The sequence below is a fragment of the Lates calcarifer genome, linkage group LG5, assembly GCF_001640805.2.
Source record: "Lates calcarifer isolate ASB-BC8 linkage group LG5, TLL_Latcal_v3, whole genome shotgun sequence".
Classification (NCBI taxonomy): domain Eukaryota; kingdom Metazoa; phylum Chordata; class Actinopteri; family Centropomidae; genus Lates; species Lates calcarifer.
The window spans coordinates 3,064,374-3,167,122 of NC_066837.1; the positions used below are offsets into that span (position 1 = coordinate 3,064,374).

Consider the following 102,749-nt stretch of genomic DNA (forward strand, 5'->3'; position numbering starts at 1 on the left):
ACACTTTTTAACTTATGCTCTGTCATAGCTTTAGTTACGAGTTCCTTTGCAGATTCAGATTAATAATACAAAACGTAATCTACAGATAAATAATACTAATGATATTCCAATGACATACCACAATGTTACTCTGATAATATTAACATAGCTTAATAGGCTACTTGAAGTAGAAGAATAAAGTACCATTAAATGGAAGTACTTATGTTGAGTACAAGTATCTCAAAACTGTTCTTAAGCGCAGTATTTGAGTAAATGTACTTAGTTACTTTCCGCCAGCAGCGTGCAAAGCGTCAGAGGATCTTTTGAGAAGTGCGCATGCGCTAAGAGTGAAGCGGAAGAAAGCATCATGTCGATAGAGGACCCTTTTTTCGTTGTGAAGGGGTGAGAAATAACAAATCAAGACCTAAAACTCGGCGTTACCTTAAGCTAATCCTAGCAGTTACATGTTCAAAGCGCAATTAGACAGCGATCTGTTGTTTTCCTGAAATGACAAAGTTACATTAACGAAGTTAGCCACACGGCTAGCTGTAGCTAACTAGCTTCAATGCTAGTAACAGCTGCGCAGAGGTAGTCAGAGAGTTTATGTTTGTTTAAACGAGACTAACACGACTCCGAGATTTGTTTTTGTTTCATCTAACCTTCGTTGCCAACACTCAGGCAGCTCTGAGACTCCGCTGTTAGGCAGTTTGCGAGGCGTTGCGAAGTTAGAGAAGGATGCGAAATGTAGCTGCTGGTGTTTGTTTTGGTTAAATGAGGGGCGTAGCAGCAGAAAAACTGCAGCCAGGTGTGTGAAGGGTCAAGTAGCCAGCAGTTTCCGTGCTGTTAATGTTTTTCATATGTGTGTCCAGGGAGGTGCAGAAGGCCCTCTCTCGTGCCCGGGGCCTGTTTGATAGGTGGGAGGAACTGTTGCAGGATGGGACACAGGTGAGCACAGCTGTAACACCTCAAACACACGTACATGTGCAAAGGTTTCGGGCACTAAAAAGAAAGTGAGGATGCTTTCAAGAATAATGCCATGATATATTTTATTATTTATGACCTGACTTGACTCACTTAAGTTACACTCAGAGTGAAGGCCTGGTCAGTGAACTCTGCATACAGCTCTTTGCAGTCCATACCTGAAGGCGGGTACACCCTGCACAGGTTGCCAGTCTACTGCAGGGCTGACAAACCATTCACAACTATAGGCAATTTAGAGTCTCCAGTTAACCTAACCTGCATGTCTTTGGACTGTGGACTGAGGAGGTTAATGTACCTGGGGGGGAAAGGCAGGCACAGGGACAACATGCAGACTCCACACAGTAACCAGGGATTGAACCTGGGACCTGGGACCTTTTTTCTGTGAGATGACAGTGCTAACCACTGCACTCCTGGATAATAGATGCACACCTGTGTAAGCTTTAAAGGACGCGTCACTCCCTTATAAGCTAGCACTGTCAGCAAATCTTAAATCATATTGTTGGTGTTGCCAGTAGCTATTTAAATCTATGTTTTGCAAATATTGTAATTTGTTGTGTTAAGCAGGTCACTAAATTTAAGTGAATTAAATCATTTTTAAATAAGCTAATTAAGTGTAGAGTAGCAGGAGAAGTTTATTAATAATTGAGTACAAAAATGCTTTTACAACTGCATACACTCTGGATACAGTCAGCTGCTAGTTTATTAGGCAATAACTTACTAGCTTAAACGAATGCAGTCTAATACAACACTCCTATAACAAAACATACTTATTTTAAAGAGGCTGTAGATTGATTGAACTGTGCTGCATTATACAGATAAGTGTTCCTGTTATTTACCCTGTGTAGTCAGTGGTTTTGGTTGGGTTCTGCCACCTCAGGTCAGCCGGGACGAGCTGGACTGGAGTGCCAATGAACTCAGGAACTGTCTGAGGGCTATAGACTGGGATCTGGAGGACCTCAGTGAAACCATCAGTATCCTTTAAAACAGACCCACATGACTGTTAGTATTTTTAAAACAAACAGATGCTTTGTGTCACTCTCTCATCCTCCTTGCTTCATTTTCCAACTTACTTAGAAGATGTATTAATAATTTTACACACTAGAACCAAGATCAGAAATATGAAAAGACTCTTTCAGTAGCTAGGAAATGATCAGAAAAATAGAGAAGAGTCTTCAGACAGAGAACACAGCCTGCTGAACCTCTCACTGGGCTGTGATTCACGACTGCTCTAATTATATTTTATATGAAGAGGATGCTAGATTTGTGTGATAGGATGTGGTGGAGACACCTTGCTTTAAGTGGATTTGTGTTATTGAAGGATGACAACATTAAAATACTATATACTACTAAACCTGCACACTTTTAAATTGTATTTTCTTTTTAAAACCTATTTATCGTTTTAAATTTAGCATAGTATTAAGAACATGGGGCGTCATCAGATACACACGTCGTTTTGTCTGTTGGGTCTTTGACTGATTCAGGTATTGTGGAGTCGAACCCTGGAAAGTTCAGACTGGGAGACAATGAACTTCAGGAGAGGAGAGACTTTGTGGAGCGAACCAGGAAATCTGTCCAGGTAAACATATATATATATGTATACATCTACACCAGATGTTTTTCTCTTTTAAATATATTATTTTGTCTAGACATTATGTATGTCTAGATGCATATTACTGATGAATATTGTCCATGCCTGTATTTCCTCCATGTTGGAAGAGGACAACAGCTGTTACATGCAGAACAAATAGTTATTGTGTATTCATACTGTAAAAGACGACTTCATACAAAACTAGTTAAGTGTGTCTAATTATTTAGTATTTATACAAGCCCCACCTCTGCACAAAACATGTGTGTGTGAAAGTGTGTAACCAGTGGTTACAGGTGACTATGCTGGAGACAACTACACAAACATTGCCTGGAAGGCATCTGATGTTTCTAATGTGTAGGTCATATAGGCACAGTCAAACATCAGTCAAAGCAGCAGCACTGAAACACCCAGCCCTTTATGTGTTTTCACATTGTTTTTGTTGTAAAGAGACAGAGAATTGATTATCTATCAACACCTGTCAGCTGGTTTACCTGCACAGCTGCAGCTGAGCTCCTGACTTGCCTGAATTGAATCGCTGTCCATTCCTGTAGGCACAATGGAAAATATGAGTCACTTACTAACACAGAGTCTCGCAGGCAAAGGTACTGTCCTTAAAATAGACCTGAAAAGAATTGAGTCATCTGAGGCAAACAAAAGAGCTTTACCGAGGAGGAACAAAAGACTTTCTGACATTTTGATTTGCCGGCCGGTGATTCTGGCACAGCAGCAGAAAATCTCATTAATGAAGCTGTCTGCTCTGAGCGGCTCTTTTCAAGTGATTTTTGCAACGATTGTGACACATCGTGGAGTGAGAGGTGGAAATCATTTTCTTGTGTGTGTGTGTGTGTGTGTGTGCGTGCGTGTGCGCAGGAGATGAAGGATCAGTTGTCCAGCCCTTCTGCTGTGGCTCAGGCAGAGAAGAAGAACAGACAGGTTGGTGAATGTGTCAGCACACATACAGAGTACATACACTTTACTGAGTAAAGAGAGTTGCATGGTCGGAATCATGTAACTCTGCAGAATCACTCACTACTTACCAGTGTGGAGGAAACTTGTAAGTTCAGCATCAAACTTCACTCCTTTACTTGCCAAGAGCTGTCTCCAGCTGTGGAAAGCAAAACCAATGTTTAGCTTCTGTCACTTCTTTTCTCCTACAGAAGTTAGCATGCTAACCAGCTAGCCATGGCCCGTTGTCATCACTTTCCAATTCACTGTAGCATCCACACTGCCCTGAAGAAAATTTACAAATAGCCTCTTTAACTTTTGGCACCAGTATTGAAACAACACAACAGCAAATAAAATCGTTTTGATCTTTTTTGTGTGTGGGTCTGTCTATTTTCAGCTGTGTCATTTTTAAACATTTTCAACTTGACTCATTCAGCTGCAGCTTATTTGCATTTATCTTTCACACTCCAGCTCTAATGTGTTGGCTGGTCACTCTGACACATTTCCATCTGACACACAAAAAAAAACAAATCACTGCAGCATCCTGTGGTTTGGAAAGAGTTGTAGTCAAACACACACTGGTCCAATCATAGGCCTGCTTTTGCAGCTACTATAACCTGTGTGTCTCTCTGTGTGTGTGTGTGTGTGTGTGTGTGTTTGTGTTTGTTCAGGCTCTGCTGGCTTCATCAGGCCAGGACAGGTCAACAGGACTGGAGGCTCATCTGGTGTCTGCAAACTCCAGATACATCCAGGAGCAACAGGAACAACAGCAGGTAGAAAGGAAGGGTGAACAAATGCATGGAATAAAAAATGGGCAGAATCTATGAGAAGAACTGTAGAGTAAAGGAAGAAGCTGAATGTTAGGAAGCAAAGGAAGGGAGAGAAGGAAAAAAAGAAGAAGAGAAATAAACAAGGTTTGATTAAGAAAAGGGGGAAAGGAGGAGTGGAACAAGGGAGCGGAAAAAAGAGAAGCAGAGATCTTGTTTGTGGTATTTATATTTTCTACTTTACTATATTTTCAGTTTAAGAAATCCAGTCTGAGTAGACAAATTTACATGTAGCAGCAAATAAGTGACCAGGATTAATTTAGAAATCTGCTTTCTCCAGTAAATTCCCTCCACACTGTTAATGTGAATTCTCAAACATTTGAAAGTGTGTCATGAATGAGACTTCATAAAATTCCCATATGAGAGCATCTGAACTGTCAGATAGAAACTTGTTGTAATGTTTGTTTTTATTTGGTCATGTTTACAGATGAGGAGGAAGATTTAAGCAAAAGGATCAGAGTGTGAGAATAGAGAATGAGCAGAGTGTAGGATTCCTGCTGCAGTGCTTTTAGAAAGATGAGGTAGATGAGATGTTTTACCAAGCATCACGCTGTGATGAAGTGACAGGATTAAATACAGGTGTTAGGTCTATTTTCAGGGTCAGAGTATGAGCTGCTGGTTTCTATTTCCTGCGGTGTTGAATGATGAAAGCATTTCATCACACATCCTGTGTCAGGTTGTGGTTTTACGAGGAACTGAATCAAAGATAAACTGTTCGCTCACACAGAGGAGGTTACTAGATGAGCTCAGTGTAGATTTCTGTCTTGCGTCACTGTTTTTTGTGGCTTGATTTGTTTTCATGGCATGTTTTACAGTGTTACAGTGCCATTATAATCACTGACATAACTAGACTCAATTAAAACCATGTTTAAAAGAGGTTAAAAAATAGAATGTCTAGAAACTGTTTGGGAAATGATGCTAAAAGATGCTGCAGAAGACAAAGTCTAATTTCTGTGTGTGTGTGTGTGTGTGTGTGTGTGTGTAGCTCATCATGCAGGAGCAGGATGAGCAGCTGGAGTTGGTGTCAGGCAGCATCAGAGTCCTTAAAGACATGTCGGGACGCATTGGAGATGAGCTTGACGAGCAAGCAGTGTGAGTGCACACACATTATTTAGCTGCATTAAAGTTACCTTTTTACTTTTTATGTCTTATGTCCCCAGTTGCCTGTCACTGGCATTGATTTTAGTCCGATATCTTAGTAACACCTTGAGGGCATTTGGCCAGTGGGGCTTTGGATCTCATTTTCACTATCATTTTTTAGCTTATATGCTGTTAATGAAATATTCTGATCCTTCAGACCACAACAGTAAAAAATAGAACTGACTGTGCCTCCTTTTATACTGTTTTTTTAGCTGTTAATTTGTTTGGGAAGATTGATTCCTTTAAAATGTTTCCTGCGAGTCCAGGATCTGGACTTGTTTAGTCAACAGGAGGCTGAGACCACGAACACGTCTTCAGGAAGCAGCACCTGAATCATGTTTGTTTGCTGTGACTAAATTTTCAGTGAACAGTGACTAAACACCTGCATGAAAACACACAGGGCTGAGCACGAGAGACACTAGCAGTGTACACACTATATCACCTTTTAGTCATCAGTAAACAGTGACTCGCTGTATGTCACAATAGAGTCATAATCAAATGACTTTTTAAATGGTGTCACCTTCCTTCCTCGTCACCTGCAGGTCCCACGACATCTGCAGTTACAGCAGAGTAGGATGTACATGCTGTAAAATGATTTTGCCTCTGTTTCAGTATGTTGGGGGATTTTGGAGACGAGATGGACCAGACGTCGTCCCGTATGGACTCAGTCCTAAAGAAGCTAGAGAAGGTGTCTCACATGACCAGCAGTAAGTTTACCCCCCCCCCCCTCACACACACACACACACACACACACACACACACACACAGTTACATCTCTGCTGTTCCTGCTAAGTATTTGTATCTAATTTTATCTCACTGTTTACATGGATAATGAAAATGAGATTTCCACTAGTACTCCTGTTAACATGCAGCTGTGCTGTAACATTAACATGAACATGATAACTATGTTGCAGTGTTAGTGTTTTAAGTTCTCCCCTGTTGTGTTCCTCAGGTCGGAGGCAGTGGTGTGCGATCGGTGTTCTGGTCACCATCATGATTGTGGTCCTCATCCTTTTCTTTGCTCTCTGATGTCAGTGACCTCTGACCTCTCAGCTACACTCACCGACGACTTCCTGTCAGGACGGTTGGATGGATGGACAGATGCAGGAAGAAGAACACGTCTCTCCTCCTTCCCCTCCCCTCTCTTCCCGTCTCTTCCTTCCTTCACGCTGAGGAGAAGCTGGTGACTGGCAGAGTGAAGTTAGGATGGAAATCCTCCTCTCTCTGCTTTTCATGATTCTGGTGGGGAAAAAAGGAAAAACAAAACAGCTTGTGACTGTCAGCAGAGCTTAGCATGGGGGAAACCCCAGTGGTATTATGTATTTCATATTGGTACATTTTGGTTACTGTTGGACATAATGGTACTGAATGGGAGGGTCAGGACAGGAAGCTGCTGCTGTCAGCTTTAAAACACAAAAATCATTGTCAATCAGAATCATTTCATGTATATTAAAGTCTGAAATTTAAAACCGTTCAGCGGCAGCTTAATTTGTCTTGTTGATAAATCAGTGAATGTCTCTTATGAAATAGAATTCTTTGGTTGTAAAAGTCTCATTTTCATCATCATTTAGAATTTCTGAACTCTGTAGTGAACCACGATTTCGACCTATTTTGTAAGTAAGATGTTCTAAAAAAGGATAAAAAAAGAGACTGTGTCTGTAAACAAAATGTTAATGAGAACAGCTGATGTGGCATATTAATCTCAGCTGGCTGGTGAAACCTGATTCTTGGCAGGTTTAGAAGCCAAAAGTAGTTTTTGGAGGCTGAGAAATATTGATTTATTAACTGTTCAATCAGGAAAATTGAGTTATTTGTGTTTTGAGCTGACAGGAGCAGCATAGGAGGGAGGGGGGAGGAGGGGGGTGGGGGGGGCAGGGTTACTCAGTGTTGCCTTAAATATATTTTTATACCGTTGTGAAATACGCAGTATGTTTATGTGCCTGTGTGAATCAGTTTAGGAAATGATCATTTATCAGTTAAATCAGGAAATGGGCAGCAGTTGTCGGCCAAAAGTCTGCAGGACACAACAGCAGAGAAGAAGTTAGTCACCTCTGAGATCTGTGCTGTGGTGTGTTTATGGGCAAAACCAAACACATGCAGACTCACAGTAGGCACGGCACGAGGCTGCCCATCCCTGACACTATGTGCCGATCACTCTGTCAGAAATAGAGCGCAGGAATAGAACAGATTCCTGCGCTCTAGCTGGCCGACACAAACGGTTAATTGCCTGCCTTGATTGTGATCCGTCTCGCTGAGGTGAAGTCAGGTCTGCAGCCAGCCACTTTCAGGCCCCTGCGGGCGGTTAAGCACACGATTGGCTGAGGCTTCGTTACTCTCACTGGGTGATGAGAGACAACCTTGGCTCAGAGCGAATGGGTTTTTATTGAAGAGCTTTAGCTAATGAGAGGAGGAACAGTTGCTGGGCAGGATGTGGCGCATGCAGCCCAGATTTAGGCTTACAGCTCCCTCTGCTGGAGCCTGTAGGTCATGTTATTTCTTAATGTCATGTCAGGTAACACTGCCCACATTAGGGTGTGTTGCAGTGCTGTATAAAATATAAACTATGATGCTTTAATTAGATTTTTTGTGTAAATGAACATTACTCCTGCACAAAGGCTTTATGCAGACTCAATCTTATTTTTTATCTTCATTTGTGTTTTTGTTTTAATCACCCAATTACAGAAAAAAATCTGAACTTTTTCGCCTGAGACACTCACTTGTTTTAACTGAAGAGGTCAGAGGTCAGATGCCCTTTGCTTGGTGCAGGTTGGGCTCATGATGAAAGCTCCCTCGACACATCTTTTAATTTTAGTTCATGTGTGGTTTGAATGTGCTTTACATTAAGTCGTTTAATGCATTGAAAGTGAAGCCCTCACTCTGTGGTTTCAGCTCAAGTCATGAGTCACAGTGAGACGTCTGTACACAAAATAGAGGTTTGTGAAGGTAAAGGCGTCTTTAACATGGACAGATTTTTTTGCTGTTTAAAGTTTAGCCTGTTGTGGGCTGTGATAATTCCTCCTCCTCAACTTTGCTTTTCTGCAAAAAGCTTAGATGCTACAAATATTGTTTTACACATTTAAAGCACACAATCTTAAAATCAAAGTATTTATAAAACTATTAAATCAATTAAACCAAATGATTTTTAATCTCTCCATGTACTCTAAATACAAGTATATATAGTTTGCTAGCAAGTTGTGTAATATAACTGTCATGTCATCCTTTCTTTGGCTAGAAATGTATTTTAATAAGCAAAGGAAGTCTGAGAGAAAGGCTGTGGTAGATGAACAGGTCAGACACAGGAGACTGAGATTTCAAACTCGTTTTAAGAATTAGTTAACTCATTATTTTCCGTTTTTTCTTTATTTTTTATTTTAAATCTTAGAAGTTTGCCTTCAAGTTGTTGTGGCAGAAGGATTTAAAATAAAAATAAAGAAAATATTAAATTAACTAAGTCAGTAGGTTACATGGGATTTGAACCCTCTTCTCTTGGGTGTTTAGTCCATTCATCCATAATAACCTGCTCTGTCACTAAGATTTGATCCTCTCATATTACTTCACCTTTGCTGATTAAAATACACTTCTATCTAAAATAAAGACATGACAGCAATGTTACGTAACTTGCTAATACACAGTACATGTATCTGTATGAGTGCATGGAGAGGTTCAAAATCACATGGAAGAAGACGAGTTAACTGGGATGCCAGTGGGGCAGTTCAACCTCTTGTGGCCAAACTGTGCATTACACTCAGACTGTAGATTAAACTTAGATATTACTTGGTATCAGTGGCACATTTGGGGATCTGACCTCCAGTTGGTTAAAAACAACTCCAGTGCCAATGATTTTTGATTTGAGTTATTTTACATGATTGATCAGCCACCAAAGAGTTTGGCTGGAAAGTTGTTGTGTTTCTCTAGAAGGTAATGAACAGTCTCTTGTTGGTATAACATTAAAGTGGACTCTGAATGTGTTAAATGTTACACAGTATTGGTTGTTAATGTGCTCTTTGATGCCAAATAGTGGCTGCCTCCTATATACTGATTATTCATTTGTTTTATTTGACCTATTTCCTTTCACATACACTACATGAAGAGTTAATGATGTTACTCGGCAGTTGCTTCTGTTATTGGCCAAAAAAAAAACAAAAAAAAAAAAAAAAAACAGAACAAAACAAAAACCACATGATTGTTTTGCTACTTGCACCTGGAGATTTCTGAAATGATTCACTGGGGTTTTAAGTTTAATTAAACCTGTTCAACATCAAGTGACTAAGTGGCGGTGGTGTATTTTGTTGTGTGTTACTCTGAATTTCTCTGCTGTTTTTAAATGTATGTGAAAGGCTTGTTTAGACACAGCGGCTTAGTTCCCTCGCTGTACGTCTGAATGAGTACGGACGTTTTGGTTCCTGTTCCCTCTGTGTTTCTATTTTAGATAGAAAGCTTTCACCAAACTGCAGATGTTACAGGAGTGAGTTTTAATTGAGAGGCACTCTTCAAAATGGAAACATCCATCACATCCTATTCTGAGAGCAGAACCATCATGTGAAATTACATTTACTTTAGCCGTAATGAGCAGAGCGTGGGTCTCTGGTGGATTTATGAACTACAAGTAGTTCTGAAAATAACTGCGCAGCAGTCAGGAGACCGACACATTCAGACATGTAACAGACATCCTGTGAAACACTATGGGAGAGAGCCCTACACTGACGGCATCACACTCACACATCAGCTGGTCACTGATCAGATTATTCAAGTCAAAATAAAACTATTCTCAAAGTGTTTGGCTGTTATCTCATAACAACTGTTATGTAACAGATTCAAATTAAATTCCCACTTTGAAATCATATCATGGTCTGTAAATATATATATATATATACCTGGGCTAAAATGATTAGTTAATTACACAGATGGAAAACCTATTGTCAACTATTTTGATAGCCAATTAAGCATGTTAATTATTTATCAAGCAAAAATATCAAACATTGTCAAATATGAGGATTTGCTGTGTTTCAGTTTTATATCAAAATAAATGGAATATTTTTAGATTTTGGACTTTTTGTTGGATGAAACAAGAAATGTAAAGATGTCACCTTGTGCAGTTTCAGAAGCTTTTTCACCAAATACCATCGACCAACATACAACAGAGATAGAATATGGCGGCAAAGTAGCTCCATGAAAACACATGATAAAAAATTTCCCCCTCATTTTGTTGCCGTCATTGAGTTGCTGTTGTATCTTACCTGTGCAGGTCGGCCTACATGTGTGCGTTCAACTCCTCTCATCTCAGGGGTTTTGTCAGTTTAGGAAAACACCAAATTCCTGAAATGTTTCAACACAAAAGTTGTAAAAGTTGGTTTTGCTGTTCTAATCTCACTAAACTAACCACCACATTTTAGTGCAATAGGAAATTAAACTTACAGATGTTAAATGGTTTGACTCTAATCTATTACAGTGAGCATCCGTATTGTAGTTTACATTATCATTACATGGCAGCGGCAGCACATTTATAAGGAGACTAACTTTCTTTAACTTTTATAGAAGAAAAAGACTTACCAGGCTGTCACTGGTCTTTGCTTGAGATTTTAAGCTGGAAAAGAAACACAGTGGCTGGTGATGAGAAACAAAGATATATAGTCATCTAAACTTTGGCCATCTGATTTCATACATACCTGAGTAAGTTGGACTGACTCTTGGTGGATGTTTCTGGACTTATAGGTGCAAATAAACTGCAAACATCTTCTGTGCTGAGCCCTTCAAAGAGACTATGCAACTTTTTAATGAAGGTATGACAACTGATGCCACTATGTCATGGGCAGGCAATGCTACTTCTTCATCCTGGGATGACTGGGATGGGCTGAGGCTAGCTGGTTAGCATGCTAACTTCAGAAGAAAGGAAGTGATAGCAAGAGTTAAAACTGGTTTTTGCTCTCCGCTCCTGGAGACAGCTCTTGGAGAGTAAAGGAATAAAGTTTGATGCTGTCAATGTTTCCTCTAGACTGACAAGTAAACGGCTGTTAATGCTAACATAACAAAAGCATAACAAAAACGAACATATAGCACCTTTAAAGATATAACATTGAACAACATATCAGCTAAAACTTGATGCTTTTAAGCTGAAGGGCATTTTGGATGAAGATCTCAGGAAAGGTAAATAAAGACCTGACACAGCCGTAAGGTCAGTCCTGTTTGTTACAAACCTTTTATTAAGATATTCAGATTTTTTCCTCATTTTTAATCAGTCTGGTTTCTTTTTCTCTTTACAGTAGTTAATGTGCAATTATCTTTATTACTGGGTCACAGTTAGGAATTCACAAAGTTATTGGCACTTGGAACACATGGGGGAAACACTGGCATGTACACGGGGCGGGGCAGGGGGTGGCGCGAAGGGGCATCAGGGCAATGTGTTGGATGGGGGGCAGGGTGGGGTAACACGGCAGGGCTGGGGTAAAAGTCTAGTGTGCATGTTTGTCTTTGAGTGTGTGTGTGTGTGTGTGTGTGTGTGTGTGTGTCTGTGTGTGTGGCGGGGTGAGGTTGGGTATTTTCTTTGACATCAGTAGACGCTACTGCATTGTTTTTGTTTGTTATTTTTTATCCTTTTTATCCCCGTCTTACTTCCAAAAGCTGTTATTTCACTTTTTCATTTTTCTGAGATATGAAGAATAATAAAGAATAATACCTCATGCTGCGAGTGCACATCTAACAATCAAACTTCGATAGTGCTTCTATGTCATAATGTACAGTTTATATATTTATATATTTATAGTGGAAAAACAAGAAAAAGAAGAGTTCTGCAGAGTATTTTCACCCAACAACACCAGAGACAAGGAAGAGAAGGAATAAAAAATAGTCATTCACGGTTGCTATGATCGTATGTAAGCCCTGCCCCTCCCCCCCCGGTTCTGTAGCATGATACTGAGGTAAGACTGTGTTGACATGGACTCTCGGCTTGTCCCGTTTCTGTAAAAACCCTGCACTGTATGCATTCAAATGGTCCGAGAGCTCTCTGCTGAGGCTCCCGGGTTTGTTCCTGAAAAACAAAAAAGTATGTACCTGCTTTGTAACGGCAGCCACAGCAGTTCAGAAGCTGCTTGCAGCGCTGAGATATCTGTAGGGATTAAGGTCTGCTATGGCTGAGAGCTCCCGAGGTAAACTGGTACTTTTTTTTTTTTTTTAAAACTGCATCAGTGACACGAAGACGCACACACACATCCTGCAACACATCCTGATAGTCTGCAAGGTGTGAGTGCGAGCTTCTGTATCTCAGAGGTTTGCCCGTTTTGTATTCATGTATACATATACAGTATATATATATATGTGAGTGTGTGTGTTGTCTCTGGTGTGTGGGGATTTGGGATAGAGCGGAGTAAATGTTTCTGGATAGAAGACTACAGACCTGCCGACAGCAGGATAAGAGACGCGCAGAGCTTGAGGAGCGCAAGGGGAAAAAAGTTGGGCGAGGGTTGATGAGGTCAGGCCGCGGCGCCGAGGAAGAGGAGGAGGAAGGTGGCTGAGCAGAGTGGAAGGGATGGAGAGAGAGAGATAAATGATGAGGATCCACCTCAGGATCACGATCTTGTTTCTAAAGAGTCTCGCATCCACTTCCATCGTTCCTCTGTTCTCAAGTTTAGCCAGTTTTTATACACATAAATGACAACTCCTGACATTCCTCCAGGTTTTCAGCAAGGTCCCTACACAGGAAAAATCCACCCCTCTGTGTCCAAATGACACTGGTTCAAATTTTTTTCCATGTTTCTGATTTCCTACATTTACCAGAACACACTGGCTTTCCTTAACACCTGTGTCTTCTATTCTGGTTTTTTGAGGCTACAATTCATATAGAGCTGGTCTCTGCTTCTTCTATGGTCAACAGGAGCCTTTGCTTTTCAACATTAAAGCTAACTGACAACTTTGTGTAAATTTGAGAGGTATCACTTGTACTCAACTCAGCTCTACATAACATTTTAGCCCCTTTAAGCTTTGCTTTTTATGGCCCGCAACTTTACTGTTTTGATTCAGTCTCTCTCATCAACCCTGTTTCAGGCAGCTATCTGATCTGCCACCCACTATACATTCCTTTCTAGCACCAGACAGCAGACAGAACATGTAACCTGTTGGTGAACACAGTGGAGCATTTAGCAACTTAAGAACCACAGGAGTTGGTAGAGACCAAAACAGAGCTATAAGGAGAGGGAATACTGGACTTACATTCATTAAGTTGCCAGAAACAAATGCTAATGTTGCCAGGTGTCTGCTGCATATGTAATTAGGCAACAGTTTGCAAACAAGTCCATCCTCCCCAAGTGACCAAAAATATAAAATGATACAGCTTTATGGGAGAGACACCATAAATGACTGCTCACTGTTGAGTACAGCAAAATACTTAACTGTGTGAGGGAGGATTTTTCCTTTAACAGTTGGATTCAAAAATTTCTTAAAAACAAACAAAAAAGGACAATACTACTGTCAATCAGATCATACATTTTTCATGGAATAAATATGATAGTCAAAGTCAAACCACAAGCATTTTGATGGAACTGAGAGCCGTCCATCTTTGCTTCCTTCATTGATTCTGAAGTCAGATGTGAACATCTGTCTGATGATCATCAGTCAAAAAGGGTGCGTTAGAGATTTGTTGAATAATTTGCAGATATTTGTTGTCAGACTGAAAGTTATGTGCTTGCTGGGTTGACTCTGAACCATCAAGTTCTTGCTGTGTGATCAAGATCTGAATGATCAGATTTCACTTCCTGCCAATTTCCACATTTGTGTAGGAACCCTGTTTGAATCAACTTCAACCTTCACCCTTTACCGATACTCCTCACCCACTAGAACTCTCCCCCCTCCCCCCTTTAACCCTTCCTCTCAACCCCCCGCACAGAGGAGAGTTTGCACAGTCTAGGCTCCCACTTCCCACCAGGCGGGAGACAGGTCAATGGGCACATCATCATCATCATCATCATTTTTACAGTAAACAACAAATGTCATAAAGAGAGAGAAGAGAAAACAAACATACAAAATAAAAAAGGGAATAATAGTACAAAAAGATAAAAACAACAAAAATAAGGAACTTACAAAAAGAACCCTCACATTACATCTTGATTCCCACCCCCCCAAAAAAATCAACAACAGTCCCACTTCTGACACCAGCATCCAACCCACAGACAGGAAGTGACATAGTGAGCGTGCTCAGAAAGGTGCAGAGGGCTTTGGCTCTCCGGGACAGTTGAGCGCGTGCCCAAAGGTGCTTTTTTTAAAAAACAGATTATTCCACTCTCTCCTCGTCACTTTTGTTCCTCTCTGTGGATCGGCTGCTGAGATGGAGACCAGGAGCAAAAAACAGACAGACAAACTTGTAGATGGACGAGTAGAAGCTAGAACAGCTGCAGCACTCTTTTCTTTTGGAAGTCACGTCAGCAACTTTCAATCAACTGACAACTTTATTTGGCATCTTGGCCCACAGGCGGTGGACATTTTGGTGGGTTTGTGTCTTGTGTCGGATTTGTAAATGTGTAGCAGAAACCTCCGACGGTCTGCTGTTAAGGTGCTCACATGAATACAGTGATCGAGACTATTTCATTACAATCTTAGCTTGTGTAGGATCACTGCTCCTTGGGATCCCGTCCTCTGGTGGCACTGGCAGTTACTGCAGCTGCTGAGCCCCCCCTTCTCTGAGTTGCAGTAGCTGCATTTAGCCACCAGGTGGCGTCTAAAGAAAAAAAACATTCAAGCAGCAGTAGCTTATTCTTTGAGAAGAAGCTGGTCCAAGAACCAGGTCAAGTAAACTTACTTTGGGTCGATTTCTAATGGAAGTTTATGCAAACTTTGTTAGGAAATGTATTTGAATCGTCACAAGACAATGGAGAGCTAAATTTTATCCACAACAAGATTTTTTTAACAGACATTCAGACTTCAGTCTTAAAATGAAGTGAGCCTGACAGCATTTTGTTTGCCTCAACTGTCCATCCAGTTATCAGTCAGTCTGTCCATCTGCTTTCTCCAGTCCCAGCTCCTGCACCAACAACCTGCCGTAGCACAGTAAAAACCAAAGTAATGGTCCAGCATTAAACTAACCCTCAACCCTCCCACCTGCAGCACCTCAGTCATACAACAATCGCAATGCAAAAATATGTGGTTCTCTTTCTCTAAACTATTTTACAGCTAGCCATTTCTCCACTTTCTCTTTTTGTAATTTTTTACACAACTTGGCAACTCTACATACAGATGTTAATGTTGAATTATTAGTAGCATCTCCTTTAAAATAACTTTCAAGGACTACAGTACACTAGCTCAAATGTAGAAAACAAAAAACACAATAGCAACAGAAAATGAAACTGTAAAACGAAATGAAATGTGTACAAAGCTCTTCTAAAAGTGCGACCAAACTCGTATCGCTTTAAAAAATAAAAAAATGTCTGCTCTGGCCCCGCTCAACCTTTAGTCATATCTGTGCTCAGACATAGCTGCCCTACATAGAGGCAAAAAGCTGCAACCTGTGATCACTTTTAAAAGGTTAAAGGTCACAGGTACATTTTATTTTTCATTTAAAAAAAGGGATATGCTGTGATATACAGCCCATAGTACTGGGCAGTTTCATGCAGTTTTTGCTCTTTGTAGGGCAGAGGAGTGTTCAAAACTTCTGTATGAAAATCATTCTCTCCTTTCTCCTTCCAGTGGCACTCGGCTACTGGCTTGTAACGTTTCCTCCAAATCAGAGAGGAAATAAAACAGACACAGACAGATATAAAGGAAAATATCCCTTTCTCTGTGCTTGTTGGAAGTACATCAAATTTCTCTAAAATTTATCTTCAAATCCCTGGATGTGAAACCCAGTTCGAACCCGTGCATCCAGCCAACCTGATGCCCCATGGAGAACAGACCAAGCACCGATTGACAGTAGAAAAAAAGCTTGTTGGATCTGCCTTTACCTTTCATTATCATAACTTCTACATTCTTTTCATTTCAAAATCTTGCACAGTAACAAAAATTACCTGTCAAAATTACAAAACCTTAAACTTCTATCTTGATTTCCTGCCTGTATTAGAGGGTTAAAGCCCACATTCAGACCTTTAGTAGAAACACTACTCAGGTCTAATACTACCACTACATGATCCCCTACCTGTGGCATCCCCATATAGGACTGCAAGAGGAATCTAAGGTTCACTGGATGATAAAACTACATTTTGAAACAAAATGAATCACATTTTTCATTTTAGCTAGGGCTGCACCTAATTATTATTGATTACTTTTTCAACAAATTGTTTGATCTATAAAAATGTCACATTATTGTGTGTCCACCACTGGCTGAGCACAAGGGGATGTTTTCAAATTGAAATGATATTACATTTATTATCATAGAAGACTAAGAAAACAAGCAAACATTTACATTTGGAACCCCAAACGAAGCTGGAGCCAGTGTTTGGCATTTTTGCATAAAAATTTATTTTAACAGTTTTTGAGGGAGATTTTGTAGTGAGTGAGGAGTCACAAGCAGAATTGGCTCCTACTCAAAAATCCATTGTTTTTCCAGATCTCGAATTCTTGACTACAGAAGAAGATTTGCCTGGTGTTCAACATAACACACACTGACAACAGCTGGGCATACTGACTGCCTACGAGACCAAATCATCTCTACAGCTGCAGCAAAATTGTCTTCACATTATCATATTGCAGTGCTTAAAAGGACAGTGGGGTAAAACATTCAGCCAAATGTGTTTCTGGACATAAACAATATTTTTCCACTCTTTTACAGATTTTTAGTGCAATTTCAACTTTGTGGAAAACAAAGGTCATTTTTCATGTTCTCCAGACAAAATCTCAACTTAAGTTTTGAAAGCTTTGTTCTTTATCTGGATCTCCATTAGCGTCTATTATGTGGCTGGTGGTCTTGCTGGGGCCGTTTTAAGGGGTTTAAGCAAATCTACCGTTTATTCATTCAGCCTCCGACCCCATGCTTCTGCAAAATGTCAAGCTACATCAACAAACAAGCACCCAGGTAGTTATCTTGGTGGCACGGGGCCAGAGAGAGACGATCACCTCCTCCTTTTCCTTCTCCTCTCAGTCATTAGTCTCCCCTCTCTCTCCTCTCTCACTCTTGTCTCTTTGTCTGGATTGTGGCTTCGCTCATGTGACGGCAGACTGCCGCAATGCCTCATCTGTCCTGGGAGATTCTTAACAAACATCTCCTCCTCAGGAAGAACAGCACCCCCCACCCACCCCCCCACTGCTTAAGTCTCGCATTAATTATAATTATTTTTTTAACCCCACTTGGTCACTTGGTTCAACAGATCTGGTCGATACTCGCTTCATGATTGGCTGCATCTCTCGTGTGGACACTCGATTGGTCGGCCACAGCAGCCGGGGGAATATAGGGACAGATAGACCTTTCTCATCAATAGTCTGATTATTAAAAGTGCAGTAAACACACACACAAAAAAATCACGCAATCTGACCACAGTGTCCCATGAGAGGGGGGTGGGCAGAACGCACGCACACACTCCCACACAACCAATCACACACAAAGCATTGATGAGGTCAAACGTACCCACGCCCATTTATTTGCATATTTGCATTCAAATAGCTCACATGTATGCATGCACGCACACACACATACACACTCAGCAACATATTTGGCAGCCCCATCTGTTGTTGTTGTAGACAGCAAACACTCACCCACACACACACACACACATATACACGTGGGGGATACAGATATACGGGTGAGAATTTGGCAGGGATTTGCATTCTATGAAGAAAATGGAGTCGACACAAATGAAGCAGCGTTAGAGGGAAAATGATGGTTCACATAATGAAGCAACAAGGGACTGACACTATTTAGCTCCTTCCTGTGTGTGTGTGTGTGTGTGTGTGTTCGCGTGATGGGAAATGAGAAATGTATACGTAACGAGGAGATGAGACAGAAAGAGATGTAAACAAAGAAAATAGAAAACAGAGAAAAGTAGAGAGGCAGGAGAGGACAGAGATAAGGGGAAGTTAAATGAGAACTGAGGAAAGAAAACAGAGAGATGTAGGGGAAAAGTGTCAGTGTCCTGGCTGCAGTTTTGCTGCCATCTCACGCAGGAGTACAGAACGTTTAACAGGCGGCGACAGGATATTTGAATCTGTAGGATTAAAAAAAATCTGAACAGAGCAGCCAACAGTTCTGCTTTGTTTGTTTTGAAATCTGTTACATTTAAATGATTATGTTTATAAAGAATCGCCCATTCAGGGACAGCAGTGCTGCAGCCACAGTAAGCAACATGGCCGCAGTACATCTGCAGCTTTGATATGGCACACATGTATAGACTCTGTACTGTGGATATGGATATGTGACTCTGCAGATGTGTGTGTAAGGCAGAGGGGAAAAAAAAGGTATGCCGCTCTCTGAGGCAGACAAAAACAAACAGCCACTCATCTCAACCTCTGCGCACATACCACCCACACACACACATACACACACACATACATATACAGACCTTGCAGAGCTGAGCACCCAAACCACCCACACACAGTGACAGACATGCGCAGTTGCCACATGAAGCCAGACACACACGTATGCAGCACATAGATCGAGACGCAGACCCAGCCTGGCATAGGCATGCGCATTACACACACACACTCACTGTACCACTGTCAAAAGCTCTTTCGAGTGAGGAGGCAGACATTAACATGCCATAAATGGAGATGGAGGGAAGCGAAAGGAGAGGGAAAAAAACTGCATACATACATTAATATGCACATGCACACACACATGCACACAAACATTAAAAACACATCCACACATTATGTTCGCCCACAGATGCACACGCACACAAAGCCTTTGCAAACAGCTCTCAAACCCACCCTGCAACAAACCACACACACACACACACACACACACATATAAGTACACACCAGTATGCATGCATGCATTCACACCAAATCATCCAAGCGTCCCAGCCACCCCCCCCCCCTCCGCATTCGTCCCTCCTCTCTAGGGAGGCTCAGACTGTCCTCTTCTTCCCTCTCTATCCCTCTCAGAATTTTTTTCTTTCTTAAGGCGGCAGTTTTTAACAAAGCACTGGAATTTTAAAAGAAGGAAAACAAAACAATAATGTGCAAACTGTCTCCTCTTTCTCCCCCCTTCCTCCCTGCCCTCCCACAGTTCTCTTCACTTTTTTTCCTTTCTTTATCTCTCACACTTTCTCTTGCATCTGTCCTCAGTTATTGAACTTGGTTACTATGGATCGTACCATGTGCTCCAGAACAGAGGGTGGGGCAGGGCGGGGATTTAAAAAAAGAAAAAGAAAAAAGACACCCTTAGTTACCTTTCACCATCCCACTTCCCCTCTTGCCCTTTAGGTGCTCTTCTCAGGACCGAGAGTTCTTTGACTGATAGCCTTTTTTAAAAGAAATGAGAAAAAACTTGATATACATGTAAATATATAAAAAACAAATAGTCACGTAAACATCGTTCCTTAAAAGCCAGGTCATACAAGGCAGACAATTATTTTTTTATAACACTGCTCTACAAAACTGGTTCAGTTCAAGACAGGTTAGATGATGCCTCAGAGGCTGATTTTTGGTTCTTCTTCGGGGGGTGTTTCAACACTCAGATTTTGTGCAGCGCCCTTTCTGTGTTTTGCTTAAGAGACGATTTAACGACACACTCTTCAACTTGAAGGTCTGTGCATGTGTGTGTGTGGCTATCTAAACATCATCATAAACCTTTAGGAGTGACATTAAACAGTTCCACTTGCCCACTTCTGATGCCACACTGGCAATAAGGTGCTTGGGGTTCCTTCTTATATAAAGAAAAAAAAGGGCCAAATATTCATTAAAAAAAAAGAATGTCAGTTGTGTCAGAAAGGTCTTATTTATAATGAAACAAGTCATTAATATTCATTAGAGTTGGGATATTTAAATATTAGCCTTGAGATGCTTAAAAAAAACATTTTTGGCACGATATGATGCTCTCTGCACTGCTAATTTCAAAGCACCGGTAACACAATGTACCAGTCACTTTGATTTTAGCAGATTTGTATATTAAACAAAGGTAAAGGTAAAAACAGGAAATCAGATAATTTGAGTGTGAATGTAAGCAGCACATCCTGTAAAAGCTGGATTATCTTTCAAATTAAACACTCAACGCGTTCCCTTTTTAAACACGATGGCACATTTGACACTAAAGGCAAACTGCTGCCTCCTGTGGTTAATACATGACAATTTCATTTCACTAAGAAAGTAATATTGGACCAAATATAATAATGATAATTTTGTTTTGTTTTTTTGCCAGAATTCAGCGCTCAGGGCTCCAGAGGAAAACTTCCAGTGCCACTTTTCTTTTGCCAAAATACATATTTTCCCACAAGTTACACAGTGATAAATAAATGATCAAAACTTTCAATAAAGTTAAATGTACTTTCTTAGAACCAAAATGGCTGCTGGCCTCAGGCTGGATTACTGTTAGTAGCTAACTGTACCTGAAAAATCTATTCATGTATCACTACTTTTTCTTTGACTCAGCGCCATCAATAGCATCAGCTGTTTATCTTAAGACCAGCTGAGCACGTGTTGCACGATTATCGACATCTCTGTTTTTAAATTAACGAGATGAACTCTAAATTTCTATCATGTGACAAGAGTCCGATAACTTGCCGACATGACAATTTCAAGACTTCACAATAGTCACCATCTTGAGCTGGACTGCTCTGGTCTCAGTCTTGACTTGTTCACACTTTAACGGAACAAGTCCACACACACAAAAAAACTAGTGAGTTATCGTACTTTGGCATGAGGCAATAAATTTCTCAATAAATGTGTTCTCATTTGTGGTCTGGATCATTAACACTTCAGCCCCCATCAATAGCCCAAAAGAGGATTTGAAATTTGTCTGAATCTGCCAGATAATGATGGATATACAAACTACTGGTCTGCACATAGTTTGGGCATTGATCAAGTCTGTTTAAAACAGAGGACATACATGTTATTCACACTACTGCTTTCATTAGGCCTATTACTCTCCAGTGCCAAACAGACAGATGTGTCAGATCTGTCATGAGGGAGGATTGACTTTATACTGATTGTCTGGGATCGATTTTATGATCTCACTGAAACTAAAGTCTGACATATGGAACATTTGAATGTCCATTTGAATCACCACGAAGTAACAAATCAGAAAGTTCACCCGGAGCCCCAATATTCAACGTCAAACTGAACAAGAGCAAAAGGCCTCTGTTGGGTTCAGCTGATGAGTGTATTCAGCTGTACTGAAGATTCTCGAGGTCAGTTTCTTTTCTAAAAAGAAAAGATCCAGCTCTGTAGTTGTTCTTTTGTCTAAAAGCTACCATCCAGCCACACAAGTATGAAAAGCAAATATGACTGCAATGTGACATACAGGGTAGTTTCTATGCCAACATTCTTCTGTGATTTCCATTATTTAGCTGCTCTCTCTTACCTTACATAAAGTCAAACCAACGAGCAAAACTTTCAGAGTGCGATGAAAGTTTATCTTTTCCATCCAATCTAGTGTAGCCTCATTAAACACAGAATTCAATTTTAGCTGAATGCTTACATGTGATGAACAACAGCCTCTCAGGTCTGCTTCAATGTAATTCTCCTTTAATTCCCACGTTGCTCTAGTGTACTGTAGCTGATGCAGCTGACAGCGCCCAAATGCGTATTAGCGTGTATGTGTGCTCACTGCAGTGATGGGTGAATGAATCGACCAAGCGTGTGTGAAAACACACCGTCTGGCCTCCCGCGCTCTCTCTTTTTCTATTGCAGCACACACACACACACACACACACACAAACTGTACGGCCGTTCAAATACACACCTACACACACACACACACACAAACATACAGCTGTATTATTTGCCATGTACCAATGCTTGAATTAGCACCTTCACCCATGCCAGGCAAGCACGCATCCAGGCAGCGAGCCTGAGGAAACTTGTGCTGCGAACGGGCATGGCTGTGAATATTCTTAGGGAAAACAATTTAAAAAAAAGATAATTGCCACAGTATCCACACACACACATAAACACACACAACTCGTTCCTAAACTCACAGGCAGAAACTCGCTTTTGGATATTTCTTATCTTTCCTTCAGATTAAAAAAAACGGGTGATAAACAGAGATATAAATTGGATTTTAGCTAATATTTTTTTCTTCTTTTTTTCCATTTTTTAAATAAAACCACCCCTCTTCTCTTTCTTATACGTACAAAAACGTAGTTCGATTGTACTCATACCGCAGGAAATAACACAGTGCATTTATCTCGCGCAAACTCTTTGACAATCATCGGTAACAAGTTTCCTCTCCGTCAGGAGCCGTGGCAAAAATTCCACACAAAGGAAAAATTCAAAACACAGAAAAAGTAAACAAACTGAAATTGTTATTTTTTTTGTTTAAGGGTCAAAAAGCAGGAGAGGTTGGGGGGGTTAGTTAGCAAGCAAATCGTAGTTTTTTAGTCTGCCACCAACACTGGCTGACAAATCTGAAACACTCACTAACCAATCAAAATACTGTCTGGTTCCCGAACTCAGTTAGAATTCAGCAGTATTTCTCTAATAGCAGCTGAGTCAGTTTCCCAGCATGCCCGGCAGGAGTTAAAGAGCAGGGTTGGTGGGGTCGGGCCGAGGTCGGGGAGATCATAGACCATGCCAATATACATATTAGTATTCATTTCAACCCCAGACCTCATCAACCCCACACTTTCAGAGAAGCTTTCATCTGATCGTCCAGACGAAATAAAGAAAAAAAGAAAAGAAAAAACCAACCAACAAATTTTTAAAAAGGGCTCTGTACAATCTCACTCAGCCTCCACTGACGTACAACGCTGCGGTTCAGATGCTTCGCCACGCATACATTCAATATCAAAACAACAGTGTTACTGGAGTTTGGGAAAGGAAACATCACTTTCTCAAAACAGGATTACCCCTCCCCCCGCCCGCCTCCCCAGGGAATGTCTGTGATTGATTATGGTAAGAAAAGGGCATTAGTGACAGTACACACTTCTACCACAGTAAAAAATAAAGGCTGAAACTATCAGATCTTGAAAGGTTGCAGAGGGATGAGGATGTCTGGGGGGTGGGGGGGTGGACTCCTCCTCCCTCTGCTACCTTTCTATCTCTCTCCATCGGGGAAGGAAGGAGGAACAGCCCAAAATGAGGCATTCTGGGCCGTGAAGAGAGACTGAAATGTGGACAAATGAAGGAAGGAAAGCAGAATAAACTGACCAAAAGAGGTGTAAAAGAAGAAACAGATCCCCAAACACATGGCGGCTAGGGGAGGAGTGACAACTGTCATCACGACCACAGTGGCCACCATTCTCTACTCATCGCCCCAGAGAAATGCCATCCCTCCCTCCATCAATCTGTCCATCTGTCCATTCATCTATCTGTCCGTTCACTTACTCAAAACAAAGTGCTGCCGTCTCCTCCTGCCCCCTGGAGGGTGTCAGTTTGCGTGGCTCCACCTCCTGCTTCGTTACTGTTGGCGGCCGCTGCCGCTGCTGCTGCCACGGCTTCCAGGGAGGCGGGGTCAAAGCCTTGCTCCGCCCCCAGCGCGTCAGCCTCCATCTTCACGCTGTCAGCCAGGAAGGCAGAGTAGGCGTCGCTGTCGGCCATCAGCAGTTTAAGCTTGGGGATCCAGCTCTTACGGACGACACGACGGGCGTTGGTGCACATGTCGGCTGCAATGGCATTCATCTCACTCTCCTTGAAGCTCGGCGCAAAGTTCTGGCAGTAGACTGCAGGAAGAAGTGGTGAAAAAGGGAAAGGGAGGAAAGTTAAAAAAAAAAACACAAAGGCAAACAAAGAGGAAGCGCGCCGGCAGCTCCCACACTGTGTGTGTGCGTCTCTGTGTGACTCACATTTGACAGCGTGCAGAACTCTGTTGTCCAGGGGTTTACGACTTGGGTCGTTGGTTGAAGAGCGGATGCCAGTTCCACAGCTGTTAGCCAGAGTGCTCCTGAGCAAGGAAAGAAAACCCCACAATGTACACATAAAACAATCTTACAAAAATGTATCTTATATTCAGAACTTTTAGGCAACTAAAAGTCATGCTGGGATGCATACTGAGACACAATGTGAACTGTATAGGTCAATAACAAAAATCGACTCAATACCAAAAGCGGATGGTAGATCTGTTAAAAAACACTCTACTACCGTTTCTGTGAATTAAGGGTTCTTTCATTATACAAGCTGCAGTCTCAGTTTACCGACCTTTACACATCTGTTTCTGTCTGCTGCCAACAAGAAAGACAGTGATCCTCACCACGAAGTTGGTGGTTTCTGACAGAAGGGGTGGCATCGCTAAAAAACATCAGTTCAATCCTCAGTCTGTCTCTCCTCCCTGAACTACCAGCCCTGTGAGCCATACTCAAACTGACATTCAACAAACCACCGGGCTGACTTAAGGAAAAGACACTTACACAGTATTCCAGCATGAGTCTGTCATTGTCAGTGCATCCCAGATGCTACTAATGAGAAACTTTGCTTCTTTGGTAATCCAGCTTTCCCTCAGTCAGCCTGTCTGTTTCAACTCCAGTTAGTATTTTTCCTGTATTTTCAAACCTAGACATTTATCACTTACGTTTTCTGTTTTTAAAGTGTGTAATAGTTATTGACTAGTCTGTCAACAACTTGTGAAAAATAAGTAACAACTGGCATGTTATTTTACAACAAGAAACAAAGACAAAAACCCTCAGCATGCCAATATTGTGTTTTTTAAAAAGTCTTCTTATTTCTAACTTTTCAACTGAAACTCAAAATGTCTGTTGTCTGTCGTGTTTACTGGTAATTGTATAAATATCTTTCAGGAAAAAATCTACTGGTATTAATAATACACAAGCTGACTAGGTAGTCCATTTCAGTGACAGGACAAATCCACTCATTGACCGCCTTTAGATGATCACAAGTCTTTAATTATAAATGTCTCCATCCACAAGCATTCAGTGCGTCAAGCCTGAGGCATATAACTGAGGCCTGAGGCATATAGAGTTATTAGCTGCACTGGGAGCAGCACAAGGCTTCATCAGTAGATATACTGCATGTGCATGTTCTTGCTCCTCTGATCATCATTTGAGAAGTGTATAGATTTCTCTGTCTTTTACTGCTTTTCACAAGCCAAACATTTGGTGGGTGAAACCTGTCGGGACACTGACCTGTCAAAGAATGCAGCCAGCAGGCGTCTGAGCAGCACTTTGTGGCGGGTGCCGGCGCTGACGTGGCAGTTCATGAGCTGGGCGCGGGAGATGAACACGGAGGTGCCGCTCACCAGCTCCAGCTTCTCTGCCGGGTCGCCCTCCTCGTACAGCTTGGGGTGGCAGCGGTTCCCGATCTGGCTGATGAGCTCAGCGGGCAGCGAAGCCAGGTCCTGCCGGGACCGGCCACCCCTGCCTCCCCGCCCGCCGCCTGAGTCTGGGGCCAAGTCTGGCAGAGCCTCCACCCTCTCCCCGACCACTGAGGAGGGAGGATTTGGATTGTTATCAGTTTTTTTACTTACATTTTGGGCTGGGTTTCAATTGAAATCTTACTACACAAGTGCAAGAGTTTAAAGAACAAAAAGAAATGTTTGCTTCATAAATGTTAATGTCCAAAACAAAACATTCAATTTAAAAAAAAAACCTCTGGTATTCTAATTTTACATTTTTGGCATGTAACCATGGTATAATGAGATAATTCACTCCAAAGTGTGTGATGAAAGGATTGTAACACACAGGCAGTTACACTCCACTTTGCATTGGGTGCGTCGTTGCCTCCATTCATGCATTAAATTCCCTGGGTGCATATCCCAAAGCACTTTTATTCATTCCCTATTCAGTCACAATTTGAGAACAGGGGTCAGGCTGGATATCAAACCTATAACTCAGCTCTAGGTCAGTGGAGATACAGATAAGGACATAAATGACTTAGAATTTTCATCCATGTTTTCAAATAAAACCTGGACCTTAGACTTAAAAAGGCCTTTTGACCGAACAACAGGTAAAACATATTGTGGTACAAAACTAACTGCTGAAGATACTGTTCAATTTCATGCACGTCCTGCACATATTTTGAATCAACTTCAGTTGATCATCAGGGTTTTTAATATTCAAATCCAAACAACGATTTCATCATCCTGAAATTTTTGATTAAATAAACTCAAGGTTCCCGCACCTTCTTAAACATCAAATTCAAAAACCTCTTAAAGACTTTCCAGACCCAATTCCCACATAGTCGAGGACCCAACACAGCGGGGGTCAAGACACAGATCAAGGTTGATTACTGAGACGCAGGAGACACACATGCAGACTGCAGCTTGAAGCCTAATTACTAACCTTAAAATAAGAAAACATCAGAAGAACACTGATTTCTATTTTTGCACAAAATACATACACTCAAACACTTTCAATGACCCATGTCGATTTAAATCTATTTTCAAAAACTTTCAATGCTTGGATTTTTTTCTTAAATTCACCAACTTTCAAGGATTTCAAAGACACATGAAACTCTGTACACTGCAAACGATCCATACACTTAAAGCAGGACCCACAGCTTTCAGTGGTTTCAGTGTTTTGAACACTTCATTCTCCTCAACATCCTCCACCTCTGAGACGTCTGGGTAAACAGCCTTTACAGGACATGTGGTTGTACACACACAGACTTGCAGAGATCAGAAGAGAAAAATTTTTATATGAAAACACAGTGACCTTGAAATGAACTCACACACTTATATATTCATGTGCTGTCAGAGCTTACCTGCTGCTCCGGCGTTCAGCATGCTGTACATGGTGTACATGTTGCAGATCTGTCTGTACTGCTCTTCGGCGCTCTCGTCCGCTATGTCATCCTCTTCCTCGTCGTCGTGGTAACTGATTGGCGAGTCACTGGTATACATGCTCAGCGTGCCTGGGCTCGTGCCCTCGGGGGTCCCACTGTTGTTGTTATTGTTGTTATGGTTACTGTTGAGTCCGGCTCCTCCCACTGAGGTGGCGGCGGCGCCACCCACCATCACATTGGCTGTGGGTCCACGCCCAGAGGCATCCTGGGTAGTGTTGTTAGAGGAGGAGGAGGAAGAGGATGAGGAAGAGTAGCGTGCAGCCTTCCTCATCCCACCTCCTCCACCCCCTCCAGACCCCCCTCCCCCATCACGGTTGCCCCCTTCCCACAGCCGCTTGGCCACAGGGGTGCAGACCACCGAGTAGGGAGAGCCCTCCTGCTGAGGAGGAGAGAGAGAAATACCAGTTTAATACCAACGCCAACCAACTGACTGCAGCACTCAGGGCAACTTTCACAAAACAACTAACAATCAACAAACATAACCCAACAAATTTACATGTACAGGTATGACTTCATGCAGTTTATCACTGTGGAGGAGCACTGCCACACCTGAAATAAAGAGCCACGCTTCATTTTTAGAAGTAATCGAGTTTTCATGAATTAAGCTTTGCAAGCCACTAATTGTAACAGCAAAGGACGTGCATTTGAGAAATTAACCAAATGTTTAGACAATCACTGAGTAACTTGACTGATTGTGAGATGAGCTGCACCAGGAAATGTTAAGATTCTGCTCAGCTTTTACCAAAAATATTGAGATTTTAAATCCACAACTTACTTGCTAAATGTCAGGTGCTGGTTAGAGAAGGAAAATAAATCCACATGGTTCTCCAGAATTTGCTACCTTTTCAGCACAGTTTAAACATCTCATTATGCAAAAATAAAGGAAGAGCAAAAGCTCAGATTTTTATCATTAGTTTAACAATATTTCAGATTTTACCTCTAGAAAATAACAAATCCACTGGAACATTCCCAACAGTGGAGAATGTTAAAATTATTGCCTCAAATAACAAATCTGTACATCTGATGCTTTTGCTTGTCTAAATCTAAAAAATGTGATGATCACACTGCTCTCCCAGTGTAGGGAATACACTGATATGGTGATTGTCACCTGACCTCACATTGCATCTATTTTGGAGCAGCTGACAGATGCTTCTTCTGAATTACATTACAAGAAACTGGTTTCTCCACTTTCTCTTCTACCTGTATTTTAATACGCTTGACTTGACACATAAGATTTTTTCCTTTGATAAAGATTTACAATCCTCTATTCACTGTCTGAGTCAGTGGGCAAGTTTCAACCTAAAACTCAAATTTGAACTTTCAGAATACCTAATAATGCATAAGGAAGTGGCAGTGAAAGCACAACAGTCTTCATGAAAATGAATATAAAAGGTGGTAAAAGAGCTCTTGGGAGTTACAGTGCATATATTCAGCTTAGCAGATTTTGGCTCACCTTTCTTTTCAACAGAGCCTCAATGGAATAAATAAAAAAAGTCATTCCGGTGTGTGACTTTAGCCACAATAATGTGACAATAAATGAGACCTTATTACTACAGTTTTCTGCTATTTTAACACCCACCTCACATTAATATGGATGATGATATGATAATAACACAAACCATACCATACTCTCTCAGCATTAAGGCTCTTTACCACCACCATCTAAAGCTTGTATCAAGTGGTTGACTGTACACAGTTTAAATGACAACCTCTGACCTCAAACATAATTTCTGTCCTTTCCTGAATTTTTTTTTTTGACCGTCTATGCTATATTTCAGAAATAACCTTCAGCTTACAATTTGTCAAAAAACATGGACGTATAGTGTTTTATAATTAAGCTTTCCTACTGGGAGCAAGCTGTCTTTGAAAGTCTATAAAAGCCTTTTCAAATCTCAAAGAAACACCTACTCATCGACGCCCTGATTCAAATGACATTAAGAGTGAATTTATGCTTTTTTCACACATGAAAAAAGCCTCAGTGCTTTTAATTACTGGACCAAAGCATCACTTTGCGTATTTAAGATATCAGACAGAGCCTACCTGCTGCTGTGGCTGTTGATGGGTGGGCTGAGGTGTGGTGGCTGTCTGTTCTGTCTTCACCTTGGACACCAAGGGGAGGGGCGTCAGACAAGAGGCGGGCCTTCCTGCGGCTGTGGCAACGACACCGACTCCGCCCCCTCCCACTGTTTGAGTGACGGGGCTCTGAGGCTCAGAGGGCGGGGTCTCCTCAGTGTGGAGACCCTGAGAGTCACAGCTTGGAGATGAGACCTGGAGGTGTGGTGAAATTAAGGAGGGATCTAAATTTTGTTTCATTGCCTTTACCTATGAGGATATATATAATATGTTTTTTATGTTAATGCAGGTTTAAAACGTCATGTTCATAATTTTGTTTATGTAATCTAGGATCAGACAGCTCCTGGATACGATTAAAATAGATGAAAAAATGCATTTAAATGTTTTATACAGGTGAAGTTACTGTACACCTTCTTTTAACACTTGAGGACTGTTAGAATGATTTAGCATTTATGTTAATGTAAGTGAAAATCAGAAAACGACAACAACATTGTTTAATATTACCTATAAAGCTATAAAGATATCAGAATTCTGCTGCTTTTCTCTGTTTTACGGTTGTAAAATTTTGTTTTTTAGCTGTTGGTCATTCAGACCAGCCAGCAAGCAACTTAAGGCATGCTGCATATTTCCTCACATACTCCACACATACACAGATTTTACTACATTAACTCCGTGTCTGGGGGTATGAAGAGGTACATTCAAGGAAAAGCAGTTTTCCTCATTAATATGCAGATTTATGCAGCAAGGTACTCCAAATCTAATCAGATCTACAAACAGAGACACCCCCATGACAACATAACGCCATACATAATGTCACACACAACAGGTGCCGTGGTGGCAGGACGAAAATATAATTACACTCATTTTCCCTCCATGATTACAATTTACAGAATTTTTATTATCTAGAAACCAGAGCTACATAGTATTTTGGAGACTCCTAGGTATTTATGACCTCTTTACCAATAGTTATACATCTGAATTCACCTGGCTCTTAAATCACTGTTCATTAACTGGTTACCTTGAGGAAAAACTCTGTGCCTTTCTCCATGATCTGCTGGATCTGGAGGAAGCCGGCGGTGTACATGAGCAGGAACTGGTCTCCAACATTCATGCTGAGGCGTCCTGTGTAGCAGAAGGCCAGGATCTGCTGGAAGCTCTGTGGCTGCACGGCCGGGGGCAGCTCCACCACCGAGCTCTTCCCCCCAGCGTTGAACAGGTCCCGGAAGTAGGAACTGCTGGCTGCCAGCACCGCACGGTGGGCCTGAGGGGTAAACAACAGGGAAAGGTAAGTCATATGGGTGTAGAAATATATTGATTTTGATGCTGTGTACATTTCAAGATACATATCAGGAAATGGAGCAGATTTGTGTAGAATTAAAATCTCAAATATTTTACTGGTTACACACACTTGCTTGTGTGTGCAGTCAAGTATAAGGAGGCAGTAATCCAAACGACAGTGGAAGATTAGCTTCATCTCAGCTACCTGACACATGTCTACAGTTCATCTCTCTCTGGTGGAGTTTCGTTTTTTAAACTGCAATAGAAACATAATTATTTTGAAGTACTGACCACATCAATATTGCATCCAACTGTAAAGGAATCATTCCCCATTGTATTGCAGTAACTTCTGAAATACAGCCAAATGTTAACTCTTGGCCTTATAGAGTGAAATTGTACTGAACAGAGGCAAAGTCAAAGATTTATGCCCCCAGTGAGAGAGGTGCCCCGAAGGAGCTTAGAAAATCTATTAGAGATTATTTAAAGCAAGATTCCAGCCATTTTTGACCCGGACCATATTTTTCAGTCTTACCAATTGATTTTGACCAAAATCTTGTCAATGCCTTCACTGCAGAACTAATTACACCTTACTGTAGCCCTCAGAACCAGTGCTGAGGAACCAATGAGCACTGAACAAAATAAAACCAAAGCATCTGGTTTCACCACAAATATTAAGGCAAAATACACAAAAATAAAATTATGTAAACTCATGCCTTTATTATACAATTTTGACTCTAACCTCACTTTGACCACTCCTTTAGAGCTGACCAAAATACTTCAAAGAATTGAAGATTTGCCTACTAACTGGCGTCCAAATCAGAATTTGAACGCTTACTTTTAAAAAAAGGATTATTATATATATATGCATTACCACAAGTAGCCAATTAAATAAGAAACAGTAATCCAACATTAGTCATCACATCAACATTAATTATCATTAGTTATTCCAGATTAGGAAATTTAATCATAGTGTTAGTTTTGTGCGTCACATAACAAACACTGACTCTGGAACAGTGACATGTTTGGCAAGATATGCCAAAGGAAGATTCCCAGCCCTACACTCCTTTCTCTTGTTTAGAAAAAAAGCTAATATAAACACTGTAACATTTATTTAGCTTTCAAACCATTTCTGCTTTTCATGCTTTTGAAGATTTCATGGTAATGCTATAGTAGTTTATGTAATACTTAATTATTTTTACTTGCTGTAAGCTTATTACTTAGCAGGTAAGATGACCAGTAGAACAGAGTCCCGGAAAACAAACAAAGTAGTTCTTTAGGAAAATCACTGAGCCACCAATTAAACCAGTGCAGCTGTTCGGTAACCAACAACAGAGGACTGTGGTCACACTGTGCAGCTCCCAGGTGAACATGTATGTTGGTCTGAATACAAATGCTTATCCTTGAATGGAGGATAGTTACAATTTTAAAAAACTCTCTTCAGACCTTGAAGGCGTGTCCCTTGACAACCACGGAGACATCACAGTAGAGTCCCTGCAGCCGCTGTTCGTTCAGACACTCCAGGACGTTGTTGCCAAAGTTAGGGATCGCCATCTGCAGCGTCTGAGCCATAACGCTCTGCCCAGCACCACAGGGTCTGCAGGAAATAGAGAAGTAGGAGTTTAAATTGAAAGGTTGCAAAGAGAGGAATGGATGGGATGTAGGACAGAAGAATGGAGAGAGGAAGGAGATATCTCAAAGAAAGGAAGGATACATAGAATGAAGGGATGGCCTATAGACGATTGAAGGGAAGGGAAGGAGGACAGAAATGGGTAAACAGTGAGGTGATGCAGAAGCAAGGACAAGAGGGGTAAACACACATAAAGGAGTGATGAGACAAAGACAACAGAGTAAAGAAGGTCTGGACGATGTCCTTCTGCAAAAATGCAGAAGGGACAGAAATGAGGAGGGAGGAAAGATACTTCAAATAAAGGAACAGGCTGAGTAAAGTGTATGATGATTAATGAATTAAGTATTTGGTAAACAACTTTAATTCAAAACTCTAAGCTCCAAATGAACTTTGAATGAAAGAGAATTTTGGGCCACCAGCGAGAGTTATATAAGCCATCTTTCTCTTTTTTTAACCTTGTTTCATTACATCTAATTCACAGTTAATAAACTGTTTGGTGGTTTTGGCCTACTTTGTTATTTTCTCGTCGCTCCTTCTCAGTCAAAACACAGTCGCTTACATAACTCATCTATTTCACTTGTCTTCATCACCATCCAACAAAAGAAGCCTGTGATGAAAAGTACAGGAACTGTCAAACTTGTGACAAAAAAACCATGGAATCTATCTCTAAAACCATCTTTTCTCAAGAGTGGAAGCATCACTCTCACACGGACCCTTTTTGTTTATGAATGCACAATATATATATATATATATATATATATATATATAGATGTACATAGAGCTACTCTAATGTCAAGCAAGTATGATGGAGCAGAAGTAAACAGATAAGACAGAAGGCAGTCACTGTGCACTGCTGAACAAATACATTTTATACAAGATCTCTAAGTGATGGACAGTGTACAACCTTTGCGGACACACACAAAGTTCAGCTTCATGTGGACAGTGGCTGGTAGTGAGGAGATGATGCTGAGCTCCCACGCTGGCCACAGCCCAAAACAAACCACTAATAGGAAACAATATGACGGTGATTAGCCTTTTTCCTCCACTGGGAGGAAGACTCGCAGACGAGACCTAGTAACCTACACAGAAACTGCTACATCACCTCCAGATCTCCTCATAAATGTTGGGGGGAATGTTCGCTGATGCCATAGCAGAAGCCAAGAGGTCAAAGAGAGGACGCGTCAACAGAAAATTCACAGTTTTTACAGTTTTTATCTGATACTTGACAAGACTCCCCACCATGTCACATTAACCTCTCATCATCTGCTTGACCGAATGAAAAAAACGAACTTCGTGATAATAAGAAAACATCGATCTGAGGTCTCTGGAGAGTGTATAGAATTCTTTTTTTTTTAATTCAAAGGCTCAAGGGAGATTTTTAATGTTAGGAGGCAATTTGCCAAATATATATATATATATATATATAAAAAAACATTTGTCAAAAAATCCATAAAAACAGCTGCCCTTCTGGGTTTATGTTAAAGAGGCTTTGGTCCACAATAAAACAAAATGTAACTGTCGTCAGCTACTGTATATACAGTAAGTAAACTGCTTTACTGCTGCACCCCTCAGGCTGCAAATGAAGACTTTCATTATCTATTAATGGATCCTTTATTTCATGACTTATTGTTTACTCTTTAAGACAGTGCCCGATGCACTGATGATAATGAAGTTCCCAGAGCCCCCTGAACAAACAAGCAAGAGAATTCAGTTTGTGTGTAAACAGTCGTGTCGGCAGAAAATTGCATTTATACTTGAATACCACTTGTGTTCCCCTTCGTTTTACATCTCGGTTCTTCGAGCATTTCAAAAACCATTTGTCCATCACACTGGACTACGCGACAGTGGCAAGTTCAAACACAACAAACTTTGGGCTGCCATCTCAAGCAAGTATTTCACACATCATTCCCAGAGCTGATTTAGTTGGTGATTAGTAGTCAACAAAATAGTGTGCTATAAATCAAACAAAACAAGAGTGGACAAATGCTGAATAAGACACATTGCTGTATTGCCCAGCACTACATCTGGGCATTCGGCTGTTCAGCCTTTGGTGAAGGAAGAATTGTACAGCAACTTATCATAAGTAGAACAACCACAGTTGGGAATCTTGCAGACAAGCTGTGCATTGCAGGGTGTTAATTTCCTTAAACCTCACTGATGGGCCGTTGTGACTATCACTCTGGGGTTGTGGACAACCTCTCACTCTGGGTCACACAGCTTGAATCAGCTGTCTTTTACTACAGGGTTTCAACAACCAGATCTAACTTGATTTAGCTGGAATAGGATGGCTATCTCCACAGATGGAAAATATGAACACAATCCACTCACAGCACAACTTTCCTTATGTATTATAAAAACCATTAGTCAACAACAAAACCTATAGAAATCAACCTTGAACAGCCTTTGCAGCAGGAGAGAAACTGGAAATTCAAAAATCGAGAATAAAAATCTTTAAAAAAAACACCAACTTTTTCAACCAGAGTTACATCCTACAGCAGGCAGAGCATTGTGCACTGCAGCAATACCTTGAGCCTTTGTTGATCTGTAGTAAATGGTGACAGCTTTTATGTTATCTGAACAACAAAGCATGACACATCAGGACAATGTCTCCTCCACCTCACATTCAGTATACAGCACAAAAAACACCCGTTCTTTAGTGGTTGTTGAAAGTCCTTCTGGGAAACATGGTCAAGACAGGATTAGGGAATGCAAGGTTAACAAAACACGCAAGTTACAACTTTTCACAAAAAAACACTATCTCCTGTTATGCATGTAACATCACATTTATCAAGCTGTATAGAAGAGTATCTGAAAGAGGATTTTTTACTTTATATCTCAACTCCTTCATGGCCAACAATAAAAGACAGTGGTTGTACTAGGAAGCTTCCAGGTGTGAATGTGAAGCAGTGTGTTACTGTGCTGTAGCATGCATGCTCAGCAAACTTTGCCTAGTTGAAAAATAAAGTTGAAAAAAAAAAAAGTGGGCTACAGCAGTCCTGAGATCCTGCCTTACGCCTACATAAGGGCAGCACTGTGAATAGGGGGCCACAAGTATTTCATCATAATTAATTTTTAAGTTTATAGCAAGTAATTAATTTTGATAGATACAGGCAGAGTAAGGAAGGTAGTGAGCTAGGAGAAAGAGTAAAGCATGTCTATTTACAACCCCAGCACTACACATTTCATAAATGGCATTTTAATTTTATTTAATTAAATTAATTTAAATGTTGAAATTTCTGGACCAGTGTCTACACAGTTGTGGTTAAAATAAAAAAATGGATTATCTGCATATCAAAAGAGCAAATAAGTTAAGATCAGACACATAAAAACTGCCCAAAAGCTAATATTAGTCTGTGTATTAACTGTGTAAACTTCTATTAGAATATTATTATGCTTAATTAATCGAGCAGCCCTATTCTGGACAAAAACAATTAAGATCATGGACTGCTTATTGGATTGGGAGCCCTGTATGCTAATGCATACAATTTGATCTGAATAACATTCCCATCATATCAAAACACTATTAGCGCCTGAGTGTACAAATTACAGTGGAGTTTTATCCTACTTATTTCGTTAAAATCAATAATGTTCTGACAGAACTAAGTCAGTGTTGGCTTGCCAGTGTACCTTGACACATTGTTGTGCCTTGACAGTCTGTGTCGATGTAAAGAAATCAATATGCATTACATTAATGTAATTATAATTCAACTGAAGTGGCTCAGAGTGATATTTGCTCCATGCGTTTTGGGTCCTATCCAGTATTTGTTTATATACATTACTCCTACTTAAATTAGTGCATCACGGTTCCAGTGATATTGTGGATTACTATCTCATGAAAACTGGTTACAGTATCTAAGTGTATTGATAGAGCAGCAGGATTGAGATTTCAATTTGCTAGTTTTGACCTTTGGACTGACTAGGGGAAAAAATCCAGGCACTAAAAATGCATAATGTACACTGTCTGCTCCCTAACATCTGCACCTCCTGTGGCCTTGAGCGTGAAATTGAACCGACAAGTGTCCCAGTGGAGCTTCTCAGCGACCAATAGTAGATGCCTGTGGTTGTTTCCAGGTGTAAATATGTGCAGGCATATGAATAATAAGCAGGCGGTTGCTGAGACAAAGCACTCGTGTGAAGAAAACCTTCCCTCAATAATCAAATGCCAAAAAAAAAAAAAGAAAAAAGAAATGCACTGATCACACAAAAAGTAGACAGTTTATGGTTATGCCGATATTCACAACAGCACAGCAGAGTTTGTCATAAAATCTGAAATTGCTCAAGGGTATTTCTGCGGCCTAAAACCTAACTTTTTCTTCCACTAACAAGGAACTGCTTGCCTGATTTGATTTCAACACACTGCAGAGCATTGAGATGTCATCCAAGGACATCCTACCAGCCACCTTTTCCTCCTCACAGGTCACAGAGGTCACAACAACTTCCAGGAAACATAAAGGGTAGTTAATTCACACCACTTGACCCTTGCCCTGCAGTCCCCATGTGCCCCATTATACACTCTGACTCCATGCTAAACTGCTCGTGTGTGTCTGTGTGTCCTCTGCAACTTTTTTTTTAGATTTATCTCCAGTGCCACAAACTCTGGATTACTTTATGCAGACTAACCACATGCTCCAGCTAACACCCAAATACCAGAAAAGTAACCTGATCACTGCAGTCAGCTCGCTGGCACATAATCAATCCAAGCAATTATCTGATTCAACGCAAACACAAGCTTGTGATATAAACACAAATCACTAACTAATCATTTTCAATTTCCTGGTTTAAGGAGGTTAAAGGTGGCCTGTTAGCAAGTAGCAAGCTAAAGCTAAGGCTAACACTGGCATTAGTAAAACACTTCACCTATGCATATAATTCGTAAACATGCCTTTAAATCACATGTATTAAATTCCAGTCTTGTGTGGCTTTTAGTTTCAAAGGCATTTAAGGCCAAAAATACTGTATTTACCGACACTCGTGGGTAGTCAGGCACCAAAATGTGGCTATAGTGTAGCCTCCCTTGAGCACGACCAGAGCTGAAACTTCAAAAACGAAATATTATTTATACACATCAATTATAGATCAATTAATCTCACATGGAAGTCTAGCAGAGCCGGTGTCTCGCCGGTAGACGGTGTCGGGAGGGAAGAGAGCCCGCCACAAGCGGGGCAGCAGGGCAGTCAGAGCGGGCAGAGAGCTCTCGGTGCCCCGCCGTGTGCCAGCCTCGATGCCCGGTAGGATTTGGGAGTCCTCGGCTGGCCCGGGCCGGTGTGTGCGTGCGTTCAGCGGAGAGAAGGAGGGAGGGAGGGAGGGAGGGGGGCGGCAGCGGAAAAGGGACAAAAAAAGAAGAGAGCTCTTCTCTTATTTTGTGTGTCAACCCCGGTTTCAACTCCCTCCAGCGCACACACGCGTTTATCGTCCGAGAAACCGGGGGCACGAAATCTGCCACAAAAATAGTCGAGGGGAATAAAATATTCAGCAGTTCAGCTCTCTCTCCTCGTCTCCCCTTGTTCCGTGCCAGCGCGGTGTGATGTCCGTTTAGACCGAGTTCCCTCCTCCTCCTCCGGCCGAATGGCAGCTACCGATACGGGACAGACACGCGTTGTTCCCCTCCAAAATGTCGCTTGTGATATATCACGGCGATTAAATTATTTATTTAATCTCCACCAAAAAGGGGACTCGGGAAGCCACACTGGGTACGTTCACTTGGCTGAACTCCGATGTGAATAAATGTGTTCACGTTATATTTTTTTTTTAGCGGAGAAGAGAAGAAGAGAGGGAGGGGGTCTATAGCGGAGGGCGATCCTGGCACTCCATCTTTAGCCGACATCAACAGGTCATCCCGGGACACAAATGCTCTGCAACTGTGGGCGAGACAGACGGATGGATCCGGCATGGCGAGAAGAGAGAGGATAGGAGGGGAAAGGAAAGTAGGGGGTTGGCTGTAAAATCTTAACCCGTTTACCGACAGGACACCATGATATTGGGCAAATCACGGACTGCCTGCGCTTTTCAAATGCAGCATGTTTAAGAGGAAAACCTGCACCACCACACACACACACACACACACCTCTTCCCCATAACACCAAGTAGTTTTAGAGAAAGTTCAGGAATGCGGGAGAAAGAGGAGCGGGGGACTTATCAAGTCACTCACCGAGGGAAAGGGGGGACAGCCCGCGGCGACGAGTGAGTGAAGCCGGTGAAGTGGTTAAAGTTTGGTCTGTCCCCATGAGCCCATCCCCCATAGTAGCTAAGAGAACTTTACCACCTCCCTCCCCTAAAAACACAAAAGCTTAACCCCCTCATTTCAACACAACACTGCAGACCATACACCACCCCTAAATCCAAATGCACCCATCCGAATTCAAGAGGGCAATCCCCACCAAAACACACACACACACACACACAGTTCGGGGCTCGGACGACCGACCGACCGACCCGTCTCGCAGGTCGTGCCCGAACCGTTGTCCTCGGTGACCCGCCGTGCTCTACTCACCCCTTCGGCTGTGTTCCGTTGGAAAGTGTTTCAATGGAGGAGCAGCGCAGAAGAAGCGGTCTAGTGTCTCCCTCCGCCTCGCTACAGGCAGCCATTCATTGTGACTGTACGCTGTGAACCAGCAGTCGGAGCACGCACACAATTCATGCATACACATACATACTTGGCACGTGCGCGCGCACAGCGTCGGGTGGGCACGCACGCACGCACACACACATACATGCAGGCGATGAGACGAGCGCAGAGCTATCGAGGAGGGGGAGGGGGGGGGGGGGCGCAGAGGAGCAGAGCGGGGATTTTTTTTTTATTTTTATTTTACCTCTCCCAGGGGTTGCAGACAGATCACAGAGCTACCGATCAGCCAGACAGACAGGTTGACAGACAGATGGAGAGACAGTCTGCATTGTGTTTTTACTTTTCCAGCACTGTAACGAATTAACACCGCACATTATGTACTGTCATTTCAGCCCACAATGGTTAATGGTAAAATGGGTGGGTGAATTAGACTGCAGCCTAATTCAAACCTAATCTTACCCTATAAAACTTTTCTTTTTTTCCCATTCCCATTTGTGTACACTATCACTGGTAAAACTTAATGCCAGCCGCTGTAAAAGGTAAAGGTACAGTAAAAGTTGAGTTATGTTCCTCGGTGGTTATCTCAATAGACCTCATTAAATCCCCACTTTTGTCACTAAATCCCTTAAATAGCAGGTTGAAGGTAAATTATAGGATCACTCACCATTCAATTTGTTTTCCTCAGCATTACTAAAAACAACTTGGCACAGACACAGTCATTTGGATGAGTAGTAGAAGGAAAGTTGACTTTAGTGGCCCACACGTGGAAATACTGAGATTTTTATCAGAACAGCGGGAAATGTCTAAACTGAATGCTTTATATGTGTATTGATGTTTTAGAATATTTATTTTCTCATGTATAACCTATTATAGAGTATTACTTTATTTTTTCTGAGCGACACCAGAAATTATATTTTGGCGGGGATACCTAATGTAACGACAAACGTAACACAACCAGAAGTAATGAGATTACATTTGAAATAGTAACGGATTACAGGTTTGAGCCCACGCGCCGCTGCAGGCAGGTAGACAGGCAGCGTCCCCAGCCGACCCGACTGTCTGAGCCCCACCCACCAGTCCACCCACTCAACCCACTCACTCGCTGCTCACCGGGGTGTCGTCTCCCTTGGGTGGTGGAACCGCGACTCCCTCCTGCCCGACACCGCGCGGACCGTGAAGCCGGTGAGGGGCGGACGGCGGTTCGATCCCGCTGTCTAAAGTGTGTGTGAAAGCGCGTCTAGACTCCGGGCAGGTGAGCCCTCCGGGGCCTCCAGGCGCAGCGCACAGTGAATACTAAACAGGATGAGACTGCATTCAGGCACGGCACTGCGCTCCCCGCTCTCTCTCCCTGTCATGCCAAATACTATTAACTCTATAATTCTCCTGTGTCAGATGTATAGCGCCACGCTCTCTGGGCATTTATTGTCACAGCGCCCCCATCCAGATGTTCAGGCTTGTGTGCAGTATAGAGCCAGATTTTTTTCCATCCACACTCATCCACGTCCCATTTTACAGGAACTGGGTACAAACTACTGAATAAACAAGGGGGTGGCAGATGTGATGACAGTCAGTGTGAAACACTTTAATGTATATTAGTCTAGCACATTGTAAAATAGGCTATTCAACAACCCCCCACCACAAAAGGTTTCTGTTTTTCAATTAGCCTGCTGGAGTTTTCATATGTAGTTATTATTGAACATGAAATCTATTTACTGTTTCAGGAATAAACTGGAAGATAAATTCTGAAGCCTCAGTATTTTAACGATCTTACTGGGTAAATCTAAACTCACCGAGCCTGAAACTACTGCAACCAGTTCATGAACTAATCTGTAGGTTTTTGCTGTTAGTTGGTTCTTGTTGTTAAGTAGAGGTACAGCCTGATTTATCAGCAGAAAGGCTGTTGTACTGAGCTGATTTAGCTTCACTGCCAGGACAGACTTTTAGGTAGTTTAATCAGTTTGTTTTAAAAAACAAAGATGATCATGTGTTTTGTATGTAAAGATAATTCTGTAAGTTAATATTAACGCTGTCAAATGTATCAACTTTAATATTTACCTGTGGTGGAACAGAAGTATAAAGTTGCATAAAAGGGAAGTCATTTTAAAGTCAATCATATACTTCAGTATAATACATGAATAAACTCACTTTTATGAGCTCTCGGGGCCAGTGCTTCTGGAGTGAGACCAAGAATACAAATCTATAGGTGTACAGGGATTTCTTTGTGAGTGATGTCTTGGTTACTGTGGTGGCTCCTCTTTGATGGCAAACCTAAAACCAAAAAACAGAATAACATGATAAAACAATAAATATGTTTGCTAATTTTTCACATTAAAGAATAGAACTGATCAAAAAGAGCACTGACTACACATGGTGTGAGAAAAGGAAAGATAAAATGAAACTCAGAACTACAAGTAACACATTCTATCTCATTTATTCTCCTTAAACAGCATCACATTCCTGACCTAAATGCACATGAATGCTGACCTGCGTTGACCTTATTTTCTCTGGGGCATTTTTTTTTTTTTTTTTTTTTTTTATCTCCTCGCATCATAGGTTTGAGATATTTCGGTTAATCCATACGCTATGTCTAGCCTCTTCATGAGAATGCATCACCGACTCCAGGCACGGTGAGATTAAATTAGATTATTCATGAAAGCACACTGATGTGTTTTCCAGTGTCCTCACATGTTCACTGCGGGGGAAAGTAGGCCAGGGCGTGCAGCGGCTGACTGATCGACCCTCTCCCTCTTGTCCTTACATTACACCGTTTCCCTGACATCGCACGGCCCTGCCGGAGGGGAGGGGGAGCGGGGGGGCGGGCTGTAGACTGTATAGGGGCAGACTCAGCAGCAGCTCCTCGCTTCGCTTTACTGGCCGCACAGGCTTCCGTAGAGCCGCTCTAAAGATGGTAGCTTCCATGTGCTAACGTGAGAGTGAACTGGAAGCCGAGTCTGCACTGTAGCGACAAGGACGCAGACTCTGATCAGCCACTTTTTTTTTATTTATCGCCTTTAAAGAAATTACCTGACAAAGTCGAAAAGCAGCCTCTGCCTCGTGGAGGCGTCACAGGTAAAAGTGTTAAACTCTGCCCGTTTAGCCTGACTAGCAAACATGCTAATAACTTTTCTGGTATGATGTGTGCAGCAGCTGGAGAGGTGTCTGTCTTGTTTAAAAGCTGAAATTTGCTTTCATTCAGTCAGTTTATCCAAAGTAAGGGACATATTTGCCTTTATCTAACAGCTGCCAAACTAACGTGTCAACTCACTGTTGTTAAATTGAATGATACAGAGCTAAAGGAGGTTAAGTTGGGAGTATAGCTCAAATGGCCTGTAGAAGTCCTGCTTAATCACTGGGTTGACGAGTCCTGAAACGGTCAGTCAGTCAATCGATTAGTCAATGAACTGAACGATAATCAGCAACACCTTTGATAACCAGTAAGTCGTCTAATGTCATGTAACAATCTCCATCTTTGAGGATTTGCAGGTTTTCTATTTCGGCTTCGGTTGGACTAAATAAGACACCACCTTTGGCTCTGTTGTGATGATGGACACTTGTAAACAAATTTCTGATGCTCTACACATTAAAAGACTAACCAAAAGAATAAAAAAGGTGCCATAGAATCAGTTCTTAAACTTGGAAAAAAAAAGCTGACAAAACACTTTTGCCACCAGGTCCATTTAGTGGTCGCTGTGGAGCTTTTGATCATATCTTAGTGGAATAGACATTTAAATCCCATTAAATCGCTTAAATATCCAAGTGAAATTTCAGTTTATAAAACAGAATAAACCAAGATCTTTTTCATATTTGTGCACTGCTGGTGCGATTTAGATTCTTCCTTTAGACATTTTCAAGCATGCATGTGTCTTTGTCTTTTTCCAGGCACGATCACTTTATGCTGGGGCGGTCATCTTACCTGTTCCCCCTCATCGTCTCCCATCACCTGCATCATTCTTGCACCTGTTCTGCTAGACCGACACTTCAGTGGAGGCTACACAGTGCTGCTGCTGCTGTAATCAGCAGAGGACTGAAATCAATGGAGTCCCTAAAAGCCCTTCAGGACCCAGAGGTTCCCACTACCAACCCTCCACCTACGTCTGCTGGGTCTGCAGCAGATGTTGTGAGCCCGGCCCCCTCAGACACAGCGTCTGATAAGGAGAAGACACCCCCTGTGGGTCTTTTACCAGGGGAGACGGTGGTCAAGGAGGGCAAGGCGTCCATCTTGTTTCCTAGTGCAAATGAAGTGTTTTACAACCCAGTACAGGAGTTCAACAGAGATTTGACGTAAGTATAAACACTGGCTCCTCTGGCTTTTGCTCTGAGGGCTCGTTATTTACACCACAGTCTCTTCAGATTTATGCAATATAAAGTGAAACAGTACAAAGAAAATATCTTTCAGTTTGACATGATGCACTACAGAGACAATTAAAGAATCATTGGGCAGTCTACATTATGCTTTCTGAGGGTATGTTAAACTGTTAAAATGTCCTAAATGTAGTATTTTAAAGCAAAACCACTGCTGAACAGCGATAAGACAGGGACAATGGTAAATGCTGTTGTTGTAGCAATGCCTGTAGACAAAATGCAATCCAATTTTCTTTGCTCTCATGCCTCAGTGGCCACATGGTGGCATCAATCTAACCAAAAAACGTTCAGTACTTTTTTTGCCCCTTGCAAAACCTTACCATCAAGTTTCATCAGAGTTGGTTTGGTAGATTTTGATATATTCTGCTAATAAGGAAACAGCACACAGGACTGAAAACATAATCTCATTGGTAGGGGAAATCTTTGCTGTCAGCATGACAAGACACGTTCACTTAGTGTCACATGTCATGTTTTTGACTCTGCAGCCATATTTTACTTTGCGGACCCAGCCTCACCTGATTTGAATTGCATGATCACTGTTGTGTTTCACACAGTCACTCCATCACTCAGTCATGGTGTAACAGTCATGCCTCAAAAAAGGGTGGAGTCCATTTTAAAAGACCCTGCAACACAGTATTTGTAAATTTAGAACAAGATTTCAATTTAATCCACTGACAGAAAAGAATCACCAGATGTGTTTGGAGCAAAACAAATGTCATGAATATGTAGTAAGCTCTGGTTTTTATGATACTTTCAGGCACTGTTTATATACAAGCAGTCCTTTTCCTCTCCCTCTCCAGATGTGCTGTGATCACAGAGTTTGCCAGAGATCTGCTGGCTCAGCGTGGGGTGAAGGTGGTGGTGCCTGGAGAGCAAGAGAGGGTGGTGGTCTCCCTGTCGGAGGAGACAAACGACGCTGACACGCAGATAGAGGAGAAAAATGGAGCCGAGGAGCCAGCTGTAACTGCAACAGTGGGGGAGAAATGTGAGGTATGTGGGATTGATTTTACATGGTAATTATCATAGAGCAGATTTTATTGCTATGGCTATCTAAGCCAAGAACTCCCCCTGAATGAATGATAATATAAATTAGACCAGAACATACTGGTATCTGTACTTGTTGACATAACAGGCCACTAGTAAGGAGTCAAAGGGTTGAAGACCTTGGGAAGAAAAGATCCTGCAGATCACAGACCCTGACAGTTTTCTAATGCTGTGCCACCTGCTGTAGGCCCCTGATTATGGTTCTTGTAGTTTGGTGCAGTATCAGGATTAGTGGTTTGATTTCCACTGGGGCTTCCCATGCTAAAAATACACACACTGACGCTGTTGGATGGAAAGCAGTTTGGATAAGAGCTTCAAGATAATTTCACACTCTGGTGGTCCCATGTGGTGGAAGAAGTAATTGGATCATTTTATGAAAGGATGCTACATTGAAATAATGTCATTAGGGGTCAGTAAACACACCTAAGACCAAAGTTTATCCTCCTTAGATATCATTGATGGTTAACCCATTTTTTCTGGATACAGCACTCACATTTGAGAAACTCTAACTAGCATCTATTCAAGATGAAGCAGGCAGCACCAAACAGCAGGTGAACATAGAACATTTAGCGCCAGAGCCAGACATTTTCTCAGGAATTAGTAGACACCAAAACAAAAAAAACAGTTTAAGAAACGGCCCCCTAGTGGCCAAAAAATCAGTTTGTGCTGCTTTAAGTTTGTTTACCCGACTCTTCATTTCAGCGTGGTCTTCGTGTCCTGGAGGGTTTGGCTGCGTCAGGTTTGCGCTCGGTACGTTTTGCTCTGGAAGTCCCCGGCCTGCACAGCGTCACCGCCAACGACTTCTCCACCAAGGCTGCGGCCCTGATCGCCAGGAACACCCAGTACAATGGAGTTAGCCACCTGCTCCAGGCCAGCTGCAGGGATGCCAGGTATGATAACTCAGAGCATTCAGGGAAAAGCCTGTTTGCTGCTGGTCTGCGTCTGTTATTTATCTGCTTCACTGATTTGCTGCATGTTTGCTTCTCCTCCTCTTGTATATATGGAATGCTCCTCTCATCGTCATTCATCTCCACTCTTCACCTTCGACTTCTCGTTCTACTCATTCCTCTGCTCCAGCTCTGATCTCTTCCGTTCTTGCTCACCCAAAGTCTAGTTCAGCTCAAGGTCTCTTCCTGTGATAAGGGAAATTTTCCTTGCTACTGTTGCTACATGTTTACTGATGGGTGAATGTTGAGTCACTGTAAATAATATTGTAAAGGTCTAGACCTGCTCTAAAGTGCCCTGAGTTAAGATTGGGCGCTCTGTAAATAAAACTGACTTGAGTTCCTTTATGAACTCTTTTGTCTCTTGTCTCTCAGTCATGTCTTTTATCCTTGGCTTGCTCTTCGTGCCTCTTTTCAGTTGTTTCCTCTCTTTTCTCTCTACTACTAGTTTTTAATTGCTTTTCTATCTTGGTATCTAACAGTTCTTTCTTAGATGTGAATTTGTCTGTTTTCTGATTTCCTCTCCCTTTTGTTTTAATCCTTGAAATGTTTTTCTAGCATGCTGATGTATGAGATGCGGGGGAAGAAGGAGCGGTATGACGTCATCGATCTGGATCCCTACGGTAGCCCTGCCCAATTCCTGGATGCCGCTGTACAGGCTGTCAGTGAAGGAGGCGAGTAGTTCAGTCTGTAGATCGTCTCCCTGGCTTTCTATACTACCCCTATACATCTGTATTTCACAGCTGTCCTGTGAAAAGCATGTATCTCCCAATGCCAGCTTTGCTTTCTTACAGCTTTAAGGAAATGCATTCAGTTGCATTTTAGTTTTCATTACATTTCAGTACCATGAAAATCAGCTTCACAGTTGGATCAGAAGTAGGTTAGATCTTGTTTGTGAGTCTTGAAATGAGTTTGCTTTATATGGAACAAAACAGAGAATGAAGTTTAGTCTGACTTAATGCAAAGTGAAATATCCTAATTTGAAAAACTTCTCCCATGTTGTGTAGCTAGAGGATTCAAACAAACATGGTGTGGAAGGATTTTTTTTTTGTCGTCTTTGCTGACTCCCTCTTTCTCTCTGTCTTAGGTCTGTTGTGTGTAACATGTACAGACATGGCAGTGATGGCAGGAAACAGCGGAGAGACCTGCTACAGCAAATACGGCTCAGTCTCCATCAAAGCCAAATACTGTCATGAGATGGTGAGGGCACAGAGTCAACACACACACACACACACACAAATGCAAAAATTCACATATGGTACATGCACAGACATGTCTCCATGTGTGCACTGATAATGTCTTAATTCTTTGTGCATGACTGTGTGCATGCCTGTGTGTGTGTATGTGTATGTGTGTACAGTATGTGTTTAAGTCTGACACAAACAATGTTGTCATGGTTTCTGGCCTGAGGCTACAAGCTGGGGGAGCTGGGTATTAGTGTGTGTGTGTGTGTGTGTACATTGTGTTTCCTGGTACTGCTTCACAGTAAAAGCCACCCTGTGGTTTTGCCAGGTAAACACTTTTAATTAGAAGCAGCACCAGTAGGAAAGGTACCCCCAGTGGTAGTAACAAAAATATTTTTCCACAAAGGAAAGTTCTCTCCATTGAATAAAAATGCTCTAATCAGATATGAATTCTACACAAAGTGGCTTTAAATGATTTGTTTGTGGGTATAAATTGATGGAAGGTAAAGCCTCTTGATGTATTACTGTCTGTTAATTTAGCTAGCTTTGCACTGAGGAAATCCCTGCACAGTTCCCTCTAAAAAACTGGAGTAAATGGTTATTAATTATACTGAATCAGTACTGAGGAAAATGTTGTTAATGTTAGTGGATACTGAAGATGTTGGTAATAATTGGGGGATAAACAGGTGTTTTATAAACAATGTATTTCAAACACTCGCTCACAAATCTCGCAGAAATATGATATTTTTCAGCTTGACACAAATACTGAACATGCTTTTTGTTAAATCATTAATATAATATCAGTCAAGCTTCAGTTGATTCATTGATGAAGGCAGTAGCAGTCAATTAAACCTTTCCTTCAACATGTTGGGAACAAAGATGTTGTTGAGACGTTCTGAGATGTTCCACAGAGTTTCACATAAAAAAAGAATGTGTGTTTGTCTTACTTTCCCTGCAGGCTCTGCGTATCATCCTCCACAGTTTGGACCAGAGGGCGGGGGTGTACCAGCGATACATCCAGCCCCTGCTGTCTGTCAGTGTGGACTTTTACATCCGAGTCTTTGTGCGTGTCTTCACAGGACAGGCCAAAGTCAAAAACTCAGCCAGGTACTTTCTCTCACACACACACACACACACACACACACACACGCACGCATATACTGTCTTCTAACAAAGGCTGATATATGATGAAAGATGAATGATCCTGAAACTGGGTCACTGCAGCAACAAATAATAAAACTAATGGCAGCGGCAGGACTTGGTGAGATAAAGGAAAACAAGAAATGAAAAATAATAGAAATATGGGAACGTATAAAAATTGAATGTTGATTATGTGGGTGAATTTTAAGAAGAGTCGAAATGAGAATATTAAGCCTAACTACAGCACACAAACAAGATTCGCTGTCACAAATAAATACACACACACAAATGGTCACAATCAAAAAAATGTTTAAATCTTACCTTTTCCATGATCTTTTATTGCAGTAAACAGGCTCTGGTCTACAACTGTGTCGGCTGTGGGTCTTTCTACTTACAGAGAATGGGCAGGAGAAAAAGCGATGGAGGACAGTAAGTCAGTACACACTGTACAACCAGGTCTTAAATCTGATCAGCAAACTCTTCTGCAGCAGACTCTACTTGAAATAAGAACACTCACTCATGATTTGAGATTTTAGCACTGAAACACTATAGGAAAATATCATATCAAATACATTTGGTGGCAGAAAGAAAGCAGGGGTTTTTCTCTTTAAGTAATGATGTATGTGCTTCTGCTTGACTGTGTGTGTGGTGAAGTTGAATCTTACCTGATTTCAGTATGAAGTATAGTGCTGCCACTGGACCCCCTGTTGGAACAGAGTGTGACCACTGTGGACACAAACATCAGGTCACTCACACTCACACACACACAGTCATTGACATTCAATTCACATGTAGGTATCTGTAAATATAAATGTTTCTTTTTCCTTAGGCGGTCAGTAAACTCATTATTGTTTTTGCTCAGAGAATATTATCATAGGATACCTTTTTAACTTCCATATGTGAACTATGTTAAAGCCTCTGTGCTTGTTTGTAGTTATTACTGTGCAAACACACATGCAAATGATATACTAGCTGAAGCCTGCATCTGTCCTCTCTGTAGATGGGGGGTCCTATCTGGGCGGAGCCCATCCACGACTTGGAGTTTGTCCAGAAGGTTTTATCTGCTGTGTCGGGAAACCCATCCCGATTTGGAACATCCAAGCGCATCAACGGCATACTCAGCATGGTGACTGAGGTATTTGTTTACCTTGTACATATACACTCTTGTTAAGGGACTTGTTGTCATCTTTTGGTAATGTCAAGTAGATGTGGTGACAGGTGAGTTTGCATTACATGATAAACATACTGACTCTTAAAAAAAGTCTGATAATTACCTTCCTGACTGATGACTTCAGTTGCTGATGTGCTGTTTGTTTCAGGAGTTGGAAGATGTGCCTCTTTATTACACTGTGGAAAATCTAAGCAGCGCAATACACTGCAATACTCCATCCCTGCTCCAGTTTTGGTAAACACATGGCACAAAAATAAGTTTTATATTGCATATTTAGACGTTTTAACATTGCAGAACAAGCTGTGATACACATGGACACAGTCTGCTAAATGGTTTGTGTGTGTTTGTAAAATCTCATGGAAAAATGGCCAAGTCATTAGTTAAATTACAGACTTTCCTGTTAACATGACAAAAAATGTGATTTTCCAGTTTAACCCTTATTTTTAAGAAATATTTGTAATCAATCTGTTGCTGTACCTGCACCTGTCAGCATGCACCATACTGCACACTGAATCAGCTGATTCTACCTCTGCAGCTCTGCTCTTCTTCATGCTGGTCACAAGGTTTCCCTCTCTCACGCCTGTCAGACTGCCATCAAGACAGACGCTCCACCTGCCACCATCTGGGACATCATGCGATGCTGGGTAAATGTTACCGATTTGCAAATACAAGAACTCCAGCTACTGTTTTTAATAATTCTGAACTTCCTGGTGAAGGTTTCCTCGACTTCCCAGAATTCACAAGCTCCCACTGTTTTCAAGAGTAAAGACGCACTGCTTTCCTGAATCACACAATACACAATCTTTACTTACACACGTGTTTGACTGGCTGCTTGCCACAGGAGAAGGCTAATCCTGTGAAGAGGGAGAAGCTGTCTAAGACTAGCCCTGCCTTCAAGATCCTCTCCACTGAGCCCAGGTGAGACCACATCTGAGACTTGAGCTTGTTAATCAGTGACTATTCAGTTGGTCTACAATATCAATGTAATGTGACTCTTAATGAGATGCTTGATATGATTGTTTTATAAAAGTAGTGTTGAAACAAACCTGTAATACTGATACAGCCAGTCAAAGTACATTTGAATAAACCATGGTTTATTTATATTTGTAGTACACAATGTGTGTAATGTACTTACCTAACATTGTGCTGGATTGTGTGTCTGTAGCCTCGAGGCCTGTTTCACTGTGAGGGAGGACGCCAACCCTCACTCCCGTAAACGCCACCTAAACCGGTTCCAGGAGAATCCTCAGGCATTCTGGGGACCCAAAGCTCGTGCCAAATCCAGGTAACTAACACAACAGGACACACACACACCCCCTGGAATACTTGCTAAAACTATCAGTCATTGTTGTTTTAGAGAATGAAGCTGTGAATTCAAAATCAATCAGTGTTCTCTCCTCTGCCTCTCCCCCAGCGGTGGCATCTCTACTGACCTGCAGGACAAAAGAAAGAAGTTCCAGAACAAGAGGAAGAACCAGACCACAGATCCCTCTCAGCTAAAAACCTTCCCCTGTAAGAGGTTCAAACAGGTCAGTTCACCCACAGACAAGAAAACTTGATTGATTTCCTCCAGAATTATGCATTCTTCTCAAAAAAGGTAAAATCAGCCTCAGTTGGTTTACTGGAAAGATATCGGAGAACAATTGTCTTTTGTTCTTTGGTTTTCTCCTGATAGAGATTCTGTAGGTGCTGAAATGTGAAACACATTTCTTTGTCTGTAGCAAAAGGCTATTTTCTTGGAAAAAACAACCTAGCTTTTTTTCTCGTGATTCTTAGAAAAGCTGTTTTCCCCTGAAAACACCCACGTGGCTCAATTCTTTTCCTAGAACAGCAGTGGAAGACACATGAATAATCTGTCTGTGGCTTTATACCTGAAATGATCCACTTCCGTGCTGCAAGTTAAAACTGGTACCTGATGCCTGAAGACACAGTTATCTAAACACAAACCCTATGACATCAAAGTTTATTAATAATTTATTAATTATTCAGAGATCCTCACTGCCACCCTAGGAAGAAAAAAAACACCTACCTGGTGCAGTGTTGAGAGCTGCTTTCATGAATTGGCTTTGTATCAAATCAACACAAATGTCAATCAAGAGTTCGGTGTGTACCTTGTTGTGGAGCTCTGCTCTCAAGTAGCCAAAAAGGAAAAAGATTAATGCAGCTTCCAGCAGGAGCAGTAACATCTTACATCTAATTCAAGGGAACTGTGACATTTTATATTGAAGTGCAGCAAAGTAAAAGCACCACAGCCTAGCAGATGAATAATAACATGGTTTCTATTCTAGCTTCTGATTGAGTTTCTGCAGGTGAGGATCATTTCAAGTCCCTCAGAATTAAAGGAAGACAATTACTTAAACACCAATTACACATTACAAAGTCCTCATGTCCTGGGTGGGAAATGAAACACCAGGCACATGGTGGTGAATTAGTCTTCTCCATCAGCTGCTTTGGCAGGCCGCCACTCACTGTTGGTTTTCTGCCAGATAAACGGAACACTTTCACCAGCCACAGCCAAAATGCTCCTTTGGCTGTTTTAGACATTGTAATACAACATCAGAATCCACTGGCCTATTATTATTTATTTTATTATTGTCTGTTTTCAGGGATTATGCACACATGGAGACACATGCCGCTACTCCCACGACCTGGAGCAGACAAAGGAAGAGAAAATGGAATGAACAGTATTCTCCCGATTCAGTTGTGTTTTTTTTTAAAATCTTATTTCTGGAGTTTGAATGGCCTAGTGCAGCCTGGACAAAGTGAGAATAATGCACTACAATCAGATTGTATAAAGGTGAGGAAAACAACCTAAAAACTGTTAATATACAGAACATATCCATTATTCAGTTTTATGCCAGAGGTTTATGCGTTACGTTCTTTGTTTTTTTTTATTTGACTATTGTCAGCGCATTTCGTACCAATAAAGTCCCTCACTGTAACTTTAAACGTTTTCTTTGTTGTCTGTGTAAATTTATAGCAGGTCAGACGTCTAGGAAAATTCAATTTTCTTGCCTTGAATATTTGATTTTCATAAAATCTGCTTCAGTTTTATTGACGAGTTTAATGAATAATTTAGAAGCTGTAAATTAACCAACTTAATTTATCGCTTTTTAACTATTCAAAAACAACATTTTGCTAAAAAACACTAAAAACTACATCAGTGTTTACATCTGTTCAAACGAAAGCTGTGAGTACAGTACACCAGCAGGCATTAAACCTTTAATGGTAGCAGCAAAATTTAATTTCCAAATCTCATCTTGGAGACTTTTAATTAACATAAAAATGTTCCTGTCCTCACTGCACAAATTCCAACTTTGTTCTGAATCAAGCGATGGCGCAACATCTGTTCAACATCCAATTATAAGCAAGAAACCTGCCTCAGTCTGTTTGTGATTATGCAAATTATTTGTAACATTAACATGCAGGTACCATAGTAAGAATGATAGATTTTATTATGAGCTGCTCAATTATCAGTATAAAATCAGTTTCAATGTATTTATACATATTGAGGGGATTGGAAAGTTACACTTATTGCACACATCAGGCAGTCAATACATGTTGGCACCAGTATGTAGAGAGAAAATATCTTTATAACGTGGTTGCAAGTGAATGTGCTGAGTCTGTGACAAAGTCAGTTTCTAGGCTGAAAGATGTTCCAGGGTCAGTTTTGGAGGGATGTAGTGGTATTGTCTCCTGTTGATTTTTGATGTTTCTGCAGTAAAAAAAGGCAGCTTCAACAAATACTGTACTTATGCCTCATATGAAACATGTTCGGACATTCAGTGGTACTAAGAGGCACAGCTTAGGTTTCCAAAAACATCTTAACATCTGGTTCACTTCTTTGTAAAACAAAACTCATCTTGGAACGCCAGTCCAGGTAACATTGATCTGATTTAGCATCGTGGGCAGTGTTGTCTCTCCCTGTATTCAAATCAAGCTGCAGAACACAACCTCTCATGCTTTGTGAAGAGAAACCCTTTTCATCCTTTCTCAAGTGTCTGTACAAATTCTAGCAGTGTTAAAAAAACCAAGTCCTCCCTTGGTTGAATCAAACAAGCAAGAGGCCATAGGAATATCAATTGATTGAAACTGTATCGCTTACTCATTTGTGACTTCTCATGAAATTTGACGCATGTGATTGCTATCTGAGGCTGACTCTGAGCAGGAAGGTTCGGATCTCCATTGGCCTCAAGGTCACCTCCCATACGGAGGGGTCTTCGAATGTCTTCAGCAGGGGCTTCTTACCTGAAAAGAAAGCACGGCATGTAAAAATGGCCATAAAAAAGCACATTGTTTTTATAAATAACAAATAAACATAAATCAAAACATAGTCCCCTCACAAAAAGATAAAACTTAGCAAGAGCTCCAGGTAAGTAAAACCAGATGAACTGCACCTCTAACAAAATGAGTCTTGTTAAGTCCCTAAAACACCCTGTAGTTTACTAATACAGCTATGAACCATAAAAATGCATTTATGACTCATTATATTACACTGCCTGCTTAATTAGTCCCTGTAGGGAAATAGTCTTTACAGTTAAGTTGACTGCAATGAAGCAGTGATTACCACCCTCGTAGAATTAAAAGGCATCTGTGGGTTTCAGTATTCACCCTCCTCTCTTCAATTGACAATTCAAACAGAACACGACCCTCGACTACCGGCCAAATGGTCCATCAGCGACTGGCAGGAATCTGGTGAACCGCCAGAGTGCTGATAGATGAGACAAATTCACCAACATTTCACAGCCCGGTGCACATTTTAGGTGACTGATGACTCATTTACACAGTACAGATTCTGTTTTGGTCTCCTTCCTTGCTGCATAAGGAGGTTAGAAGTCAGGGTTCAAAAACCATCTCTGTTAAAAATCTGTTGGGAATAATTTGTACATATAGTCTAAGATGAAGGTGATCTGGAGAACAGTTGGCCAGATTGTCATAAGATTTACTGCTGGCATTCATCATCTCCAGAGGATAAAACCATTTTTTTTCTCTGGTGACACCAAAATTCCCACTTCGACACAGGAAATATCTCAACTGAATCTGAATTTTTAAGAAATCTACTGAGCATGTTTACACTATCTCTTTCCATTTTTGACAGTCAGTGAGCTTTCCTCCAGTGCCACCTACAGGCCAAAATGGTATAATTGGCAAATACCCATGAAATGTGCTGAACACATTGATTTTTGAGGAATGCATTATACAGTGAAATAATTCAGCCGCTCGCTGAACTTTGAACTTCCTTCCTCAGTTTTTTTTTTGTCTGCATAATTCCATAATTATTGTATAATTACATGTTTGCTGTATATACTTTGCTCAGGCACAGGGCTGGGTGTCTTTTAACATTTTTTGATATTAAGTAAGCAACAACCTCTGGTAAATTTCATTGTTATGAAATATTAAAATTTTAGATTTAAATCAGGAACTATCGGACGTGATCTGGTACCTCACAGTGTTCAGTATTTGTTGGGCACATTTTCAGTCTGTACCAAAAAAGTATTGATGTTTGATACTACTCATATATTCCCCCAGACAAAATTTACTTCAGCCTTCGATATCAAGTTAACAGTAGGTGTGGGTGTGTCCTGTACCTGTCTGCGGCTTCCAGTCAAAACGAATCATCTCATCTTTCCACTGATTGGCTGACAGGTTCAGCTCAGACATACCAAGCACCTCCAGAGTGGAAAACAGCTTCTACACAGACAGAAAAAAAACGGTTTGACAGAACTTTTTTCATCAATAACGGTATATGTAATTTGATGCTGTTGTCAGATGGGCTTTTTCAATGTCTGACCTGCAGGTTGATGGTGACTGGTTGTGAGTTCACTTTGCTCTCCCAGCTCTGGAACTGATGCTCCAGTCTCAGCAGCACTGAGTCTTTGTCCCACTGTGTCAGTGTCAGGAGGTGGACAGCAGGAGGGAGCGCAGCCTGAAGACCCGAGAACTACACACAGACACATACACAACTGACTCCTCTCTCTTCATGCAGGCCAGATGGTCCACTGACATACAATCCACTGCATAAAAACATTTCAAACTTGCTTTGACGGAGCCTGTTCATTTCTGATTGACCAGTGTGAGGTGTCCTACAAGAATTGCAGGATATATTTTTTTTCTGTTCAGCCTGTTCTCCTGAGATTTTGTGAAATGAAAACAAAATCTGAAAATGCAGATATGTACACAAAGGGACAAGAAGAAAATGAGTTCATACAGGAGACAACTAGATAAAGAAGTCTGTCTTAGAAATTGCTTTTAGTGTATATAGCCCAGGTCATCGCAGTGTTTAATGACCCAAATCTTTGCTGAACCCTGAACCTAAGTAAACTTAACCCATAAGAGCCCAGACCCATTTCTCCTTTTAGAAAAACGATAAATTATCAATTATGGGGGATGTACAACAGACTAAATGGATGAGACGTAAACAACATTATTTATTATATTTTATATTATTTTTTAAATATTTTTTTATTTTCTTGGGGACTTCATGAGTTAAAAGTCAATTATGAGGAACTTTTGACAACATTTAAAGAGTTGGTGGAACCTGTGTCACTGTGGGCTCTTATGGGTTAATGTTTCACAAATTACTAGATTGCTAGTTTTATGGCTACAACTGATGAATATTTTCATTATTAATTAACCTTTAATTATTTTGATTTATGTATTCATTGTTTTGTCTATAAAATGTCAGAAATTAGTCACAAATACCAATTATAATTTCCCAGAACCCAATTTACTTTAAAAGCACCACATTTGAGAAGATAAAACCAGGGAATATCTGGTATTTTTGCTCCGAAATATTTAAAAGGTATCAATTATCAAATTTGTTGCCACTTAATTAGGGATATAATCAATTAATCAACGGATTGTTTCAGCTCTTGGAGATTTTGCACTTTTACCTCCTTTCATTAAAGAGTTTAGTGAAACTTCCTTGACATTGCCATTTTCACATTTTTTTGTTGCTTTTGTATTTAAATGGAGCCATTATCTGTCTTAACGTGACCTCGACACCATGACACTTTACACGGTTGCTTGATGATCTGTATTGCAGCTACAAAACTCTATCATTCTCCCCCTCCTCACTCACCTCCAGTTGAGTGTGTGGATTCAGATTTCCGTCAGTGAAGGTTAGCAGCGGCTGCAGTACCATCTCCTGCGCCAAGGGGCGGTGTGTGTCAGCGGCGGTGGGCGGGGGGTCGAGGGAGAGCAGGAGGCGGCCGCGGACTACCAGCCCCTCCGGGAAGATGTTAGAGGTCTCGTTGAGAGGCTCGCCAACACCGCGAACATCATCGTACAACAGCCGGCGGTGGAGCTGAGGGGGAGGAGGGTGGAGTTCAGTGGGAGTGTGTGTACTCAGAGAGAATTAGTGTCAAAGTTATTGGAGTGTGTGTCAGTCTTGTTGTTAGGTCTGGTCAAGGTTAAGCACCAGAAAATGGAGGATTAGCCTGCAGTATGAAGTAAGACTTACTTATATGTGTGTGTGCGTGTGTGTGTTGAAACAATTTAAATTTCCACAGTTGTGTGTGAGTGAATCTGTGTCTGTGTGTCTCACCATGATCTCAAGAGAGCCATTGTGGATGCTTCCTCCTCCTTGAGAGCGATCAGTCACCACAGTGAGTTGGTCCACATCATCCTGAAAACCATATATACAATTAAGAGTGAAGAAAAAGCAAAAACTAAATAACAAATAATAATGGAAACTGTCGAAACACAAACAAAACAGTTCAAAGTCTCAGTTAAAAGCTTTTACGTTTGTTTGATGGACAGTAGTTCCACTAATCATTACATTATTACAGAATAACACTTGTCTCATACACACACACACACCTTGATGAATGCACGGGAGTTGATGGGGTAGTAGTTTCCAGCTATGGGTTCTGACTGCTTTAGATGCCATGTGGGTCGGAAGTCTTTCCTGTGGGGAAAATAATACACACTTACCTAAATTTCCTTATAAGACACAGGTCATGAAAACACAGATGTCCAGATGTTCCTAATGTAAGTTTGACCATTTCTAGAATACATTTACCCAAATAAATGACAGTTTAATACATTGAATCTCTGGCTATGAAAAATAGTCTTAGGTTTGAGTTACAGTTTTGGATTCTACTCTCAGAAATTCTTAGATTTTCATCACAGAAACAGGGAAAATCCATCTCCCTCTATGACTTAGGCTGATAAGACAGTTGAACTTTTACATTATGAGTGCAGATTTTAAGCAATATCAGGGTAAGGTTGTTTCTCTCTAGCCTGTAGGCAGCCAGCTTACTTTCTCTGCAGCACCTCTCTGCCGTTGGAGTCAGTGTAGAAAATTTCTGAAGTTTTTATACTGGTGTCTAGTCGGGTTATCACCTCCTTCCCCAGACTATCACTGAGTGGCAAAAGAGAGACAGAGAGAGATTTATGAAGTATAAAGAGACAAACAAGAAAAAATGGTTTGTATAAATAAAATATTGATATATAAATAATGGTGATGAGATATATGTGGTGATACTGACTCTATGGGCAGCGGTCCGACTGTCCACTCCAGCTCCAGAGCTCTGCTGTCAGCGTAGAGACGAACCACCTGAGACACCCAGGGAGCAAACCACTGCCTCACCTCCTGCACCACTGAGTTCTACGATATAACCAAACAATAATCATTATATTTACACTGCAGATGTTTGACTTATTTCATTATTACACAGAAACAAACAAATGTGAAGACTACCATGTAATATTTCAAGATTTCAGACACATGTTACAGAGCCTGTCAGGTTTTGAAGTATTTAAAAGGCAGCATCTCTGACATTGGAGCCCATTACTGGATTTGAAATTACAGTAGACTGGCATCTTGTATGTCACATCTGATACAAACAGATGTGGCACATGAACCTGTTTTTCACAAATAAATACAATGAACAGATGTCAAAATAACACTGTATAATTAACTCTATTAATTAACCTTAACATTTACAGATGTAACAAAAGGAATCAGTGCAATAGGATAAAACTGAATGTGAACTCTGTACCTGAACAGTCTCTGTCTTGGCTGTCTGACTGATGATAAAAGGTGTGGATGAGTTGGGCCTGAAAATGTAGGCTCCTGATGGTTGATCACTCTGAGAGTTGTTACCGTCACTGGCATTGTACCTGGAAAAACAAGAAGAAGCAAATGTCAAAAGTCAACTACAGATATCTTGGCTCAAGTTAAAAAATAGGTTTCAATGTGTTCAGTGTTGTGAGGTTGTGAAACACTAACCAATAGAAATTCTGTGTCAGTTTGATGCTCCTGTTTGGTCTCTAGGTTGCTGAGGCTGCTTAAGAGGCCTGTGTCTGGGTTAAAGGTCACTTGTAGGAACTGGAGAACAGGGACAAACAAATACACAGTTTTGAGAAGAGAATACAAATGTATCTGTCAAGCATATAAGACTTAGAAATGCAGGTATATAGAAAGAAAAAAGTATCGAGTATTAGGCCTTCAGTCAGACATTATAAAACTGAAATTCATCTACTCAATTTAAATCCTTATTTTTAATAATCCTTAATTTTTTTTTTGAGACCTTGTTCTGGATCACTGTGGGAGCACGATGCTTTGTGGATGTGGGTGGAGGTCCGTCCTTAACCAGGGACACAGAGTAGGTGCTGTAGCCCAGAGGAGGAGCCTGAACCTGGAACACCAGCTCGTTGACAGCGAAGCCCCAGTTCCTCCTCACTTCCTGAGTGGCTCTGGAAACTGGAACCACCTGAAACACAGACAAAGAGAGGCTGTTATCTGTACATGTCTCTTTCATTTTATATTAATACAGGCCACCGTGCTCACCTAAAGGGAAGCTGGAGCACATACTGAGTTCCTGCCAAACAGCACTGAGCCGGGGCCAATACACATGGTGCTATAACCAGCTGTTGAGACCTACTGCAGAAGGCATCAGCAAGGAAATCAGCAGCTACAGCTGAGCACCCTATACTGCCCATGAAATTGCTTTTGTCAAGGCAGGAGAGCAGCCACAGGCAGGGTATAAGAAAGCAGCAGGGATCCTGGTGACCGCCCAAAATTTGCAGCTCTTAATAGACCTGGAGAAACAGCTGAGATTCCCTAGTTATCCTGGGTGTGGGTGTCTGATAATAACCCCAAACACCCGTGTCATGACCTGGCTCATGAGCCATGACAAAAGACTGGAGAGACACGGCTTTTAAACTGGAACATGTACAATTCTATAACTGAGACAACTTGAAAGAAATTGTCATCCCAAAATTGACAAGAAAAATATCTTATAAAATGTGCATTGCTCTAAAATATGAATTAAGAAGCAGTATATCTTAAGTACTAACAAGACGCAATGAAAGCTGTACAATGCTCTGCAGATTGGAGGCTAATTAGTATAATCTACATTATGTATGTGACGACAGGAAAGCCTGTTTTCAATTATCTCATATCACACACACTCACCTGACAGTCCACAGCTTTCCCTTTAGCATCAGATACTGTGTAGGCTGTTCCATTCACAGGCAGCCTGACTGGCCAAGTGACGGGCCGAGCGAGAGGGTTGTACACATTGACTGAGAACTGAGGTACAGAAACAGGGGTGAGGGATTGAGCATCACTCAGTGACAATAATGACTAATAATAATGAAATTATGTCCCATTTACAGAGAATCTAATGCAGCTATAACGTGCTTTTTTTTTTAATTTAAGGTGTACATAAATTTTGATACTTTAGTTGTAGGAAAGGACATTTTGATATCTGTTGTCAAGGTTAGTGTGTGTGTAATTCACCTTTTTGCTGGACTCAGTGAGAGGACACACACTGATGTTGAGGTTGTCACAGTAGATCCGCTGAGCAGATGAGCCGCTCAGAGCAGCCAGACTGTTACTGACGACAACCTGAGAGAGAAATGTAAGTTAGAACTTAAAAACAATTGTATCTGAACTATAGTGGGTGATATAAAACAATGGATATAAAAGCACATACAAAATAATATAAAAGTGGTTCCAGCTAAAAAAAAATAGTTTGGTAAAAAGTTACATTCAGGCTCATGTTTGCAGTTGATCCAAATGAAGAATTATTGTTGAAAAATAGTTTCTACCAAACACAGAAAATTTGAAAATTGCTCAAAATGTGTTCTGTGGGTTGCACTGTTCCTGGAAATACTGTTGTAAGATAGACAGAATGATAGACTTTAGTTATCCCAAAGATAAACTGGAGCACAGTGTGTGTTCCTGTAGAGAAATGCAAAGACTCTGGTGGTCATACAGTACCACAGCAGCTTTGTTCGACTGTTCATAAAGGTCAAAATATTAGTGTGTGACAGGAAGCTTGAAATACCTGACAGTGTTGCCAGCCGTTAGCCAGCCTCCTGGCGTAGTCATTAGCTACGTGTTGCTTCTCTGTGCCTGACACAGCGTCGTGGTGCTGAGCCACAGCCATGGCTTTCACTGTCAATGACAGCACAAACAAGAAGCTGTCTATTAAACCATTATGACTCTGAGAGTTGAGTTTGACAGTCAGTGGTGAGAAGACTCATTTCTGATTTGTGACCACAAGGGGGAGACACAGTGGTGATGATTTACAATAAAAAGTGACAAAACACCAAATCTCACTCATGGTCTGGCTGTCGCCTTCCCCAAAGTGTCCGTTTCTGGAAACTGGGCCACCAAGGACCTCCAGCTGGTTACATGTCTAAATCATGACGATTGGGGAAAAAAAAGCAAATAAGCCACATGGTTAAAACATATTTGTAGATTAGTATTCATGCTGAGTCTGAGATGTCTTAATGCAGCCTCTCAATTCATGACATTTTCACTGCATACCAACAAGAACGAGGTAAAGCCACTTCCCAAACGCTCGACTTCATTCTCTTTGCATATATTGAATGTACAGTAAATGGATTTTAGGGTTCATAGAAATTAGTCTGTGTTTGGACTCAAAGAGTGAACCTCAGACTACCTGCAGATTGCTGTTGCTGATCCGCTCGTAACGTTTCAGTGCCGGTCGGCTGGTGAAGTAGCCGGTCCAGAAATCATGAGCGTCGTCTGCGTAAGGGAAAAAGTCATCTGTCTTCAAAGACCTGGGTCAAAGACAATAATGTTGCAGCAGAAATAAATGAGGAAGGTCTTTATACTGTCTGGGTATAATTCTGACATTGCTACTCCATCTGGACAAATTCCCTGTTCATTTAAAGTTCATATTACCAGGTGAGGTTTGCTCGGTGCAGCTCCTGAAGGTAGCAGGACGGGGTAGAATAGAGAACGTTGACTTTGATGCCATTTGCCTGCTGGGCGTTGACGTAGTGGATCAGCTTGTCCAGGTTTTTGTACCACAGGTTGGCGTTCTCATACTGGAAGTCTGAACCCATGGTCATAATAATGTGATTGGTCTTATACACTGCAGCCTGAGAGACAAGGAATTAATGGTTACAAGCAGGTAACTGAACACAAACAGTGGCCTGTTATCTTTGGCTAGTCTGTGAATATAAATACATCAAGTCCATCAAAATTAAACAATTTGCACAACTCATATTATATATTATTCATACAGTCTTCTAACCACCTAAAATAAAAAACATTCAGAAACTTTTCACTGGAAATATTTCTGCTTTTGTACACTGATTGTGCACTGTGAGCTTGATATTACTCATCATATCCTTCACACATGCCTCAATAAGCATGTTTATGTTTAGGTGAATGTATGGTTGTGTGTGTGTGTGGCGAAACCTGAGCGCTAGCAATGGTGAGGAAGCGGTTCACCACATCATCTACATTATAGTCCTCCAGATCAGGGTCATCTCTGATTGGTGGGTCATCACAAGACTGGTCCCAGCAGAAGCCCTGAGGGGGGTTGTATCCATTGGGAAGGATCCCTTTAGATTGGGGTGGGGTGGGTGGAGGGTTGGTGGGGTTAAAGAAAGCAAAGGTTAAAGGACCAATTCACCCAAATGACAAAAAAAAACAAACAAAAAAAAAAACCATACTCTGTCGCTCACTCTAAGTGGTGACTGGCCATAAAATGGTAAAATATTTATTCTTTAAATACTGGACCAAGAAGAGAAGTACCATTTGTGCTTGTGTCAGAGTTTTGTTACCTGTGAAGAGGTCAGCCATGGGGGGGGTGAGGCTGTCAGAGGCTCTCCACAGAAGCTCCTGCTCCTTGTCAATCATCCTGCGAGCCCGGTCCTGATAGTCCAGACGACCAAAGAAGAAGCCGTCATATCCCATCTGGAACAAAACATACAGGCGACGGTTTGAGTAAAGCTTAACTGGAAAGCCACTGAAATATGTTGTGTTTTTGAATGCTGAAGCTTAGCAGGTTAGCTTAGCTTAACACAAAGGCTGGAAATTGGCTGGTACTGACAAGTTAGCTTTCAAAGGGAAAGAAATGCAGGTTCTGATATATTTACATTTCTGATTACCCTCAAGTAACTCCTTTAAAAATTTCCTTTCAGAATTGCAAAACTACACATTTTACTGCTTTGTATAATTTTAGGCTCAGCTGGAAAACGGGACTTGCTTGGCTCTGGTCTCTGGTCTCTAAGCTACCTGTGCAAACATGGAGGCATGTTCACGGGCGTGGCCAAAGGGATCAATGTGCCAGGCAACTCGGGGACGACCACAAGGCCCAAATGTCTCATTAAGGAACCTCAGGCCCATGGTCATCTGGTCAATGACAGCGCTGTAGTGAGTTGTAGCTTCATCACTCATACACCAGCCACCATTCACAAACTCCAGACGACCTGGAGGAAGAGACAGAGGAGAGCAGGGAGAGGAGTGGTAGTTATGGGTTGAAAACCTTCCAGTGTAAATGTAGCAGTTCAGCACTGGTTCATGTACCTTCATTTACCAGCTGTTTGACTGTCTGCTGCATACTGGAGCTCTGCTGTTTCCACCAGCGGTAGAAGAAGGCCGTTTCCACATAGATAAACCTCCTGTCTGGATTCTTCAGCAGCTGATCCACCACTGAGTCCAGGATGTACTGCACCCCAGCATGCTGAATATCATTGCGGTCTGCACACACACACACGCATACAGGAAAATGCAACAGATGTCACTGATGCATACAAATAAATAAGTTTAACTTGATTTACTAAGACTGAAAATATTTGAGTATGGATACTTTCATGGCTACAAAATTTAAAGAGACATGAATTCTTTTACACAAATAATTTTTTTAAAAACCATAAAATTCATAACCTCATGTGTGTACAACAATAATATATAAAACAACATACTGTATGTGCACATTTGCAGTCATGCACAGCTTGAAACATGTGCTCTTACTCAAACTAACCACCCACCTAGTTAACCTCTGCTTACACAATCACACATAAAATAACACACAGGTCAGAAACAGATGATGGTGGCCTGCTGAACACACAACCATTCTCATATAAAAAGACATGTGATGCTGAAAAATGCAAGCTCATCAGTCACAGTAAAACTATAAAACTGTTATTATAGTGTTTACTAGTGAAGACCACTGACAGAAGAACATATGACAGGACATGAATAAAGCCATTTTCAACATGCTGGTTGCCCACTTCAGGAGATACAATTAAGTTTCAAAGTTTTCATAAAATATCCGAGTCAAAATTTTCTAAGACAGGGTGAATGAGAAATGTAAGGGCTGATGTGCATGCATGGATGGTATAACTATTAATCTTTAAATACAGACTGAGGATGAAGTTCCATGTAGGACTTATTCATGTTCATTTTGTCAACACAGCACATTTTTACAGCAGTTTTGCACAAGAACGAAAAGCCTGGCAGCCGCGTAACAGCTGCTGCAATATAATCCAACTGGGCATTCGTCCACGTCAAAGTACCTCCATTAAGTGCTTAATTTTGCCACTGACAGGCTCAGATTGTTATTATACGTGTCTGACAACATTACAGATAGGATTCTTAAACAGACAGACCTTTTTATTTAAGAATAAGATCCTTTTTTGTAGAACAAAAATCTGCTGTTGTATTGCTACCAGACTCAACTAACAAAAACAGCAATTTTACCTGACAGAACATGGGAGTTGCTGGAATACCACAGCTTCAATCTGTTCATTTGTTTGTGGGACTGTGTGACTTTCAGTGGTGGCAGAAATATTAACATCCTTTGCTAAAGTAAAAACACCATGAAATAATGCAAACAAACTAACCGAGCGGGGCAGTGGTTGGCCAGCAACTGGCATGTTCTGTGGGGGAAAATGACTTTTTTTTAAATGGAGTCTTGTAATAACTTAAACAAAAAGGATCTTACTCTTTAATAAAACGGTCTGTCTCTGTAGGAATCCTATCCATAATGTTGTCAGACACTTAGAATAACAAGCTGAGTCTGTCAGTGGCAAAAAACAAGAAGTTCAGTGGAGGTACTTCAACATGGACAGTAGCCCAATAGGATTACATTGCTGCACTGTTCCATGTCTGCCAGGTAAACCATTCTTACAAAACACTGCACAGATTCCATTTACTCCCAAACACACGGGAAGGTCCAGTTGGGACCTTATTGGGCAGCAATAGCTACACTGCTGTTGAGTGATAGAGACAGACTGACCTCCATAGTAATACTGGTCCACGGTCTTGAGCCAGCCAACATCATCATGTGTGTGAGGGACCAGGTGGACATTCAGCATGTTGGGTTTGGTGGCGTGACATGACTGCACAAGCACACAAATATAGTACACACCATGAACACAACACTTGACAACTGCACTTCTCCTATTGCTGAGGTAGCTGGTAGAAAAACAATGTTAAGTAATATAAAGAGAAATAAGTCATTTTCCAGTTTATTTTAGTTTTTTTAACGTTAGGTTTATCTCAGTTCCTCATACAAACTGACAAAGCGTAAAGACGGATGTGTGAAACCGAAAGTAGCCTCAGGTGCAAACAAAAAGTCCCCAACTTTAGCTAACTAGTGATGTTAAAATGAGTAAAATACAACCGTAAAAACGGCAGAAACGTGAACGCGACTGACCTCGTATCCGCAGGTGGCTGTGTGCTTTGTTTCCTGGCCGAGAGGAAAACTTAAAACCCCAGTGAGGATGGACAGGAGAGCAACAGCCAGCGGCTGCGACCCGGCCGCCATGTTGGAAAATGAACCGAAAATCATATGACATCTGTTTATGTTAAACGGGGTCACCTGACAACACTTCCACGGGGTTGGTATTGTCACAGGGGAGTTTTGTTCCCTCAGTCGAGACTCTCAGGCAGCACTGTCGGAAAAAACAAAACTGGAAGCTGAAACCAATGACGCCAAACAGAGAAAACACGTGCATATGTTTGGAGTTGTTTGTCGTTGGTCACCTGACAGAAAGTTTTGCTAATCCAAACCCAGACATACCCTTAAAATTATTTTGTTGATAGCAAACATACATTACATTTTTTATCTAAAAATACTGGCTAAAAATCGAGTATGGCTCTACAATTATTTATTTATTTAACTTTTCCATAAATTGATCTATTTTTAAATTAACTACATGATTTATCAATTATTTATATTCTTTAATCTAAAAATGGATTATTTTTTTAAGTTAACAAGTTTATCCAGGCAATGATTTATTGTTTTGTTGGACCTACTGTACAAAATCTAAATATATTAAAACTAATATGATGTTGATGAACATCACCAAATTAAGTTTATTTTGAAAATGAGACATGGGTCTTATTTGTTGTGATATAAGGAGCTGGTTGGCTTCTCTGTTGAGAAGGTCTTGGAGGATGTCCAGCCCATATTGCTGTTTCCATCCTGTCTGCAGCCAGCCATACTGTGCTGCTTCATGCAACATGCCATCGGGGTGAAGGGGTAGGGGGCTAAAAATGACCTCAGACTGACAACTACAGACCTGGATCAGTTTATTGCGAGCTACGGTTGAATGACCTCATCTTGGAAAAAGCAACACTCAGACAAATACAACATATTTTAAAGTCACATTAAAGAACAATAGTGGAAGCACAGTGAGTAAACAGGAGGTGGAAATGCTACAAGGAGATATAATTCTACAGTCCAGCTTGTGGAATAATGCACTTCATGGCAAAAAAGTGATTGACCTGCCAGACAAAATCAGGTTGGCAAATTAGACTTGCTAGACTTGACTTGCTTGTGTGGAACTCGCAAGGTGATGTAAAGCATTGCTGTAATACATTTTAATGTTTGCTGTAGTAGTATGTGTAATACAATAGGTTTTCTAGTAGTATTGTTTTAATCAACCTCGTATTTTTGAACATGCCTTTGAAAATGCATATAAAGTTGATAGATTATATGTAACTGTTCTGTAATCCTGTTGTTTTTTTGGATTGATAATTGCTGACATAAAGCCCTCACACAGTGCTCGGTCAAATCATCACACTCCACTGGAATAGCACCATTCAAAAAGAAAGCTTCGATGAAAAATGATGCCATAATCTAAGAAAAGCTGTGGCTAGACTATGGTAATGCTACAATCAAACTGTTTCCAGAGGGAAACAGGAGTCAGTGGAAGCAGTGACAGACTTCAAATGTTCAAGTTCCTTTTTTTAAAAAAAATCTAACCATGACTGATTAGATATGATTCAATATGTGATATAATAGGATTGAATTTGGAAGCATGCAAAGTACATGCTTCTGGTATTCCCCCACTTAAACAGAGTTAACTCTAAGTATATTTTTAATCATTCACCATCGGTCACCATATTATTGCCACCTTGTAGTGGCTTGCGTGACCTGAACCAGCATCAGCATAGTGGAGACAATAATGGACATGATGGTGTGTACATGTGTCTCTTCAAAAATCCCTTTAGAATATGCAGTCATACATTGTTAATGAATATGGGTTATATACTGACATAGATATGATGCAATGTGAATGCGGTCTGAAAGGAACAGACATTTTTTGGATTTATGCTTATTCACTTTCTTTCAAGAGTTAGATAAGAAAATCTGTACCACTCTCATGATTGTATGGTAAATATGAAGCCAACACCAGCCACCGCTAGCTTAGCATAGCATACTAACTCTGTCCAAAGGAGATAAACTCAGAGCTACCAGCATGTCTAAAGCTCATTAATGAACACTAACTGTTGTTGAAGCTAAAGTGTAAAAACAGGAAGTTGTGGTTTTACACAAAGTTTGATGGTGATTGGACAGAGGCAGGCTAGCTCTTTCCCTCTGCCTCCAGTCTTCCAGTCTAACTCTTGGAAGAGAAGTGAATATGCATATTTCCCTCTTTAATTCATAATCTACTTTAAAGACAGACCTGAAATGTGTTGTTCACAAAAATCACCCACATGCAAGAAAATCGACCCCAAATGGCCTCAAAAAATATGAGACATTACCCAAAGCAAAACATGAACTACAGTATGGCATTTCATTTGTCTGACTCTGAAGCTGAGGTCACTTTTGCAGGTGTTACATTTTCATCATAAAAACTGATGAAGTGAGATTTCCCATGTCACATGGCAGTGAGGCTGATACAGAAAACTCTCTTGCTGTGGGTATTCAAGTAGTCACAGGTATTAAATATTCAGCCGCATTGTGGGGAGTTAAATAAATCCACCCTCTAGTATAAAACGTTTCCCATAAATGTACTGTAACTAATTTTTTTACCATATAGAAAACAATGTAAAACACAAATAGGGGTGAATACTTTTTAGTGGATGGTTTTCACAGCACAGCACTTTTTTGAAGAGGCCTTTTTCATAGAAGACACGTCACATGTCACAGTTGGAAAAGCACAGGTATAAATAGTAACATAAATAATTGCTGAATTCCATTTCAGTGTGTCAGTTTCAGGGTTCTGATATTTTTGCATGTTGGCTCACTATCACACTCTCATGCCTTACTGGGACACCTAAATGGAATGGAGCCTTTGTAGTTGTTATTAGTATTTCCTGGGCTTTTCCTGCTATGACAAGTCATAATGTATGATGTGACAGAGACAGTACCAACAGACTAGCTTAGAATTAAAAAGAAGTTTTTAAAAAACAAGATGAAGAAAAATCTGTTGTCTGACACGGACAGAAGGCATGTATGGAAGAAGAAAACAGATTCCTGACTGTGATGCTTCTGCACCAGCAAACTCTATTTTTAATGTTCATATCCATATGCAGAGTGAACAGCCCTTTCCTGCAGTAGTTAAATGAAGTGTCCTGGATGAAGAAGGGAGGGAAGGTTAGGTTGGGTTTACATTCCCTCCCTCATAGGGGCAGATGAGCAGGGTGGAGTCCAGGTCCAGGCGGAAGGCTGGGTAAAGCGGCTGAGAGAACGGGCAACGGAACGTGTGCAGGAGCATCACTGTGTCTGACACGCTGTAAAAGGATAATGCTCCTTTCTGGCGCTCCAGGAACACGCCGATCCTGGGGCAGGGCGGCGCAGCCACCGTGGTCTTACGGTTGTCGTGCCAGGCGGCATATCCTGCGTGCGTACACCTCAGCCGCCAGGAGTTCTCGTTGCGCCCCAGGAGGCAGGGTTTCCCACCACCTTTGCGTCCAATACCTCGATAAGTGACACCAATGTCAATCCATCCCCCACCCCTCCACTCCACCTCCCAATAGCTGGCACCACCAAACTGGCCCTCCCTGCACAGGACCTGGGCCACTGAGTCAAAGCGCTGGGGGTGAGGGGGGTAAGACTGGGGCTCCTCACCACAGTGGGCACCCTGTGGTCCCTCCAGGAGAATCAGAGTAGGGTGGGCTGTGTCAGGGTCCAAGGACAGACGACAAGAAACTAAGGAAGAAGAAAGAGACGAGTTTAAGAAATTAGATTTTTACAGCCCCAAACTGAGCATGATATTCTGCGAGAGAGAGGGCTGTTGATTACTAGTCAGGGAGTTCTCCAGAGTTCTGAGCAGCCATGCAGGGATTTTTGCACTTTATGAAAACACCATTATCTGCATTTTAAACCCCTTACTTTCACCTGCAGAAATCGAATGTAACCAGTGTCCCAGTTCCTGAAAGTTTGGTTGTTGCAGTAGCTGCTCACAAAGATAGTTACTTGTCGAGGGCGGGGCTGTCATACTGAAATACTACTTTGGTTTGTACTGAACTATCTCAACAGCTATTGGATTGTTTGGCATGAAATTTCATGGTCACCAGAAGATGAATCCTGCTGACTTGATCCTGTGACTTTTCCTCTAACACCACCATGAAGTTGACTCTGCTGATTTCCATCTATAACACAAATAATATTTCGACCAGTATGGTGGTAAAAAGTGGTATCAGCGTACCCAGACAGTAATACTGAATACATTTCGATCCGCAGCCTCAGATATTTCTTTCCAGTTTCTCCTGGTCTGTCACTCTCTCAGTTTTAGAAGTTTTTTCCAAGTTGAGGAGCTGAGCTGGACACAGACAGATAACATGTTAAGCCAACTACTGTTTCACTTGACATTTTGGCACAGAGGGGATAATGACACATATGGCCTTAATTCTCCTTTGACCAAATGAATTATTAATGCCTAACAAGGTGCTGCTGTGCTGTCATCCTGTCAGCTGGCTTGTTTTTGTCAGGACAAGACACTAGTCTTAATGACGGACCTGGATGTCATAAATACAGTATGATTGCCATCCATTATTGATGAAGACACAGACTGGGCTCTCAAATTTCTCACCAGGTCTCTCATTATGAGTAGAACTGGAAACATGGAGAAGAGAAAGAGGGAAGGATGGAAAGACGGTCAAAGAAAGAGGGGTGGATGAGAGAGAGCAAGTTGGGGGAAGACATGCAGGGTGGTCATTCTGAATAGGTGCACCAGAGACAGAGAGCGAGGAGAAGTGATGCAGAGAGGAAGGCGAAGAGAAAAGAAAAATCTAATGAAGAGGTAGAGAGAGGAGGATGACAAGTGGGTGGACGAGAGGCCACAGACGGATGGAGAGACAACAACTACAGAAAGGAAAAAACTTGTGAGATAGAAAGATGAAGTACTTACACCTGAGGAAGGCTGCTCTCATCCTCTGATCAGCCGGCTGCAGAGACAAAGAGGACAGAGGGAATGACACCGGCACTGCTGGAAAGAGACAAATGACAAAAAGAGAAAGAGAAGTGTTACTGAAAACTTTTGTCCATATTCGTGAAAGAAATGCTTAACTACAATGAACTGAATGAGAGTGAAAACAGCAGCAGAGAGGGAAGCAAAAAGCATAAGTAAAGTAAAGAGAAAAAAAAGAGTGTAAATGAGAGAAATGAAGATTAATATGGGTGCATGGCAAATCAGGAACAAAATAAAAGTGGAAAATAAAGAATTTCAAGCACCACCACAAAACTTTTCAAGGTAACAAAAGAAAACCCCCTAGAGTTTTTTTGTGTTAGTCGGAGGTCTTAACACAGTGGCTGGCAGACCAGGTGCCATGAGGAGCCAACAGTCCGCACAGAAGAAACCAAGTAACAGGAGGAAATTAAGTTACAAACATGTACTGTTGTAGCACATTTACAATCTGTGTGAACATGCTGTTGGCCCTCCATGACCATGGCTAACCATCCCTGTCCTAGACAGAGAGAAGAAACTTCACCAAGTAAATCTGTTAGATTTATTGCCCAGTTGAATAACATCATGTTATCCAGGAAATCCTGTCTAGCATTCATGAAAGTGTAAAGTTAACATTAAAGTCACTATGTGTACAATTTTCGTTTGAGAAACATCTTTTTGGAGGCATATGCTTTTACATGTAGAACAAGACTAGGAGTCTACAGTCATGTTAATGCAGGTGTTGACTGTGTTTGTCATCTTAGTTTAATGTGTTAGCATGTTAAGTATGAATGGATGGAAAACCTGTGGAAGTAGGAGGATGTAGCATGTGTTTGCTGCTGTAGCGACATTCTTGCTACAACCACCAGATGCCACCAGAATACATGATTGCCAAATTCTACACGTAGTGGCTTTAATGTTAATGTCGCCTGATTTGCTAAAATAGCCCTCTGAGTTAACAAATCTGAAATCAGTGGTTTGTGTTAGTTAAAGGGTCAGTTCACCAGAATACCTCACATTTTTCCACTTACCCCTACTGGCATGTTGCCCTGCAGTTGGTTGCATTTGCTGAGGTTTGGCGTTCTCTGCACTCGGATTTCTGCCACCTCCCCAATACAATGGATATGATGGTATTGGATATATTTTTTTAAAACTCAACAATACCAATATTAACAAAACAAAATGACAAAATATAGCTCCATTATCCCCAGTTAGCCTGTGTCCTGTTTTCACTGAAAACTACTGTTTCTAAGCCATGACAGGCATAACCTGGATATAGATGCTAATGTAAAAGTTTTCCATATTTCACTTTTAATACTTTGAGCACAAAAACCAGGAAAAGTTAGGGGATCATCAAAATCATTCAGATGCACCCTCTGGGGACATGAATTCCTGCTGCTTTTATGGCTAATACTGTAAATTTGTAAACAGGTCTCCCTTAATATAATGTGGTCAAAGCAAAAACATAAAAGTTTTGAGTTATCTCGCTGCTAACACTGGATCTCCATTGTTGCTGCGGCTGTCACTGAAAAGCCTCTGTAAAACAAATTCATTTAAACATAAGTGAGCTTACGGTTGAGCTGCAATGAATTTGATTGTTTCTAATTAAACTGAACTGATTAGGATGGAGCAGAGCTGGAGGTGAGCCAGAGTGTGTTGTATCAGACATCACTCTGTCCTCTTCAGCATCAATAATTAACACGTCCACTGTCCCTCGCAGTGTTAAATGTCATGTCAAAACCTGCAGGCTCGTAAAAATGGGTCACCTCAGACCTGACACTATCACAGAGGGTGTGTGTGCGTGCGTTTGCGTATCATGTTTCTTATGCTTACCTTTTAGACACTCTCCACCAGACACGTAGTTCTCATTAACTGGAAGAGAAATCATTGTGTTAAACTTAGTGCACATACAGTCTGCATGACAGTTTGCATGTGTCTTTTAGGTTACATAAATCTACTTTAACCATGCTGAACCTTTGCAATATTTTAGTGGCACACGCTCAGACTTAAAATTTACCCATAGGAGCAAGTGTCTGCATATTTAAGTATTTTGTATATTTATTAGCATACGGTATGTCATGTCTTCCTGCCTGTGGGTCATCTGGTGTACCTGCACGGCTGATCTTGTCCATCTCCTCCCTGCAGACCTCCTCCATTCGGCTGCGGAGGTGGCACAGTGCTTTCCTGGCGCCACTGAAGGCCTCTGTGGGCAGGCTGAGGGCTCTGGAGTGCCGACCAGTGGTGAGAGGGACGCACAGCAGTGGAGCCGCCTGAGCCGATACAGAGAAAGGGTGGAAAATAAAGCCTGGCATCGTGTCTACAGCCCGCCCTCCTCCCCTCCTTAATTCCTCATACTATTGAATTTGAAAATAGCACCTAGGCAGGTGTTGTCTTTTTCCACTGGTCACTGCTGACTCATTCTCTCCTCTCATCAATTCTTACTCCTCCATCATCTACACACTTATCTCTCCGGATATTTCTTAGTGTGCACTCTGATGAGTTTTTATGGCTTCCAGGATGCATTAGATGTAATGGATGAATATCAAATGCAATAACTGATATTGTGCTTATTGTCTTTTGAGATAAACTTCTCAAGACAATGAGCCTAAAAGAGTCTGATACATAAGTGTCCTGTTAAGCACTACTAGCCTGATGTAGCTTTATTAGTATGGATGGCTGTAAACAACGACAGATCATGTCTCAAGAAAACTACTGACTGAGCTGTGTGTTCTCAGCTTCTCTGAAAGTTTATTCTCCTTTATATAAATTAGGGGCAGTTTTCTTCATACAGACACAAATTTTACTTTGCCTCAGATTTTTACGTCCTCTCTCTGTGCATCCTCCCTTCTTTTTCCTCACTCTGAAGTCCTCCTTCTCCCCCTGTGGGTCTCTACTCTCTCTTTTCTCCCACAGCGCCCCTCATATTTTTCCATCTTTTCATTTTCCCCCTCACCTGTAAGAAATGTGTGTTGTCTTCTGTGTGCAGCAGCTGACTGATCTCCTCATCTCTCCTCCTCAGCTCCTCCAAATCTTTCTCCAGCATCTCTATGTCGCGTTTGGCTCTCCCCACCACTGCTCGCTCCTTCGTCTCCAGCCTCGCGCGAACCTGTGGCACAGAGGTAGACGATGTCATGAGTGTAGCTTGGATGTACTAAGCAGGAATCAAACCATTCTGGTTTACAGAAATGACACATAACAATGTAGAGAGAACTGTGTGCTGTTGAACTTTATTACCTGTGCTTCTTTTAACACTACTAATACTATTGATACTTCGTTTGAAAACCAGACGTCAATTGGTGGAGCTATTTTAACTTCTGCTGTTTTTAAGGCTACCTCATTTGCTGCTATTATTACCCTCCCTCCTACTGTTACGGCTACGTAACATCACTGTTAATACTTCTAGCTCCTGGTCCTCACCTCTGCCTTGGTTTTCTCCAGGCGGAGTGCCATATCTGCAAACAGAGCTTCACTATCTTCCAGAACAGCGGATGCTGACACCTGAAACAGATACAAACACACAGTAGAAGAGAACAGTAGTTAGAGCCGGACAGAGGAAAGAAACCATGAAACAGAAATGTCAAACTTCTGAAAAACTTGCTTTCAACGAAACAGTGAATCTTTAACGGCATCTTCATCCTGCCAAAGTGCACGTGAAAGAAAAGACGCCTTTCCCTTTTTAACTGATATCTCATTGTGTTTCACTTTAAAATGAATCCAATGTGTCTCCTAATGCCCGACTCCAATATCCTGTTTCTATATTATCGTTTACTAGATAAAGTGAGTAAAACTGTCATTTCACAGGGGCTTAAACATGCCTATGAGTTTCTTCCTGTCATACAATATGATATGTGTTGTTACATGTGTGTGTGTGTGTTTTTACATGTATAAGTACATCAGTAACAAAGTAAAAACAAATACATTAAACACACTGTCCACACAACTAGATGGAGTGAGGTTTGCTGAGATCTTGAATCACAACAACGATATTTTTGCCAACATTTTGTTTCATCCATTGTCCTGCTTAGAAATTACAAGGATCCAGAGTGTGCTGCCAATTTTTATTTGTAGCAGGTGTGAAAATCCACTGAAAAGACATTTCTTTGTCTGTAAAAAAAAACAGGTTAGGTCCAGACTCATATAGCTTACAGAAGAACCTCCACAGTATCAAGAATACAAGCTGACAAACTGATATCCAACATCTGATAAAAGGCCAATGTCAGTGAGCTAATACAGCAGTTTCCTAATGAGCTAGAGCATCCACACACTGAATGGACGGAGATGATGCTCAGCGGAGGGAGAAGAAAAGGTTTTCCTGGAAGACCGGAGGAGTGGCTGAGACAATGGAACTTAAATTAGCTTTGCAATGGAAACTGATACAAAAGCTCCAGTGAGGCAGAGTGTTTGCGTGTGTGAGAAGGACAGAGATAGAGAGAGGTGAGTGTGTGAGCCTGATGCCACAGGGGAGGTTGTGTGTGTTGTGCATGGACAGTTGTGTAAATGTCAAGACAAGTCTATTTATGTAACTCTCTATCTCATGTGTTCTACATAACACATATCATACTACTGGTGTAAATATTGCATCATATCAGGGCTGCAGGACTGGCTGAATTACTGTCCTCAGTGTTGAGTTATAGAGACTCACAGTATAATTAATCAACCTGTAATATGAATAAATGGCATAATTATAATATCTTGACAATCTATCTTTCACAAAAGAGAGATATCTATGATATTTCACGTACATATAAATAACCGTGCTGGGGAAGAGTAGATAACCACAAAGTGCACAAAACAAATGGGTCTGATAGTTTACCCATGGATAAGGAGGAGCAATGATTTCATGCACCAGAGCAGGGACTCTAAATGCACAATCCCAATACTGCATGCAGGTTTAAACATCAGAGATCTGATGTGTAACAACTATCAGACGAGGACAAAACAAAATTATAGCTACTGGCACTGATTTGAAAAGAAAGTCCAGCAAAACACATTAAATCTGGGGCAAAAAGCCTGAGTGTTGTCATAGACAATAATTTAAACTTTAGTAAGTGTAAAGAAAAATAATAAAAACAACTACATCAATAAGACTGAATTTTCCCATCTGACAAACATTATATAAGACTGGCCATATCTTGCCCTTTCTGTTGCAAAGATTGATGGTACTTCTACTTATGAAACTAATGAACTGATGTTCAGTGGTATTCCAGCAACTCCCTTGTTCTGCTCTGTAAAGTTACTGTTTTTGTCAATGGAGTCTGGTAGTGATATATAGTGATGTTTCGGAGTCTTACTCTCTCTGTACGAATCCTGTCCATAAAGTTGTCAGACACTTAAAATAACAGTCTGAGTCTGTTAGTGGCAAAACAAGCACTTTAGTGGATGTACTGCAGACAATTACACCATTTATTTACTATATTCCATCATCATCAGTGAAATTCCTCCAGGCATGTTTACTGTTTCAGGCTTTCATTAAGAGGAGGTGAGACATTGAATAACAACAGCTAATATATTCCAAGTGTTCCAGGTAAGTTCTCAGTAGCAACAATTAATGGTTCTCAGAACTTACCTGGAACACATGTTTACATGTGTATGTGTGTGTGTGCACATGTATGTGTGTGTGTGTGTGTGTGTGCACATGTATGTGTGTATGTGTATGTGTGTGTGTGTGTGTGTGTGTGTGTATGTGTCACCTTGAGAGACTCTAAGCTTTGTTGAAACTCCTCTATCTCTCGCTCTCTGTTCCGAATCCTCCCCTGGACCATCCTCTGAGACTCCTGGAGCTGGAGCTGACAGACAGACAGACAGACAGACAGACAGACAGACAGACAGACAGGTTGTAGATTAAGTCTGAAGTGTGGCTAAAAAAAGTGTTGCAAGTTAAATGACAAAAACATAAACTGATGCCGTGATACAAACATAATCTTGAACTGCTTTGATTATTGTTTGTTACAGTATGAACTGACAGTTTCATTGCTTTTGCTGCCATTTGATTTGACACTTTATTATTTTGTATGATTTAACAACCTTTGCAAGATCACCACAACGTACTTCTGTTCTAAGTTGCCTGACCATGCATTTATTCACCTCCTCTGAGACAACAAAGTCCCTCCTGTCCTCTAACCAGGGCGTATTACACCTTCAGAATGTTTCCTTCCATTCTTAACATAATGGCAAAGTTTATTTCTTGTTTTGTTGCGTGGCCCTTTAATTAACTGGAGCATCTGACTCATCTGACTGTCTGGCTCAAAGCATATGAAGAAAATCATCATCTGTTTTATCAACATTTATCAGCAGCCCTCATATAACGCTGTATTTTAGATCATTCACCTGCTCACTTCTGGTCGTCAGTTCAAGACAAAAATCTGGTAAACGCAAAATTAGAATCGAGAGGCTTAAACTCAATTTGAGTAAATTAATGTATTGGTCATGTCAGTTTCTCTGGCAGATGTGGCATGGGTTGACACTCATGGATCAATATGGGTCAGCAGACAAAACATTTGTGAACCTGCTTTATTCTATCTGGGGGATCCTCTAAGAGCTTTAAATGTTAACGGTAGTAATCAGGATTTGAGTGTTTTAAAATTTGGGAACTTCTTGAGGGTTCCCAAAGTGCAAAGGAACACTAGGAACACTTTCTCTAATTTACATGTGTCTTAACTTCAGAGTAGAGAGTCAGATTTAAACAATTACGATACTTCAGGTGTGTCTCAGTACCTGTCTCCTGGTTCTCTGGGCATCCACGCTGTGCACCTCCTCCTGGTCTGCCTCGCACAGCAGGCAGTCTCCGCTCCACTCCACCGCGGCCTCCGCCTCGGAGCCGCTCCCCGCGGGCTCCAGACCCAGGCGGTGCTGAGCGCAGAGCCGCTCCGCCAGACACTCCACGGCGGCCACCAGCTTGTGCCGCCGCAGCGTGCCGACCTCCCGGTGCGGCGCGACATGGAGCTCGCAGAAAGACGCCAGGCACACCAGGCACGACTTGACCGCCCTCAGCTTGCTCTCAGTCGGGCAGAAGTCACACGGAACTTCTCCGACTCCCACCAGGTAAAGCTCCGGCGACGTGACAATCTCGCTCACCTTGAGTTTGTCGACGACCTCGGCGAGCACCGTGTTCCTCCGCAAAACCGGCCGAGGGCTGAACGTCTCCCGGCACTGAGGGCAGCTGAACTGGCCCGACTCCGCCTGGTCCCAGTAGTTGTTGATGCACGCCATGCAATAAGTGTGTCCGCAGGGGATGGACACCGGGTCCTTCAGGATGTCCAGGCAGATGGGACACCTGAACTGGCTCTCCGTCACCGAGATGTTCGCCTGTGCCATCTCCTCTGAGCCTCCTCTCACCTCGGGTGGCTCCTGCTCTGCCTGTTGCCTCGATGAAGAATCTTTCCACAACTCTACTTGTGTTTTTATAAAGGGGTGGGGTCAGGATACAGGAATAGCCCTTCCGCAATGTCATCCACCCCATCACTGTTAGTGTCAGCGTTCTGCCCTAAGTGCTGTCTTACAGGCTTGTAAAGACCGTAAAGGATCAGTTCGCACAAATCACAAAAAACACATTTTCTCACTGGAGGTTTTAGTTTTATCCACATTGTCCAAGATTTCCTGTTTGTTACCTCCACTCCAGTACAATGGAGGTGAATGGAATTTTATCCATCACATGTGTTAGAGCTCAGGCTTTAGGGTTTTCTGCAAACTTCTTTTAAAATTTGATCATGTCTGTGTAAGACCAATAAAAACTTTCAAACTTCATTTTGCAGTCTGTGCTGACACCAATGAAGAACAATGCACAGCCATTAAAAAAACTCCTCCACAGGTGTCTCAACTTATTTCAAACTCTTCTTATTTTAATTGTTTTTTGTACACAGTACCACTGCATGATGGGAAAAACCTTTGGGATGAGAAGCTTTAAATAAAATATTAAGTATCCAGTCCAGATATCCAACCCTGAATATTGTTCAGTGTTACAGAGCCTTGTTGTTTTTTAATGTGGTCACACTGAAATCTAGTGGCAGCTCTTTGGTCATGTTAAACAAAACTCATTAAATGAGACTGCAGCATCATTTCAGTGCATCCACAGATCCACTGATCCAAAAAATACAATTCTTAACTTAGCTTGATTAACCTGAACAGTTTCATCACAGTATCTGTGTGCAACATGGATACTGAGCTCAGAATAAATCCCACAGGAGATAGCTCACTGAATAGTCCGACAGTTTCAATGCAGCAGTGAAATGTTTATGCTGCATTTTTTCAAAACTGCTGTCTATCACATCGTTGAATATTTCTATATTCTATTGTCATGTAATATCTCTGTTGATCGATATTATAGATTTGTCTACAGACCAGGTCACTGTTTATAGAAAACTGTAAATCCTTAAATTGCAATATTGTGAAAATGATTAGTTGTGAACAGTTAGAGGTATGACAGGGTCTGTAACGCCCTCTGCTGGCCATTTCCTATAACACAAATCACTTCTCACTTGTTACTGATGAAGAATAAAACCTCCACAGTGTCTTACAAGTGAGTGCTTCAGTGCTTTACATACTGACTTCTGCTTCCTACATCACCCGACCCATTCTTGTGGACACAATACCTCAGTAATGCCTAGAGGAAATTTCTTCAAATTTGGTACAAACATCCACATGGACTCAAGGATGAAGTGATTAGATTTTGGCTGTCAAAGGTCAAAGGTCAAGGTCACTGTGACCTCACAAAACATGTTTTTTGCCTCATGAACAGAACATTTCAGGTAAATTTCTTCATATTTGGGACAAATGTTGACTTAGACCCAAGGCTGAACTGGTTAGATTGGCTGCAGCTGGACTTGTTGGCAGAGGCATAGAACTGCGAGGTGGCATTTTAGTTACTAGTTACTTCCCCTTAAAAAAGTGCTATTCAATATTTATGTCATTATTTGAAATTTTATAATAAAAACCACCTGCCAAGTAATGGACTGCACTGTCACATTCACCCATTCATGCACACATTCATACAGCACTGGAGCTAAAATCTGAACTGCTCTTGCTTGTATCACCAAGTGGAAAATGTACCTAATTCCATACTTTTAAATAATATGTGAGTTATATGTTGTTGGCTGTCTGATATGTTCTGTCATTCAGTGCTGGCCCTGAGAGTTGAATTTCAGCAGCAGTTCAGCAGGAGATTGAAGGTTAAGAGTGGGATTTTCAGGTGCTTAAGCTTTGCTGTGACTGACACACACACACACACACACACACACAGAGGTCATTTTACCTGCCTGTGGAGTTAAGTGGTTTCCCCTGTGAGGTTTAGTTTGTCAGTTGAACCCAGGATTAGTGCCCCATGTCCCCTTGAATGCACCGATACTTTACAAAATAATCTCAAGCAAGTTAAACCAGGACAGAAATGTCACTTTTACAAAGTGGATCCCCTGGATAGAAATACACAAAACATGGATGTTTTTTTTCCCTCAGAAATGTCCCCATCCTTTTTTTATGACAGGAAGTGTTCCAGAGAGCAGGTGAAATGACACGTTGGTTAAAACCTCCTTAAATTTGGTCGATATGTTACTATCTGTTTCAGCAGCAGGTAAAGGAATATATTTCATCATGCAGTTAGGACCTGCTTCACAATTCTTGGATTACTGGATGAATTAATGAATGGTGTTGAAAAACCTAAACTGTACATCTTAAAAACGTATCTTGTCAAGCAAACTTTACCCCGTTTTATTCATGTGTTAATCAATTCATCGTCGTCACATACTGTGTTTGAAAGTTTCTGTCCTTGACTTCCTCACTTTTGTATCTGCGATGTTTCTCCAATCCCAGTTCTTGAGCGCAGTCCAAGTCTCTGTCTGACTGAGAGCTCAGAGCAGGCAAACAGACAAAGCCCTAAAAGGGGGTCTGGTCCCTCGACTCCCCTGGCCCTTTGTTCAAAGTGGGGCTGTGATGTACTCGCTGTTTTAGAAAGGACCCTTTTCAGCTAGGCCGTAAGGCGATCCTGGGCCTTTCCTAGCCAGGGTGTGCCCTGGGCGTCTCTGGTTTACCTGCGGGACTGTGAGGGGCGGGGTTGGGTGGGCTGGTCCTCTGCTGGGCCAGGTAGTGGTGGAGGGTGGAGGAGAGCAGCTGGTCAGTGGAAGAAGGAGAGAGAGAGACCCAGAGAAAGGAGGGGAGGGATGGAGGGATGGATGTAAGGTGAGAACGCTGAGAAAGGACAAATAAACAAAGGTGGCGATGAGGGTCTGAGGTGAATTAATTGTATCAAGCTCTTTCTCTCTTTGGTGACAGTCTCCAGAGACAGCAGCACGGGGAACAGTAGACAGTGGATACAGTATTGGACTTGTATAGACCAGCTTAAAGAGACCTGCAGCTTTTTAAGAGTCAACCAGCTGGTAACACATACATTTCAAGGTTCCTCCCTGAAAAGCTTATTGTTTGCCTTCTCTTCAGTTTTACTTTGAACAGACATGAATGAAGTAACATCCACTGCAGCTTAAATTTAATTAAATTGCAAATATTTTTATATTTCAGAATTCTAAAATCAACTGTAAATATCGGATCATATTAGCAGACATTCAAAATCGTACAGCCATAGACAGGAGGGAGCAGCACTGGTAAAGATGCCAGTTTCAGCCAACCAGAATGCAATATAATAATGCAGAATGCATCTTTGAAAATCTTTCATTAGCTGCAAGTGAAGTTCATCACTTTCTTTCACACATTCTTAGTAATCTGAATAAAAAGTTATTATACGGCATTAATCACTTTTCTTCAACTGGAAACTCTAGCTATATTTTTCCTTCCCCATCACAGGCACAGTACTACTTTGAGCTAAATGCTAAGCTCAGCATGCTAACATATTAACAGTGATAATACTGACATGCTGACGTTTTGCAGGTACAGTGTTTACCCTCTTTACTATTTTAGTGTAGTGTGCTTGATAATATTTGCTTATTAGTATGAAAAACAAACATTTTACATGTTGGACACATTACATTTCTTTGAATTTTAAAAAAAAAAAAAATTATGATTGTAAACAATGTTAGTTATTTTAAACTCATGACTCCACATTACATAAATATCAAAGCTATTCTGAATCTTGCAGAACACCATACATAAGACTCAGTCTGTTGTGAGTTTGGATCCTGACACACAGCTCTCTCTCAAAATGAGATGACCACTGTCATGTCTACTGTTTGCTAATGTGACGCTTCACTGCTCATAAGCCTATCATTAAATATGAGTCATCTTTGGTCTTTTGCATTCAAAATGGTTATATTTTTTGGGAAATTAATTAATTAATTTCAGGAGGCTGATGGTTGCATAACAGGAAATGATGCTTTCATGATCCTCAAAATAAAGAAGCCTGTACTTGTGTTTTGCAATGAAACCCTCTATTTCCAAAGTCATAATTTTAAAAGTTCATATATAGCAGTTTTGCAGTGTTTTGGATTCAGCCGAGCTGCACAGAGAAGTGTAACTGCAGCTCTGAGTGCTGAGGAGGAAGGAAGAAGGCGGAGCGTTTTGCTGTGGTTTGCTGTTTCTGGATGAATGAGCAGATGGATCTAGGTTCAGTGGGCTGTGATAAGTTGTCTGATGTATGCTTTGTGATTGATTTTTATTCATATATATCAGTGGTTCCCAACCTGGGAGTCAGGACCCCCCAAGAAGTCTTAAGAAAACAGGTTACTAGATGGAGAGTTCTCTCACAAATATTGTTTACTTTTCTTACTTTTTCACTTTACTTCAGAGTGGTATTTCTACAGGACCCTTAAAAACTATAAAAATGTAACAGTGTGAGAAGGGAACATCATTCATCATTCGTCAAACTGCTTACAGATGGATACATGCAACCTTTAATGGGATGTTACGCTGAGATAATGCATCCTGAGTATTATCATCCCATGACTTGTGAAAAATGTTTCAACCTGCTGTTCTCAAATAAAAGCAGAAAGCCGGAAGTATAATTCTACATGATGTGCTTTATTTTGAAACCCATGTCAGGAAGTCCCATCATTTGATTCCGTCTAACTTGACACTAGTGACAAGTAGGGTGGGCCAAGCAGCGTCTGTGACCAAGTCAAATATATCCTGGTGACAGCGGCTTTTACGCAGAAAATGAGAGGAAATCAGTCGTGTCGTGCCGGTGATTTCACAACATATGAAATTTAGCCACTAATCAGATTCATGATTAAAATGACTCTGACAAACGGTCTAAAAACATGTAAATAAAGAGTCAATTAATGAGGAACAGCGACGAAAACGCTATAAAGAAGGAAGAGAAGGTGATGGGGAAACGACATGAGACCAAAACTAATTAACATAACGGAACCGAGAACATGGTTTTAACACTTTGTGGGATATAATTAACTTTTTGTTCTAAAATGCATAAGAAATGGATCCGTCGGAGGTTGCCTGTCTTGATTTTCACCTTCTTCATCATTCTCTACGTGGATTTTCAATTGCGCACCAGCAACCCTCCCAAACTCAGAGTGGTCCACGACTCATCACCCGGTGCGCTCCACCGCGCCATACAGCAGGCTCCCTCCCCGGACAACGACGCACAGAAGCCGGCTACCAACAGCAGCAGCGGGAACGGTAGACACCCGGTGAATGAGGGTGCACATGTCACCCAGCCGAAGCTGAAGCAAGAGGACATCTTCATTGCTGTGAAGACCACGGGGAGGTTCCACAAGACGCGTCTTGCGCTCCTTTTGGAGACATGGATCTCCAAATCCAAGGCGCACGTGAGTCTCTGTTGTATCTGTGCTATTCTGCAAATTCTTAGAGCCATTAGTTTTACTGATGCAGCCTCAACTAAAAGAAAGACTCATTAAATTACGGATCTTCATATGTCTTAATCAAAGCAAACTTTCTATATATCTAAGGTTTTCATCAGTAAGAAGTTTAAGCCTGGAACTCAAGTCAGTATTTCTCTGCTTTTATTTCATAACAAGATCAAATATCTGACTCATCATCAGGCCTGTTAGAAGACATGTGCTGTAGACCGAATGATGAAAAAACAGTGAAAACACACTTCCTTCCTGCTTTGAAACTGCAACATTTCTGATGGACATGGCCATGACCAAGTTAACTATCCTACTGATTATATATAGATTAAATTGCAAATGACAGGAAGCAATGTAAAACATGGTTAAAAGTTCTTTACGACCTGTTGAAACTTTGTTATCAGAGTTTTCAAACTGAGAAATGTAATTACTGCCACTGTTTAAGGTTTAGTTTGGTTTAAAGACTGCAGACATGATCAGACCAGGGTTAACTATCAAATTGTTTTGGTGAAAGATCAACAAACCTGTCTGAAAGTCTTGCCTTTGGGATATCTGTTATCCTGTAATGAATCCTGTTTAAAAGGCAGATCATCCCTTCTATGGGAAAAATCCAACTTTTGGGAAATGCACTTATTTGCTGTCTTTATTTGATGAGGTGTGTGAGACCACCCTCATGTCTATATGGTACATAGGAATCTACAGCCAGCAGCTGGTTAGCTTAGCATAAAAGACTGGAAACAGGGTGGAACGGCTAGATTGACTGTATCAAAAAGTAACAAACTCCTCCTACCAGCTCCTCTAAAACTCTTAAGTTATTACATTAAGTCTTGTTTGTTTAATTCATACAAAAACCAAAGTATTAAATTGGTACAGTGTCAGTGGTGGTGGACTGTTTCTTGGCTGGGCGCTTTAACTTCTCTCAGCTGGTTCCCTGACAGTTTCACAGTGATGAAATAAGATGCCATGTTTTGTTAACCTTCATCAGAGCCAGGTGAGCTGTTTCCTCCAGTTTCCAGTCTTTGTGATAAGCTAAGCTAACTGGACACTCCACATTTAACCCTCTGCACAAAAGCTCCTCATAATGTCAGACAGTTACTTTTAAGCCTATGACAGACTGCCTTCAGAGTCAGAATAAGATTTTGATCACACAGGAGTTCTGGCAGTGCTCCAGTTTTTCTCCCCGTCTTCTCTTTGACTTCTACCATAGTCCAATTCAAAGGTGCTTTACTGGCATGAAATACAAAAGCTATTGCCAAAGTGAAATTGACAAGTAACAGTCTAATCAAAATTTAAATTGTGTTTTGTTGTCTGTCAGGTTTCTCTCTCTCTCTCTTGCTGGCATCTTGCTTGTTGTCTAATTGTCTTGTCAATAAGACTTTAGAAACAGTGGAATACACTTTAAAATACAATGGACTGTATTGTTCAGTTTGTGAAACTGTTAAAGATCATTTTGGAGGCGGCAATTTGTGCTGCTGTTGAACTGTACTGCACCTTACAAAGAGGTGTGTCTGTTAATTGGCCTACCCTCATTGCTTTTAATGGGGTGGAGAAAATAATAGCAATTGCAAAATGACCTTGTAACAAACATGTCTTTCAAAAATGCTCTATGAAGAGACTTTATTTCATTTAATTCCATGTTATAGTTCATGAAACAGAGTTTGTTTCCTTCAGTGAAATTAGTGAAACAATGATCTTGTGATCTTAAGAGGAAGTCTTCATCCTCTAGTTTCTTGTTTTCAGTGTCATAGTGCAGAAAGACTTTTCAAAGGAGAGCTGATTTTATTGAGGCATTATTTTAAGTGTGAAAGAGGAAGATATGGACAGCATCTTCCTCTTTCTGGTTGCAAAAGACTGATTTATCTTCACTTTGGCCTGTTAATGTATGTAAGTACTATCACATATCACACCCACAAACAAAAACAGACCCACTCATATATATATATATATATGTATAGGCACATGGACACACAAAGATACAAGTACAGATACAGCAATACACACACATACACACACAGACACAGGAAGCTCAGCAGGCAGGTTGTCTGGGCTGAGGGGAAGCAGCCGCCATGTGGAGACTCCGTTAACAATACTGAAACGGAAACTGGTCATAGAACAGGAAGTGGAGAGACTGATTGCAGAACACAGCAAACCTCATCTTACCTACCCACACACACACACACACACACACACACATACACACACAAACCACAAGGCTTTGTCCACTTACAAGGTGAAAAGCCATTTCTAACCAGCTTCTGTCACTAAACACTGTCGCTGGTCTGCTTAGAGCCAGAAACAGGAGTGTTGAGGCAAAAAAGTTGAAATGGTTAAGTACGATTATTAGCCTATCACGCTAATCTCTGCATGCTAATGTGCTGTCAGTTTCAGTGCTAACACATGTTGTAATGTGATGTTTAGCAGGTATGATGTTTGCCATGTTCATCATCTTAGTTTAGCATGGTTTGATAATTAGCATCAGGTACAAAGTACAGCTGAGGCTGATGGGTATGTCATTAGTTTTGCAGGAAGCATATTTGGTCATAACAAACAACAGTTCATCCATCCACCAAACACTTTGTGTGCAGTGTGTGAAAACTCTGGAAAGTAATGTCTGTTTGACAATAATAATAATACAGTGTTGAATAAAATATAGTGACTGTTGGGTTAAATCCCAGAAGCAGCCAGGTAAATCTACATGGATAAAGTAATAAAATGATTTTCTCTCTACCCTCAATTACTCTCAGCAGTGTTCCCTGGAGGCATCTCAAAATGCCGCTGTGGAACAGAGTGAAGGTCCAAATGGCAGATCTGAAGGCCAGATTCCCATCACACAGCTGAGGAATTACTGAAGTGTAGATCAAAACCTTATCTAGATATATTACAGTCATTTTGTGCTATGGGGCAGTACAAATCTTACTTAATGGCCCTTTAACAGTGTGAAAAACAAGGTGAGATTTATGCATTCCTGCCTGACCTCAATAAAATGTCCTCTCAAACTCTGTTTATGAGCCGCTGCAAGTCGACAGTCCGCCATTTTTGTTCCTCAGCCCAGGTTGACTGATTTCAGTGCAGGTAGTTTAGTGTGAGTTATGACCAGAGGGGAGGAAACTAAGCGTGATGGTGGCTCTTTCTCTTGGGGTTTTACTGGGGTGTGTGGTGGTGGTGGTTGTTGTGGTGATGGCAGTGAAGAGGATTGATTCAGGTATCTCATTACTCCTCCTTCTGCTTCAGTGATAGAGGGATGAGAGGGAGGGATGGACAAAGGTAAAAAAAAGAGGCCTTTGGGAGAACAAGTGAGGGAGGGGAGAGTTTGATTGGTGTGTATTGGTATAATGACCAAAGTGAAGATTTAGAGGGTGTCTGATGTCTCTCTCTCTCTCTCTCTCTCTCTCTCTCTCACACACACACACACACACACGAGAGAGAGTATTAAGAGTTGATGGATGAACTGGGCTTGGTACAGTAAAACAATGTGCTTAAATACACGCAGCCTCTCTTTAGAGAACAGTGGAGAGAATATTATGGAGATTAGTCACTTTAATGTAAGGACACACACATACTCACATATGCACACACATCATGTGCTCAGTGTCTCTTTATTGTGGAAAATTCAGTTTCACACCCTGATTGCTTCACTCTTTTACCCGTCTACCTCCGCTGTTCCTCCCTCTATCACACCCACACACACTCTTGTGTCTGGGTTAAGTCACATCTCTTGCCTTCATATTTCCCTCACATTTGTAATTCACTACATATCCACATGCCATTTTAAATTAATTTATTGTATGTTGCATTAATTCTGCTGCTGTCATTTTAAATGCACTAATAATTGACCTCATACTGCAGCATTTCAACACTTTGTCTTTCTGTTTAGGCCTCTTCACACTGCGTCTGTGTATCTCCACACCCCCAAACCATCTTTTTGTAAAATATTTTGATTATTAATATGCACAAAAATATATCAGCATCACAATGAAGTGTTTATATGAAAAAATAATAGCCTCTGGAAAATAAAAGGCCTGCTCAGACATGAGAAATTGCCCTCTGTCACATTAAACTTTATTTTAATCTCAGTGCGGCTGATATCAGTGGCTGTATGTTGTGGACAGAGCTCATTTAAAATGTCTTAAGTTGTATTTCTGAAACACTGTTAGTATTATTGTCCTCCAGCCATAATGTCAGGAGACACATTAATACATTCCAAGGAGTTAAATAAAACATGAGTTACGGTTTGTGTTTATCTTATCTATCGGGCGATTTGTCCTCCTCTGAGGTTATTTAGTGTCTGCCTGGTGGAGAAAGTCGAACACGCCGCGCAGTTCATCCTGGGGGGCTGCGGAGATGGAGTGCAACACAAGGGTTGCTTGTTCAAATCCTCTGGTTCAAACCTCCCCAGTCTCAATGACTCATACCCCATATGCATTTTAATCTTTTCAGTGGAGTGTCTAGATGAAACTGGCACAGGATTCCAGCTGGTTGTGGAAATACTGTTAGTGTTGGTGAATTTTAAAAGGTTGATTTTGCATTTGAATCGAAGAAAGAGAAGGAATATAATACATCTTTCCAGACTCAGCTTGATAAGTGACAGTAAACAAAAATAAGATATAGATGGTTGAGTGATTTAATGATTTTTTACACCACCAGAGGTCAGTATTGCACTACAGATCTATCTATCTATCTATCTATCTATCTATCTATCTATCTATCTATCTATCTATCTATCTATCTATCTGTCTGGTTGAATGACTGTAAGAACAGGCTGTGAGGGCTGTGAGAATAGTAACACAATAATAACACAAGGTGTGTGTGTGTGTGAGTGTGCGTGATTCAAGACTTATTTGACTCATATATCTGCCAAAGAACAAATTGATTTGGCCACATAGTGCTCCTCTTACCGATTTAGGCCATAAATGTGTGTGTGTGTGTGTGTGTGTGTGTGTGATGTGCCTGTGTGCAGTGAGTCATTGTTTTAGCTCACAGTGGGGAGCCTTGTTTTTGTCACATTGAATTTGCTCCATTCAAAACTATATTGATCCCATGCGTACACGAGTGTGTTTGTGTGTGTTCGCTCCTTAATGAAGGTGCTTTCAGGATGTTCTGTTACAGATGTGGAAAAGAAGCATGTATAATCAAGGGGGGTGTGTTTAAACCATTTTCTCTCTTTTTGTTTTTCTGTATTTTTTTGTCTAGACGTTCATTTTCACAGACACGGAGGATGAGGACTTAAGTTCAGAGGGTAAGCACCAGTCTTGAATCTAATTTACACACAAACTGATGCGACCAAAAAGAGACCCTTTCCTGTTTCAACATGATAATGCCCCCATGCACAAACATGCTGTTGTCATTTATACAATGATAATGGTGGTAGATTACCACTCAAAATCTACTGAATCAGTGGGTCCATTTCTAGCTGCCGGCCGACTTGCTCATTTGTAGCTGCAACTTTGTGACTTGGTTGAAAACATCATGTGCAGCTGCAACAGGAATCTTGTTTAAAGGGTCTCAAACATGCAGAAGAGTGGAACAGCAGATTAATGCTCACGGTTGTGGAATCACACAGTCACATTTGGTTGTAATGTCCTGGTCTTATTCTTTGTTTCTTTCTTTGGTCCTTTTGTGCTTCTTAAAATCCTTCTCTATTGTTTTTCATCTGCTTGCACTTCTTCTTTTCTCCTTCTCTTCCAATCCTCACAGACTTTTGCTCTGTATTGTATTCATTCTTCCATTGTCAGGCTTTCCTTCATTCTCTTGCTTTCTCTTCCCTCTCTTTTTCTTTTCACTTCCTCCAGCCCTTTTCCTCACTGCTCTCCTCCATTCTCTCTCTGCATCTCTCTAGGTTCTGTCTCTTGGATATAAACCAGTTTCACACAATTAATTATCATCAGTACCTGCAGTATAATCATGTGGAACGGAGAACATCCAGTTTTATGTCTCCCTCTGTCTCTCTCTCTTACCAGGTTATAACATGGTGGTAACAGGCTGCCAGTCAGATCACAGCCAGCAGGCTCTGTCCTGCAAGATGTCTGCTGAGTATGACGGCTTCATGGCCTCAGACAAGAGGTGAGACACATTAAGGTCCATCTATCATCCTGCCTGCACTGGATTTAAAGATCGGATTAAGATTACAGACTTTAATGATCACCGTGGGGAAATCGGGCTCTTACAGCTGCAGGTAGTGAAAGGAGAAATCAAAGAAGTAAATAATCTTCTGTGTAACGTTTACATAAGCATAAACACAGGAGCCAACTTCTATGGTCAGACTTATATTGATAATCAGAGGAGACTCAGTGATTTGGATTCGTGTAACTCATGATGCTGCTTGAGGCTTCATGTTCTCTGGACAATGTGTTGATATTCGGTCATATTTTGATTTGTGGAAAATACGATGAAGCTCAACAGCTTGTGTTCAGTGTATGACTGACGCAGGGACTGCTGTCTTGTTATTCAGATGACAGAGGAAATGAAAAAGCATTTCACTTTGGTTCCAAGCCCCACTTTGTTATTTGGAGTGAAGAGAGAAGTGAGGCTGTTTGGTTTGGAAAGAAGCCTTTTGTGTTGTTGGACAGCTATTAGGATGGCAGAGGAAACAAGACAGCACTTCAGACTGGTACCAGCAGCTTTGTCATTTGGACTCTGATGTTGCAGCAAGAGTCTGTTTGGTTTGGAAAGAAGCTTTGACATCATGTCCAGTCATTAAGGTGGCAAAGGAAATCAAACAGCTTGATCACTCAGAGTAACACAGTGAAACGACATGATGACAGTTGTGTTTCCTGAGATAGCAGTCCACCAAATATACACAATGATGACACAAGAAGTGTCAGAAATAATCATTCCTGAGTTTTACACATAGATAACTGTACAGCTGACTAATCCAAAGAAACATAGTTAGTGACCTTGAGTTTGATTCACAGATTCAATCACAGATCTAGGCAAACGTTTTTGATGGATTTGAGCAATTATTTCCTGTCTTCCTACAGGCACAAGGTTATTCAATGGAACACAATGTGTGTACTGATATAAAAACAGCCAACACAGTCACAATGATAAAGAAGGAAACATTTGACTGTTTACTGTGACGCCTTTTCTAGCTCGAGTAATTTTGAAGTCTTTGAGAAGTGTTGTTGGATTTATTCTGTACAGGAATGAATCCAAGAAGAAGGTAGATGAGGTTTTAAACTCTTGAACTACTGTATTTTAACTGCATGTTTTTTTTCCTGTTGCTCATCAGGTGGTTTTGTCATGTGGATGATGATAACTATTTGAACCCAGACGCCCTCGTCTCCCTGCTCTCAGCCTTCCCCCAGGAAGGCGACATCTATGTGGGCAAACCGAGCCTGGACAAGCCCATCACTGCACACGAACTTCTGGAGGGCAACGCAACGGTACCATAACACAGTTTTTATTTCATTTCATTTCGTTTTATGGGATTCTTGGCAGATTCAGGGCATCAACGAGTGATCAGATACCAGCTTGTGTTGTTCATGATGTCAGAGGAACTTTGCTTCTCTCATAGTAAACAAACAAATACATTTTTTAAAAAGTTTTATAATGTGAAACACTTCAGAGTGTGATCTTAAGAGCAGGCTGTCGTCTAGTAGGAAAAAATGACCACACTGAGAGAAGGACTCGAAGAGGCTCTTCAGATGTAGTTTTGTAGTCACTTGTTTGGTGAGTCACTATCACAAGCACTTTTTTGCGACAGTATTCAACAGTTCAAATGTTTCATGTTAACTAATTATAAGTTGATAGTGTTTCCTAAGACAGCCTCTTCTCTTCCATTCACATACAAATAACATGACTTCATGTCTTATGACGCAGATGATACTTGAGTTTCATTTTATGAGGTGATTGTTGGTGTATTATGAGAAGGTGGGCACATTTGTACCAGAATTTTTAGCACTTTTACACTAAATTTGACTGTTTTATCCCTCATCCTAACCAAGTGGTTTTTGTGCCTAAATTTAACCATTTAACCCAAACAACATGGAAAGGTTCAGCATATGCAGTGCACACAATTTGAAAGTATAAACTTGTGGTATTTGTACACAGATTGATGAGATTCAGTTGCCTCTGAGCATTTTTTTTCTTGGCAGCATTGGAAAAGCCTCTGAAACAGCATTTACACCACAGTACTCTATAACTCCCCAGAAACCCAGACCGAATTTAATTTATATGGGCCGATAACTCCTTAAGGCAGGGTGACCCCTCTGTGATACATTACTGTCTTGGATGTGACTCCACAGATTTATTTTTTCTAGCTGTGCTGCCCTGTGAAATTCTTTATCTCTTTTTACATCTTGAATTTCTTCTTTCCTCATTCTTTCATTTCACTACCTATTTCTTCCATCCTACCTAAACAGACCTGCTGTCATTCACTCACTGATTCTCATGACTCCCTCCACTGCTATTCTTCTATCCTTCCTTCTTGTCTTCTTTGTTTGTTTCCTTACTTCTTTCTCCTCTCTCTCTTTCCCAGTGTTGCACTGTGGAAACTAACCAAAGTCCTTCTGTTACTGCTCACAACTACACATCTCTCTATTCTAGTTTTCCAACTTTCTGACCCTTTCTTCTACCTTGGAAACCAGACCAATCAAAGACAAGTGTTCAACAAATCACATTTAATCCGTGGAGCTTAACTGCTGTTTAAGTGCAGCTGAAATATCCTGTGTAATCACTCACTGCATTTAAGAAAAAGCCAAGTGTGGTATGGAATGGAACCAGTCTGTTGGTATGACATAGGGTCGTCCAGCAAAAATGTTGGATCTAGTTCAGGTTTTACTGCAACGAGGCGCTGTTGTGCAGTGTTTGGGAGTTTAAAGTTTAACTCAAGCTGGACTTTCTGGATCATATTTCTAGTCTCACAGGTATCTGTTTTCAACTGTCACCTGTCAGTCAGTCCACAGGGTCAGCATTTTCTGACCCACATCAATTGTCCATCCAGTTCTACTTATAAAACATTAACAGTTTATATTTGACTGCAAGAGCCACACAGACTGTTGTGCATCAGTATGTGAACCTCAAATATGTGAACCTTGCACTCCAAGTCTTTAGTGAAGGGAAACGCCATATGTACCCACTCAAACCTCATTTAATTTCTTTCTCTCTGTACTGTATGTTAACTTCTGAACTATATCTGCAACTATAATTCAAGATATAAGAAAGAAAGAATATGAATAAAATCAACCCTGGTTTTCCTCCTATGTACTTGCCATGTGGCAAACTGAAAACTATTATTGTTCATTGAACAGACCAGCTGTTGTTTGTCTCTGATGTTAGTCTCCCTGGTGGAGACACCTGGACACCTCAGATGCTGCTGGTGTTGTGTGTGGATTGAATGCCTCTGCACTGTTTGTGTGTTTCTGTTGTGAGTTTAATTTCAACTTTTACATAAATGCTTCATCCTCTTAAGTTTCTGTTCTTTTGTTCTTCCTCCTTTCCCTCCTTTCCTCCCTCGTTCTGTTAATCCACTGTTCCTTCCTTCCTTTTTTCTTTCCTTTTTGATGCTCTGCTGTTCTACCGACGACACTAATGAACTATAAAACAAAGCTGAGGTCTTTTCTTATTGGTTTTGTGCCAAAATGCAGCCCAGCCAGGTTAACTACTGCCATGCAAGATCCATACTTTCCAGTTTTTTTCATTCATTTTCATTCTCATCGCAGCTGAAGGGAGGATGGGAGGATGCAGCTAGGGGTAGCGAGATGAATGTATGTATGTATGTATGGAGATACAGGGAATGTGATGCTCTGTGTGTTCTGTTCACATGGGAAAGATTTTCAGACCCAGTGGATCAATGAGTGATTAGAGTTTTGTTGGGATATTGATTTGAGGTAAAACACACACACACACACACACACACACACACACACACACAGTGAGGAAGACTCCTTAGGGGAAGGAGGTTGTCAAACTGCAGGTGGTCGATAGTTTGTTTTTGAATACACATGCAACTATACTCCCTATGTGTGTGTGTGTGTGTGTGTTGTATACGTGCGTGCATGTATATGCGTGTATATGTGTCACTGAGTTCACATGCTTTACAGTAGGATTAATGCTCCCATTGAGTTAAAGTGCATCATGATTCCAGCAAGCTTTCTGAATAGCATGTCATCCTCTCTCTCTCTCTCCTTTCTCCCTGCACTTCTCAATCCCTCTCTCTCATTTCTCGAAACGACTCTCTCCATCTCCCTTGTGTCACATTCTCTGCTCTGATTGCACCCATTTACACTGAAAAATAAATCTTTATTTATCTTTGCTTCCAATCTCCTTTTCTCTCTCTTTCCTTCCTCTTCCATTTTCTGGCTGTTCACTCTCTTTCACTTCTCTCCTCTCTTCCTTTTTTTCATCATTTCCATCCTTTGCCGAGCTTGGATGGGTGATGGAGAAAACAAAAACCGATGTCAGGCTCCTCTCTGTCTCCTCTTCTCATTCTCTTACATTTCGCTGCCTATCTTTTTCGATTTCCTGTCACTATTGTGAGGCTGAGAGGAAGATGAGAGAAGGAAAGGAATGATAAGAAAATAAAATAAAATAAAAGAGTAGACAAGGAAAATAGAGAAAGTAAAACAGAAAGAAAGGAATTCAAAGAAGAACTAAAAGAAAACAATGGTAAGAAAAGGGGGGACGACAGAAAGTAAAGGAAATTTAAGGAACAGAATATCCTTTGAAACAAAAGGGAAGAAAAAGATCCAAAGGAATGAAAAGGATGAGAGAGAAATCAAAATGAATGGGATGGATGGGGAGAACGACAGAGAAGGGCAAACAACGAGGCAGGAAATGGGAAAAGAAAAAGGAAAGGAAATGATGAAATGCCAAGAAAACAAGGACGGAAAGGAGAAGAACTGAAACAAAAGGAAAGGGCAGAGATGGGCTTCTAATTCGTTCTGTAATTACAGCTCGCTCTCCTTTAAACTCCTAATTTGACTGCTGTGAAAAACACACAAACAAAACAGCAGAATAAAAAATCACCTTAATGGTTTATAGCAGATAAAGACAGGTAAATCATGGCAGGCTGGTTTGGAAAAGGCCGAGCAATCAATACACATCTGAGGGGAAACCAGAGAGGAGAAAGACAGAGAAGTGTTATACTTTATTATTTAAGCTCAGTGATGGAGGTGCTCTTTCTCATTTCTTATCTATTGCAGACATCATTTGTGTCAGAGGGAAAGATATTGCGTCAGTCTGCTAAAAATTCCCAATATTCCTGGAGGGCAAAAGAGGTGAAGGTAAAAGGCTCTTTACTCGAGGGTCAGACAGGCTCACAGTCACACTATAATTTAAATTCTCTGAAGTAGACCTGTTTAATACCATTAAAATATGCTATGGTTTTTGGAGCATAGCCTACTTGTAGAACAGCGACTATAATGTGATCTTATGGGACTGTGTACACACTGTGCGCCACTTTCAGGACATTTTGTGTCACGTTTACAGATTTTAACACCGTTGTGGTCTGGGTCAGGGGTTAGTAAGTAGACATATGACAAAGCGTGGAATGACAAACAAAAAGCAAACAATTTATAGTTCAAACATGCTAAATGAATTAGCTTGTTATTCATACATCACATTTCCTCAGCAGCTCCTTCTCACTTGTGTTTGTCTCAAATTATAGAGTGGAGGCGGTGGAGGAGTGGAGCCTTCTCTGTAGAATCTGTAATGGGACCCCCTCCCTGCCAACACAGTGCTCTCATTGACATTAATGAGGTTTTTTTTTCTCATTTTGGTGCAGTGCAATTGTTGATCGATGGATTTTAAACATGCTTTTCTAAACTAGACATATTTGTGTTTGCATGTATGTATTTGTTGATATCTCTCTTCTCTCTCTCTCTCTGTGTGTGTGTGTGTGTGTGTTGTCACTCAGAGGGAGGTACGGTTCTGGTTTGCTACAGGAGGAGCAGGTTTCTGTCTCAGTCGGCGGCTGGCAGAGAAGATGGCTCCATGGGCCAGGTATTTATGAATTGATACTCCCTGCTTGTGTGTGTGTGTGTGTGTATTTAATCTGTCTTTGACCAAATGCCAGTGCTAGTGCAAATAAAGAGAAATATAGTGAGACAGTTAAAACTGGTTAATGCTAATTCAATAGCAAATTAAACTAAATCGTTTTTTTGTATGTTTCAGCCCATTTACCACAAATTGCTTTTACTTACCATTTTCCAAATTATACCAAAGTTCCTCATCTAATTATGTGCTAAGTTTGTGAGAGAGACTTTCTATCCTTCTGGCAGCTACTATACACAAATGTCATAGAGGACATAATGTGAATTTCATGACTTCTCACAATGAAGACTTTTTCTGACCACCACTGTTGTGTTCATCTGCATCAACCAGCAGCATAACTCTGGCCAAAAATTAAAGCTGACTAAATGTTCACAGTGATGAATCACCAATCTAAAGTAAGTGTCAGGTCTCTGCAAGTTTATATTTATACTGCGCTCAAACAACTGAGACTAATGGCCGCCCAGGGCTAGAAAGTGGGGAATCAATCTAAAAATTTACGGTGTTCTTTGGAAAAGGTCAGCAGTAAAGCACACCCAGTAAATAGTTAATTGGCCTAAACATGCAAAATCATCAACATTATCCTTTTGGGTTGAAAGTTAGGCAGTTTTATAGTTTTACTGAAACAAAATCCCCATAACCAGAAAAGAATGGAGTTTAAAGGCCCAACCTGTGATCTGTAGATGTATCAGGAGACAAAGTCTTTGGTTAGATGTTGTTTGTCAAATGTAAATCTACAGTAGTAATATGTTTGTGGGGTTTTTATGTTTGTATTTCAGTGGCTCCCGGTTTGAGCAGACATCTGCGACCATCCGTCTCCCTGATGACTGTACAGTGGGCTTTATTGTGGAGAAGAGGTTGGGCATCTCCATGGTCCACTGTCCTTTGTTCCACTCTCACCTGGAAAACCTGCTGCTCATTAGCCACAGAAGCATCCCACACCAGGTACTGACCCACACACACACACACACACACACACACACACACACACATGCCTGTAGACACTTCTTCTTACAATTGTGTGTGTGTGTTTTTCTCCACTGCAGGTGACACTGAGCTATGGGATGTTTGAGAACAAAATGAACAGCATTGAGGTGAAAGGAAGCTTCTCTAAAGAGGACGACCCCTCCAGGTTAGTCTGTCACTCCACTCAGTGCTTCCCCTACACGCAGTGCACCGCTGCTGCTGAAATTCTACAATGAAACATAACTAACAGCTTGCACTTTCTACAGTGCATGCAGCTGGCTGAGTTTAGTATGAAATGAAGAGGACCTCACCACACACCCACAAACAAATATATACATGCATGCACAGCTGAATTTTCTCTACCCTACACTATGTTTTCCTACTTATTGTTACCCTGTAGTTGCCACTCACATTCTAATTAGTTACCATGCCTTGGTTTCATCATCTGCTGGAACTGTTTCAGCAAAAGAGGCGCATAAATTTACAATTTTTACATTTACAAGAAAATCCTAACACCTTACAGTTAAGAGCTTTACTGGCAAAAACAGACAGGAAAATGGTACTGGTGAGACAGTCCTCAATGCAGCTGGACCTCGTATAGTGCTCCCCCCTAGAGGCTACAGCGATCACTACATAACACCATATGAAACTGGTTGATTTGGAAAAACGTACCTTATTCTAACAGCATCACAGGTAGCGGAAGTAAGGTTTGTTCTGAGGGTGGTGCTAGAGTAAAAAACCTTTATTCCCTTTAAAGTAGAAACGTCTGAAGGATACATCTGATGATTCAGTTTTGAGATGTGAAAAGGACAGAATGACAAATTTCATAGAATTATAGTTTTTATTTGACATGATGGTGGTGCTACAAAATCTCTGGATTCACCAAGTAAAATGCTCTTAGGGGACTATGACTGTGCTCTATGACATATCATATAGTGAGATATCTCACTCTGGACAAAAGTGTTGGACAGCCTGACCGATTCTTGAATTAGATATTACTTTGTTCCAAATCTTGAATTTCTGAATATGGACTTAATTTTACTTTAGAAAATGTAATCAAGAAATCAAATACTCAGCATTAATAAATATTTAGGACTGATTAACCCTGGCATTGCATGAATAGTTCATCGCTCTGGCACGGTGACTGTTGGCTGTGGTCCACTTTGTTTAAAGAAATCCCCTGCTCTCAGTTTTTCTTCAGCGATGATCTGACCTGAAGATGTGACGCCCCTGTAGCTCCTGTTCAGTCAGAGATAAAAGCAATTTGATGTAACGCAACATAACGACAGATGTGTTTGTCTCTCCCAGTCCTCGCCATCTTCAGCTGTAAGAACATATCACCACAAACACTCCACGGCGAGCTCTTTCCATTTGTTTCCATCCACTGGTGTCGCACAGAGTTACGCTCAACATTGCTGCAGCCTTAAAGGAGCAGGTCAAATGTTCATCAGCCTGTAAAAAAACAAAGTTGGTCGGGTTTCTAAACAGTAACTTTTTATTTGTTTACCCAGACGTATTTGTGGGAAATAAGTTTGTTTTTCTAAAGAAATCAGGTCAAGAATGTAGCAGCATGAGAAATATGATTTGTGGACAGCATCATTAAACAGGTTTGGAGAACGAGTTGAATTTTGTAATATGAAAATGCTGTTACTAATAAATGATAAGAAAAGACAGAGACAAAGTTGCGTGGACAGCCTGGGAAACAGTCAGGACTGAAGCTACATGAACAAACAAGGTCACTTTGATCACCAAATGTCATAAAACACTCATTACCCTGGTGCATTTTTTGCACAGTGCAGCACTTCTTAAGGGACATGATGGAAGAAGTTTGCTGTCCCAAAGCACAAAGTGGGGTTAATGAAGTGCTCTGGCATTTGAAACTGTCAAGCAAAGATTTCCCACCCATCTGCTTCTTAGACGTTCAAGCATTAAATGTCATAAAAAGACAGAGTCAAGTCAAAACTGAGAATAAGAAAAGAAATGATAATAGAAGATGTTAATAATGGGACATGTGCCAGATGTGTCTCAGTTAAGTGCAAATTAAATGCGAGATGAGACAAAAAACATTTCTCACAAAGTTAAGAAATCCTTAAATGCCAAACCAAAAACTGTGCTTGGGACAGTATCAGCAAGAAGTGCAATCCAAAACACAAAACTTTTTATATAATAAAAGCAGATAAAACACTTTCAAGGCCAGAAATGCAGAATTTATTTAAACGAACAAGCAAAAAAAATTAGAATACAAACTACTAATCACTTGTTCTTTGCTCTACTTTCTACCCAACAATATTAATTTTAAAACTTTTAACAAGTTCTTGAGATCGCCTACTAACCAAGAAAAGAGAGCCCAAAAAAAGACATGAATAAGCAAAAAAGAAACATAATCTCCTTGCCGGAGGTAAAAAATCATAAAGTAGCATAAACATTCTAGTATTATGACATTACTCTGTGACATTTTCATTAGATGCTGCTGGACTATTTTTAGCTGCTGTAGCTTTTTCTTTTTTTGCAGTAGCAGATCATCTGTATCAGTGTTGTCGCAGCCTCTACTGGCTGCTGATAGAGGACAATACAAAGTCATCAGTAACTTTATGTCCCCTTTAACGCACAATGGAGCCAACAGAGACTACAGTTCACACTACAGATCATATGGCCATAATCTGAACAACATTATATATCAGTAAGGGTCACTGCAGACTCAGACCTGCAAAAACTGATCTGTCACAGTCCTGTGAAGCAGGACTGAGTAACCGTCCGTCTGTCTGTGCGTCCCATTCTTGTGTGAGTGATAGCTCAGTAACATTCTGAGGGAATTTCTTCAAATTTGGCACAAACATCCACTTTGACTCAAAGATGAACTGATTAGATTTTGTTAGTTAAAGGTCTCTGTGATCTCACAAAAAAACCTTTCATTAAATCCCATCTGGACAGACATGGATGTAAACTGCAACTTGACCACTTGGCAGTACAAGCGTTGGGTGGTATTTCTATCTGCAGATATCTTGGCGAAGACTCTATATAACTATATAAAACTGATTTTTGAACCTCACTGAGGCGCTTTCACTTATCAGTGTCAACAACAAGACTTGTGTTTGAGGATATCCTGGTGGCCCAGAGGTTTAAGACGCTGACAATATAATCACAATGTCCCCTCTGTTTGGAGTCCAGCCAGGGATCTTTGTTGCATCTCAGTCCAAATCTTGTTATCTCTACACCGTCACTACCAAATAAAAAGGCAAAAAGCCATAGAATTAAAAAGACTTTGGCAAGTTAACGAACTACAACATGATGAAATGTATTTTCACACAACCAACCAATCTTTAATATGTGCACAGTGTGTATTAGAGGAATATGGAGACACATATATTAAGATTTAAACCACATCAAACATGGAGGATAAAGTACTTCAAACATCACTGACAGTGGATACCAAGAGTTTTCATCAGTTATTCTTCATCTCTTCTACAGGTTCAAAACTGTCCACTGCATGTTGTATCCTTTCACCAGCTGGTGTCCATGAGCTTTTCATAAGAGACGACTGTTGACCTTCCTGGATGAAAGGCTTTTCCTGGGAATTATACTGTATGTCTTTTCTCTGCAGAGAAAACCAATAGTTTCAGTTTGATGAAACAGTATTAGATACAGATACCAGAACATGTGGCTGAAGCCTTGGACACACACTCTTAGTCCTTCTGTGTCTGTTTATAAGACTGATACTCATCTACTCAGAGAAGAGGATCTAAAGAGAGGCTTGTCTATGATGTGAAAAAGGCCTTCTCTTCTTCACCTCTGTGTCACAGACTGTTGAAGAAGATCGTGAAGGTTTGCTTGTTTTTATTTGTTGGGAGTGAAGCACTTAAGATGAGGTAGATCTTGTCCTTGTAACTTACTGAAACTCTGTGAAGTTGTTATGACGAATGAACAAAATGAAAATGAGACTGTTCTTATTTGTACATCATTTCTGTGCACTTTGATTTGATTAAAGTTTGATCTATCTTGTGTTTTAGTGTTTCTTTATGAAGTTGATGATGGTTACAACTGCACACATACTGCACCGACAGGACCTGAATTATCTTCAGGTGGTGCTGAGGTTGAAGTTGCTGAATTTATTTTAGTTTTTATAGATTCGATGTGTGTGTGTGTGTGTGTGTGTGGTTGTGTGTTTTTATGAAGGGGATGGTGTCCTTGTGCCAGTGAAGTCTGCACACAATGAGCCATTCTGACCCACATCTCCCTCCTTATCCAAACCTTCTGTCCTCCCTCCCTGGCTTTTCTTGCTTTCTACCTTCTTCCCTCCACCCCTCCATCTGTCTTCTTCCCTCCTCCTTCCTCCCTCTGTCGCTCTGTTTACTCAGTCTTATCCACAATAGCTGTGCTTGCTCCTTCAAGGCCTTGGCTGAAATTAAAATGAACTTCTCCTCATCCCAGTTGCCTCATTTTTTTTTTAAACCTTAAATTTGAAAAAAGAAAACCAAAATGAAACAACAACAAACCACTGAGAGCATGAAGGTCACAGGTGACGTACCTGAAACCTGCTCCTCGCCACGTTAAAAAACAAAACAGCTTACATTTGCAGGCATTACATCTCTTACACTGGACAGATCGGGTTCAGAACGAGAATACAAATCTCACAATGACATGCATGCAATCAAATGTTAGTGTAGGAATAGGCGGCAGAGGCCATGTGCAGAGTACCTGCAGAGAGATGACACCGTGCTGCCGGCGGCCCGCAGGTTGCCTGTTTGCTGTGAATGGAGATGTGATGAATACAGATATGCTGCTGAACACGGCTGGGGCTGACCTTGTGTGAAGTGGATGAAAAGTGGTTAAGAATGTGTAGCTGCGTGGCCTTGACACGTATGAGAATACTGAAGCCCATCATGTGGAGTAAATAACACAGGTGTTTGAATGCAGACATGAAAATTTAGTGCAAATGCAATATCAATGTAATGCTGTGGTTACCGAATAAGCTATCTCCATATTATAGTAAAAAAACTGACCTGATGACGGCACTGACGAGTCAAGAAGTCATCAAAGATATTACAATTCATCCTGAGGCCGACATGAATGACAGTGTCTTTATGTTTTTGAGAAATGTCTCAGAGGGTTCTGCCCTTTCTGAAAAGGTGACACCTGTTACTGCCCTTCACAACAAACTAACATGAAACATGACTTATTAATGCCTCATGGAGCTAAAACGTTAGCATGTAATTCCTTGTTTACACATCTGGCAGAGATGGAGGAACGTGATCATTTGGAGTGGTTCTGGTGACCAGATAAACATATAACTTTCTTTATAGCTCTGTTTTGGTCTCCACCAACTCCTGAGAAAATCTTATTAACTGCTAAATGTTGCACTTTTCTTCCTTCACCAACTTCTTTGCAATCTTTGCTGTTGGATGACAGCCAGATAAAGTACTGCAGGTTTATCAGAGGATGTAATTCTGGCTGACTGCTGTATCATAGCCTCCAGGTGTACTGAGGTTACAATATGCAACTCGCATGTTGTGTGAAATTGTTTCTGTAAAACTGTATGAATGACAGATAGAGGTAATACCTATCAGGGTTGTATATGGTCTTTTTATGACCTTGGAGCTCTTAAAAAAAGATTGTATTTCACCTTTTTTTTTTGGAGACTGGAACTTTAAGTGGGGTCCTGTTTTTAATTGATGTGATTATGATGACTTTAGTTGATACCCCTGAATGGCAATTAAATTTGTGCATGCGTTGTAATGTGATTAGTTCAGTTTTAACAATATTACAGTTCCCAGTAATGAGCAGCCGACCCATATGTGCACCAACATGTTTTAGTTCTCCATCTTTAATACACTCTCACAAAATACTGGCTTTTGCTTTGACTTTGAATTTGCTGGTAATTATATTTAGATTTTTTGTTTAATTATACAATACACGCACAGTCAAATGGACAAAACAAGAATAAAACAGGTGACGAAATGGCAAACAAAGTCAAAAGCAAAGACATTTATCATGGTTTAATTTTAACATATGAACATACATAGAAAAATCTGATAGATTTTATCAAATTAAATTATTTAAATTGTTTCATTTGTTTGTGTTAGCTGATATTTTTCTGTATTTCATTTACTCGTGATGCGATGTCCCAAAAATGTTTAGGGCTGGTAAAACTGTGGTAGAAGTTGTGGACAATCAGTTTATGTGGAAGAAGCTTGTTGAAGCTTGTTGGCTGTTAGGGATGACCAAGAAAGTTATACTTTTAATGATGTTTGTTGTTTTGTTTGTCTCTTAGTGAGCGGGATTTTGATGGAAATGGAGCAAAGGAAAAACTTCCAAGCTGCAGATTTTCTGGGAAATCAAACATAATGGCAAAAAAGGGGAAGGGCTGATAGAGGCTAAAGGTGTTGTCAGCACTCGTCTTGTGTCTTTACAGCAGCTCCAGTAACATCTAATAATGAACCTGGTGATGATTTATGGATGTTAATCTGGAAAAAGGTGCAGTCTTCTACGCCGCACCTTTGATATACACTGCACATGCACATTTTGCATATGCATTTGTAGCAGGGAGCTTGTCTTGTCAGAGTATGTGAAAATTATACTGCTGGAACCGCCTCCCCTGTGTTTGTCTGTGTCCCTTGTACAATAAATTTATGACCTCAGCTGTCCATAAACAGGACTAACTGTGGTAGCAGAGGACCAGGTCAATTGGAGGCAGAGTGTTACAGCTGTCAGAGGAACGCTCTCTCTCGTCTCCTCTGTCCATCATTTTAAATCGACAGGCCCTTGTAAAGGACAGCCGGGCAGAAAGAACGCCTGGGAAGAATAAAATGATGGAGGAGGTGACGGGGAGAGCAAAGGAGTCAGAGGCAGCTGGATTTTACTGGCTGATAACCCCAAAGTTTGCCATTACTGCAGTAGACTCTTGACTTGATTTCTTTTTCTGAATTAGTTATTCAACTGATACTTGGTAGATTGTTGTGTGGGTCAGTTTATCTGCTAAATCATGAGGGCACACACACCACTGTCATTTATCAGCCATCTAGCTAAATCCTTTACTCCAGTATTAATATTATGCGTTACAATGGCCAGAAGTATGTGATTTAGGTCTGGTTTGGGCTAGGCCCCTTATTTCCAATGAAGGAAATAATGTCTCAGCATAAAGATATTTTAGACAAAGGTTTCTTCCAACTTTGTGGCAACAGTTTGGGGAAGGACCCTGCCAGTTTGAACATGACAGCGCCCCCGTGCACAAAGCCAGGCTCATAAAGAAATGGTTTCTACAGTTTGTTGTGGAAGAAACTGCTTGGCTTGACCTCAGCTCTGTCCAACCCCCCTGACAATGAACTAGAGCATCAACTGTGAGCCAGACCCAACATCGGTGCCTGACCTCACCCATGTACTCCTGTGGCTGACTGGGATCAAATCCCTGCAGCCTGAAACCAGAGGAGTGGCGGCTGTCACAGCAGCAGATTTTTACTCATGTTCACATGACATGATGTAATATTCAGGTG

The 102,749-nt window shown here is 41.1% G+C and overlaps 6 protein-coding genes and 1 long non-coding RNA gene across 14 annotated transcripts; 3 read left to right on the forward strand and 4 right to left on the reverse strand.

Annotated features, from left to right (window-relative positions):
* The first annotated feature begins 276 nt into the window (after positions 1 to 276).
* On the forward strand, positions 277 to 8,113 carry LOC108880801 (syntaxin-10). The gene is made up of 9 exons (XM_018672512.2): positions 277 to 381; positions 849 to 924; positions 1,838 to 1,931; positions 2,442 to 2,536; positions 3,419 to 3,481; positions 4,165 to 4,266; positions 5,306 to 5,412; positions 6,073 to 6,167; positions 6,413 to 8,113. The coding sequence occupies exons 1-9, from the start codon at positions 347 to 349 to the stop codon at positions 6,487 to 6,489; spliced, it is 744 nt and encodes a 247-aa protein (XP_018528028.1). The 5' UTR covers positions 277 to 346; the 3' UTR covers positions 6,490 to 8,113.
* A 1,476-nt stretch (positions 8,114 to 9,589) lies between these two features.
* LOC127142447 (uncharacterized) lies at positions 9,590 to 11,360 on the reverse strand. The gene is made up of 3 exons (XR_007813187.1): positions 11,127 to 11,360; positions 11,011 to 11,044; positions 9,590 to 10,776 (listed from the first exon to the last, which is right to left on the reverse strand). It is a non-coding gene; the product is annotated as an uncharacterized LOC127142447 (long non-coding RNA).
* Positions 11,361 to 20,942: 9,582 nt separating this feature from the next.
* nacc1b (nucleus accumbens associated 1, BEN and BTB (POZ) domain containing b) lies at positions 20,943 to 38,895 on the reverse strand. 5 transcript variants are annotated; one of them, XM_018672502.2, is made up of 8 exons: positions 38,730 to 38,895; positions 32,056 to 32,206; positions 30,353 to 30,595; positions 29,302 to 29,529; positions 27,181 to 27,637; positions 25,605 to 25,902; positions 24,312 to 24,409; positions 20,943 to 24,188 (listed from the first exon to the last, which is right to left on the reverse strand). In XM_018672502.2, exons 1-8 carry the CDS (start codon positions 38,822 to 38,824, stop codon positions 23,854 to 23,856), a joined length of 1,905 nt encoding a protein of 634 aa, XP_018528018.1. In that variant the 5' UTR covers positions 38,825 to 38,895; the 3' UTR covers positions 20,943 to 23,853. The 5 variants fall into 5 exon arrangements, with proteins under 5 accessions (XP_018528018.1, XP_018528016.1, XP_018528022.1 ...); XM_018672500.2 differs by having other exon boundaries at positions 27,181 to 27,640; positions 38,730 to 38,890; XM_018672506.2 differs by lacking the exon at positions 38,730 to 38,895 and adding an exon at positions 38,388 to 38,661 and having other exon boundaries at positions 27,181 to 27,640.
* Positions 38,896 to 41,665: 2,770 nt separating this feature from the next.
* On the forward strand, positions 41,666 to 51,598 carry trmt1 (tRNA methyltransferase 1). Its single transcript, XM_018672560.2, has 16 exons — positions 41,666 to 41,873; positions 42,684 to 43,085; positions 43,967 to 44,156; positions 44,913 to 45,100; positions 45,713 to 45,828; positions 46,242 to 46,354; positions 47,297 to 47,445; positions 47,824 to 47,907; positions 48,154 to 48,223; positions 48,479 to 48,613; positions 48,798 to 48,883; positions 49,185 to 49,293; positions 49,491 to 49,567; positions 49,815 to 49,934; positions 50,064 to 50,178; positions 51,256 to 51,598. Exons 2-16 carry the CDS (start codon positions 42,697 to 42,699, stop codon positions 51,328 to 51,330), a joined length of 2,016 nt encoding a protein of 671 aa, XP_018528076.1. The 5' UTR covers positions 41,666 to 41,873; positions 42,684 to 42,696; the 3' UTR covers positions 51,331 to 51,598.
* Positions 51,599 to 52,086: 488 nt separating this feature from the next.
* On the reverse strand, positions 52,087 to 64,734 carry man2b1 (mannosidase, alpha, class 2B, member 1). Its single transcript, XM_018672559.2, is given in 24 exon segments — positions 52,087 to 52,897; positions 54,238 to 54,340; positions 54,441 to 54,590; positions 55,731 to 55,955; positions 56,196 to 56,276; positions 56,471 to 56,558; positions 56,913 to 57,014; positions 57,142 to 57,260; positions 57,655 to 57,775; positions 57,885 to 57,913; positions 57,915 to 57,983; positions 58,186 to 58,368; positions 59,073 to 59,189; positions 59,400 to 59,507; positions 59,950 to 60,059; positions 60,225 to 60,303; positions 60,571 to 60,691; positions 60,816 to 61,015; positions 61,338 to 61,483; positions 61,706 to 61,838; positions 62,160 to 62,353; positions 62,451 to 62,624; positions 64,165 to 64,267; positions 64,585 to 64,734. Coding segments are annotated over 24 exon segments (2,994 nt in total). The 5' UTR covers positions 64,720 to 64,734; the 3' UTR covers positions 52,087 to 52,793.
* Positions 64,735 to 65,445: 711 nt separating this feature from the next.
* On the reverse strand, positions 65,446 to 76,980 carry LOC108880841 (E3 ubiquitin/ISG15 ligase TRIM25). 4 transcript variants are annotated; one of them, XM_018672563.2, is made up of 9 exons: positions 76,262 to 76,979; positions 75,238 to 75,333; positions 72,965 to 73,045; positions 72,501 to 72,653; positions 71,658 to 71,817; positions 71,381 to 71,419; positions 70,579 to 70,653; positions 69,512 to 69,586; positions 65,446 to 68,310 (listed from the first exon to the last, which is right to left on the reverse strand). In XM_018672563.2, the coding sequence occupies exons 1-9, from the start codon at positions 76,859 to 76,861 to the stop codon at positions 67,757 to 67,759; spliced, it is 1,833 nt and encodes a 610-aa protein (XP_018528079.1). In that variant the 5' UTR covers positions 76,862 to 76,979; the 3' UTR covers positions 65,446 to 67,756. The 4 variants fall into 4 exon arrangements, with proteins under 4 accessions (XP_018528079.1, XP_018528078.1, XP_018528081.1 ...); XM_018672562.2 differs by having other exon boundaries at positions 69,512 to 69,589; XM_018672565.2 differs by lacking the exon at positions 70,579 to 70,653 and having other exon boundaries at positions 76,262 to 76,980.
* Positions 76,981 to 81,568: 4,588 nt separating this feature from the next.
* mfng (MFNG O-fucosylpeptide 3-beta-N-acetylglucosaminyltransferase) lies at positions 81,569 to 99,263 on the forward strand. Its single transcript, XM_018672566.2, has 8 exons — positions 81,569 to 82,266; positions 87,499 to 87,544; positions 88,266 to 88,368; positions 89,537 to 89,690; positions 94,163 to 94,248; positions 95,076 to 95,241; positions 95,343 to 95,428; positions 98,731 to 99,263. The coding sequence occupies exons 1-8, from the start codon at positions 81,904 to 81,906 to the stop codon at positions 98,780 to 98,782; spliced, it is 1,056 nt and encodes a 351-aa protein (XP_018528082.1). The 5' UTR covers positions 81,569 to 81,903; the 3' UTR covers positions 98,783 to 99,263.
* Positions 99,264 to 102,749: the final 3,486 nt, after the last annotated feature.

Bases quoted from the DNA above. Each gene is read 5' to 3' on its own strand.
- LOC108880801 (XM_018672512.2), top strand. From the start codon at position 347: ATGTCGATAGAGGACCCTTTTTTCGTTGTGAAGGG. The intron at 3,482-4,164 runs GTTGGTGAATGT...GTGTTTGTTCAG, and splicing joins CAGAGAAGAAGAACAGACAG to GCTCTGCTGGCTTCATCAGG. The intron at 4,267-5,305 runs GTAGAAAGGAAG...GTGTGTGTGTAG, and splicing joins AGCAACAGGAACAACAGCAG to CTCATCATGCAGGAGCAGGA.
- nacc1b (XM_018672500.2), bottom strand. From the start codon at position 38,824: ATGGCTGCCTGTAGCGAGGCGGAGGGAGACACTAGACCGCTTCTTCTG. The intron at 25,903-27,180 runs GTAAGCTCTGAC...CTCCCTCCTCAG, and splicing joins GCTGAACGCCGGAGCAGCAG to TGGTCGGGGAGAGGGTGGAG. The intron at 24,189-24,311 runs GTGAGTCACACA...TTCTTCCTGCAG, and splicing joins AGTTCTGCACGCTGTCAAAT to TCTACTGCCAGAACTTTGCG.
- trmt1 (XM_018672560.2), top strand. From the start codon at position 42,697: ATGCTGGGGCGGTCATCTTACCTGTTCCCCCTCATCGTCTCCCATCAC. The intron at 49,294-49,490 runs GTAAATGTTACC...TGCTTGCCACAG, and splicing joins GGGACATCATGCGATGCTGG to GAGAAGGCTAATCCTGTGAA. The intron at 50,179-51,255 runs GTCAGTTCACCC...GTCTGTTTTCAG, and splicing joins CCTGTAAGAGGTTCAAACAG to GGATTATGCACACATGGAGA.
- LOC108880841 (XM_018672562.2), bottom strand. From the start codon at position 76,861: ATGGCACAGGCGAACATCTCGGTGACGGAGAGCCAGTTCAGGTGTCCC. The intron at 75,334-76,261 runs GTACTGAGACAC...TCTGTCTGTCAG, and splicing joins CCCAGAGAACCAGGAGACAG to CTCCAGCTCCAGGAGTCTCA. The intron at 71,420-71,657 runs GTACACCAGATG...TTTCTCTTCCAG, and splicing joins GGACAAGATCAGCCGTGCAG to TTAATGAGAACTACGTGTCT.
- mfng (XM_018672566.2), top strand. From the start codon at position 81,904: ATGCATAAGAAATGGATCCGTCGGAGGTTGCCTGTCTTGATTTTCACC. The intron at 88,369-89,536 runs GTGAGACACATT...GTTGCTCATCAG, and splicing joins TTCATGGCCTCAGACAAGAG to GTGGTTTTGTCATGTGGATG. The intron at 89,691-94,162 runs GTACCATAACAC...GTTGTCACTCAG, and splicing joins TTCTGGAGGGCAACGCAACG to AGGGAGGTACGGTTCTGGTT.